A 144,179-nucleotide genomic window follows, 5' to 3' on the forward strand; every position below is an offset into this window, starting at 1 on the left:
CGTGGTAAGTGAGGATGATCCTGGAGATCACTTCAAAAGCACGCCCTTGATCCACACCAAAACATGAAAGCGAATGTGCCCACGGGGTGTCTGACAGAAAGGGAGCTGGTGTGGCTTTCCCAAAGCTGAGAGCTGAAGCCTGCTCCACAGCATACCATTCCAGCATCCTCCCCTCAAATCACCTTTCCGCCCGGTGCTGTGCCTCCACCCCCAAGCATGCATGAGCTCTCAGATCTCCACTTGTGCAAGGAGCTATGCACTTTTTGGAGAGTGCAGACAGTCCTTGTTTACCACTTGCATGCCTTCACTTGGGTCAGTGGCATTTTATCCCCTGCTATTCATTTTACTAATGCCTGAAATGACAGGGACACTAAGCTAATATTGTGTCATTGCAACTCTGTTCTCAGTGTAGAAAGAGAAAAATTGAGTACTGTTATTAAATAGTTGCTTAATTGTTTAAAGACTGAGGTCTGTCATTCTTTTCTTAGCCAAAGGCCTGGGTTATAATGAAACTGTGATAAATATGTCTAAATTAGGCATGTGTTGGGATCAGACATGGGTAGAAATTGTCTGGCATTAAAATGACTGTGGAAAAACTTCTGTTTCACACATGGAAACTGTTTCTCAGTAAAAATTGGCATTGGAAGCCTAGGGAGAAGCAAACAAGCCTGCATTTATTCATGCAATTTATCTCTTCCATGGTATATGCCAAGGTCCCCAAGTCAGTGTTTGCTTTGCTAATGGCATCTCTACAGCAGTTCATTTATTTGCCTTATATGGCCTGTACATTCACTCCCTGAGCTGCTGCCATTCTGCCTTCCCTCATGGAAACTGTGCATTGAAATCTGCATCTCTCCTGAAGCATCTCATTTTGCCAATGTCCCCACAAGTTGGCTGCATGACTTAGTCACTTGCAGGGAAAATAAGCTTTATTTCACAATCCGTTTTCTGTCCAAAGAGTTTTGTTTTGATTAGGAATAAATTAAACACATTATGTATATAACGTAACATCCAAATTCTCATTCCATCTTTTCCTGATGTTTAAAACTCATCATGCTTCACCTGTATCAACATTTGATTCGCCTTTCAGGATCGTTGTGTTTGGAAGTATTTTACTTGAAAGTTAGCTGAAATATTTCTATCCCAGTCTAACCTATTCAAAAGAAAAGGGGAGTTATTACATTGTGCTTTAGGATTCACAATCTTTCTTGTATCCATAAAAGCAGACACTTCCTCAGAATATAGCAATAACAAAACACATGGTCCCCAGGGTCTTGTCTATACTAAAATAGCAGCTGGTTTTAAAATTGGTCCTGGTGTTTTGAATTTTAAAAGAATCCGCTTGTGAAAAATCTTCAGTTGGTCGAGGGAATTTGAGCCACAGATTACCCTCTGCTGCAACCACTGAAGTCAGACTGAATCAAACACCCATGAATACATTGTCAGAAAACTACCCTAGCAGGGAGATAGAAAAATATGCATATAGATTTTGCTTCTCCTCAATCCATGGACTGAGCTGCTGTTACAGCTGGGGCACTACAGACTTGATGGAGCTAATCAGCACAGTAGAAAAAGACAGAAAATCCTGTCACTCTACCTAAATCAATCCTGGCTAATATACACACCACAGGCTCAACCACAGACTCTTTCATTATGGTATGACTTGTAAGACAATATGAAATTCCATAGGGGAATATGTATGTTCCTAAACCCCAAGGAAAATGAAGAAGCCACCAAACCTCTGTCTCATTCTTCAGTCTTTGACCAGTAAAAGAACCAAGAGAGTTTTGTCTTTCAGGCCACCATCTGTTTTCAGTTGTGTGGTCTGCATGAAAGTCATCACACCATGGTTCCGAGCATCTCACAAAACTGGATCTTCAGGTCATGTCTGTACTCGATTTTAAATCAAAAAGGAAGGTATATGTACAACAATAGACTTGAGGCTATGTACTGGAAGCAACAGAAAGTCAACCCAATTATTCAAATACAGTCACTAAAAACCAAACGGACAAGTACTGTTAGAGAAATAACCTGATAATTTGTATATTTGCCTGAAATTTTGTCCAATCTTGCAGCAGTTAGGGAAAAAAAATCAACTAAACATACAGAAGAAGAGAACATCAACTCTAACACCTGAACAATTCTCAGAAAAGGTAAGAAAACAAATTCAAGTGACCAGATCCTGTCCATCTGTATGGTGTCCTTCCAAGTCTAACAAATTGCATGTTTTCTACTGTGGATAAAACTAGACACCTGGGATTTTGAGCTGCCACATCTAGGCCTGAATCTTGGCCTTTTAACTTAGCTCTAACCAAAAGACCTCCCCACTTCTATTCTAATACTATCCTATCTTAAATACTTATTTTTCTGGTGGTTGTCATGATGGTAAATTTTGTGAATTCTCTTGCTAATAATTTATAACAAAACTTGCCATATTTCTGAAGGACAGTTGTCTTACTGGACACAATGCTGTTGTTGCCAACACCAGTCTTTTAATCTCTGGGTGCACATAAAAACATGTCAACATAAAACAAAAGAGGAAAACAGTCTTTATTATTTGCCATAAACCCTCCGTATGTTGTTTCATCTTTATGAATTATTATTTATCATCTATTATATAAAAGCCACCAGGTGCTCTACATTTTGCAGGGCTCTAAAACAGTAGCTACAGCTATTGATTTTCTCTTTTGTGTCCTGTTGTTGACAAGTCTGGTGGCTGTGGGAGAGGCCAAGGAGGTTTATTCTGCACCAGCCCCTCAGCTGAAGGGAGGAATGCCTGCTCTGCCCTAGCAAATACTGCCAAAGTGACTGAGCTCTGAGATTACAGGTCCCAGACCTGTCCTCCTGTACCAGGGAATTGTCTTAGCCCTACACAAACTCAGGGAAAACATGGCTGGTTTCAACCCTAAATTTCCACTATTCTTAATCGGACTTTTTAAAATAAGGAACATCTGGAAGGAGAACAAGTGATTTCCCAGTAAGAAATGCTCACCTGCTTTCTGTGCATGTAGACCCAGCACAAATAATTTAATAGTGTCATCTTACTTATGAGTGGGACATCTGTCTATCTCCCCCAGATGCTGCTCAAGAAAGATGCAGGGAATGTACAAAGAGCAGGTCTGTCTTTCTCGCACTGAGCGGCGGGCGCGTTTGGAGTCGCGGGTTTGCTTTACAACACGTGCAGCAGTAAGAAGATTTTTCTCTTCACTCCAAAGCCTCAGCCTGGGATCGGCTTTCAGCAGGAGGTCACGGTTTCGGCGCAGGGCCCGGAGCGATGGGGAGCCCCGGCGATGGGGAGCCCCGGCGATGGGGAGCCTGGGGCGGCGGGCGCTGCGCTGCTCGACAGTGACACTCGGCGGGCGGCGGGGCCGGGGAAGGGCTGGGCGGCCGGGACGGGCGAGCCCGGGGCAGGACAGGGACAGGGACAGGGACAGGGACAGGGACAGGGACAGGGGGTCTGGCACCTCCCGGCCCCGCGGGGCTGGCGCGGGTCCTGCCCCGGCCCCTCCGGAGCGTTTGATGCGGCTGCGGACCAGGAAGGGCGTGTGTGTGAAACGCGGGGGCAGGGAGCAGAGCGTGCCTCTGCTCTCCATGAAAGATTTGTAATCGCTCTGGGCCACTGTCCTGAGGTTTCTAAGGTGCCTTCGCAGAACCCAAAGGTGACTTTTAGCGGCTCGGTTTGCTTAAATTGGGTGTGTCTGAGAAGGGGGCTCAAGGAAGCGTCCCGTACATCCCCCAATCTTTTTCCACAGAACTGGAGCAGAGCTGCCTCTCGCCGCGAGTTCCAGCAATCACTTGCATCTAGGTCACCCTATTAGATCACATTCCCAAGGATATGGCTAATGATTTATCGGGTTTTTAGAAAGGAAAGCTGAAAATCCTCTAGTTGGGGACAATGGCCAATTCATTTTCCAAGTGGAAGTTCATTTCCTCCCCTCCCCATCACACCCTGAGGCTTGTACAGAACTCGGGGAGTCCACGAAGCTGGAACTTCTGAAATCTCAGGGATTCATCCACAGAAGAATTGTAATGCCGGCTCTTGTCATCTGAAACCCACCAGAACCCACTTTCAGGTGTATCAATGTCCAAACCATGTTCTCAGTGGGGGAAGAACGTCCTTCCAACCCTTCTTGTAGATGGGTGTAACATTTGCTAATTTTCAGTCAGCTGGCACTTCTACAGTTAACCAGGACTGCTTACTACTCTGGGGTGGACCATCAGGGCCCATAGACATGGACATGTCTAATTGCCATAGCAGGCCACTATGGGATCTCCCATAAACTCATCTCCCATACATGCTCTGGGAAGACCTCTTAACCCTCTCTGGGAAGGTTCAGCACGGAGAGTGTTCTCTCGATATTATATTGTAACAAAATAACCTACTCATAGATTGTGCTTTTGAGATATAACTACATATTTCAATATTCATTTTCTCGATGAAAAAGCTAATTAGCAGGGTCGTTACAGTCACCACTTATAAGGGGAAAGATAGTAATTCCATTAATGTGCTCACAGGAACTTCATTTATATTACCTCTTAACCTTTACAAGGATATTATAATTTCAATAATTAATTGCTTTTTGCCATTTAATTTGCAGTTTACCATTTTCAAGGGAAATTACCCATTAAAACAAGGACCTTTTTATTTTAAGGAAAAAATTCTTTACTCTAGTATACACCATAAGCTGGCTTTAGAGAAACTGGATATTTGCTAAGCCATTTTCATGTTTGAGTAGAGAGGACTCTGTGCTAGCTCTGCATATTAAAGAACTGCCCATTGCTTGGGTCTTTAGACATTTGGAGAAAAATAAGGCAGAATGGGGCTGAGGCAGGGACAAAAAGGGAATTAATTCTTTCCTCTTCCTTCAAATTCTCAAAGGCGATGAATCCTTCCTCTCTTATTGATCCAGTAAGAATTTACTTTCTTCTTTCTTTGCAGCCATCTTGTTTCTTCAACTGAAATTAATTTATGCTGCAATACCCATCCATGAGGGCTTCTGTTAACTTCAATTACAGGAAAAAATAAAGGAACTTTGGCTCAACCTTGTAAAACACAGAAATTCTGTCTGTGAATCATCAAGAATCTAGGTATATCCTCAAGACAGTGCCTGACACTGTGGAGATTGGAGCTCAACCTAGGTATTTCTGCTCACACTCAAGTCTCTTGTAAAACAACTACCCCATGAATCAGACATAAATCAGTATCCCTGTGGTAGTATGCTGGCATATCTCCTCTACTGGTAGTAGAAATTGTGTCTAAATCCCATCACACTAAAAGAAATTTAGATAAATATTGGTATCTGGGAAGGTGAATAATACATTCCAAGTGGGCATGCCTGTGACAGAGTGAAACAAAGAGTTCTGAGACAGGAATTTGTATGGGAAGATGGAGAGAAGGTGACAAAATTAATGAAGAGGCACAGGAAAAGAGGGAAGAGAAGAAGCAGGTATGAACTGGACTGCAACATTGATTTATGAATGCAAATGTAAAATTTTCTCTGATTCAGGTGCAAAATTTAACTAGCCCTTGGGCAGTTCTACTATTCAACTGGCAAGTCAATGATATGTCATCCAAAATTATATACATCTGCATGACATGTCACAGGCCTACAGGCACCAACTTGATCATTTTGCTGTGACAAGAAGACATTTTATTTTTTAATTGCAAAATCAAATCTCCTGGGTTTTCTACCCCTTTCCTCCATGAGTATAAGAAGAACCTGGGGTTACACCAAGATTCAAACACAGTATTTCATTTCCACAGTACTGAAGCTGGGGCATATTCCTAGAATTATTTGCAGAGAAGTCAAAAGTCACTGTCACACAAATAGAGGGAAAAAAAAATTGTCTTCTCAACAGTCCAGTGTATAGGTTTTCTATTCAGTCAGAGGAGAGGACTGGGTAGGAATCTGAGGATGAATTGCCTTCTGGAAGTGCCTTTCTTTCCATGCTCTGATAGGACAGTTAGCTATGGATTTTACCTCTGACTTTTTAGGTGTTAGAAGATGTTGAGATGTATCCCTCTAAAAGTTCTTAGTTTTGTCTTCAAGTGTGTGGATATTCAAGGTGAAGAGAGCAAGACTAGATACAGACCACTTAATATTAAGAGCGCCCTATAACAGCAGTGAATCATGAATTACACCACAGCAAAATAATCCACTTTTTGACCAGTGAAACAAAAGGCTAGCTCTGGGCCAGCATGGGCATTTCTTGTCATAACCTTTCTTCAGTGAGGCACAAATATGTTAATTATGCCAGTTAGCACTGCAATCTGGTTAAAGCACCTGATGCTTTTCTTTGAGATATTACCATGCCTGTATTATTAGTACTCTAGACTTTGTCACATAAAAGGACATGTATGGGACAGAAGCAGAAAGAAGCCTCTAATCATCAAAATTAACCTAAAAATATCCTTTCAAAACCTCTAGACTGGCAGTTCACTCAACATAACATTTGCTTTTTGACAGGCATGTGCTGTGCATGCACAACAATATTTTAAGATGGCATTGTTTAAAGAAAGTTGACGGTGATGGGCGATGCCTATTCAGACTGATGATACTCTGAAGAGAGCTTTACCTGCATGGACAAGAAAGTCGTTGCTAGTTTGCATGCAAAAGGAAGCTTGGGGTCTATTCTGGGGAACTTGATAATCTCTTGTAATTAGTACTGTAATTGGAGGTTGCTGGAAATGCTCCTTGAGCTTCTGCCAGGGAATGTGAGTGCTTCACAAAGCTGTTGACACCGTTCTTTACACCCAGCCTCACCAACCAAGTCAGCTGCAGTAGATGCCAACACAGAACTCCTGCTTTGTCAAAACTCTCACTTAAGCAGAAAACACACAATGCTTTTTCCTTCCAGTGTAACCACAGAGTGACACCAGTACTATCCAGCCCATCACCATGCTCCCTCCTGATGTCCTGAAGCCCACTGGTAATTCCAGGACACACTAGGTCACCATCAGGCTGCAGTTCTTGGCAGACTCACTCCATCCCCACTATTTCAGATTGCAAATGGATAAATATGAGCCACATATACCAGTGTTTAGAAACAACACTTGCCTGCCCTTGGGGACACAATTATTTGCTTCTAGTGCATCAGTCATGGGGATGCTAGCTCTGTAATAATGCCATGAAGGCAGAAATGACCACCAGAAAGGGATACCAGGTAATTTTAGCAAGAAACTGAAGGTTTAAATGTATTTTATCTGGAGGTGAGAGGATCTTTGCATAGAAATTGTTTGCAATTCACAGTCAACTGCGGTGACTGCAAACAGTGTCAGCCATTAAGTAATAAGTTATTTTTATCCACAGCAGTTCTCCAGCATCTCTGAGGGTGATGGCATCTTGCCAAGGCTTTGGAAGGGCTGTATGAGCTGACACACAAAGATGAATGGTTGAGGCAAGCCCAAATGACACTTCAGAGTCAACTTCACAGAAAGATTCAAATCCAAAAATACCAGGTAGCTCCACACTGGAGCAGCTGAGAAGCTGTTTGGCTATGCTCCTGACAGATGTCTGAGAGTGTGGCTTCTGGCATTTTGGAAACTTTTATTTCTCCTGAAGTAGCAATAAAGTTTCATTAATTCACCCAACCAGAATTGTTATGAGCACTAGGATAAGCTATTTATGACACCCATACCTGTAAAATTAGGTTGATGTTGTATTACTGCTATGAAAATTACCATGATCATCAATATGCTTTTTGCAACTTTTACTAGCAACATCCCTAAAGTGCTCTTTCATAAGACAATGGCTTTAGTGGGGAAGCTGTACCATTTTTGGCTCATGCCCCACTACTGCTTTTTCCCTCAAGGGCTCCTTGTGTGCTCATGGCTTCAGATACAGTTTTGACTGACAAAACTGTTAGCTGCCATTTAAAAGGGAATTTCTATGTGCTAGATGTCCCTGACCATGTAATCTTCTCTGTTCTGTGCCACTACAAACATCAGTGCAGGATTTCCTGGGCTAGCAAGGTGGGAATTCTATCATCTTATGCAACTACATCCCAATCAACAGCTAACAGACCCATCAGAGGAGTTACTAACACTAAAGACTGTACTTTGGATGCTGACTGTGGTAAAGAAATTGCCTGGAGCTGAGAGAAGCCTGTCATACTACCCTGCCTGCGTGGCACAAGTGTGTGTGTATAGACACAAAAAGGTCAAGAGGGCAGAAGATGTATAACAAGAGTTTAAAAGGAGCTTTGGAAAATTCAAATAGGTTTCAAAGCACAGACCAGCCAGCCAATGTTATAAAAAAAAAAGAAAAAAAAGGCTGCAAAAACGCGCTTTGTTCTACATTGACGCATCTCTTGTCTTGCCAAGGGGAGTTATAATATTTTGGAGTCCTGTAAGAATCCTGAATGACAGAAATATATGTTACATTTATTACACATCTTCAGTAATTTGAACTCTAAAAACAAAGTGACCATTGGAGCTGGGTTCTGGGAGTAACAAAAATGCTGCAGTGAAAAATAGTCATAGCTGATCACTAGCTGGGGGGGCTTAAGGCAAGACCTGAGTTTCCACTAAGGGATCACAATAAGAGCCTGTTCACAAGAAACAGACCAGAAATGCCAAAGGAGGAAAAAAAATAAGAGATTTGCCAGAGATCTGTAAGACATGGACAGTTGACCCACAGGTCTGGATTAAAATAGAGCAGTTGGAGTCAAAGTTTGCAGCAGTTATGGGTTTTGTTAAAACTTGTGTTGCTGATGTACTGACTCAACAGGTATTTTTCTAATGCTGTCATTCTTACAATTCATTAGATCTACCTTTGGCTTGTCATGATCCACGTCACGACTCTGTCATGATCTCATAGAGGGCCTTATTGTCAATCAGCTGATCTGAGGGCACTGCCCAGTAATTTAGGTACCATTCTCTAGATTTTCTTTGCTAGACATTGACTTCAGCTGTGATCAGGACATAATGAAGGGTACTGTTTCTTTGTCTGATGGTGAATAGTTGTAAATTTTGTTCAGGTGTTTAGGTTATTTTTATTTCACCTATAAAACAGAACACATTCCAGAGATTTTCTGCCAGCAGGACATGAACAGTCACTGCTTGAAAAGATAGGTCAGCAGGTCTGGCACACGTCATTAGCATGTGTTTTGTGTCCTGCTTCTATTTTTTTTGGCAAAAACATTCCTCTTTGTTGCTGTATTGTTATTATAATGGTAAGAGTAAACATCTATACTAGAGATCTCATCTGCATATTAGTGAGCATATGCAAAGGAAGATTAGCTTTATACTTCAGCCACAGAGACATGGTGTCACTAAGGTGATGCAGTTTGTCAGCCACAAGGAGATATTTATTCTTATGGCTCCATGATCTAAACCATTTGTTTTTTGTTTTTTCTCAGGTGAAATTTGGGCTTTCAAAGAAGTGAGTGGCAGTGCCATGACCAATGTAATTGACCTTGCCAGGGATGTGGCCACATACTTTAGATAATAATTTCCTTAGAAAAGTCCTTTATTCTGTAGTGTTCTAGAATCAAATAAATTTATACTAAACCCTATTAATTTTGTTGATACAATACTTCCCTTGAAATCAATGGTCAGGATATTTTAGCAGGAGATGAACAGGAAGATTTCATGGGCTTGGTATGTATTAAAGTGCACACTGTACTGCTAATGTTATCTTTTCAGTGAGTTATAACAAACAGAAGTTTTATAGCTCCTCAGCCAGGTGGCTGATTCAGCATCACATATATTAGAGCCACTACTGATGACTGTGAGGCACAACAATAAATTCTCAAGTGAGATAGCATGAGCTAACCTAAAACTTCAGAACTGTACATTCTCCTGGACCTTGAAGGAACACAGACAGGTTTCACTACATGACTACATGCTGCTGTCAGGGTGACCTTTGGCCAAATTATTCACAGAGTCATATTTCCAATTTCCAGATGATGTCAACATTGTCTGAGTTTTTAAAAAAATTGTTAGCTCAGGAAAGGAATTGATTTGGTCTGGTGAAAAGATTCTACAATATTAACCTCTAAGAAAATATATCATTAAAAAATCCAGCTCTAATTGACTTAAAGACACAGAACATTTTCCTATACTCCTGCCTATCTGTTGGGTTTTCTAATTCAACCTTAGCACAAAAAGACATCAAAATACTGGAAAATGCTAAGGAATAATTTCATGGCAGAGAACTAGTGAAGATGATAAGGCAGTAGTGGATTTCTTTTGGGGTATGCTCTGTGCAGTGGAGAGCCTGGCAGAGCCAAGTTCCACTCACCTGATAATGTATAGGGATGTCAACATAAAGGGTTGTAAACATTTTCACAGGGATGGCATAGTTGAGCAGCAATATATCATAGCCAGCTTCCTTGAGATACTCTTATTTACAGCAGGACCTATAAATTGTATGCAAAATAACATTGTCAAATTCTTTTTATCTATTATTCTGTAAGAAAAACACAACTAATTATGGGCATTCATTATATGACCTTTCACATCCTGATTTCATAATGCTTCCAGTGCTCTTCTATGTGCTCTGTGCATCATATTGCATTAGTCCTTCCTTCCTTCCTTCCTTCCTTCCTTCCTTCCTTCCTTCCTTCCTTCCTTCCTTCCTTCCTTCCTTCCTTCCTTCCTTCCTTCCTTCCTTCCTTCCTTCCTTCCTTCCTTCCTTCCTTCCCTCCCTCCTTCCCTCCCTCCTTCCCCCATCTCTCCCTTTCTCCCTCTCCTCTTTTAATGTATTTGTACATTTTCCTTCATTACAGAAATCTTCCTTTCTCACTCTCATTTGTCTATGACAACATCCATAACAAAGGCTATTGCTTCTTCTTCGTGTTTAAGAAAATATTTTTTTGTGTCCTGCTCTGTCACTCCTCTTTTGCCACAGGGTAGGGAAATACATCCAGCCATGTCTTTGACCCAGTCAACCTATTCATCCATTGAAGTTTTATTACTATTTAGCCTTTTGGGGAACAAATTCAGGTTACTACTACAAACCATTTTTTGTCTTTGTCTTCAGAAAGTGCATATACTCCCAAGCATTTGAAAGTACAGCAGCATTTACTAGCTTTGGCTATGTAGACAGCAGGTGACATTTCTGACCACACCTTGTTCTGCAGGCTCAACCATGCTCCTGTCTGTGCATCAAGCAAGTGGTTTGTGAACACCTTCACCAGCTGCAGAGCAGTAACAGTTGTCAAACAGTTTTGCTGCCTGAGAGGGAAAGCCCACAAAACCACCATAGTAAGGAACTAAGATAAAAAGATTAACAGAAAACACCCTGTCCAGGCATTCCTTTACTGACACCTGTAGCTCTGCTGCCGTGTCAAGCAGTAAGGGAAGTAAGTAAGGGAACTTGCAGTGGAGTAAATTACACACACTACACAAACTGTCTACCACTGACACCCAGAAGCTGATAACTGAAATCAAAGTGTCTTCTGGCAGCTACAGATCACAAAATCCCAAGCACCTTATCCCACAGTGTACATCCAGTTGATTTAACAGGATGTTTGCTGGTGGGCAAGTAGACTGGTAAGAATGTCATGCCAAACCCACCTTTGTGATGCATACAAGCCATGGCACACCAGCTGAGTTCTAGATGGTGACTTCATTGCTGTCACATTTGTATTTTTAAAAAAATCTGTTCCGAGGAAAAATCTACCCTGCAAATATAATTTGTATCAGAAAAAGAGAGGATTTCTTTTTATAGCTGCATCTAATATTCCTAAAAGATGAACAAGATATAAGATACAAGATACACTGGTATCCTCATACAAACACGTTTTAGACATGTCAGAGGTAAAAAAGTGCTCCCTTCATTATTTCTTCTCATTTTTTTCAAAAGAACACATGCACAGATAAACACATGCTATTTCAAAGCTCCATTGGTTCCTGTCATCCCAATGTTTTACATTAGCTAGAAGCATTCTGGCTCAGGAAACACATTCTTGAAGAAAAGCACACCCATGAAGAAGCATCTGAAAACAGAGCTGGTTGCTTCAAAAGAAAATGCATGTAGCAACTAATAGAGGGAATTCTTTTTGGCTCCTTGTATGTTTGTGGTATAACTTGTTGGACAAGACTTGGCAATGGTCGTGACTTATCTGACACTTGTGTTTCAGATGTTGGAGCCTTTCTGACTTCAAGGTGTGCCTTCACTCTGTCAACTCATCCATCAGGTTAACAACATTTGAAGTGTTGTTCAAACAACTAGCAACATTCAACTTATAGGTGGGAGGGGATCTTTCTAATAAGAGGATTTTCTTGACATGCTTAAATATTAATTGCTTACATCTGTGATGACTGCAGGCTATTTTATCTCTTCTCACATGGAGAAGGGAGATCCTGGCTCCTGGAAGCTGAGTCAGAAGTAAAGGACATCTAGAAGGAGATAACATGAGTGTAATGGGGTGGATGAGAAGCAGAAACTAAGAAAAACAATGTGTCTGAAAATACTTGAAAACCACCTTGCTGACTATCCAAGGATAGAAACAAGGCACTACACAGACTGTTCAGAAAAGCTGGCCTTTTATGTAGAGGATCCATGTCAGGAAGCAAACAAACAAACAAACAAAAATTAAATAGAAAAGTATCTTATCACTGTTTCCATCGTGCTAAGATTTCAAGGGCTCTGGTCATACAGCTTTTCCTTGAGGTAAATGACTCAAGCTAACAGAACAAATAATTCATTAATAAAACCATTCAGAAGCTCAGTGCTCCACCTTGGGCATAAAGGCAATGTCTACTTCACTTGCTTGCAGTTATTTTCAGGAAGGGTCTTCAGAAGTGCAATGCGAAATCCATGAACTCCCAAAGAGTGAACCTACTGCTTGAATCTTCAGGTTTTGACCACACAGCCTCAGACAAATGGAAAGGTGACAATGTTTTCACAGCTAATACCGTGGTGGAACCTGTGTCTTCTTACATAATAGCTGTGCACTGTTAGCCATCATCTTTCCTAAAGGCATGTTACCTCTATCTGTGTGCCTGCTTTCTGTCCTTTGGGAAAGCCCACTGGAATCCATCCACTGCATCTCAGCATTTCACACGGGACAAGTGACAGTAGGAGAGGACACAGCCTTAAGCTGCACCTGGGGAGGTTTAGTTTGAACATTAGGAGGAATTTCTTGGCAGAGAGGATCTTTGGGCATGGGAATGGACTGCCCTGGGAAGTGGTGGAGTCACCGTCCCTGGAGGTGTGCAAGGAAAGACTGGACATGGCAGTCAGAGCCGTGGTCTGGTGGATATGGTGCTGTTAGATCATAGGCTGGACTCGATGGTTGCAGAGATCTTTTTCAGTTTAATTGACTCTGTGATTTCGTGCTCTGGAGCTGTGAGGAGACCGTGGGAGTTCACCTCTGTGTCAGTAAATGCTCAGCAGAAACAAGACAGCCTCCTCATTTTGACACATATTACAGCCACTGCAGTTAGCTTATACAACACAGACCTCATTTATTCTTTTCTTTCTAGCTGTGCTCATAGTTAAAGCATTTGTTTTGTGAAACAAATACAGCTATCTGCCATCATGAAGTGAACCGTCTGCCGTGAACCATCTACTCAAACCCCTTTATTTATTGAGTAAATTATTTTCACTTATTTATATTTTAATTGTTATGTATTTTTATTCTATCAATAAAAACAAACGAACAAATAAACACAAAACCCCCGACTGCGGCCCCGCGCCAGGCGCGGCCTGGCTCCGCAGCCGGCCCGCGTCAGGCCGGAACCAAAGGCTCGGAGCGCGTTTCCGCCGGAGCCGCTCCGCGCGGCGCTGGGGCCGGGAGGGCCGCAACCATGGCCGACACCGCCGCGCCGCCGCCGCCGCCCGCCGCCGCCGCGCCGGGGCTCCCGGCCGCCCCCGGCACCAACCCGCTGTCCCGCAAGCTCAACAAGATCCTGGAGACGCGGCTGGACAATGACAAGGTGGGTCGGGCGGCGGCGGAGGGACGGGGCGGGGGCCGGATGAGCCGTCAGGGCCCGCGCGCCCCGACAGGCTCCGCGGCGGGGGGCGAGTCGTGCCCGAGCCTCAGTTCCGCTGCGGAGCTGCGGGCGGCCCTTTGCAGCATCGCTTGCAAATAAAATTGGTCTTCGCTTCTCCGGCAACATGCCACGCTCCTATTTTATCCCTTCAGATCGGAGGGAGGTTCGTATTGCTTGCCTCGGAGGGCACTTCTCAAGCTTTTTGTAATTTAAATGTTTCCTTGCTGTGGATAGGTCATTCATTTGCAGAAAGTAGTCTTATTGGTTAAAGCTGCTGTAAAATTGTGGACGAAGTTTTCTGCTATAAGAGAGGAAGAAAGGCTCAGAAATTATTTTAGTTTGTTAATCTGCTTGTATATCTGCTTGTGTATCTTTTTGCCAACATACGTGCAGTGTGCTAAGGTAGCCTTTCCCCTAAAACAATTTTTTAGGGTTGCTTTATTTTTAATAAGGCCATGAATTCGGGGTGGGTACAGATGATTTAACCTGCTTCATTGTAACTGCATGCAAACGGAAGGTCCTTTTTTATTTTCTAGGAAATGCTGGAAGCACTCAAGGCTCTCTCCACCTTTTTTGTGGAGAACAGTTTGCGCACCCGAAGGAACCTGCGTGGAGACATTGAACGGCGAAGCTTGGCCATAAATGAAGAATTTGTGCACATATTCAAGCAAGTTAAGGAGGTAATGTTTTGCAGCATGACTAGCTATTTTGCTAGAATACTATGTGATTTAAAGTTTACAAAAGGATTAAGAGAGATTTTAACTTTCCAGGACAGATATACTTTTACAGTAAAATTGTTTCATTTGTGGAAGTGTTGCATTGAATATTTCAAACAACTCCAAGTCCTGAGTGAATGTCGATATTAGGGTGCATAACTCTGCACTGACAGGGAGCCTGGAGCAACAATGTTCCTTTTAACTGAGGCTTCTTATTGTGGTGGGAAGCTGGGCCTGGACACAGCATTTCTGATTAAAAACGCATTTACTGTTATTTGAACTTATTTAGGAGCTTGAGAGTATAAATGAAGATGTGCAAGCAATGAGCAGCTGCTGTGAAGACATGTCCAGTCGTTTGAAGGTAATATATAAATGGAAGTGCTTTAAATATTTTTCCTTTTGAGGTATGACTATGTTCTTTTAAAAGGACGAAGAGTTATTTTTGAGGATTTACAACAACACCAAGGTGTTTCCCTGGTATGCATATTATGTTACTTTAGGATATTAATGTGCTTCTTTTTACTTGTTTAGAAAATGTACCAAGGAAGTAATCTTAATGTCTTCCAAATTGCAGCTCAAAATGTAGCCATATACTTAATTTGAGAGCAGCAATATGCTATCCATGTCTACATCAGTGGAGAGAAAATATTTTATTAGATTGGATTTGTGTGAGATTTAAGGGTTAATTTGTGTATTTCCATTTAAAATCGCCTTTGCATTGACTGTGTCTGTTGAGTTCTGTGTTCATATAAATACCTCAAGTGTATTCATAGGAAAGTATCTGGCAATTAAAAGAAAGATTCAAATCTGGTGTGCATCTTCATTTTATGAGTTTTGTTTCTTAACATTGTCTCAGAATGCTGATATGCAACAAAACAAATTCTGTTTCACCTTAATCCTGAATCTGTAATATTCCTGGCAGGGCTGGGGAGTGTAGGAAATTTGTGTTTTATGGTACATTACTAAATCTGGCTTGGTTTTAGGGTACAAGTTCAAAATTCAATGCAGTGATGAGAATAAATGGCTTATGGATGCTGAAGCATAGATATTTTGCCAAAGGTAACCTGTTCCCAACACAGCACATAAGTTATAGTATGTAAATAAGAATCCTTCACTAAAAAAAAAAACAAGTCCTGTGAAAACAGTTGTTTTCCTCTCCTTATGTGTGTGTGGATATTAGATGTTCTCCTGTGCTGATAAATAGGTTTCACAGTCATTGTACAAATGCTTGTAACTTGATGCTTTGAACTTGTACCAAAAAATGTGAGAGTACAGTGTAGCCAACTGCAGTACTTAATTTTCAGTTTTGGAAGGAACTGGGTAATGTGCCTCAGAGGTCTTAGATCTCTTTGAACATTGTTAATGTAGATATATTCCCCAGTGCAGTTCAGGAACTGTTAGACTAAGCTCTTAGATGTGGAAATGAGTCAAGTGTCCATGCAGATTTTTGCTCTTTTCTGTCTTTAGATCATGGGGTTTTTTTTTTACTTTTCCCAGAGTACAGCCACCCTGCAGAGATTTCTTTTTCTGTTAAAGTCAGTAGGTAGTTTTGTTCTGTGCCCCACAGGAGGTTTCCTCTAGAGTCCTGTAGAACTCATAACTTGTCTTGATTCAATCCATATTTTCTTTGTATGAGTGTAAAGTTAATAAGCTCATGAAGTAGCACTCAGTTGTGAAATACTCTGGTGCTTTATCTGTAATAGGACAGGAAGACTTGCAGGCATGTGTTCAAGCTGAATAAGAAGACAAAAAATGAGCTAAGAAGAGCAAATAGAAGATACAAAGAGGAGGATTTGGGGCATACAACTTAGAAAAGTGTGCAAAGACAGCAGTGTATTAAGAAAGCAGAACAAATGCAGGACATGAAAGGGGATATATTTGGATAAGCCAAAAAGCTTTTTTAGCTTTGTTATTTTGTAAGTTTATAATACCATCTGATCCAAACAACCATATATTGTCACATCTGATTTTAGGACAGTGATTTGATAAATACAGTATCTGAAAGGGAGAGAAGGAGCAAGTGCTGAAATGGAATTCAGTGGGGTTGAAGTATAATGAAATTGTTAACTAACATATTGAGGTGGGGAGGAAGAGAAAATTATTTCATCAAATACCAGGTTTCTGATTTTTCTAGCATGTCTGTCTCATTTCTGACAGTTACCTTTTTAAGTTAGGTTTAAGCTCTTACATTTCATGAATAACATAATGACAATATCTGGCGTGTATTTGAATGCATGTATGTAAAAACTGGTTTCCTGGTATGTCTGGCTAGATTCAGAAAAAATGCTTTTCCTTCTTTTCTGCTGTCCTACTGTTAGCATTGTTTGTGGTAATCAGTACTTCTGCCCAGAAAGTACTGGAAAGGAAGCAAATTGCTTCTTTTTTGTTTATTAAAATTTGCAATTAAGTTGGACATCAATTGCTACAGTCCTACTTGCACCTTTCAAAGCATTCCTGTACCTTGAATGCTTTTCTGTTGTAGCTAATGTGCTGGCAGATAGAAAGGCTGAAATGAAGCAGTGTGTATAGATACTTTTGTTAAACCTCTCAGGGGTCTCAAGACTGGCATCTTCAGTTTGCCAAGCTGTAATTTGGCTGTAATGCAGTATTGAAATTAATCACACAGAATATCTTTATTGCCACCTCTTCACTTGCAGTATTATTCTATACTGAATGCATTTTGATTTTAGGATTTCTCTTTTTATTAAATCATCTCAATTTTTCTGCATAAGAGATCACTGGTGGCATCCAGTGTGAAGCCAAAAACTCCAAATGACTTTTAGCTTTTCAGAGCAATAAGCTTTAGAACTCATTAACTTCAGTTGCAGCAATTCTTTTAATTATGCAGTTGCCTTGTGATGCAGAATTGTTTCTGCATGGATTCTTTTGCACTGCCATCACTCAATATTTAGGGCTGTGATGAACTTCCTAAGTGAATTGCTCTTAGAATGGTAGAATCATTTACACTGGGAAAGACTTCTGAGATCATCGTGTCCAACTCAGCACTGCCAAGTCCACCACTGTGCCATGTCCTTCAGTGCTACACCTGCACATCTTTTAAATACCTCCAGGGATGGTGACTCAACCACTTCCCTGGACAGCCTATTCCAGTGCCTGACCACCTTTGCAGTGAATAAATTTTTTCCTAATAATTGTCCTTGTTCCATGCAGCTCTATAAGCAGTTGGATTGTAAAGCTAGGCTTGCTTAGACTGGTAGAGTTGTGTTCATCATCTTTTCTAAAAAGTGAACACTGGTACTGGGCAGTTTAGCATCCAAATAAATTTGTTTCATTTTTTTATTTTGTGGCAGCAAACCGTTTACAGTTGATAGGCAAACAAAATAATCAGAACTATTTCTAATGTTTATAGTGTTTCTCTATTAAATATAAATTAAAAATAACTGTGTGAATATAAACGTATATAAACATGAAAATGTATATGGATACAGATAAAAAGGGGTTTTTTTAACTGCCTGGACATAGGGAGAGTTAATGAATACTTGTTTCAAGTAGGTCTTTTGTTTCAAAGTGTTTTGTTTCAAAATTTGTTTCAAATTGCTTATACTCAGCTTCAAAAGTATTACCTATTTTAAAGATTGTTTAATACAGTTGATATGTTTCTGTTCTTCACATGCTTAACAATTCTAATTGTATTCTAGGCAGCAAAGGAACAAACCCAGGACTTGATTGTAAAAACCACAAAACTCCAGGCAGAAAAGTATGTATGCCACCTTATTTATATGATAGAATTTTCTTTTTGGTGTGACTCTGACACTCTGATTTATGACTTCGGGGTTTTTTTCAATACTGTGTGTGTTTTTAGCTCAATTCCACTTTTAGCTTGTTGCTAAATGATACGAAAAGGTAAGAATTTGTGTTAGTGTTTGTTTCAATAAAAATTGGCTTTTTAGGGAAAACAGTCAGTTACATTGGTAGCATATGTTACATATGAATGTGCTTTTCCTGAAGTCTGTTGATAACATAACTTATATTGTGTCATAACAGACATGGACCAACTCAATTTCTTGTCAGTTTGACAGGTTTCCTGTATGCTTAGTATCCAGAGGAAGTCTCTCTTTTTTTTCAGGGACTGTATGAGCGAATGCTAAGTTGGATTCTAACCTACTCTGTCATATTTAAAGCTGACTGTAAAATACAGGAGTGCTGTTTAATGAGCCAAGCACAGACCACTTTTTCCATTCGTTCTCCAGCCTCCTGTGGAAGAAAAGATTTGTATTTTTCTCTTTTCAGTATTTTTGTTCCTGAGAAGGGGATAATAACCAATGACAGATTCAGGCAGGCTTTATTGTTTTTATGGCTAAGATGTATGGTTTTATAGCTTCAGGTTTTCTCAGTGTAGAAGAATGAATCTCCCTGCTTTATGAGCTTTCTTCAGAAAATTATATGCAGTTCACTGGAGGTTAGAAATAATTATTTTGAAGTAGTAAGTTTCTAGTAGAAATTACAATTTTGGATAGCTCTTGGTAAGCTTTCAAAATCAGTAGGTTTATGATATGAGCTTCAGTAGGAAGTGGATTATGTCTGAATATGAAGTTGGAGTCTAATCTGTATATATTTTAAACGTTGAGTGTAGAATAACTGCATAAAATGCAATGCTGGTTCATTAAAGTGAAGGATTTGGTAAAGACACTTTAAGTAAGTGAGCAGAAGTCTTAGAAAATATCATTTTGAATATGAGTGTGTAAAATAGTAGGACAGAGAAGTGGTCATTTATTTTGTAGTCTCAAAAAAAGGAAAGCTGCTTTGATTCTTTGTTCTGAAGCAGAATGGGAGATACCAGGATACCAGTCCCAAGTGGTGTATGTCTAATTGCCCTTAAATTCCATTAAAGGAGATTATGCAGACTGTGCATCAGTACCTCCACAATATAGTCCTTACTTGCAGTGTAGTTTGCTTAAAAGATTTTCTGCTAATTGCTTTAAAAGACAGAACATCCCCCTAGTGTGAAGAGGAAAAATGTTTAGCGAGTAGCCTATCCTTCTAAGGGTATGTGTGACCTTGGAGTGCACATGTAGGAAAAAGTTTGGAAGTACCCATGGTATACTTAAAGCAGAAGCCAAAAAGTACTTGTGAGTTTTACAGTCTGATAGTTTTGGAAGACTCACAATATCATTTATTAGCAAAGTTGAATTTTTCCCTGCCTAAATAAAAAATTGTAGACTGGTTCCATTATAGATGTTTTAGTCATTTGTTCTTTTAACTTGTTAAAGGACTTTTTGTTCTGATGAATTCCTTTGGTTTACATTAGGCATGTGAAGAAGCATCTGCTGCCAGATGTTAGGGGATTCTTGAACCCAGAAATCTTGCCTCTGAAATAATACAGGTCTGAAATTGCTGATGCCATCAATGTAATATGACATTTTTTAGCCAGCAAATGAGTAAGTGGTGAAATTGCAAGGACATGCCTTCTCTGTCCTCTGAGGGTTGTCCTGAAATGCTGTCTGGTTGAAATGCAGAGATGAAAACTGAACCTGTTCTATTATGGTCTTATATTAGCTTTAGCATTTATGTGATTTACTTTAGCTGACTGTTTTTGTAGCTGGAAAAAACGTTAGGATTTTATTCAATGTTCTGAAACTGAAGGGAGACTGTAAACTTCCAGATGAATTTAATGCATTTATGGTAACTAGGGATTTCGATTTTTTTTTCCTTTTTTGCCATTCTTGGAAAGGAATGGATGTCTCAGTGGCTTTGTGTGGGTACTAGATTTTTATACTAAGTAGTTCTGACATTGTATATCTATATAATTAGTTGTAGTTCAAGATGGTTTTCGGTTTCTGAAGCTTATTGCCTGAACTCTTGTTGATTATCCTGGTCTCTCAGATTTGTGGTTTGAAGGTAGAGCTGCCCACAGGAGTTTCCTGTAGGTAGTCCTGATGAGCACTTTGGGACTTCCTGTACTGGTGAATTGTGTGAATTTAAGACATCTGGGTAGATATTTGGGATAGAAATTTAGACATTTGTCTCAGATTTGGGTTGAAACCTCTTCATTCTTGCGTTTTTGCGTTGTAGCATTTTTTTTTCTTATTACTTAGTTTGTGATCATTTGACCTGCTTTGGCATAAATGCTAAATATTACTTAGCATTTGTGTCTTACTTAGATTACAAGATTTAAAAGTTATTAATACAATTGCATTTTTATATTTGTGAATGATTCAGAGTTAGTGCATTTCTTTGGTCATTTAGGTTACTTATTTTGAATATATTTCTTCTGTGAAGTCTAGTTAAAGCTACTGTACATTAGAAACAGTTTTCCTTCATACTATTTAAATTATGCTATCTGCTTAGCATAAAAACTAGGATGGTTTTTTTTTTCTTTAAAACTAAGACTTACTGTAACTTAATAGAACCATGTAGTGTGAAAAAAGTAGTCCAGACATCCAGCCCATCTCTTCATAACAAAACGTTGTTATGGCTTCTCAGCAACATAGTTTTGAACAGTGTGTTCATTTTAATGTAATTCATAACAAACCTCTATAATAAAGAAAACAGTTAGTTAATTTAGACAATTTCTGGTAATTGTTAAAAATCCATTTCCATTCCAGTTATATTCAGTAGATTTGTGTACTTCTACTTGAGCACACTAATACTGCTTTTGGGTTGCATTAGGTTTTTTATGTATAGTAATGAGGAGATTATTTTCAAACAATGAACATCTGTTGGGCTTTAAATACATGGGTTTGTTTAATTGCAATTGCTAGTAGGCTGACAGAAAAAGGATCTTGCTCCTTGAAATGAGATTTTAATAATAGCTTCCTCTGACTTGTTGGTTCTCTGGTTTTCTTGTTCTACTTGACCCCAGTTTTGTTGGTTATTTGTTGTTGGTGGTTTTATGTTTGTTTGTTTGAGTTTTTGTTTGTTGGAGGATTTTTTGGTTGGTTTTTTGTTTTTTGGTTTTTTTTTTTTGTGGGGCATGTTTTGTTGTATTTTTGGTTTGGGTTTTTTTTTTTTTTTTTTTTTGGTGTGAGACTAAAAACTTACTTGCAATACTGAACTACTTCACCTTGCATAGAGAAGAAGCATCCCAGAGTTCAGTAATTCCCACACCAGGGAAATAATTCGTTTAGCTCCAAATAATCTGTGCAGAATGCTAGAAGCCTGGCTTCATAGTAATTCTACCAGACACTTAATAATATGTTGTGCAAGATGCTGTGTTGTTTTTTTGGTTAGCCACAAGTTACAGTCATCAATGTAACAATTGAGAAGAGAGACTAGAAGGTAATACTTGCAATATTAATTCTTATGAAATTAAGTAAGAGCAGTTATATAAGTGTTTGTGTATTCTCAGAGGCTTCACTGAAAATAAGCCTGTAGAAATACAAAAGTTGTTGAGAGCTAGATCTAGTGTTCTAGAAGTAAAAACCACAATACTTTGAAAACTGTTTTGAAAAAATGAAAATTACTCAGATATTTCTTGAGGTAGGCTACTGGTTCAGAGCTTTTGTGGAGATTAAGCACTTGAACACCTTTACAAACTATCTTATTTTTCTACGCTCTCTTAATTGTGTTCTTAAACAAAGAAAAATTTGTGTTTTGATGTCTGAATCACAGTTAGTTATATAGATTCCAAAAAAGCCATTCACATAGCCCTGGGATTGTTTTACTTTTTAAAATGCAATTAAATATGATTCCCAGACATGAATGTAAGTGTGTACTTCAGTTTGTTTTAATTGAATTACATTGTATTCAGGCTTGATCTTTACTTAAAAAATAACAAATGCCATTCTTGGAATTTAGTCAATTATTTGGCTGTCACCTCTGTGCTCAATACAAGCACAGAAATCTTAGGAAAAATGTTTGTAAGTGAACATCTGCTTCAGTAGTGCTACACTACTGATCTCTCATCCTTGTCTCTTGGGTGGTGCCTTTTTCCTTTTATAACAAATACCTTTTTTGTCATAGCCAACTTGGAAATGATGCAGGAAGTTCAGCACTATTTGTAGCAGGTTAGAGAGATTTGCTTTTATCAGCCTGTGCTAAGAGAAGTGGTGGTCTGGTGGTTTGCATTGATGAGATGCATTTCATGTGTTGGCCTTTTGAAACTTGTATTTACATTTATTCCCGTGAATGTGCTTCATGAGAAAAATGAGTGATTGCCTAAACTTAATTATAATTCTGTGTGGGAGAGGGTGAAGACTTGAAATCCTGAGGCTCATTTTCTATCCTGATTTGTATCAAATTAAAGTATAGATGACAAGGTATAGCAGAGGAATAAAACCAGCTAAAATGGATCTGAAAGAAAAAAAACAAAACTAACTTGTGACATTCTAGCCATGACCAGCAGAGAACATGTCAAGCCTTATTTTCTTGCCAGCTTTTCTTCCTGGCAGCTCTGTTGAGACATGAAGTACTCTTGGTCAGTATGAAGTGAGGTGTGGTTTTACAGGTTGAGAAACATTCACCAGAAATAAAGAATCAGTTATATAGTACTGTTTCTGAGTGGTATTTTTCTGATCTGCTCTGATAAGAAAAGCCCAGGAAGAGAAGGAACAGAAAGTCTGTGGTCTGCACTGGAAATTATTTTTGGTTTTATTGTTTTCCTGCTATCTGATTTAGTTCTTCTTTTGCTGCAGCTTAAGCTTATTTGTTTTGATCTTATTCCAGGTGGATGTAAAGAACAGTGTGCAATTTTCATACTTTTGGCAACATTTTTGAATTTGATGGCAAATTTGAAGCTAGACTAAGTAGGCTCCTTTCAAGTGGCTTTATATCAGATTTTTATGAAAGATAAACTGAAGATACTAGTCTGTTTGGTATATAAATATCAAATAGCTCATCGCTACAAGATAGGAAAGAATATGTTCATTGGAAATACACTCCTTTTAAATTTAATCTCTGTGCACAACCTAAAAACCGTGAAACTGTGGATCAGAAATCTTCACCATTGCCAAACACTGATTTGGGTGTTTGTGTATATGTATATATCACATGATTGCTGCACAGCTCTGCATATGAAAATTTTGTCAAAAATATCCTGTAGATGCATACTGATTATATTTCGAGGAAGCCTTATCAATATAAAAGCAGAAAATGATTGAATTTCTCAAATTTATATACAGCGTGTAAGCTTTTTTATTTCTGTGTTTAGTAGTTGATTTGGTAGGATTTTAATAATTTGAATGCAGATGAGTTGCTTAACTTACATTTAGCCTTTTCAGTTTTTTTCCCATTTGTTTTTTATCACAGAATTCATGAGATGGCAGGACTGCAGCATTGCAGACTACCTGTCTTCAGACAGGTATTACAGATAGGAGAAACTTCTAAGTTGAAGTCCACTCTCCTGCTGCCACCTATGATGACTTTGGTAAACTCATCAGCTGTTCAACACATGACTAGTGCATTATTTTTGCATGTTGTTCGTGTTGCTATTTGTGCAACTCTTACCCCAAAAGCTGACTCTTTCCAGTAAAAGCCATTCCCTGATTTCCAATCTAATTATTGGATATAAATTGACTGTTTTCTCATCTTGTCCTTTGCCTTAAGAGCTACCTTCATCTTCTGTGATAACTTAGTTTTTCCATTCCCATCATCATCCTGCTAGTTGTGGTCTAATGGGAATCCATTGTTCTTGCACACAGATAATCAGGATTGTGATCTGTTTTCCAGATGAGGTCTCACTAAAGCTTTCTTTACTATTACTTCTATTTTCTTGTATCCTGGAAACATTAGACGATTCGCTGGGTTTTTTATGTCTTCATAATTTTTAGTTAAGGAGAATGTTTCATAATTATATTTTGTGATGGAATGGGTCACTGAATACCTCCTCACAGTATTTCAGTTCTACTTCAATAAGAGATGTGTTCAACGGATAAAATGCAGAACAAAACATTTATTCTCATTAACATATGCACTTTTGCACCTGTACTTTCTCTTAAGAAGGGTTTTCCAATGCTTGTGTGTAAATGTTTTGTTACATAATCTTGTATATTTGCCTTAAACATGACAGAAAAATAATTTTTCAGCTTTATACAAGTTGTTAAAGATGATTGTTATTTACTTATGTGTTAGAAATACCCCATTGTCCTGAGGCTTTAAAAATGTGTTGAATCCCCAGTACCACAAATTGAAAGTAATTTCAGAATGACTGCTCTGATTCATCCTAGGTAGAAGAAACTAGCAGATTTTTATGCTGTGTGAGGTGGCAAGATAAAATTAAGCTTTGGAAAAGTCTGCTTCTTCTCCACCTCATTTTTGAGCTGTCTAGGTGATAATCCTAACAAACAGTGCACATTTGTATTTGGTTCAAAGGAAAAGTGCATGAAGTGCATAGTTTTCCCAGCCTTTTGAGTTCTCTTGCAAAAGAATTCTGTCTCCCTGGTAACGATTAAAACTGGGGAAATTGCTCTTTGTTGGAATCCTGTCCTTTGCCCAAGTTCTAAATACTACCAGCACTTGGCACTTCCCCTTTTGCATCAATGCAAGGTTCCCATAAGCTGTTAGTTTTGTTTGTTTATACAGGATTAACTTATTTAAAAAAAATTTGCATAGCAATATGGTATGGCCTTTCTTCAGCTGTACTTCACTGCTTAGAATTTAGAAATTAGAATTTAGAATTTAGAAATTATTTTATCTACAGAAAGTGTCTTGAAGACCAGTGGGTCTTAAAATGTCTGTCTGCACACAGGTACTGACTGCTGTGGGTTATATGTAAGACAGCCTTACACTGGCTTTTGTTGTTACCTGCAAAGTGTTTTGTAAGGTACTTACTGTAGTGAAATGATTATAGCAACCTTGAATGACGTTTTAGTCCATTGCCCTGCCTTAATAAAATAGATTGAATTCTAGTTAAATATCTGTTAGCTTGTGTGTGAGGAAATAAATACATAAATAAATATATATAGAAAAAAATTGAGTACAGATGTGAGTGTATTGTTCTCAGCAATACTGTACACTGCCAGGCAAAAATCAAAGGTATGTGCAATTTAAATATTTTTTTCTGATCCATTGTCTAGGATATAGGGTCTCTTTCTTGTGTAGGTTGATATCCAAGGCAATTTTCACAATCATCTCAAGCAGAACTGGCTAACCTGGGTTCTAAAACTGAGTAGCTCTTTGAAGTCCTGTGTGCTCTGTAAAGAGCCCAACAGAAGCAGCTTTATCAAAATTCAGACACGTTCTTTTGTTTAGGAGAGATGTTTGTCACCACTTCCCAATCACTATCTTGAGGAAAGTGAATGAAACATTGCTGCCACCTTGAGGTTGGTATCTTGTGAGTACATGGTGAAGCTTCTCTTACTTGTTGCTTGAGTTTAATGTATTGACTCTGTTTTATAAAAGTTAATTATTGGGAGTGCACAGAGTCCATCAGTGTGCAGTTATGTCAGGCCTTAGCCCAAGATACAGCCAGGAATGGCCTTAAAGCGCAGTGTTTGATCAAACCGTGTTCTCCATAGCAGCAAAAATGGAGGGAGGACTGTGTAGAGTGAGATCTTGCAGAAGGAGAGAGAGATTGATTAGCGAGATTGTTCTTTATTTATAAAGGAGGAGTAAAACAGAGCATAAAGTTCCAGGATGGGCTCATGAGCATGCTGTTTGTACAGTTCCTGACTCTGTTCCTTGTCCTACCACAACCTTAATTCCACCTGAAAACTGAGAAAACCATTATGCCCATTGCATTACACTTCTTAAAATCAGCCTTCCTCCTACCCCCAGTTTGATGGAAGTACACATTCAAAAAATCTGAAGAACAGAAGATAATAGTAAATGGAGATCTTCTGGAAGAGAACGTAAAAGTTAATGCACTCAGGAGGTACACAAGGCTCAAAGAACAGAAAAGTTTCTCAGCATCCCATTTGCTCCTCTCTTTGTGGAAGATTTGTTTCAATGGAACCCAAGGAAGGCCTTGCATTTGCCTTCTCATCTCTTTGCTACCTTCCTTCTCTTACCTAAAGGGAAGGGTAATCCAGTCTGTTGCAGCTTTGTGGATTTATGTGAAATTGAGGCTTCCATCATCCCAAGAGGAGAGACTTGGAGCAACTATTGAAGTTAATTCACTAATTTACATTTTCTGTTGTTATAACTAAATACAGTGACGGTGATGTTGAGGCATTGGACTTGCTCAGCAAACAGTGTGAAACAGGAATGTTTTGTTGAAAGCAGCATCATTGTGTTAAATTTTAAGTGTCCTTGGCTGATTTTCAGTTTGAGTAGTCATCCTGGTGCTTTGAGGGTTTTCTTGAGTTGTAATATTTATTATTTTGATTATTATTAGTAGTAGCTGTAACTGACAATGCAATGAACTCTTCTTACACCCCAGAGCAGTTCTGAAGTGTAGTTTTCATGAGAGTTTCATAGCAGCAGTGAAGTCAATGCCCTCGTGCCTCTGACTGCTCCTGGTGCTGGCATGCCCCAGTCCCTTAGCATAGGCTGTGGTAAACAGAATTAGAAAATATATGTAATCTCCACCCCCAAGAAGTAAGAACTTCTGGATATTTTTCGTGCCAGATTTGTTCCCTGATCTGATTCACTACATGATGCTGTAAACAATGGTCCTGGCACAGTGAGAAGGTCAGTATAGGGCAGGGATGAGCAGGGATGGCTGAGGCAGCCTGAGTAGCGTGGCTTACACATCACTGCACTGAGTATGTTAGTGCACTGCCCCATCTTTCATCTGTGTTGTGAGAATTTCATAGTTATCCTCAGAACATCTCTCACAGGCCTAATAGTGATTTAAAGATATTCTCTTGCTAATATCTTCTTGTCTGTTTCTTGTGTGTTTTGTAGACCACTTGTCTTTTTGCCTCTTACAGCATGACTTGCTCTCATCATATTTCACCACATAAATCTTCCTGCTGAAAATTTACTGAATTTGTTCAAAACTATGTTGTTCCATTCCCCATCCACTGTGTTGGAAAGTGCCAGGATTTTTCATGGATGCATTTGTATAGTTGGTTAAAATCATCCTTCATCACTCTTGTTCCTTCCCTGAGAAACATTTGGCTTCTTGGAGACCCAAAGTTTGGAATTATAGCGTTTGCTTAGAGAAAATTAAATAGTTTGATTTTAAGCTTTGCAAAACTGTCAAAGTAAGAATAAAGTTGTTTTATTTGCCTAGGACAAGTGAAACTTGAATTACCAATTCAAGTGGTATTAAAGCATATGAGTTTTTGTTTTTCCTTTTTGATTAGGTCTCTTCTGTGTAATTTAGAAGTATTGGCTTGCTTTCCCCTTTGATTTTCATGGATTTCACTGTTAAAGTACTGTTGGATTTTGTATTACTGTCCCTCTCACTGTTCAAAGTGCTAGAGCATTGATAATTGCAAAATATTTAATCTGATCTCTGAAAGAGTTTGTGTAACTGCAGAGTGGGAAAGTCATCCATGTCTACAGAAGGGAAGCCAGTTTTCCATACTTAGTTGAATGAAGTTCAGACTCTCTTTGGATAGGAGAGAAGGGGTAAATAAATGAAAGCTTACTTTTCAAGCTTTGACTGTGCAAGGAAATTTAATTATACAGCATATGGAAGTACATTTACCTGTCTTACTGTCCTGTAATAACAATGTATTTATTTTGTAGTAATTATATCACATTGAAAGATGAAATTGTCTTAAAGAAATTGAGGTTTATTCTTCTGCAAATAACAAATTAGTGCCTTTTCAATGTCCTGAAAGAGTAGTCTTCATATTTTGGAATACTGTGTGCTCAAACCACAGTTTGAGCAAATTTGCTGTTGCTACAGGAATCCCAGTCCATTCCATTTGGGTCCTTCAGTGGTTGTAAGGTGTGTGACAAAACATGTGCAGGAAAATGCTGCCCATGAAATGGTGCTTGCATATTGCATTCAGTTTATTTCAGGAGCAGGAGAATTAGCCATTGCATTTTGATTGCTTGTGACATTAGTAAATTGAGATCCCAACTGTATGGTGTTACAAAGAAGTGCTAAATGCAAATGCTAAAGGAATATTATTTTAAAGAACTTAGTAATTTTCAAATGTGTTAATATACCTCTATATAGCCTTTACTGAATAATCTGTGTAAGCTTAATAGAAAGTTGTATGTGAAAAAGCAACTCATGTGTTCGATGGCAGGAATGTGCTATTATAATTTAATAATACCAATTTCTGATGCTGGTTATATTTCCAAAAGTATGAATATGAAAAATCAGTCTTTCAGATAAGCATAAAAAGCTAATGTCCTCTTCACTTTGTTTTATTACAGTCAGAGATTAGAAATGAAAGCACAAGTTGCAGATGCATTCATAGCAAAATTCCAGCTGACACCGGATGAAATGAATCTGCTTCGAGGCACAAAAGATGAGCCAATTACTGAGGTAGCTCAATGAACATTAAAGTCTTTGCCCTGAACTAAAATGTAGAAATGCCCTAACTAAATTGTACACGAGATATTATTTTCAGCTTGCAATTTAATTCTTTATGGAGGAATGTACCTTTTAACAGAATGGTGATTTCTTGAGGAGTTTGAAATGTGTGACAAAAGATTCAAGTAAAGAGACAGAAAATCAACATTAAATTCTAGTTTGTGTAATGATGTAATGAGTTTGAGGCAAATGAGCTCTCATGTAATCAGTTTGAGGCAAAGGAGTTCTCATATGGTTCTACACTTCAACAAAACCTTTATGAAGTCTGAATTTTCAGTGAAGACATTTTAAAACTTCGTGACAAATGAGAAGCTTGAAGCTCTGTAGTACTGCCGTGTGTTTACATTTTGCATATTTGTGTATGTAGATACTCAATGACTTGAGACAATGTAAGCTGAGGCTTTCCCTCAATGTTATTTGGTTGCTAGAGATACTAGGTGCCAATTCACTTTGGCCACCTTCCTAAGCAAGTTCTGGAATATGTTGGTTTAAATAAGAAGACACAGTAAAAGGAAACTTGTTCTACAATAAAAGCAAACTGAATAATGAAAGAATTGAGTATACTGAATAGACTTTTTTATTATTGTAGTTGCATGGAAAGCTTCACGTGGTGTCTCAGCAGGTAGTCCAGATTTATCTCATTTTCACAGGCATCCTGTTCACAGTTAAATCACTATTAAAAACATGGAACTGATAACCATAAACAGTGCTAATGAAAGCATAAATGGAATGTGCTAAATAATTGTGCACTTGAGTAATTGCTGTATGCTTTTGTACCACTATTGCCATGAAAGAACATTCAGGTTTCTAGAAAGCATCTATTACAGGGAGCAATGACAGCAACTCTTCCAGTTACTGTATGATTGGTTTGCAACCAGTGAGGGCTGGTCTTTTTGATACTTTGTCTAAAAAATGTGCAGAAGTAACTGAGATAAAACACTTGTTCTGCTTTAGATGGCAGACTTCAGTAATACCATGTCTGTGCATTTCCCCTATGACAGAGTCAACCAGTGCACTTAAAGCACCTTTAGTCAGACTTCTGGTTTGGAAATTTTCTTTTTTCCTGAAGAAAGAGTGCTTTGGGTTTATAAACATAGTCTTTAACACAGTTGATGCACAGCAGTAGATTAAATTGCTGGCCTGTTTTACTTAGAATACGTCTATTTTTATGTAACTTGAGCCAGAATTCTGCTTTCCTGAGCAAACTGTTTTCAAATCACAAAAGATTTAACAAACAGTTGTATCTGAAATAGCTGGTCTCCTCCAGGACATTTGAAATATGTTGTCATAAGAAGAGGTGCCTGAAAATGGTACTGGCTTTTCATTTGCACTCTGAAACTAACAAAGTAACCTTTTTAGTCATATGTCCTTGTCTTCTAGGGTTTTTGGGGTTTTTTTCACTACTGATGTTGAGTTACTCCACAAAGAAAGCTTGTTCTGGAAAACCTTAGTCTCGTTTATTGGAAATAGGTTTTAATTTTATTTTTTATAAGAAATAATTACTCTATTTTATTAGTACAAAAAATATCAACCTGTAATTATTGTACTTTGTTTCATTTTGCTCCTTAGTTGCTGAGAGTAATGGAAGACAGTAATGTAATGTGTAGCTGTGTCCTAAAATTCACCCTAGAGTTACCTAATCAATGTGAAACACATATTTCACAAGACAAGTTAAAAATACATCTTTAGTGCTTTAGTGCTTTTGTGCCTTTTTTTTTTTTTTTTTTTTTTTTTTTTTTTTTTTTTTTTTTGTTGTGGAAGAAAAGTGTGATACAATGGGAAACTAAAGCATCCTAAGGCTCTTAAGATGGAATGAAAGGTAAGTAGCAGAGGTGGGATATGAATTTTAAAAGCAGCATTTGAAACACAGACCTGCAAGAAACTCCAGAATAGTATTGAAACAGGGAGTATAGAGTGCTAGAGATTTGAATAGAAATTACTGCTTTTACACTCTCCTTGTATTTTGTTTTTAAATTGATTTAGGATTTTTTCAAGGCTTTGGGACGAGTAAAACAAATTCATGATGATGTCAAGATTCTCCTGAGAACAAATCAGCAAAGAGCAGGGTGAGTCCTACTTAAATGAGTGGAAGGGAACCATTTACAATTAAAAGCAGAAGTTAAAACAAGATCTCATTCTTTGCTTCATATGACAGAATATGTACAGAAATATACAGAATATTTCACAAAAAAAAATATAAAATACTCAACATTTTAATAACGGTATGTTTAATTTGACTTGCACATGCCTTTGCTAGTCCTGCCTAAAATAGTATTTGCAAATTAACTTTTTATTTGTCTTGTAGCTTGGAAATTATGGAACAGATGGCTTTACTGCAAGAGACATCTTATGAACGACTTTACAGATGGACTCAAAGTAGGACTAAGAATATTTTTATGTTTATGAATATTATTATGATGATTCCCTTAATTCCTTCATGTGGATTGAACTTAGCACAAACCCTTTCCAAGATATATTAGCATTTTGGTTTCCTTCTTAAGGGAAGATGTGTTTTGAACCAAACAGTTAATTGGCAATTCTCTCATTTTTTGGGCCAATTTCATTATTATAAGAGTGGATTATTTATTTGTGTTTAGATGGTTTTCCACAAAGAGCAACTTCTACAGTTCGGTAGTCCAAACAAATTTTTAATTGTATTGAATTTCATTTCCTTGCAAGTTAGAGGGAAGTTCTTGGTTTTAATGATTTGTTAGTAAGATCTAGTTTAGTGGGAGGAGTGGTGAATTACTTTTAGAAAAGAAAAAAAAAAAAGACATCTCCTTTTGTCAGGATATTCTTTTGAATGATAGTAGGCTTTCTTTTTTTTTCTTTCTTTTATTTTGTTTTTGCATATGTACTCTGGATGTAGCCATCCATGTTCGGTGTAACACCCTTGACACTTGATAGTGTCAAATATAGTTGGTTTTTTAATTAGTTCCCTATTCTCCGAAGCAAGAGACTGTCTCACTGACATTAAGATTCATGGAGGGAAAAAACGGTGCAATGTGATTTTTATATTCATTAACTGTTCTTCAATGGATGCTGAAACCTTGAATAATAGTTGTGGTTTCACCCTTACAAAAAGTCATAATTTTTCTGCCAATGTTTGATTTTATTTATATGATTTCCACATTTTTGCCTGGAATATACAAGATTATATAGTTACTTTGATGAAGGAAAAATATAACAGGACCAAATGACAAAACAAACAGCTTGCTTAAGTACTTGCTCCATTTTTTTCTTAATAGTTTACCTGAAATGTAGTAAACAATTACAAAAGAGCCCAATAAAATTTTTAAGGTTGAATGAGTCAACATTTGTATGTGGACACAAACAAATAATTTTCCCTTAGTCATTTTTATTGTTGATATTTGTGATGGACATGCATTTTACAGTACTGCTTGCAGGGGAATTTAATTATATTAACACTACCTAGCCCAGGTAGGATATTCTGAAGTCTTCAAAACTAAAAGTCTTTGAGTTTTTAACTCACTTTCTTGTTTGACAGCTTGTATGAAATGTATTACAATGTAAAAAATGTGCTTTTATTTGTGTTGTTATTTTGTAGATGAATGCAGGACATTGACACAAGAATCATGTGACATTTCTCCAGTTCTTGCTCAAGCCATGGAAGCCCTACAAGATAGACCTGTCCTGTACAAGTAAGTAAATGTTTATTATTACTATTATCTTAAGAGAAGCTAGTATTTAGAGATTATAAAACTTTAAGATGGGCATGAATTACAGTGCCAAGGCTGGTGGCACTTTGGTACTGTGCCAAGTTCAAAACTACCCAGAAACTTAAGTTATAAAAAATCATATTTCCACTGCTTTAAATTTTAGAAGTCCTTTTGACGTAATTATGATACAGGAAATGTCATTGGACTTTTTCTAACTTATAAGTTTCTAATTAAAGTAAAATGTCAGACTGTTTAAATTCAAATGAATTGTTAATTTCTGTGCTTTCATTCTAGGATTTTTCTGAAGTTTAAAATCCTGTTCAAAACATGTGATTGTATCTTTTAAATCCTCAAAGTAAAAAATTGTTAAAGGCTAATTAGCTTTTACTGAAATGCCTGTGGCAGTAGGAATGTCTTCCATTATGAGTTATAGAGTAATCTATTAAAAAATTCTACATATGGACCTCTAAAGTGTAGAAATATTTATATATATCTGTGTAAAATACTACTGTTGTTATTCTGAATTTGCTGAAGTGTTGTTGGAGTAAATGCAATGGTACTTAGGAGAGTGAACCACCAGGTGGCACTGTAAGAACTGTTTATTGGGGTGACCATCCCTGAAGAGATTATTTACACTTCTTTGGGTTTTGGGCTTTTGGTTTTCTTTGGGCTTTTTTTTTGTTGAATTTTTTTTTTTTTTTTTTTTTTTAATGCATTCATCACATTTTGCAACCATTGAAAATTACTTTCAACCACAGGTATCCAGGACAGCAGAGTAACAGGCAGCCTTTCAAAGGCTACCCTTGTTTTTGAGAGTGTCAGTACGAAGGTGTAGCTGCATGATGCTGTAAAGCTCCATGGAGCCCTTCACAGGAAAAATGCATAGGCCATGTGAACTGAAAAAATGCTGTCAGTGTGAGAGAAAGCTCAGACCTGGACATGATCAGTCAGCTCTGCTGGTTAATGTGAGGGAGAAGTGGTGTCACTTGACCTCCCCAGCTGTTGGATGTGGTGTGTTGCAGTACTTCAGGCCATAGATGGGACTTCCAGTGCTTTCTTACATTCTTTCCTCTACACCCTCTTTTACAGCTGCAGAAGATCAGTCACTACGCTGTTCACAACATTTTATAGGATTTTTTTTAGATATTTTCTGTAATAAATACTTTGTTGAATTATGATACTTTGAAACTTCATAAAATCATTGTTTTGCTTTCCTAGTTCAAGGAAAGAAAGCCCCATCTGGTGTATAAATCTCACTGCTGGCCAGTTTAAAATGAATCTGCAGAAGGGAGTGTTTTTTTCTGACACTTCTGTCATAAACAACAGTAATAGTATGAAACAAAGATAGAATTTGATAGGTAAGACCTTTCCTCTGCCAAAAGAGCAAAAATAAACATTACTGTAGATGATGCAGCCGTGTGTCTCTCATCATAGATTATCAATCTTAATTACTTGCTACAGTGTATTATCAAAATTGCAGTTGTGATGCTTTACATTTTAAATCTCAAAATTTAGCTATTTCCCTTCCAGAAATTTTTGTATACCTTTAAGTAACCAATTGCTGAGTTCATAATGTAGAAGTCTCAGAAGAAAATAATTTTGAATTGTTTTTTGCTTTTTGTGTATTAGCACTGCTGTGCCAACTAAACATTTGCCCTCCAAATCACTGCCCTTGCATCTGATAAAGATTGTGATTTGATTGGGTGAAAGTGAATAAGATGGAGAAAGGCAGGAGTTTAGAAATAAATCTACAAACTCTTGTTTCCTTATTTTGACTTACATGTTGTTAACTAAAACTGTCAGAAGAATTGGACAGGAGGAAGTGTCATGGATGGACTTTTTGGAGCTACAGTCAGTAGGGATATGAAATAAACATTTCAGGTTGGTTTTTAGTTCCTGGCTCTAACAGAAAAATTGAGAACTATAAAACACATAGAGACATAGCTGAAAGCAGTGTTCCTTTTCCATCATCTGCTCAGGTTTACAAAGTTTTTTCCTTCCTCTTTCCCCAGTGATCATTACGTTATATTTTAAACATTAAAGCTGGGTTGAAAAAAATCCAAATGTTGTTTTCTTCTCTGAACATGAGTATGTGTAATAACATAGTAGTAAATACTGCGTTCTAGTGAAAATAATAGTTACTGCCGGATTTTTTTAAAATGGAGGATTTTGTTATGCTTATACCCTATTCTACTGAGAGCAAAAAGAAAAATTAGTAGTTTCCTTTTAAAACCAAATTATCATTATTGAATGCTGTTTCACAACTAATAACGATTACAAGATCTGTTTCACTGTTGTATATTTAATGATCTATTGTATAGCTGTTTATTGGAAAGGAAAAAAAATAGCTAACTGGTTTCTATAGATGCTTGAGATTTTTCACTCCAATTCTGCTCCTTCTATACAGCGGGCAATTGTCAGATCCTAAATCTCTTCCACTTTTAATTGCATTATTTTTGTAAATAGTAATTTATTAGAATGTTTTGTTAGACTTTTATCAATTGCAGATATTTACTCTCCAACTTAAAAAGTACAGTGTATAAAAAAAGTTTCAACAGAAATTTCCAGATTCTTCAGTGTACCCTTTCCACACCTCTTTCAGATAATAATTAGGATTAAAAAGAACAAAACTGAGGTTCCCTCTGACTTTTTACAGCAGAATAGAAATCTAATTGAACTTAATGTCAAACATTTTTGAAACTATATATTATTTTCTTTTATATTTTGTTCTCCACCTCTATCAAATGTGAATGCAGTGCTTATTAAATGCAGACTTAAATAAGTCAGTGGATAACATTCTTTTTATTAATATTATTGTATATATATTCCTCTGCTGGGTATCATTGGTAAGTGACACCATGCTCGCTCTTTTTCAATTATTTTGGAAAAATAAACTGTAATGTGTATTTTCTTTATCTCCTTTGTAGTTTGTTGTTCAAAATGCTTGAATTGGTTTTAAAAAAAATAGAAGTGTTCTGTGGCTCGCAAATATAACTGGGATGTTACCAGTGTTTATTTCCCATCCTTCACTTGCTTTCATTCTTCAGTGCCAACAGAAAGGTAGCCTGCTCCAGGAATGAGCCATGTGTAAGTTATTGGCACCTCCTCTGCCACCAGCAAGCCATTTGAGATAATGTGTTCTGGGCTGTAATTGTTCCTCCATTAACTATCTAGTTAAGATTGCTTTGATTAAAATTGGTGAACGACTATCAAATGAATGTAAGTTGTTCCTACTAGTCATGTAGTAGCCTAGGAGGAAGAAGCCTTGTGTTGCAGTGCAGTAAATTGCTGCTTCTGTCAGTCAGCTGGACCATATCCAAACAGGAGTCCCAGGCGTGTCAAAGATGTTTATATGTACAAAAATTGAAAAGCTGAGTTTTCATTTATTTATTTTTGTGGGGTTAGGGAATGGGAGGGTCAAGGAAAGAATATAGCCTCTGCCAATGCTCCTGTGTAGGAAAAGCAGCGCCAACTTCTTTCAGTCTATTTTGCAATGTTATCACAGGAGACACACTAGAAGAACTGTTCAAATTCAGTAGAAAAACCCCACATATAATAATCTGGTAGGTAATTAATTTATCCTGAAAACGAAGAGCAATCCAACCAAGAAAGGAGAAAAGGAAGTGTCTTTGTATATATATGTGTAAGACTATATAAATTGCAGCACCTGCAATATAAGAAGTCTTGTCTCATCCTACACGTTTGCTCTAGAGCAGACATGAGAAATTCTGACATCATCAGATGGTTTTGAATGCTTTATAGCAGAAGCATTGATCCAAGATTTCTGGAACTACAAAAATGTTTGTTTGTATTAGCTGTGAGGCTGGACTAACCAACTGTGATGAGGCAAGCTGGGGTTTTTTAAACCTGTTTTCATGTTCCAATAACAGGTACACATTGGATGAGTTTGGGACAGCTAGAAGGAGTGCTGTGGTCCGTGGCTTTATCGATGCTCTTACTAGAGGAGGTCTGGGAGGTACTCCCCGCCCTATTGAAATGCACTCTCATGATCCTCTGAGGTACAGTACTAACAAGAATATACATGAAATAATTTTTTTTTTTTTTTTTTTGGCATTTTGAATTCCTGACACTGTAAACCAATAATTTACACAGAAATTTCTTTCTTTTTGTAGGTATGTAGGAGACATGCTGGCCTGGTTGCATCAAGCTACAGCTTCTGAAAAAGAGCACTTGGAAGCTATGTTAAAGCTTGTGGCTATTCAAGGTAGTACTGGTTTTTGAAGTCATAGTAAGTCTGTGATAAGTAAGAAAGTGCAACTAATTTCTTAGGCTGGGCTTCAGCTACATAGTCGGAGTTTAAATTTTCTTAAAAATAATCTCAGAATAGCTGGTGTTTGCATTCTGCCAAAAGAAGGCCCATAACAAAAGAAGAGTATTTCAAAATGCACTTATTTTATTTTTCTGTACTTATAATAGATTTACACTAAATTTACAGAGGGACATTTTAGAGTGTAGTTGAGAGTTCAGAAATTGTTTCTGGTGTATATGAATACATATCTCCTTGAAAACACTGTATATTATTTTGAGGATTTTCATTATGTCTTTGCTCTTTTGTTTAGTAAATTTTTAAATATATAATTCCTTTTTTCTGTAAGTCATTTCATTCTATGCTACAAGGAAAATGGAATTTTCATCTGTCATTTAACATCATGCCAAGTTTATGGAGGTTGAAGTAGGCCGCTCACAGACAGATAGGTGCTTTTTAATATCAAAACTCTCCTTCATTTCAGAACTGCAGATACTTATGCTTAGTCTTCAGCCCCTCTGCTTTGTTTTCAGTAGATTGAACCTATACTTTAAAGAATTTTATCCTGTATCAGCTTTAGTATGATTTGCCACTATAATTTCAGAGGTATTTTTTATAAATTAAGCATGTGTACTCGGTTGTGACAAACTCATTGTAAGAGCTTACATTTCATTTGTATCTGGTGAGCTCTTCAGATTGTATGTCTCAGTCCTACTCTGTGTTTTAAAGTGAATATGTATTCTGATTTTCCTTACTGCTGTAAGTATTAATTGGCTTTCCTAATTAATAGTGTATTGGAAAGGAGGCTGTTTAGGAACTGTTGTAAATCAAACTGGAGGAATGCTGTTAAGTACAGTTACAGTGTACTGTAGGTATGAATTTAATACTGTTTACTGACAGTATTTCAGGGAGGCAGGAAAGCAGGCCTCATGATGGTTTTATGGTAGAGAAAAAGACATGTCAGTTCTTTGTAGATGACTGACTGATGTTTCTGCTGTAACTGGTGAGCACTTCAGGAAAAGCTGGGCCCATGGAGCATGTAAAAGTGTCTGGTTCTGCTGTGGGCTGGACTTCTGCTGCTGCATGTTGTTCTGAAATTCTCCCACTTCCTTGTGAAGTGCTTTGCTTAACTATGAAGTTCTTTGGCCTTCTGACAGGATGTTGGGCTGAGATAATATGACCATGAAATTAGATATATTTAGACCATTTCAGCCGCAGAGCAAGATACTTGATAATACAGAGAATATAAATATTTGGGGGAGAAATGTTCAACAAAAAATCACCAGGCCAAAATCTTTTGCTGGAAAGACTGGTATAAACAAGAGGTTCAGTATTTCAGTCTAAAGGAAAAATATGTTTTCTTAAGCTCTCCAGTAATGGGTCTGCTTATCACTGTTGTACAGTTTGCATTCGAGAAATGCAAAGAGCAGTTCTTACTTTCGTACTGGGAGCAACAAACTGGGAGCTTGGGAGGTGCTGTCTGTAACTATTGCTCTGTGTCTTTGGGGAAATTTTTTGATGACAAGGATAGTAATGTGATAAGGTCTGTAAGGCAAAACAGTACTTTATAGGATACCACTGCATTTAACAAGAAATATGCAACCCCAGAGTACCCTGAGATTTTATGTTCTTTATAAATACAGATCCTGAGTTGGTAATGAGGACAGTATTGATTGTACTGAAAAATTCAAGCTGAATTTTCTGTGCTGTTGTGCTGTCTTTAGGTGTCTGGCTGTGCAGACCACAGTAAAAATTGAGTTAATTTCATGTAGTCATTTAACAAGTGGACATCTTGTTTATTTGCAGTTAAAATAAGGGCAGAGATTTGCATCTTTAGAGTGAGTTCTTCATAACAAAACTTGAGATCTAATGTAAGCATTTCTGGAGACTTTCATTACAAACTGCATTTTTTTTCCATTCCCCTATAGAGGGAGCCCAAGCAACTGCCATAGGTAAAACACCTACCTGGCAGTCTGAAGTTAGGTCAGTCAGATGTCTTCACTTCAGCTTGAGTAGATTTTTGTGGATTTGCACTTCTATTATTTTCATTCAGGTGTGTCTGTACGGAGTTCAGATTTCTCTTTAAGTACTCCTATAAGCTGTAATTTCAGGACTGTGGACAGTGTGGTAAATAACAGCTATACAAAAACTTCCCTTCTCAAAAAACAACCAAAAAAAAGGCCACATGTATACCTGTTGGTGCAATAACAGGTGGATTTGGTCCCACTGGATGAAAAATGATATGTGTGCCACTTTTTTTTTGAGAAACATTTCCATCCCAGTTTTTACTTTAAAGTGACCAAACTGTAGCCCATAAGCAGAGCATGCAAGGATGGCTTTTAAAAAGTTTTAAAATGTCAAGATTGCAAAAATTAACTGTTTCAGAGTAATCTGACTAAAAATGCTATTAAAGTTTTAAGTGCTGAAAACACATTCAGTAAAGTTTAACTCTTTTGCTGGACAAGCATAAAGCATGGCGTTTTCCTCTTCAGAGTTTAGGTATTCTACTAGCAGGAGCCTCACAGTCATACAGAAATCTTCTACATGAAAGGAATGGAGAATTGCAAGCATTTTAAGAGATGCAGTAGAAACCCATTTTTTGTGGAGTTGCAGGAACCCAGATGGAGAACAGAAGCTAAACAAAGTCCAAAAAAGATCTCTCCTTTTATAGAAGGATACACAGAGAAAAATTATATATGGTGTAGCAAGGAGTTAGAAGCATATCTTCAGTTGTGAGCTGAATTCTAAAAGTTATTTTGGACCTCTGAGAATAGTTTATTCTTTTATGTCAAACTTACACCACTTATATAACCCATTCTGCTGGAAGATTTTACTGCTTTTGGAATCCAGATATTCTACTTGGACATGAAAATACATATTTGAACTTGTATGTGTTTTGAGCTAAAATTTTCATACCAAACAACTTGTTTTTAAGTCAGTCTGGTCTAGATACACTATTGCAAATATGTGCTAGGTACTTGTTACATTGATGAACAGTACAAGTGTGACCGTTCCTACTAAAAATGTGTAAATTGCTAAGGTCTGTCTGGGAGCTAGCCATTATGTAAAAAAGCATGCATGCTGTGGTTTGTAATCTTGCTTCTTGCCTTGATGTCAATACTCAAGTATATAAGCATATTTTTATTAGCTTACCAATTCAGTATGTTGAAATTCTTACAGCCACCGAAATGAATTCAGTTGTTACTGCTTATATGGCTTTTTGTGTAACTTGGTGTAAAGAGGCATTGGAACAGATTTCTGATCTTTCATTATTTTTTTCTCTCTGAGGTAATCTGTCTTAGTCTGAAATAAGCAAAATATAGCTTCAGGTCACCTGATTTCTGTCACATGTCACAGTCAGTTTGTTTACTTTCATTGCATGGGTCCCATCTGAAGATGAACTCCTGTTGGCAAGTTTTAAATTAGAATTAAAGTATTGCTTTCTCCATAAATCTGTTCTGAGTTGTTACTGAAGTGAGAGCTTGAAGATCTGTTGCTTTCAGTTTGATTGATTTATGACAGCAGTGGTTGCTATGCAACAATTCATTTGTGTTTCGTGATAAGATAGGGCGGTATTCTCTTTTGTACATGGTTCTGTGAAAGATGAGTTTCAATTGCTGCTGGGGAGGAAGCGTTTGCCAGCGCTGCAGCACGCAGTAGTGTGGAGGTACACATGTCACTTCATTTGTAACAATGCCACCAGCTCATCAGTAGCCAGCACTGACAGACACGTGTGTTTGCCAGTCAGGCCTTTCAGAATGGGGTGTACTGCTGCTCCTTGAGTGTCTTTCTGGCCCAGGTGTTTTTTTGAGGGTTTTTCTAGTTTGATTTCATGAAGTGCTAATATTGAGCCTTACTGAGACAGCTTCTTGCTAAATCATTTATTCTTCTCCTCGCTGCTTCTACCTCAAACCCCCACGCACTGTGTTGCACTAGGAAGCAATTGCATAGCAAAAGGTAATGACTCCAGGACTGTTTTGCCATGCAGCTATTTCTTTTAATGGCTAGATTGGAAGTACAGTGGAGGTGTAAGCTAGTCATGTGGAGAAAAGAACACACAGTTCATGATGCTTTTTATGGAGGAGTACCTCCTACATTTGTTTATTTGTTTTATAGTCTTGAAGAAAAGAGAATTACATTTGCATAATCTTAGCATATGTTTGCATTAACTATAGGTGTGGAAGAAAATATTCAAGAAGTAGTTGGGCACATCACAGAAGGTGTCTGCAGGCCTCTGAAGGTGAAGTATTTTGTTTTCCTTAGCACTCTAACTACAAAAACTGTTCTGTCGTGTTTTTTTCAGAAATTGTGCTCCCATCTCTTCAAGTGTATTTTCATTGCCCTTGGTTAAGAATTAGATTGTCAACTTCTGAAGGATTTTTTCCTCAAAATTTAAGATTCCTTTGTTCATGAATGTGTGCTTTATAATAGTCATATAGTGACAGATACTAGGATGCTAAATTTGAGTCTTGATTTTGGTTTACTTTTCCTATGTTGAGGTGTGCTGATGTGCAAAAATACAGCTTTCTGGTAAGTGTATGGGAATAGCTGTAGTGGGTCAAGTGAAAAATCAGTGTAATTTACTAACCTATTTCTCATAGTGATCATTATGCTTAGAGAAGAGTGTACAGGTTATGCAGTTTTGTCATACTTCGGTAGGAGAGTTTCCTTGCCTGTTTGTGAATATACTAAGGACTTAGGGAGCCATAGCTTCTTTGTATATAATAGATATCAGTAGATGTTTTCTTGCATGAACATGTCAAATTTATATAAAATGTTGGTTTTTACAACATATCCTTCAGGAGAGAATGAACATATCAACTCTGTTGTGTGAAAAAACAGTTCCTTTTGTGGTTTGTGGGGTTTTTTTGTTTTTGTTTTAGTGTTTTGGGTTTTTTGTGTTTGTTTAATAACTACAGCTCTTGTCTTTTAACGACACTAGAAAAATTGTTTCCTAATTACCATCTTTGTGCTACCTCAGTTTTTTGTATTTGTCACATCTTTCTGTACTTGTCTTTTTTTCAAGCTACAGCCTTAGTAAGTTCAGGGGTCGCATTTGATAAAAATCATTAATGATGATCCATCAAATGATTGTCTGACTTGTCTATTGGATGTGCTTCACATAAGCAGTGAAGTAATCAAGGTGATGAAGCTGATACTAATTATTGCTTGATCATGCAGTGTATAAATCCAGGTGTTTTTAAAGTAAAATCTGCTGTGCCTAAATGTGATTATAATAAGTTTCTCTTAGGATTCTGTAGCTATAACAACCGTATCCAGTTGACAAATACTCAGTCTCAAATGTGAACAGCTAGTTTCCAATACTATATGTAAGTTTCTCATAAGAAAAGGATAGGGTCAGGAGAGAGGTAAAATTCAAAAAGATGCCATTTAGAAAGACACAGAATTACTGAAGAATTGAGGTTAGCAAGGACATCTGGAAGTCACTTGGTCCAAACCCCACTCAGGCTGAGCCACCTAAAGCTGGTTGCCCAGGACAGTGTCCAGGTGACTTTTAAATACTTCCAGTAAGGGAATCTCCACAGCCTCACTGGGCAATCTGTGCCAGTGCTCAGCCACTGCACAGTAAAAAAAGTAATGTTCCCTGGTGTTCAGACAGAATCTCTCGTATTTAAGTGTTGTGCTTGTTGCCACAGAATTATGATCATCCTTCACAACCTTTTAGTGTTTAGTCTGTTGGAAGACACCGTTCCTAAGAGACACACAATCACCCCAGCTTTTTTTTTTTTTAAGATATTTTCAAACTTTCTGTTCTCTTGAATCAGTTCTGTTAATACTGACTGCTGATGTTTGAGTTCAGTGTTTCTGCGCATTCCAACAAAGTGATTAGGAATGAAATCAAACTTGTGTGTAAGTCAGAGGAAGTTTTAGTCTTGGTCTGAGTGCTTGTGATTTTTATAATTAAGTACAGAGTATCTTTCATTTTGATTGCCAAACTCTTTACACTTAGATGCTGCTAGTCTCTTTAGAAATATCCCTTGAAATATTGTTGTTTAGTTAGTTACTGTGCTAGAAAAAATCTTTAAAAATCTTAAAAGAATAATTAATGGCTTCCCATTGTATTCTGTATTTAAATAGAATGCTACTTGAATTAATTCACTGCTAGTGTAGACTTTCCAGTAAAAAGTATGAAACACTTATTGTTTCCCGAGGGGAAGGAAAAAAAAAGGTAGAAAAAATACCCCCTGAGAAACCCCCAAGCAGAAGAGCCATCATACAATGCAGAATAGGTAATTAGATAATTGCAGGCCACCATGTTCAGAGAAACAACAGTAATAGATTCCATTTGGAGGAGTCTCTTCTACAATACACTGTAGAACGGCTATGTTTACATGCAGTCTAAATTGGCCACATTTCTTGCCGTAGTTGGTTTGTGTTTTAGGTATTGAGGTGGTTCTTGAATACTCCCTAGTGGTAGATCTTACCACAGACCTCTCATTTCGGATGGAGGTAGGAGAATCCTAAAAAGCATTTAAATTAAACTCCTCATCTTTTCCATAACATTTAAGATGAGTTCAAAACAAAAGGTCTTTGATGCCCTGTGTGAACTGTGGGTAGTCTTTTACGGTCAGCTAACTACAGGATGTACAGGACTGAAAAATAGTAAGAGCTCTAAGTCCAGAGCTTCTCCAAATGGGTTAGGTTGCATTGCTTGCAAATTTTGGTTTTTCAGTGCAATGAAGACTTCTGTGTGGGAAGCAGCAGGTTTTTTTTTTCCCACTTTGTCTTTTTAATTCCTGCTTTTCTCTCATGAACCTAAAATATTTTTCCTCTCCTTCTACCTGTTCTGTCTTTTTCAGTTTTTAACTATTTTGTTTACATATAGTTATTCCTTTTTTTATTTGGTCAATATTTTTTTCCCTCTTTTTCCCCTGCCTGCCCTATTCTTATTTGCTATACAACTAGAATATACTCAGTATTCATGCCCACAGGATCTTTTAGGTAACACTGGAGACATATATTTGTATAGAGACCTTTGTATATACAAATACATTGAAGAGCAACATTCACCTGCATGTTGAAATAAACTTTGTGCATTAAGTATTGCAAATAAGAGTTAAAAAGTATTATTTGGTTTTGGTCTGTGGATTAGATGCAAACTGAAAGGGTTGAGGAAACATAATCTTAGTTGGTTCTCCCTGCAGCTGGCTCTGAGAAGAAGGGACTGCAGCACATTGTGTTCCATTGAACAGCAAATAACTTGGGAGAGTGGATGGTGGCTGCTGATTTGTGTGTAGCCCTTTCACACTCAGGCACGTGGCAGAGCAGTGCAGTGATAAGTCATTGTCTGTTCTGCTTCAAAAGTGCACAAAGATTGACCCTGGGGCAGCTTTTTATGAGTGGATTGAGACTGTGTGTACCATGGAGACAAGACATCAGTTGTCCAACTGTAAAGACTCTCAGCACCAGTTTGTTGTGTAGCCAGTAGCTCCTGGTTGAGATAAACAGTCATTAGTTATTAGTTATAGTTATTAGTTATTAGTTATAAATGTATCTAACTAAATACTGGTAGGAGATACATCTGCTGTCCTTTAAGGGAAGAATTTATTCATCCAGGTGAAATTTGTTTCTTAGGCAAAATATCTAATACTGTGATGTTCTGAATTTCTGATGCATGATGCTAGAAATTTGCTGCTGTAGTTTAGTGATTCTGGAGCATTGCAGCTATTCTTGCTATTCAGTGCTAGGGAAGATTCCAGCATGTACTAGTATTAATCCATCAAATCCAATTATTTTAAAATTTCCAATAACAGCAGAAATCTGTGGGGACTGTAGGATTTCTAGAAGGCTTTTTGGGTTTGTAGTTTTTCTTTTTTTAAGAATGCATATAGCTTCAAGTTTTCTGCCCAGATGCTTGTCAGCCCAGAAGCACTTCAGTTCAAGCTGAACATTAAGAGTCAACTGGACATTCTCTTTTAAAATTTATTTCTGGTTGAATTTATTTTTCAAAAATCAGAGATATATTGCATATAAAATCATAGAAGGCTGGCTTACAGAATTTATCACCTGAAGGATGTTTGTATTTGTTCATGCTGCAGGTTAGAATTGAGCAGGTGATTGTTGCCGAGCCAGGAGCAGTTTTACTGTACAAGATTTCTAATTTGCTCAAGTTCTACCACCATACAATCAGGTATGCAAAATCGCAAAATATGTTAAAAATGCCTCTTTTCCCTTATTGTGTATGTAAGAATATATCTGCTTGGAAGAATACTTTGTTGCTTAGTTGTTTCTCTGCACTGTAACATCAAGAAGAAACACGTGATTATCAAGCAGAAACCGTTTACCCATTGCCATTCCTCAGTTCATATCAAAACTCCTTCAGAATAGAACCTCAATTTGCCACAATAACTATTTCTTTATTGTTCTGTGTAGATTCAAATAGTTACAAAAAAATTCTACACAGCATTTGATATGATAAAGTCAAGTGCCCTTTGAGAAAATGTTATTAAATGAAATGTCTTCAGGGTTTTTTTGTTTGTTTGGTTTGGTTTTTTGTTGTTGTTTAAATAATTGTGTTTTGATAACTTTTTGATAACTTTTTTCCTCCTAATTATGCACTTCCTTATCTCACTGTTGAAGACACGCTGGTCACCTTCCAACCTTCCAGATGCCACCAGGAATACAGAAACTGGAGAAAAGCCAGAGCTGCTAATTTATATATAATTTATATGTTGTAGCATATGCTGTAGTTCATGTTGGTTAGAAACAGGAGTAGGAGAAAAATCTTCCTCCACAACCCCGAACTGAACTGTTGAAATTCGAAACATTAATATTACTAGTTGAGCTTTTCTGTCTAAAAATACTTCAGATGTTGAGCAGACCAGGATAAGTGTTTCTTGGGCACCTCTCAGCTTATTTAAAATCCTCAGTTGTGATGGCAGGTCTGTTGTAGAACACATGTAAAATCTATTCTTAATTTTATTGTCCAAAAATCTTGGAAGATTTTGGTGTTGTTTCTCTGTCTTCAGAGTTAGTATTTCTCCAGGATTATAAAGCTTGGTGCAATTAAAAATGTGATGTTAAAATGGAAGGTTCTTAGGCAGTGTTATCTGTTGGTTTCTGTCTTGTTAACAGCACAATGTTTAAAGACCACTGAAGTACCTTCTACCAGCTGAATAATTTCCTCTGGATAGGGAAGGTGCATCTCACTAATGAAAGGGAAATACAGTTTGAGAAATGATCTGTGAAACACAAGATTACAATCTGAAAATCGAGATAAAGGTTTAGTCCTATTATGACCATATGGATTTTCACTGCCAGTTTGTAGCTTAAAAGTGCAATTCCTATAGTCAGAGGAGGGTATATCTGTGAGAGGAGCACAGTCCTGTAGTGCCATTCATGGGTTATGTGGTGTCTGTGCTAAGTGTGATCATTTAACATGTGGAATAGCAAGGCATGAATTCTTATGTTTTTGGAGATGCCCAGCATCTCAGTGAAGAAAGGAGAGGTAATGCTATCCCTAACAGGCAGTGTGATAGAATATTGTTAACCCTTTTTTTTAATATAATTTGATTTTTATAACAGAAGTAGATTTATTGCATAAGAAAGCAAAAATCTAGTAAATTTTAGTACTCTACAAAAAAGTTTGTGCAAGTTTGATAGCCTGTATTTAATATTTGCTTAATGATATACTTGACAATCCTTGTTCTTACAGTCACCTTATCAACCAGCTATTATAGAGGACTATTCCCTGCAATTATTTGTTCTAAAATATCAACTTTGAAAATAATATTTTTTAAAATTATATCAAAGTATCTGATTTTCATGTTTTCCCTCTTTTAGATTAATTAAATAATTTTATTTTTTTTCAGTGGTATTGTAGGAAACAGTGCAGCCACACTATTGACAACAATTGAAGAAATGCATTTGTTGAGCAAGAAAATATTCTTTAATAGCCTGAGTCTTCATGCAAGTAAACTAATGGACAAGGTTTGTTTCAAAATTGCACAGCTTTCATTTTTCAAAACATGCTTGCATTTCCCTTTTGTATAGTAAGATTGCTAAATAAATAGCTGTTTTATGTCAGGTTTTCCTAAAGTTGAAGTCTTGTATTTTCAGTATTTTAGTCATAGAACTCCATTACAAACTTACTGTTTATGTTTTAATTCTAATAATAGTGGAGGTGTTGTAGATATATGACTAAAATCCTGTAGTTAGCAATGTTCTTTTGCAGAAGAGTTTACATATTTTTAAAATCTAGAGAAGCAATAAAAGTAGGAAATTTTCTTAAGTGCAATAGAGCAAAGTCAGGTGACTGAGCTGTATAATTTGTATTAATGCATCGTCAGATCAGTAGTTAATTGTGCGTCATTCCTTTTTTGAAGTTGCAAGATATATCTCAAAATGGTAAGCTGAATAAAAGCAAAATTTGGGCTTTTCTGTCTATTACAAAAGTTGTTCTAACACATGAAGATTGCTATAACATTTATAAATACACTTCTAAGTTATTTAACTTACAAAAAAGTGGAAAAAATACTTTATTTTCCAGATACTATTCTTTGTGCAGACTTGTAATTTGCTGACCACTCAGTCAGGTTTTCTGAGTTTTGTCAGTATTGTTCTGTGGTTCCAAGCAAGTTTTCTCATTCAGCACAGTCTGTCTGGTCCTAATTTCCTGTCTTTCTGCAGGGCCTGGGAATGACTCAAACAAGTAGTTGTTTCTCCTCTTCTCTCCCCGATATCCCAGTGACTCCTTTCAGTGGTTTCATTTGTTCATTGGTTTTCTCCTTAGCTGCTACCACCCACAGTCCATACTGCTAAAGTCCACTTAATGCATTGCTGCTGTTGGGTATTTCCTTTGAATGCAGTATCATATCAATAATAGTTCCTTTACTATTACTGTTTCTTCAAGGATCTGTTAAAGCTGAATTCCTAAAATACGCAATGGACAAGGACAACATGCATTTACCAAAACATGTTTTCTTTCCTAATATGCAAGCTAAACAAAATATCTATGTAAATTTTCTTTATATAGAAAGAAATCAGTGATGGACCTTAGCAAAAATCTATGACTGCTCTTTGCTTACAAAGTGCTTAAGGAAAGAAATTTTCTTGGGTTGAAAACACGTCTATATTTATCTCTTTTGTATTTATTTATCCTGTTGGTTATTGCATGTATATTCAATTAGGATCCAGCATGATTTTCTTACGTAACTCACAGTCTTTGCAGTTTTGTTTTGGGCAGTACACTGTGTTCAGTTTGGAAATGTGTAGAATTCAGAAGAAGAATGATAAAGGAATTATGATCCCCCAGTACATAGTCTGTTCTTTCTGTTGGCAAGGTTGTATAGTCCTCTTTGCCCTCATAGTTCCCCTTCCCTCATCCCCCAGTCTGGATATAACTGGTTCTGGATGCTGTCGTTGTTTTATAAAGTAGTCAAATTTGCTTTTACTGGCCTTAAATGAAGGCAGTGATTGCACTGCCACCTTCAGTGGTATTTTATTGCAAATAATGAATGGCATACCGAGCCTACCATGTAATGGGGAAAGATCATAATATTGCTCTTTCTCAGAAACACATTTATAAATTAAGTCTGAAACGTTGACAGTATTACATTGCCTATGTGCCCTATGAAGATCTTTCCTCAATATAATTGAGGTCAAAAGCTTAAAGAGATTTAGAGGACTGTTAGATATATGGTTAACAAAGGCTTCCACTATTATTTATTAATCTGCTTCAGAAGATAACAATGAGGTAACTCTATGTCTGAAAAGAAATCTTACTGTTCTTATGTGTAGTTCTTGTAACCGAGTTTTAGATAGTCCTCTGTAGTACCTTATATTATTACCCTTTGTGACTGGATTACTGAATTGATAGAATGATGTCTTATCTCTTCATGACTGAAATTAGTTTTGCTTCATAAAAAATACAAAATTTATAGGCTGATTACACTCAGAGAAACATTAGTTTCCATGCGATAAAGACCTTTCTTTTATCATAAATTTAATTCTCTCTCTTTAATTCTTTTTGTGTGTTAGTATACAGATAAGGTTTTATGCCTTTTCATTTGTCTTTCTAAGTTTAGGAGTGACTGTCACAATGGTACATTTTGAGGAAACTGAAGGTTGCTTTTTACCATGCTTTTTTAAAATGCATGTTCGGACCAAAATTTTGTATTTGTACTAGGATTTTCTTTCATCCCAGCCTTTTTCCAGCTTTTTGCCAGCTACGTATGCACTGCAGTTGCTTCCAGATTTTTTTTTTTTTTTTTCAGAGAAGATTAAACCCCTGGAAGATAGATCTTTTGTGCTTACATAGGCAATTGCAAAGGCTTCCTTGCTGTTCCTGTTGTGCAGCTAGAGAATATTCAGTGGGAAAATTAGTAAATTGCTTTTCACTTGAACAATCTGGAAATTGTGGTTTCTTACTTCAATTTAGATTATGCATCTTAAGGCATTGATAAGCCTGTTTCGAAGAATAACAGTTGTCCAATCCTTTGATTAAAATATGATTCTTAAGACAATTTTAATAGTTTTGGAAATACGTTAAAATGCAAATGGAGTGTTCTGAAGTAAAAATACTTCTATTTCTATAGGTTTAAGTGCCTCTTCTGTTTAGATTATTGTTCAAAATAGTGAATGGCCTGTCAGGTAGACAGCTTTAACAATAACAATAGTATTTCCTCAGTAACATCTGTTGTTGCTGATAATTCTCTTTTTTAATATCTACCTTGTATCTAGTAGTTGGTAGATCAGAATATGATTTAAGCAAATCTTTCACTTAAGTATAGCTAGTTGGAACATTTTTTAGACAGAGCAGGTTTCATTGAATATGCTAACTCCTCAAGATCTCATCCTTGGGATGCAGACAAATGACAGGATGGTAATTTGATGTCCTCATCACCACAGACAATTTAATTCCCTAGATTATTGATTACCCTGAGTGGAGCATTGCCTTCAGTCTTCCTGGGATTTGATTTCTAAAGCACAGTGGGAAGCTGAAACTTCAGGCTGTTCTTTCTAGGACAAGAAAATAGCTTCCTCTTCATATCTATTTTTGAGAAGAGTCCCATATTGCATAAGGAGTGTCACTAGTGTGGAGGTGTATGGAAGCTTTAGGCAGTCTTAGATCAGGATTCTCCCTCTTGGTTGTCAAGCTATCAGTGTAAATGATAGAGGGAAATCCCTAGTTACTTCAGAATACTTACTGGTTTGCCCAGAAGCACTTTGCTATGAACTTTTTCTTCATTACGTAAGAAAATCTCAAGCATCCTGGTTGGAATCTGAAAATAAAATACTCAGCAGCTCTCAACTTCAAACTGTTTGTTCTGAGAAAGCTTTTTTTTTTTTTTATGGTGTTCTCATTCAGACTTCTCAGGTAGCTCTGTTTGAGCTGAAATCCATGTGGCAGAAATATTCAGTAGGCTGCTGGAAATTGAGTCCATTGTTATCAAAGTACACAAGGGATTCTCTTTGGTTTTGATACTTCTTGAAACCTGTCACAAAGCTGGCTGATAAGAGTTGTTGCAAAGCCACTTTGCTTTTAGGGTTTAAAATGCCATTCACAACTTTGAGATTCTCAGGCTGCTGTAGAGCTCGTTGACATCCTACAGAAGCTGTGCTTCACCAGCCACCTCCTGTGCCACTGAAGGTTTGGTGCATCAGCTCTTAATACAGACAGTGTCTCTCCTTTGCCTTAATGGCTCTTACCCTTCAGAGCCAATGTTGAGCCAGTACTTTCTAGCTCTGGTAGCAATTGATTTGTTCTGGTTCTTGGTTGAACCAGAATCTTTTTTGGCCAGTATTGGTGTCCTTTGCTGAAAAAAATGTGTTTGTATTTGTTGCTTTTTAACTTTTTTAGACCCAGCCATGGATCTACCAACCATGCTAGAGTGGATCAGAATTATCATTAAAATCCTTACATATCCTTTTCCATGTTTCTTTTCACTCTGTGCTTATAAATCAAATGTGTAGGAACTCAGGATTCTGCTTGTGTTACTCATTTTCTGGATCCACGAACAGCCTGTTACAGATGACCATTTTACAGGTGATTGTAAATCCAGGAGAAAATAGTGAATGAAAATAATTGTCAGAACAACAGAAACTGTTCCAATGAAACTGGGAGTAGAGTTCAGAGTACTAATGCACTGGAGTGGATGGACTGCTCTTTCAGTCCTCTCAATATGGGACTTATTTAATATCATGAATCCACTGGTGAGGCATTTTAACAAGTGTGTTAGACCAGCTGATGTCAGAATGTTTTATTGGACCACCTGTTAAATTAGGAGAGTGGGAATTTTCAAGCCCACATATCCATCCTCCAGTTTCACTAGTGTTCCAGGACAATTATTAAAGGAAAGAATAATTGCAAGCATTTAATAAAATGGAATGAGAGTTATCATAAGGGCACTAGAGAAGGATTGTGCCAAACTCCAGTCATCTGTTGTCTGAGCTGTTAGAAGGCTATTAGTAGAGTATCCCAAATTAAGTTTTGGGATTATTATTCCTTAATGCTGTTCTTTTTAGAGTAGATGTTTGCTAATTAAATGCTGTGATTGCATTATCTTTTAAGTTTGTCAGTGAGAGAGATATTAAAATGTTGCATGGGAATAATTGTAAACTTGTCCTTCATAATTTGATTCCTACCAGAATGAAACCTATTAGGTTTCTGGGAAATCAGATGTGGGGCAGATTGAGTAAAACTGATTATTGTTGTTGTGATCTGAATGCTGTTGTGCTTTTAAATGGAGAACAAAGCAAAACTAGTTATCTTTTCTTCCAAGACCAACTTGATAGCTGAAAAGACAAGCATGCCACTAGGCATTCTACTTTGTTGACCTCTGTAGGATCCCAAAAGGACCAGAAAATCTTAAGACAGCGTCTCTGATAAGACATGCACTCAGGTTTCTTGGAGTGCTGGTGAATATTGTCTCAGCTGAGGAGAATGGACTTTGTAGTTGATGCTGCTTAGTGTTAACTGACAGCATGAAAAATTAATAACATTTTCACAAGGTCCTGCGCTGTAGTACTTTGGATCCAGCCCCTGACAGTAGGGGTTTTTAAGAGGCTGTATTTAAAGCTGATTAGGCTCTTATAAAAGCCACTAACCTCCCATTTGGTACTTGTAAGTAGGGCTTTCTCTGTGAAGTTCTGTATTTTAAATTACCATCTTGTTTTATTTGGTAGTAGTATCACAGAATTAAAGAATGAATGACTTCATCAGGAAGCTAGAAACCATCTTGTCCAACCCTCTTGCTCATGACACAGTGTCAGCTAGAGCAGGTTGCCCAGGACTTGCTCTAGCTGAAGTTTTAATATCACAAAGGATAGACTCAAAAACCCCACTGTGCAGTTGTTTCCAGAGTTTGACTAACCTCTCAGTAAAAAATTGTTTTTACTGTGACTTAATCTGTGCCCATTGCCTCTTGACCTGTTACTGGACACCACTGAGAAGAGTTTGGCTCCATCTTCATGCCTCACTTTGCATGTTTATACACATTTATAGCATCCCCCCCGAGCTTTCTCTTCTCCAGGCAGAACCCAGCCTCTCCTTGTGTAGGAGGTATTCCATTCCCTTCATGAACATTGTAACTGTTAACTTTCTAATGTTCAAGTACCATAGTTATATAAAGTTCTGATTGACTGTACAGTATTTTCAGAAGAAAATTTGCCCTTTTTTTGAAATCTAGCCTTTTCTGTAAATGAGGAAGGGGAATAATTAATGTAGATGCACACTTCTTGATTGTTGGTGCTGTCTTTTCTTTTTTCTGTGTTTTCCTTTGCTGTTTATAAACTTCTGTTAGACATCTTTGAGCTACTTGCTCTCATAGACACAGAAACTGCTCTGGTTTATATGTTTGGAGGAAGATTACTGGCTTGGTATCTGTTCCCCACTGATTAATATGCAGAAAAGAAGATACAAATTTTTGTACTAAAGCTTAAATACAACTTTTGGTACCCATTTCAGAATTCATTTCAGTTTTGTATATTGGATTTTAAAAGTGGGTAATTTCTTGGGTTTTTTGAAAGGCTGAAGAGCTGTTTGGCATCATTTCTATATGACTGAACTGGTAGTTAAAACCAGTTAGAGACTTAATACTGTCTTAGAGTATGTTTTAATGCAGTTGAACTCATTACTGCAGAACTTCACTAATCACATTTTAGTTAGCTGCTGTCTAGCTTGCATCTGAAAGAGGTACTTCAAAAGTAGAACTCAGCATGTATTTGAAACCTATTTTTCTGGAAATAGAATCAATTATAATGATCTCTTAGTGCATGTAAAACATTCAGGTCATCAATTATTTTTTTATTAGAATAGTGATTAATGCTCATGAGCTGGAGTCAGTAGGTTCCTCTGTAAATCTGAAGTGTCTGCTTCTGTATTTTCTTTTTTAATTTTGAAAAAAAGCCCTCACTTTGTATTTATGTGTCAAAAGTTAGAATTTTCAAAATTAGTATAGCACTACTTTGATTCTCCTTCCACTTACGGATAATTTTTTCTCTATTGCAGTAGTCAGGAATTTCATGGTAACCCAAATAAAATCTAGTGATCTAAATCTTTTTTCCTTGCCACGTTTTCTTCTTCCATTGTGTTGTTCCTTACCTAGAAAACAGTGGACTGTAAAGGAACAGGCAAGTGGAAGATGAAACTAATTTAAGAGCTTCTGAGCACAAGCTACGTCAGGAGACAAAAATTTTGTGCAAAGCAGCCTGAAATTATAATTGCCATGATCTATGTGTGTGTTGGAAGTGAAAACTCCATCAAACTCTAGTGTCAAAGTAATGCCAAAATATCGCTGAAGGCGGTCCAGTTCAAGTCTGAGAATGGTGTGCTCAGGACACAGTCAATACCCCTAATAATAAGAAGAAGAAACAAGAAGAAAGTCATTCAGTGCTGTAAATTTCAGTAAACTTTACTACTGATCAGCACTGAGTTAGTGCCTCTTTTTGAATTACTATTACTTCATTGCTAGAATATTTGTTTCATGCTTTCATAGCTGCTTGGGCTGAACAACTGTTCTCTGAACCTACTAGATTTAGTTTTCCATTAGTTCCTTGAGTTCAGTATATTCTCTTTTTGGAAAGTGAGAACAGAGGAACGTTTTATATTCAGGAGGATGAAAAAAGTTTTTGTTAAATCTGTCATGGTAACAGTATGGGAGCATGTATAGTATCTCAAATGTTTCAAAGCACAAAGTGTGAAAGTTCAGCCTGGTTTCAAAGAGAGTTGTTTTTTTCCTTTCTTTGCTGGCATGTTCATCAGGTATAGATTCATTTCCAGATGACTGTAATGTTCTGCTCTGAAGATGTTTGCTGTGCTGTCCTTGGTTTCTTTGGCCATCAGCCTCTGCCCCCTGGATTTTTTATTTTTTTTTTTTAGCTTGAAGATTCAGACACCCATATTACTATGCCATTCATCAGTATTTCTCATTTGGAAAGGTATGGAGCATATTGCCCATGACTTGGAGCCATCCCAAGCTGCTGCCTTTTCGTTAGAGCTGGAGCCTTAAGGGTACTGCAGAAGTGCCCACTTCATTGCTCCACTGTGGCCAGATACCCTGACTGAGACACATGGGCCAGTCCCAAACTTACTTCTCCCTACCTCCTGGAGAGATTATGCCTTTAATTCTTAACTTACTGTGTATTGTTGAGGGTCTCCTTGCTCCCACATGGTTGAGCCACATCTGTATTTGCCCTTGCATGGGCAGAAGAGAGGAAGTTGGGAAGTGGGTTGTTAGCAGAAGCAAATGGGGTTGTAGTAAGGCTTTGGAGGCAGCAGGAAGCCAGTTTGAGGCAGCATTGGAAACAAAAAGATGCAGCTATGTTTGGACTAGAACCTAAGAAATATGTATTGGGAAAAAGAGGTGCTAGATTTTCTATAAATGTTTTATTAAGTGTTTAAAGAGTATTTGCCTGTTAAAAAGAAAGGGCTAAAGTATGTGAGCCTGGGTTAAAAATAGCATAGAATTTCCATCCATTTCAGGGGTCCAATCTTTGTAATTTGACATGGAAAGTATTTTTTTTTCTCTCTAATATGCACAAACTTTACTTCTTTATTTTTTGAACATCTACATTACCTGCTTGTTACCTTTGCATTTTGTGCCATTTCATTGTAGTTCATGTATAGTTGTACTTGAGTTAGCTTGTGTGCAGTTCATTCTTGTACTGGCAATTTAAGGTACGAATTTGCTGGGGATTGAGACGGTTACATTTGCGACTGCTACTTTCATACTCAACATCACGGGAGCTGTGCAGTCTTGTCAAGAGCTGCTGCAGCATGGCTCTAGTCTCCCAGAGCTCTGCCTGCCCTAGATTCTGAAGTGTTTGCAGGAGGTCCTGCTCAAACTGAACTCAGTGATGCCAACAAGGTGGCTACTCTTTGGCACCTAATCTTGTAAACGTATTTTTTTTCACTGACAAAACCAGTCATGTTTCAGTTTCTCCAAATGGTAAAATAGGCTTAGCCTTAACGAAAGGAGAAATTCTCTGTTGCTTGTTTGGCACTGAATGAGATGATCGTGCTGAAAGTTGCAAGCAGTTATTGTCTAAAATGTGCTAGATTTCTCCAGTGTCAAATTGAAGTTCTTCTCTGTGTGCCTGTGTGTAATTTTGTTGTTAGCTGATTACATTTGTGCTAACAGACTGGATGGTATTTTCTGTAAATGAGATTAATAAAAGCCTCCACAAACAGATAACCTTGTTCTTCAGGTTGAACTCCCACCTCCTGATCTTGGCCCAAGCTCTGCTCTAAATCAGACACTTAACTTGCTACGGGAGGTTCTTGCATCTCATGACTCATCTGTTATTCCACTGGATGCCCGTCAGGCTGACTTTGTGCAGGTACAGGAATCTTTAACTGCTTTGTGTGTGTGAAGAGGAGGGAAAGGGGCAAAAAAAGAATGTGTAAGTTAGTTTCAGTTCACAAAGGTAGATGGAACATTAATCTTTTTGTCTGGTCCCATTTTGGAGCTCTCTGTCAAACCAGAGTTTGTAATGTGCATAACAGGGTGACTAACAAAATGGATAATTACAGTTGAGTATGGAGTGCTACTCTTAACACAGTACCTAAATTCTGTTATCCAATTACTACTCCATTAAGTAAATACACTCTCAAGATTGCACAATTACCAATTATCTAATCTGGGTTATTCTTCCTCCTGCTAGGCTGGAATCTGTTCTTCTCAGGTTTTTATACTTTCCCCATCCCTGTGGGAGGTGATCACCTGCTGACAAATCCAGTAGAAAACCGCTTTCACAGTTGGAAACTCATTCCTCTTTATTCTGCTTTGGGGAATAAATACATGATAGAGACAGAATGAGGTTAGAAGCCTCATGTGACATGATTTCCTCCCTCCCCTCCCTCTTTTCTGTGTGTTTGCTATTTTAGGTCCTGTCTTGTGTGCTAGATCCGTTGTTACAGATGTGTACTATGTCTGCTAGTAATTTGGGCACAGCTGATATGGCAACCTACATGGTAAATTCACTTTACATGATGAGGACTACTTTGGCTCTCTTTGAATTCACTGACAAACGTCTAGAAATGTTGCAGTTTCAGGTAAGCTTTAGCAGCCCCAAAAGAAAATGAACTTTTTACTGATTTTTGCACACTGTAACTTGTGATGTGAACATACTTATCTTAAAATTAAATGAAAGCCAGCATTGTCAAAATTGGGAAAATGAGATGAGGAGTTCTTATCAGAGACCATGAGCAGATAGCATCTTTAATTTTAAACTGACAAAAAATGATTAAAGGATTTGGTTTAGTTTGGTTTACAGATAAACCCAAACCAGTGAACATTTTCATTATCTAATCATTCTAATATTTATCTACAAACTGTATGAGAAGAAGCAAATGGAAATTGAAAGCTCAGTCAAATGGCTGACTGTATTCCATCATACACTTAGTACTAGATCACCATCTATTTTGTACTAGAGTACTGTGTAGCTGAAGTTAGTTCTTCAGTCCTGCTTTCTGCCTCTCTTTTCTCATTTGTTTGGTTTCCCTTCACATCCCAGGATAGTAATGCATGCAGGGTACAATTTTGAAATGGAAGTGAAAATTTAGAAACTTAGAAAAACTTGGCCACTGCCCATTTATATTTCACTGCATGAATATGTCTGCAGTGTATCTCAGGAGAGGAACTGGGGGGCTTGAATAAAGTTACAAATTCTTATTTGAAGGGATCAGCAAGGATTGGCTGTGAGCCGTTTTTCACTTTCTACTCCTAATCAGAATTTCTAGCACCTTTTTAGCTCTGAAACAAACAAACGGCAAACCTCACCAAACTGTCTGGGGTATTTCTAATTTCTTTTATCAGAGTTCCTTTCACAGTAAATGTTGAAATTGATTTATTCTTCAAAAAAACAGTAGAGCTGAAGCTTACACATTTAATACCGTTTACTTTCTTCAAACGTTTTACAAATACAGGAACAGACTGAAAAAAATCTTTAAGATTATACATAAGTAGGTTATTCAAGTGGTGTTAGAATGGCATATTTAATAGGAGAAACATTTTTCATAGAAAAAGAACTCACTAAGATAGTTAAAAACTCCAAATTGAAATATTAAGATTTCCCTTCTGATTTAAAAAGGAAAGTGTGTTCTTTTAAACAATTTTAGGAAGTAAAAAGGTGAACTCTTTAAGTATCAGACAGAAGAGTCTAACATTTTACTAGACATATATATATTATAATTTTGTTTCTTTTCTTTAGGTTGGAAGAAAAAATTTGTGCAGTAGTTATCTGTAAAAATGAAGTAATAATGTATCCATACCCAAATGCCTTTCTGAGACAGCTCAAACTGAAAAATGATTGCTGCTGCTGTGACTGGATTTAGGGATTAAGTTTTCCTGCAAAGATTATATTAAAAATGTAAAATACTCTTACAGGTTTTTTCATATGAAGATAATTAAAACAAAATGGACAACTGTAATTTCACTGTCTATTGTTCTTTCCATTGACTTTTTTCAAATGCGTGTTTATCAGTATTGAATTTAAAATCAATTCTGAGTATGATTTAGTTTCAGGTTTGTTTTCCATATGAAAGACTGTCACTTGTTTATTGTAAAACTGCCGTGTTTTTTTCTTTATTTGTCTTTATTTTCAATAAGAGTTGAATGATTTTTATCACATATTTTCAAAGAAGTATATAAAAATAAAATTATATAGGAATTTATAAGATCAAGGCTACAATTTTCATTTTTGGTGGTGTTGTATTTACAAATACAAAATAATATATTCTTTTATTAGTCAGACATGAAAGAATCCTCTGCATTTTTATTATTGGTTTCTTGTAATATGAAATATGTAAATGGATAAAATAATTATCCTATATGTATTTGCAGTATTTCCTTGTGTGTTGATCACTCTCCTTATTTGTGTTTTTTTTTCTTATTATTTGTGTTTCTAGACCTTTTAACCCCAGAACTTGTTACATTTAATATTCTCACACACTCTTTATAAATACCTTCTGCTTGCCATTTCAGATCGAAGCTCATTTAGATACACTCATAAATGAGCAAGCTTCCTACGTGCTAACGAGAGCTGGTCTGAGTTACATTTATAATGCTCTGCAGCAACACAAACCAGAGCAGGTGAGCTTACAAAATTTACAAGTTGAGGGGGTACCACACACTTGCCTGCTAGTAGAATTGTGGCACTAATGTTTTTAGCAAATTAAGCTTCCTCTGAAAGCAAAGGGTCAGTAATGTTGGTTTTTCACATGGGGCCAGGACTATTAGACACAGGCACAGCTTTTTTTACTGTGTGTTCAGCAGGCCTAGCAGGGTTGGTGTGCAGCAGTCCTGGACTGCTTCTCTGGCACACACTGTGTGTGAATGCCAGCACTCCCATGGCACCTAGGACATATTAGACCTGCTTGTATGTAAGCAGCATTCAGCTTCTTCACTGCTTCCTGTGGCAGCACGCATGGAGCCCATAGAGAGCTGCATGCATTTGGTAATTGCTGCTTTTTTTCTTCTGGGAAAAACTGGCAGATGAGTTTAGTAGTAGTTTGAAATAGTTTCTTCTTTCGTCTTTATTTGTTGCTGTAGCTATTCTAGTATCAAGACAGTGAGATTCTCAAAGTGAAAACTTGAGATTTCTTAGAGGAGCTGAAAACTGGAATTCAGAGCTCATGCTCTTCCTTTCTTGTGAAGCACAGTTGCAATGTGGTAGGTGTTAATACAGCCCTTCTTCCCTTCAGCTGTGCCTGTGTCCTTTTGTGATCTTTTGTAGAAGTGAAAAACAGTGTTTTCTGGAGAAAGCATAACTCTATTGGAGAGATTTATGTTGTTTCTTCAGCTAATAATTTTGCATAAAGTGCCCAAACTCAACAGATTTTTATGTATAAAGATGAATAAATAAATGTATAAATAATTTGATTAATATCTCAACTTAGTTTTCTATTCATGAGCCTATCTCCTGTTTTAAAACCAATTTCAAGTAGACTAGGACAAATTGTTAATGGGATGTAGCAATTTTCATTTCTGCGTGTACAGTTGCCTGGCTGCAGAAGTGATACTGTTGCAGAATTTGCTTGGGGGTTCAGCACCACTTGTGCATTGTGCTGCCATACCAGCACAGAAGGTTTACTGGGAAGCAGATCTGAATTCTTCATGGTCCAAGAACAGATAGAGAAAAGTTGTTGTCTCTTAAATCTGGATTACCAAGGGGATGTAGCCAATCTAAAGTTCAGGTTTTATTCTAGATAATTGTGGAAGACTGTTTTTGGCTTTATTTAATGGTGAAGAAGGAAGGAAAGGATTTGAAAGGATATATTAAGAATTCCATATTCTCAGCTTTTAATTTAAGGGAGCAGTAGAATACAAATGAGCTGTTAACAGCATTTCAATACTGAAATAGTGATAGTTTCCAAAAATTTAGGGTCCTGTGGCAGGACCAAATAAAAATAAACTCCTGAACTGATTGTAGACTTTATTACTTATCTTCTTCTGTATGCTAGTATAATCTTTTTTTATCCCCCTTGTTTGATTATTGATTCTTAGGGTCCTCTTTCAAATTTGTCAAGTATGGATTCCGTGTCCCTGAAGGTTGCAATGGTAAGCATTTATAGCTTTCGTATTATGGTGATGATGCTGTGACATGGTAAAGAATACTGTTAATTATGTGATTAGAAGATATTCATCTGTAGTAGAAGATATTCATCTAATCAGTCCTACTCTTTAAGAATATCTGACTTGCATGTCTGGGAATACTTTCTTCGTTTGTAGTAATTTGACCACTTGAAGTAATAAATACATAAATTATTTCTGACGGGGTAGTAATAGAATACTGTTTTCTAAGCCTTGAGAAGCAGATCTTTACTTACAAGAATGCTGTCCCATGAGTCATCTTAAATTGCTAAAAGCAAATACTTAGCTCTAATTAGTTTTAATCACCAAAGTTTCTTTTTTTGCCTCTATGCTTTGAAATATAGGTTCTGCTATAATTTATAATCTTAGTCCTAAGGCTTTGATTTTATGCAAATAGTTGAGTGCTTTACTCAGAAGTTAGATTCTGCATGTATGTCACAGTTATGGTTTTTTTTAAGTTGAAAGCTACAATATATTTTAAAGCAAATTATCAGCTGATATGTTTTCTTAGAGTGTGCGAGTCTCTATTTTGCATAGCGATAGCAATATCTCAGTTCAGTAGGCAATAATATATAATCTCTCACTCTTCTTGCTTAGCCAAGTTTATTCTAAAAGTTTAACTGTAAAGGCCTGCTCATACAGCAGTGTATGTACACACCCATGGAAAAAAAGGGGATTTTAAAAGGTTTTTTAAAAAACTTGTATGTTGAACACATCCCAGTTATGACAGTGTAATGCATTTTTTTCTGTTCAGGATTTAAACCAGCAATTCCCAAGCTAATTGGGTGAACAGAGTTCTGGCAGAGAGCACTCAATGGTTTACTAAGATCAGCATGCATTCTTATTAAAACTTATGAATTTTGCATTTAAAATATCTTTTATTTATCATGGTCTTGTAGACTAACAACAAATTAAAAGTCTGTAACACTCTTTCCTATAGTAGTACATAATAATTTCCCTTGAATACTTAAGAGAAAAATCCAGCTATTTCATTTTGTTCATTACTTAACATCTGCTTCAGTGAACACACTTTAACGAGAATGGAACCAAGTATGCTGAAATCAAACCCACATAAATCCCATCTATCAACCTAATCTATTGGCTTCTCAGTGTTTAAACCAGGGTTTAAGTTTTCCAGGTCCCAGCCTTTTAAGTTGTTCATACATACTTGCAAATGTGATGATGCTTGTAGAGTCCATACTCCTCTCAGCAAAAGCTCACTTGCTTTCTAAACAAGGACAGAAACCCCCAAAAAATTAATATGTAGGAAATGTGACTTCATTACTCATTTTTGCCTATGCTTTAAATAATGAATGGATGTGGATTTTAGAATCTACCCCCTCAAGAATATTTATTCAGTGAATGAATGAACAGGAAGGTTGCTGTCATTAGATAAACTTACTTAGGGCCTTGTCTTAGTGAGTAATTCCAAGGATAGAGATTATACAGGTTTTTTGAATAATCTGTTCAATGTTTGATTACATTCCTGATGAGAATTTTTCCTCTCACTATCTAGTTAAAATACTTACTAGTGTAATGTATGTTCAATATTCCTTGTGTTTTCACCTGTGAGCAGACCTGGATTCATCTTCTCAGTAGTCACCCATTTGACTGCACAGTCAGAGAATGGTTTAGGTTGGAACAGACTTTAAGGACCATCTTGTTCCAATCTTCCTGCCATGGACCAGGGGTACTTTTCACTAGACCAGGTTGCTCAAAACCCCATCCAGCCTGGCCATGAACACTGCCAGGAATGGGGCAGCCACAGTTTTTCTGATTGACTGTTGAAAACAGGAGGAATGTTTTTTTCTTAGAATCAAAGCACTGCTCTTCTTATCACTATATTCTGTGAGAAAGAGAAGTAGGCTTAGAAGCAGTTCAAGAAGCCTGAAGTGGGTGATTTGCTCTTTGTTTTCCCTAGCTAAGCAGTGACTCCCTGCCAGAAAGTAAAAAGAAATATGCAAAAAGAATCAAGCAACATGTCTAATTTGGGCAGAGTAGATAGTAGATAGCTCTGAAGCTGTCTTGTATTCCCTCTGCATTGAATAGGCTCGGTGTGATCTTCAGTGATATATAAGTACCTGCACCAGCTGCATAGGAGGCTTACATAGATAATTACAGAAGCTGGATTCTCATTATTTGCCCTCCACTTATATTCCTCAGAGTCAGAAACAAAATTTTGGTGGCAGAGGTGCTGAAGTCAATAATTTGTTTTGGACTATTAAGTTCTGTCTTTTAATGTAATCAGAGATGTTTTCAGAAATTGTGGTTTTACCTATTTTCATGTAATAGCAAGGTGTTAATATGATGATCTCGTATTCTTTTCTCACAGGCTCAGTTTGATCGCTATCTGTCTGCTCCAGATAGTCTGTTAATGTCCCAGCTGAATTTCCTACTGAGTGCCACCGTGAGGTAAGTACCTTGCCTCTGAATTTCTGTTATGCCTGAATAGTGATCACAGTGATGAATTTGATTAGGTTTTAGTGAATCATGGTGAGAATTCAAGTTATCAACTGTGATGATATTTGCATTGTCCTTCAGGTCACAATTCAGTTTTGTTCTGAGTCTCCTCTTTTTGAACAAGCAGTGAGGAGTATCTAGTTCTGTAATTTTATGAAGTAGTTACCCTTGATTTAAGGGACACCATCAAGATCAATTGCATTAATCTATTTTGAACATATTCTGATGTGTCAGCAGTTTTTTGTCAACTTGGTTGTGAATTGTTTTAGGACTATTTTGTAAGCTTTCCAAAGACAGGTGAAATATATAATTCTTCAAAATTTCTTTTATCCCCACTGCTTTGTCAGTTCTAGAATTTTCACCTTTGTTGTCTTCTGCTGTAGAATATTGGCATTCTGTCTCATTGAATATTTTGCTGAGATTACTTTTCACCTAATGTATTTTTTTTAGAGATTTCTTCTTTGAAGTATGGAAGTAAGAACTTTGTTATTTATCTTTTACCTTGTTTTTTGAATATAACTGAACCCTAAGGCTAGGGAAAGTGCCACGATTTTCTTTCCAATTAAATGTGAACCACATGAAGACTTTCCGTAGTACTTAAACTCAGAGAATTATATGTTGCACTGATCAAAAACTTTCCTTGACATTATTTTTCACACTTTTGTGAAGAGTGCAGGGAACCAAATATACCAGAAACTGAGACAAGCACTTTTTACATAATGCAGCAGCATTTGGAGTTTCATTACTAGTGCTTGTCTTCAGTGGGATTGTATTACAGCATCCTGCAATGAAAAATGATGTGTCAAGGCAAAAATAATTATTGTTGGGAATTGATTAGAACAGTTTGGTTGGAAGGGACCCACAATGGTCAGCTAATCCAGCTGCCAGGTTCTCATGCTACACTGCTCAGGTTCTCCTCATCCAAAGACTTCAGTGTCACGCCATACAGATGGAGCATGGCTGGGCACAGGGAATGCTAGTGTTTTTCAGCTGGCCTTGAATGTCTCTCTGCCAGATTTACCATTCCCTCAGCTCAGCTGGTAGAGCTGACCCTGTCGTGGGAGAGCAGGGTAGCTTGACCAGTAATGCCATTGAAATATCACAACTTCTGCTTCTCAGTGTCAAGGCATTAAACCTGTATTTTAGCTCTTGATGTATTTTCTTAAATGTAGGTCTATTTAAAAATCATAATAATAAATGTATTTTGAAAGCCTCAGCTTTTCATTGCTAGCACAGAGGCAGTTTTAAGAGGTAGACTCTATGCTATCTTAAAGACTCCGGCACTGTGAAATTACTTGAACTTAATCAATCCTTCTGTCAGATGAACCAAGATAAAGTGATTGTGTAGGCATTCTTAGCCTTATCCCATTGATAAGCTTTTTAAACCTCTCAGCACATTTTGAGCTGAATTCCTATCATCTTGCAGCAGTGGACAGTTGAGAGGTAAGAGGGAAGCTTTGTGTGAGGATGATTGCTACAGCTGCTTCAACTCAGCTAACATGCAGAAATTTATTAAACTGCTATAATTAATGCTGTAGGTCAGGTTCTGCTCAGAACGAAAACAAAGTAAATAAATCAGTTAGCCCATTAGCCTTCAAACAACTAGCTTTAAATGCAAACAATCTGGAATTAAAATACCCATTTACAGAGATGCTTTTGGAATCAGTCTTGATGGTCAATATTTTCAATAGTAAAAAACCCTTGAAAATTCTGAATTTTCTCAACATTCAAGCAAAACATTTAACCAGTGCTGTAACTTTAATCCCTGGCTATAATCATTGAAATTTTTCAATTTTGAAGACATCTTTCCTGAAATCAGATAACCTGTAACCCATGAGGTCTTTGGTTCTCAGATTCAGACCACATGCTTTGGTAAGGGACCAGTGCATTATATACTCATTGGCAATATAATTTTTAAGCTTTGCAACTGTGAAGAACATTCCTTCCAGTATTACCAGTGCATGCTCTTGTCTTTCAAATTCCTTTGCTCATTTAAAAAGCCTTAAACTATGCATTTATATGATGGTTGGTCTTGAAAAGCTCTTTTCATTCGTGTTGGATCACAGAAACTGAATGCTGGAATTACTATTTTTAGCAAGTGCTGCCATTTGTGTTAGTAATAAATGTATCACGTTGTTATGGCAACTGAAATCCTAATGTACTGATTAATGACACTGACATTATTTGATTGAACAACACATGTGATTCTGTTCAGTCCTCTGAATATTTTAACAAACTTTTTTTTATTTATTCATTTGGTGCACTAGATCTCCACTTCATTGTGGGTTCAGTGTGCAATGCCTTCATAAAAGATTGTCATGTTACAGTACCTTGATGATCCCAGGCTAAGGTCAGAGACAGTTGTCTTACCTGAACACCTTGTATGTTTCCCTTATAATAGTGGGTTTAGATTTGCTTTATAAGGACAGTCTTTTTTTCAGGTAATTCTAATAACCTAGTAATACTTGCAGTTGATGCTATATGTAAAAAAACTGGATACTGTGTGTCATTAAAATGCAAGTTTGGTCTTCTGATGTGCTTTCTCATAGCTCCTGTTCCTGTAAAGCCAAAGATTATTGTACCTGATCTTTAAAATTTCTTTAACTTGTCAATTCACAACAGTCTGTGAATTCAGCCCTGATTTTAGTGGATGCAGTTTTGTTGCCTTTGTTTCTCTGCTACATATTACAGCAGGGCTGAATCTGGATTTGTGGTTACCTTGGTTTCCTCAGCTTCTGCTGGAGTTCCCGTTGCATGGGTTTGGCTGTAAAATAGTTGTAACTGCTCCTCCTAATAAAAATTCATCTGCTGCTGTAAGCACCATCACCATGATGATTAAAGTGAACTGATTCAATAGGCAGTGTAAAATAAAATTATTAGATTGTCTTCAAAAACTATTAAACTTTCCAGTTAAATTTAGCCTTGTCTGTGTGCATTGTTATTCATTTATCTCCAGAAAAGTAACAGGACACAGACTTCATAGCATTATTGGTAAAAGGTTGTGTGTTAAATCTCTGACCACTATCACTAGTTTTTGTCTGATTATGGAATTATAATGGAATCTTGCTGTCAAGATAAAGCAAATAGAATATATTTGCTCGTAGATGAAAAAAGTGTGTGTTTCCAAAGGGCAGTGAGAAGCCACTGGAGTTAGAAGGTAGATCACTAAGTTTAACAGTCTTTTAAAAGATAGAAGTGAGTGCAGGTGGGAAACTGAAGTATGCTAATTAAATCCTTTATTAGTTTTTTCTTGATTGTAGAAATAAAGAAGCTCCTGTCTTGGTTATTAGGTCATATATGTGAATTTATCTGTGTACAATACAATGAGAGAAAAAAGCCTTTTAAAAAAATATTAATGTTTAATGTATGTCTTTAATTCCTTTTATGTAATACAGTTATATTCTCTACAATTTTCAAATTATGTTACTTTTGTTTGGTTTTTAGAGAGCAGATAATAAAACAGTCAACAGAACTGGTCTGCAGAGCTTACAGTGAGTTATATGCAGCTGTGATGGATCCTTCAAATGAATACAAGGATCCAGAAACCATCCTACACAGATCTCCTCATCAAGTTCAGGCACTCCTTTCATAGTCTGGCATCCCCCAGATTTATCAGAATCCATAATTCTGTATTTCTTGAGTATTTGCATTGAATTATTTTTCTGCTTTGAATTTGGATGTGTAACTGTATAGTTAAAATATGTAGGAATGCAGTTTTCTTTAATCTGCTTGGCAGAAGTCTAGTCTTTCCTGTGTCTTTGAATACTTTCAATAGGCCAGAAAATAGAATATAGATTGAAATTATTTTAATGTATTTCTCTGATGGAAGTAGACCTTGACAATGTGCAATCTCTTTGAAAAAGGAGAAAAGCTTTTTTCCTTGCTGTACATAATCCTTTCAACTACAGGTTTAACCAGTGTCTCTTATGACCTCACCAATATTTTTATTTGCTCTATTGTCTGTTCTCTCATTCTTTTTCTCAGTCTGCCATCAGTAAACAGTGATAACTGAAATTTTAATACAACTGATACACTTTGAACGACTCATGCATCACTTTTTCAGCTCATAAATCATTTCAGAGTACTTGATGCTCTTTTGCAAATCCTGTTGATTAAATCTTTGAGGCAAAATTTGTGTGGTTTTTTTGGCAATCTATTATCTGGTATTTTCTGTCAGAAAAAGAAATGTTTGAACTACACGCTTGTATATAACCTGGAACTTAATGCTTTAAATTATTTTTATAATTCTGTTTTACTGGAAGGATTTTGGTTTAAAGCAATTGTTTTCAGTAGGAATCCTTGTATCAGTTGAAACTGCTGATCTCCTCAGGATAAGACCAGTATAGGTTAGGAAAGTTGTTTGCACAACAGTATGGCCATTCCTCCCTCACATGTACATGATTTTTTTTTTGTTTTTATGTACAGAAAAAGTCCATCTGCTCTAGTGCCAAGTGTTTACTGAGTTCATAATCCACCAAGAGGTTTTCATGGTTTACATGACTTGGGATTATGTGGGAGAGCTGGGGTGTGTAGATGTCCCAGGCTGATGCATAGAAAGCCATAAGTGAAGCTTTCATTTCTTTCCTCTGGTGCAAGCTGAAGCTTCCCTGTGCAGAAGCCCTGCTAGTACAGAGTAATGATTCAGGGCACTTCTAATTCCAGGAAAAGAGGAAAATAAAGTAGGAAATTTGTTCTCCACTGGGTCTTGTGATAATTATCTGCAAATTCCTTAGACATAATTATTTTTTAGGAAAGTATTGTTAAAGAGAAATCTTTAGGAAATAAAAAGTCAGTAAAATGAATTTGTGACTAGGTTTTTTTGTTCATTTGTTTTTAAAGGATAATTTAAGCAAACTGTTTTGTTGGAAGCATTTAACTTTTTTTCTTCTCTTTGTTACTGTAGAAGTGCCACAGTTATTACAGTCGCCTGAGTTTACTCTCACATTATATGTGGTTTATTTTATGTATATCAAGGGGGAGAGGAGCAGTCATTCATATTGAATAACTTGTTTTACTTTTATTAGTAGTAATAGTCCACATATAAAATACATACTTGGTGGCAGCCAAGTCTGCAGCTTAGTGTATGCTTGCAAAAGAGCAAGACATAAAAAGCAGCAGCAATACATTTTAGCCTCTTGGAAGACTCATTGCACAAAATGCATTCAGTGCACTCAGAAAGCAGCTTCTGTGGTAATACCACAATAAAGCAATAGCTCCTTTTCCAAATGGGAGTAATTTGTTGGTATAGAAAGTGTAAGTGTCCCTGCAGTTCTTGGGCCAGGCAAGATCTTTCTGTAAATATGAATGTTAGATTTATTTTGTTTAAAATCTCTAGACCTGTAAGGCAAAAAATTCTTGAAGCTTAGAAAAGCTGTAATGGAAAATTACCAGGTAAGGCTCTTTATATTGCTCAGATTTTGCATTGCCATAGTATACATTCAGGCGGCTGTTCAATGTTGTTTAATAATGTTAATATTGCTTAATATGCCTGTAATTATTATCTAATATATGGAAATTACATCAACTGTGAAAGGACTATAAATTAGCTTACTCATAAGAGTGAACTTTTTCCTGAAATAACACTCAACCTCAGTCTCTGTAATCAGTAGCTTGCATGAGGATTAGTAAGAAGTTGCTTCCTATCTTTGATTCCATGTAGAGACTTACTCATGATTTTATCTTCTCTTGGTAAAAATGCAAAAGCTATGGAAGTTGTAATTTAGGAAAATTGAAGTCAGTCGCTAATTTTGATCTGTGCAATTAAAGTTAATGACCAATAGTCACAAATAAAAAAGGACATCAATAAAAATATTTGACTTACTGACTCTGTCTTCCATTTTGTTACTTTCTCTTACTTGCCTTCCTGTGAGTAGGAAGGAAAATGTGATAAGATTATGATCTGCCTTTTCCATCTTGGCATTTCTGACCCTTTTATTTTAGCAATTCCCAGGATTTCCACACTAGGAACCTTGAAGCTGCAGTCCCCTGAGTAGCTAGAGGATCCATAAGCATTGCAGTAAATGAAATCATTGTGGGTGTTGTTACCTGGCCCATTTTCAGACCAGTTACTGCAGCTCTGACGTGAGCATCCCATGCTTGAAGAGCATGGCTGGGCTGAGTCAGTCAGCCCTTCTGCTGTTGGTCCTTATCACTTTTCCTGGAGGGACGTGGCTTTTCCTGGAGAGAGTGACTCCCTGCTCTGTGGAAGGTGGGAAAAGAGAGAGGTTTGCACACTGCCCATGTAGGCAGCACTCCCTGGGTGTGACGCCCTGACAGCCCTGCTCTGGGAACAGATGTGTTGTCTGGTACAAAGAGCACTTTCCTGGGAAGTGGGAGAGCTGGGTTCTGGGCCAAAGGAGTTTGGAATCAATATACTCCATCTTCCTGGCGAGCACCCAGCCCTCTGACTGTTGTGTTACAGTATGAGATGGGGCAGGTCTGTTTCTTCTCTTTTGAATTCTGCAGCTGTGCATAAATCTGTGCAAAATACAGGAGGCAGGAGAAAGAACAAGCAAAGAGCAGTTTGGCCCTGAGACCTCTGAGGTCTGAGTCTTCCTCCGTTTGGTACATCAGGACCTTACCTTTGATTCCAATACATTAGTCCCTGAAACAGAGTCAGGTTCCCAGGACTTTTATCAGCCACAGAGTATCCAGTGGGCAGCAAGATACAGAGTTGGGCTTGGGTTGGACCCAAGGTGGTTCATCTCTGCTGGTGGCAATTCCTATGTGTTCACTCCTACATGTACAGTTTCCTCCTTCCTGCTTCATAAATGGGCACACCACTGAGGAAATACAATATACAAGTTGCTTTAATTACAGCAAGCTCAGCCATGGTGATTTTTTGTTTTCTGTTACAGGAAAAGAGAAGCTTGCAGAGGTTTGGAAAGGTGATAATCTGTTTTGCAGCATTTCAGAGTGCTCCTCCCTGTTCTCTAAGATTTATGACTCTAGCCCTGCATTTCATCTGTTAGACTCAGCTGTAATTATTTTTATTAATGTTTTGAAATATGTGTTGAGGGAAAATACTTTCAGAACTGCTAAACTTTTCCACTCGTTTAAAAAACTGTAACTGTTCTTTGATCCCTTTGCTTGGCTTGCTGAGTCACTTTGTGGGCAACCCAGGAGGTGGGACGCTTATAAAATTTTGAAAATTAAACAGAGAGGTCAGACATATTTCCATGAGCAAAACACACCCTCCAGAAAGGAACATGGGTGTGGGTTTATTTGAAATCCACTGCCACCTGCTTCTGAGGGAAAATTTGGGGAAAAGAGACGTTTGCTTATGATGGGGACACCCATCCAAAACAGCCTGGGTAGGGTTAGATACTGCAAATGGATGTTAAATTGATGTTATGTTTGAGAAGTTCAAATGAGTTTTAAAAAAATCATATAACTCAACTCAGATATTGAATTTACTTGTTAAAGATTTCCAGAAGTGCTATATCTTTTCCCTACCAGTCTTAAGAACTTTGCAAACCTTATTTCAAGCCAATTCAGAAACTGCTACACAATTTCTAACCCTTGAATATTTAGAGTAAAATGAGATGCTTTGAGTCAGCCAGTGCATACAAAGCAGTAGTTGAACTCAGAGCAAATGTGTTTCTTGAAAGAATTTCAAAAAATAGGAAATTAATATAATTTGAACTGGAATATTTGTCCTGATGGGTAGGGGAGGCAAGGCAGTTCGTGTGGCAAGGCAGATCTCTCTGATGGTCCACTACACAGTAGGAAATCAGCTTCAGTTTTTCAGAATCAGACTCCTTGGAAATTTTTTAAAGGTGCTCCTGTGCTGTGCTGTGCTGTGCTGTGCTGTGCTGTGCTGTGCTGTGCTGTGCTGTGCTGTGCTGTGCTGTGCTGAGGCAGCCAAGCTGTGATCCAGTGGGAATGTCCGTGCTTGGTGTACGTTGTTACTCAATGCTCAAAAGGTGGGTGAACCTCTTGGCACATAAAGGTCGTTTTCCAATATCCTAACTCTCTCCATCCTTTAGTAAAGAGCCACTTTGTGCAGAGCTGATGCAGGTCTGAAGTAAACACAAGACCTTGCTTCTGGCTTGGACCTTGGCCAACTGTTTATCCAACCGGAGATGGTGCTGGTAGATCTCCAGCAATCTGCAGAATCCTCTGGTGCAAAGCTAAGGAGAGGTAAAGCACAAAGGAGCCCTTTACACCTGAAAATGCACACTTTTGTGCATCATTTTACATATCTTGTGTGCATTAAGGCCTAAATGAGGGTACAACCCCCTCATGCTACAGTTGTCACACTGACTTTGCATACAACGGAAAGGTGAACCACAAAGGCTTTGCTGTTAACAAAAGTTTGTTTTGACTACCTTGCTTTAGCAGTAAGGAAACCTGGATGAAGCAAGGTATGGCTGAAAGGTGTTTGATAGATTACTGCAGAGGGGCTGATGGAAAAGAAAGCATGTTTCATGTTCACACAATGAAGCTTTCACTTGCTGCCTGGTTCAGATGTGGCATTGTCAAATTACAGGAAAATGCCTGGCAGACTGTATCACTGACTATTTTAGGGAGGAAAAAAAATCAGAACACACTATTTATAGAAGCCACACAAATAAGTACTGAGTTCTTATCAGCCAAAGATAACATTAGTTGTGATTTATCAAAGTAATCTTTATTTTATGGAAAATGGATAATAGGGTGTAATTTAATCCTCAGTGAATGTAATGTATATTTCAAAGGGTTCTTTTTTGTCAATAAAACCATTTGTTGTACTTGTTAAACTAATTAGTCTTGTTGCTGTTGCTTCGGACAGGATAAAAGATGTCCATTAATGAAAAAGGGAGGAAAAGATGGGTTTGAAAGTTTGTGAAATATTTTGTACTCATTGCAAGCCAGTTTTCTGATCAAAACAGATTTCACCTCTTGCTGCAAACCTGTGTTAACCGAATTTGCACAGATTATACATTTTTCTTTTTTAATTAAAGAAAATAAAGGATTTCGCCAAAAAATTCATTTAATCTTTCGGTGCTTCACCTGCTCCAGGCATCAGAGTGTCCTCCAACTTTTTTGGCTACCAGTGCTGGCACAAGCTACCAACCCCAGAGCTGAGCACCAGCAGGGAGCGAGATATTCCTGGCTGCTTCTCTCTCCTCTTTGCATTTTTTCCACCATGTGCAAACACATTCCAGGAGTCACAGAGAAAGTGAAAAGGGATGAAAATTGAGCTGTCTGGGTGCATCCTGTTCCTGGCCAGCCACACACCTTTAGCTGGGTGAGGGCAAGTTTTGCAGGGGCAGAGCATGGGGCTGAAACTCTGTTGAGCCTTGGCTCTGAGAGGTGTCCTGGCACCAGTGCCAGGCTGTAGAGTCAAGACATGAGATCATTATTTGGATCTGCAGCTGACCTTGAAAGATCAGAAAGTCAGAAGTAGCAAGAGTCAGAAGAGGACATATATTTTATTATAATAATTTTTTCCTTAGTGTTTTGGTGTCCTTGTTTGTAGCCTGGCAGCCTCATGAACTTTTAATAGGAATTTATGAATGATGTTCAGAGAATGACTCTTGAAAGACAGGCTAAGTTCTTAAAGGTCTTCTCCCTTAGAAATGTCTTAGACAATGTTCCTCAGAAGGACCAAATTACGGGGAAATCCTTCATGGTCTTTTCCTGGTTGTCTGTAGCAGTTTGGCATGATCATCCCAGTTTCTTGATTCTCCTTGTACCCTCTGTTGTAGAAACTGTCCAAGTGCACCATTTCTAATAATAAATTACTGCATCCAGTGGTTTCAAAGGACCTCAAAGCTCCTGGACACAGAAGTGAGAAGACCTGGTCACACATCCAGCTCCCAGGACCCCATGGAGAGACTGTAGAGCAGATCTGCTCCCTCCAGCCCTTCCCCACCTTGCTCTGAGGACATCTGCCTACTTCAGCAGGAGAGACTTGCCCCTGTACTCAAAGGACAGGTCCTCTGCTGCCTCCATTATCTCTGTCCTGAGTGCAGCTCACAACTTGGGATAGGCCTGTCCATCTTCTCAGCTTAAAAGAAAACAGGAAAATTACTGGATAAACTACTTGATTTGTGTAGGTGAAATGAAACCTTCACTTCAGCAGCCATTCAGTCAGAAATCTGAGTGGCGAGTCCAACCTGGTGGCCCTGCTGCCTCACACCTAAATACTGTGGGAACAACAAAACTTTATCCCTGTGAAGGTTCATCCCCACCTGTGGCTCAGAGAGAAGCCTGTGCCTCAAGTCTGGTGCTCCAGACACAGGTTGGGTGTCTTCTCACAGCAGCCCTGCTAAGACTGCAAGGCAGAGCTGAGGTACCATGGGCTTCCAGGACAGTGACCCAAGCAAATCCAAGATCAGCTCTATCCTTGCTGTTCTCCCTTTGGTTTCAGTGATAATTTCTACTTGAACACACTCATGCACCATTTGGTTATTTTATAAAATACACCGATTTATGTTGATCCTCTTCCCCAGGTCTTCTTGGCAGCAGACAGGAATATCACAGTGGTGATAAAAATGTGTCAGCTTTCTAATTAAATGTGATCAGTTTAGAAAGTTGAGGTTTATGTTTCTATATCCAGAATAATAAAAATACTGAAAACTGCCAACCATACCCAGAGCTGCATCAAAAACAGTTTGGCCAGGAGGTTTATTCTGCCTCTCTAATCTGCTCTTGTGAAATCCCACCTGGAGTACTTTGCCCAGCTCTGGGACCCCCAGCATAAGATGAACATGGACTTTTGGAAGGAATACTTCCCACTCCTCTGATTGCTAAGGCAGAGCCCAGGGACAGAGGCAATTTCCACACAGGAAAATGCAGAATCTGTTCCAGTAATCCCTACTGGGCAGAGGAAAATAGTGACCTTACTTTCAAGCTTACATTTTAATGTAAACACTGAGTGATGTGGCTTTTACTTCAGGGAATTGATATGGACTGAGAAAATTGCAGAAAGGTGAGATGTGGTATTTTTTACCAGTATTTTTTCTGTCCTGCAGAGCCTGTGTTGTCTTTCATAAACAGGTGAGGAGGTGTCTGTGGTTGTGAACATGTTCTTCCTTTTTCTTCTTGGAAATCCACTCTCAATTAGTCTGGAACATTAGATAAACTGGTGCTAATGAAATAAAAGGTTTTATTAGGTTACACAACGGTATGCAGTGACTTAGGGGACAAAGTCAAATATTTACTCAGGCTAACTTTATGAAAGAAAACAGCTAAAGAGATCAAAAGTGAAAGAGCTGAAAATAAAAATTGCATCTGTCAGGTAGATTTGTAATTAGGGGGATAAATGGTATAAGGGTGTTAACTGGAGAGCAACTGATTTTTTTTCTAATTTTCTATTGTAAGTCTTTTCAGTTACCTCCAAACAGCCGCTACATGATTGAACTTTGGATCAGCTTCACAAAACTCTTCAGCATGTGATTAAGATCAATTGCCTTCATGGGAATGTAAACATGTACTTTGTGTCCAACTGGTGCTTGAAGCCCAAAGACACCTCTTGTTGAGGACATGGCTCACACTGATGTCAGGGGCAGGACTTGGTGCTTAAAATGATGCTTTTCTGATCAGGTCAAGAAAGTTGCTTCAGAAGAGATTAACTGTGCTGTGGAATTGCTTATGTTCCCCTACAGACACCACAGTAGTGACCAGTTTGGAGACAGCTATCTGCTGGAAACTGGAAACTGAGTTTGTTTGGGTTGGCAGAGCTTTAAATAACTAGAGATCCCAGCATGGCCTAAAATACCCTTAAATGCCACAATCCCAGCAGAAACAAAATAATTAAATGGGCACTTACCCAGCCAGGTACATACACACATTCCTGTCTGTGTTTTTCTGGACAGAATGTGTAGGCTGCAACCTATCCCAGATATTTTTTGAGCAGTATCCTTCTCAGCATGTCTGAGATATCATGAGACCTAAGCTCTGCAAGTGCCAGCCTGGAGCCCAGCTCATGGACAGCCTGCTGCTCCACACTCCTCATTCAACAGGAGCTTTCACTGACTGCAGCCACAGCAACCTGAGTTTGGACAGCCAAAGTGAGGCTGAGCCCCCCTGACTGCCTGTCTCCTCCCTCTGAAAAACTCAGCAGCCACTGCAAACCCCAAACTCCTGAGCAGAGATGACTTCACATGATTTAATAGGCATCATTTCTCCCATCCCCTGATGTCATATTTTCTCACCAGGTAAGTTAGTACATGCATCCGAGCAGCACCAGCATTTCTGAGATTGGTTTTACTGATTTTCTGGATGCAGAAATACAGTGGATTTAAAATGTGCTGTTTGAGTGCTGAGATTCACAGAAGCAGAACATTTTTAGCTTCCCACATACACTTATCCTGGATGCATTTTCTGTAGGAAAGTTCTACAAGTCTAGAAAAGTTGCTACAAGTTTTGCCTGAGTGGAAACCAGAATCAGCTCAGAGCTCTGTTGCAGGTGACTGAAGTGGGTGGAGAAGGTGAAGCATGGGAGTGCCTGATTTTTTCATGGTTTGTTTTTCCATTGAGTTCCCAAAGCTGTAGAAACTTCTGCACACAGTTCAGCCCATGAGTAATCCTGCTGCATGTATGTATTTCAAATTCAGGTGAATACAAAGGATTGGCACGTGTGCACGTGCATGTTCTTGTGACCTCCATCCCACAGGTGTGTGAAAGACATTTGAAGTTTGGTCTCTGTGGAGAGGTACAATCTTGGAATAACTCTAAGAGTGTACCATCACACCTGAGGTTTTTTTCTGGCTGCAGCTGAAGACAGAGAAATAATGTTCTTCTGCTGTTAATGCCTGAATCCAAATGTGCTTAGAGGAAAAATCCCATTCCAACTCTGTCCATGGAGAAGACCACTGACAGATTGAGTTTTTAACAAACCAGCAGGAAAAAAAGAACTTTCTTTCTGCATTTTGGTGTGCTAAAAATGTGAGCAAAAATTTATACATGTATATTGGCCAGTGTTCACACTTTCAGAGAATCTCCCATTAATCCATTAAAACTAATCTATTCACTGCATTTTTTAATCTCCTCCTAAAAGGAAAAAGAGACTAATTTAATAATAAATTGCATAACTTGGATATTGATCTTGCTTGGTGATAAAAGAGCCCAGAAGATGGAAATCCCCCAGCACACTTATTTTCCATTTATCTGTTTTCTAAACCATACTTCTCAATAGTCCACATATTTAAAGCTTAATCTTCAAAACATGTCCTGATTTCTGCTATGCAAATACTTGGAGTGCTGTGAATTTAGATCCACATTTTTATATGATGCCTATTCTTTCTAGTTTCAAGACATAATACAGAACATTTGCAACTTCTTTACAAACTCTCCTATATACACATTGTTATTTTAGTATCAAGCTGTTAAATGCATTTCCTGTGACTGATTCTCTGTGAAAAGTTTTAACTGCAGCAATGATCAAAAGCAAGTTTTGGTCCAAAGAGACTGATGGAGAAAGAAAGCATGAGAAAACAATGTGTGTAGTGTACATTTTGAATGCAACAGAGCAAGAGGTAGCTTAAATACTTTAATCAGAAGGTGAAAAGCAATTTGGTTTGGCAGTAGATCCCAGTTCCTGAGAGCAGGAAACCTCAAATCACAAGTCAGTAAAGAAGAGATTCCCTAGAATGAGAGGAAGTGTGAAGGACAGGAGCAAGGAAAGATACAGTTTGCAGAAAGACATGACATGGAAAATGCTCACAGCAGGGAGATATTACTTGAGGCAGAAATTAAGATACAAGTGGCCCAGAAAACATGACAGGAAGCTGCTCTAGACCTTGATGGCAGAGTGAAAAGACAGAGGAAAGGCTGGCAAGCTCAGATAAAGGAGGAGGTTGCAGCCTGGGTGATGGAGACAGGGACTGAGCAGAGGACACAGGGAAGGAGGGAAAGGTATTCCTGTGGGTAGCAGGGCACTCTTTCTTCCAGGGTTTCAGAGAGGTGGGGAGGGGGAGTGAGCGACACGATCAGAGGGTGCTCGCTGAGCAGTGAAACAGAGAGGATAAATTAACAGGGAGCTACTGATCATTCTGGAGTGAAGGATCCTGCCATGTGCCACAAGTGGCAGGCAAAAATAAAGGTTTTCAGGTTTCAGGTAATGACAGTTCAGACAGGCATGATCCTTGGTCCTGTTTGAGTGCCACAGGCTGTGTGGTGCAGCCTGCAGGTGATGAAGTCAGGTGCGTCTGTGCCTGTCCCTGTGCACAAGATGAGGGGCTCTGGGGGGCCTGGGAGGATGCTTGGGAGAGGCAGTAGGGATGCACTCTGCCAGTGGGACCCTTGCTGCTTTTGACACCAGCACTAGAAGTTGGTGAGCTCTGTGGGAAGAGAATGGGAAGTGAGCAGAGCAGATGGAAACTGCCCTGCCTGAGCTCAGCCACCCTGATGCCATGGTTTGCTAATGGTGTGGAGCAGTCTGCTGGAGCAGGGGGACAAGCAGGGGAGAGGTTTGCAGAGCCTGCAGGGGAAACCCAAAACAGCAAAGCAGGAAATCTGGGTTTATTCCATGGTAGCCACCACTGGTGGGGAAGTCACTTAATCTCTGTGCTTCAGTTCCCCCACCCTGGGTGCTGTAAATACTTGGCTGGAGCCAAGAAAAGGCACCAGCCCTGGAACACACACAGGTGTGAGGAAAGGGCCTCTCTGCTGCCTTTTTGCATCCAAAACCACAGCTCTGAATAAGCAGATATTTTATTACCCTGATGCTGACTGTCTAATCTGAATCTTTCCTGTCTCTTTGTGCCCTGTTATCTGGCTGCAAGACAGGGGCAAGGAGGAGGCTCTTGGCCCTCCTTGTGCATCCCCTTGCGTCCCCTTGCAGCAGGACATTAAATCTGCTTACCTGCCCTTCTTACTCTGCCTCTCTAGAGTTGTAGATGGATGCCAGATCTCTGCCATCATCTGAGACATCATTTAGCCAAGATTTTGAGGTAGTAAAGTGGTAAGAATAGTTTCATACTTAAATATTAAATGAGGCCCTAATGTCAGAACAAGCAGCCTGGCATCAAATTATTCAGAAGATAGCTTGTGTCCAAAACATGGATGCATGCCTGTGGAGAACAATTCCAGGGTTACAAACACCTACAGAACCACAGTTTTGGCCCTGCCTAAGAATCCACCCAAAGTAATCCCAGCTTTAAGGCTTTGCTTATGTGTTTCCTGCTGTTCACGTTTCTTGAAATAGATTATTTCTTCAATTTCCACCTAGCCAGGTGAAATTTTTCACTGAGAGCTGTGTCTGCTGCCTAAATAATTGTTTCTTGTACATTAGAGGCAGAACTGACTTTCTCCATCCCCTTATACTGCTGGTTCATCCTACAAAGACATTTTTAAACTGGTCATGGGGACTAGAGATGGGGAATGGGAATAGAGGTAGCACAAATATTTACCCTTGCCTAGGTTGTCCTTATAAATACTTAAATCTTTTACCTAATAACTGAAGGTCTATTTATATTATACACCCTTTTCTTATTTTCTTCTCTTCTTCTGCCCTTATCTTTTCTATATCAAAGTTATCTGACTCTCTTTATCTTGTCACTTTGACTTCCTTCTTTTGTTGTTAATGCAGTTTCCCTGGTTCACCTCACTTCCCTTTTGAAGTCTCCTTGCCTTTGTGCCCTTTTCCAGGAGTATCATCTTCTATCTCAAACTCCAGATTGTATCTTTCAGCCTTCTCCCATAGCAGTTAATTTTAATCCTTAGTCCTAGTCACTTGTGACTAATTGGATTGCTTTTATAAAATCATAGGCATTTGCACTGGGAATTTGCCCTGTGGTAATCTGAATTTAAGTAGCTCCACTCTTAGTTGTTACTGCTTTCAATCAGTTACTTTTCACTGTGAAAAATCAGGTTCAGGGTGGATTTTCCTCTAACTTCTTTATTTTGAAGCTAATTAAGGTGCATTCTCCAGAAAAGGGTTTTTTTTTTTTAACCTTTTCCTTTGTTTTGTTTTTGTTTTTTGTTTTTGCTTGTTTGCTTGCTTCCTTTGTTTGTTTGCTTCTTTTAACAGCCACAAAACCTAGAAGAGAAGGTTTTGATTTAATTTCCCCTTCTTCCTGCATCCAGCAGTTGCTCAAGCCCTTTCTCCTGTTTTCTGTCTCTTGGCTGCTTGCCCCCTGGAGCTGCCTGGGATTTCTTTACCACATGGCACTGAGCCAAGTAGTGCCTTCCCTAAGGCCTCAATATCAAACCTCCAATTGCTCTAAGCACCACATTCTTCCTGTGCTCATTAGGCTGCATCTTCACTTTTCAGTGGCTTTTCTATTTCTTTTTCAGTACTGCTTTTACTTACAGACATTTTAGAATATTGATGACCTTCTTAGGCTGTCTGTACTTGTTTTGGTGGGGATTTTTGGTTTGGTTTAGGTTGATTGTTTTGTTTTTAATAGATAGACCCTAGGTCTCATACTGGTGGAAACAGCCATCTTGTAAAACCTTGGTGCAGGCAGATGAGAGTGTGTTCTCCACACTTGATGGAGGATAGAGTGGAATCAAGAAAGCTCTAGGGAATGGCAATTAAAATGATGGGGAGAATGGAGCAAACTGCATATGGAGAGAAACTGAAAAGGCTGGCTCACCTTAATTTGAAGAGAAGGCTGAGGAAGGTTATGACAGAAGCTTACAGAACATGAAGGGGACAGTAAGGGGAATAAAAAGCTATTGTTCACCTCATCCATCAATAGCAGAAGTGTGGTCATTCAATGAAATACAATTGAATTTATAACAGAGAATAGCAAGAAAAATCTTACATGGCAAATAGAGAAATTTGGGAACTTGTTGCCACTGGAGACTGTGAAGATGGACATTACCATAAGATGCAAAGGGGCTGGAGAAAAAGTCATGAAGAACAGATTAATAAACAGATGCTAAAGAAAAGTAGCCAGGATCCCCTCTAACCTCCCTAATCCTGTAATTGCTGTGTGGGACATTACATGGACAGTGGGGCTTGAGTGGCACCAAGGCTTGTGTGCTGTGCCCAGAGAGCCAGGACAGACAGACATTGGTCTGATCTGGTCTGGGAGGGCATTTCCTGCACTCTCCTGCCTTTCCTGTTTATTGTTAGGGATCATCAAACAGCAGCAGTAGCTCCACACAAAGAGAGGAAGGAGGAGCAGGAGTGTGACCTTTTGGGGTGGATGAATGATCAGAGGATGGCAGAGTTAACAGGAGTCAGCAAAATTTCAGAGGGCTCAGGTGAGGCTGAGACGCTGGGATGCTCAGCAGGAGAGGGCAGAGGGAAGATGGGATGCAAATGGGTCTCCTTCTACACCAAACTATCTTGTTAGATAAAAATTGCAGGAGAGGAAAACTGATTTGTAGCTTTGCCCCACTGCAACTCATTGTGGGTTGTAGTGATAATGAAAATAATCCAGAAGGGAAATATATGGTGCTCCTGCAAACTGCTAAGGAATAGACCTGCTGTGTGTTAAGGAGAAAATTTGTTGCACACTAAAGGATACTTTGTGATTAAGGAGAGTTTCTGATTTTAGCCAGCCTTCCTGTATGGGCTGATGAGAGCTGCTCAATCTGTAATTTTAACAAATAATATCTATGCCCTCTGGTCTTTAGCCTTGTCCACCCAAACAGTGAGCAGTTACAGCCAGGGACCATCTCTTTGTATCTAGTGCCTGAGAAAGATGATTTAAATTAGCATGTAATGCTACTCTGTAAGCACTTTTTCCTTTGAATGGATCTGCTGTAATGTCAGAGTATGGAAATACAGTAAATGCATCCACTGATGTTATAAGGTGGGAAAATCATAAATGAGCAAGAGAGGCATTTTCCTGTAGTGTGTGATCAAGCTTTGGGAATCACAAACACGGAGGTTTTACACTCCATTGAGCATGTGCAAGGTGAATATCAGAAGTTTGCATGGTGAATAAACATTGTGCAAGACATAATATACTTCATGTTTAGGAAAAACCCAGCCTGTAATAGAGCTGGGGACCTTGTGTCTCTTACCATCTCCTTCATGGAACCCTGACCACCCTGCCTGGCCCTTCTCCCAGACAACTGTAAGCAGGAGGGGAGTCAGCTCAACTTTAGGTCTGGTCCAGGATGGCAGATTTGCAGCTCCAGTTTATTTGTAACACACAGAATGTTAAAACATGCAAATGCCTAACCAGTAACCAAAGGATAATCTTTTATAAAACAATTTTTTTTTGGTGCAAACCTCTTCCCATTGTCAGCATTTCTGCATGATTCCTGTTTACCTTCTGCTAGGGAGTAATTTCACAATCAGCTTCAGCTAGTTCACTTCCAGAAACCCAAACTGAAATTTAAAATAAAATTGACTTATAAAAAGAAGCCTAAAATATGCACAACATAGGGGAAAAAAGGAGGGAAAGGTTTGCCTTCACCCCTGATAAAGAGGTGAAGTGTAATACTACCCTGCTCCCTATTTACCCAGTTCAACAGGCAGCTGTGTTTGGTCCAGCCAAGTGAAAACAGCAGCAAAATGTTCCTGTTTATATTGGGGCTCCTTTAAATCTGTTTTGGCTGCTGTTTGCTTAGCTCTAATTTATCAAAAATGAGACACTGAGAAAGAGTGGTTCCAGTTGAAAACCTTGAGGCAGGGATTTTTGCAGGCATCGAGTGGTGCTGAGCAAAGTTGTCCAAAAAAGCTGCCCAAGTCTCAGCCAAGCCAGGCACTGCTGATCTGCACACATAGAATCTGTGGGAATTTGGGAGGTTAGAGGCTGGACACAAGCCAGAGGCTGTAAAAACAGGACACTTGACCTCTGTTTTGGGGCAGACACTTGTGTTAGCATCTTTCTCTCCTACAGAAATCTTCCATCTGCCTGTGTTAGTTAAGACCCACCAAGAGCCAGGCTGGCCCCAGCAACAAGTCCCTTCACCACTGACTCCTTCTGGAGAATTTCTATCATCTAAAGTTGATGGTGTATTTTTAAATGCAGCTCCAGCCCTCATGCAGACAACAAATCCAAATAAATCCAACAAACAAACAAAAGCTCCCCAATTCCTTTCTCTCTACTATTCAACCTGTCAGAGCATCAGCACTGGAAAAAATGGATACCTTTCATTTCAGCAAAGGGAGGAGAGGCACTTCTATCACCTTTTCACATCATGATTGAGGATAAATTAAAAAAAAAAAAAAAAAAAGAAAAAGAAAATGAAAAGAAATGTTTCAAGTTGAGTGAATCCTCTGGAGGTGCTGCATTTTGTCAGATTACATGAAGGTTTTCTGAAACTTTTGATATATTTTCAGATTAAAGACTTTCTTGGAAACTGATGTCACTCTCTCCTTTTACCCAAAGACTGTAAACTGTAGCCTGAATTTCACTGTGGTTGGACAACAGAGATCCCCACCCCAGGATGTCATTATTGAGTGCACTCTCAGCAAATCTGCAGATGACATCAAGCTGAGTGGTAAAGCTGACACAGTGAAGGATGAGATGCCATCCAGAGGGACCTGGACAAACTCAAGCATTGGGCCCAGGGGAATACCATGGCCAAGTGCAATAACAGGGCCAAGTGCAAGGTGCTGCACCTGGCTTGGGGCAAGCCCCAGCATCCACACAGGCTGGGGATGAACAGATCAGAGCAGCCCTGTGGAAAAGGGCTCAGGTGCTGGTGGGGGAGAGGCTGGACATGACCCAGCCATGGGCACTCACAGCCCAAAAAGCCAAACTTGTCCTGGGCTGCATCCAAAGCAGCCTGGGCAGCAGGGCCAGAGGGGACTCTGCTCTTCTGTGCTCATGAGACCCCACCTGGAATGCTGCATCCAGCCCTGGGGTCCCAGCACAGGGAGGACATGGACCTGCTAGAGGGAGTGAAGATGATGAAAATGGTTAGAAGAATGGAGCATCTCTCATATGGGGAAGACTGAGAGAATTTGGGTTGATTAGCCTGGAAAAAAGAAGGCTCTGGGGCACTTAATTTTGACCTTTCAGTACCCTGAAGCACCTTAGAAGAAAGGAGGGGGACTTTTCACAAGAGTGACAAGACCAGGGGGAATGGTTTTGAACTAAGAGAGGTTAGGTTTAGATGTTAGGAAAAAATTCTTTACAGTGAGGACAGTGAGGCACTGCAATAGTTTGCTCAGTGAAATTCTAGTTGCTGCATTCCTGAAGGTGTTCAAGCCCAGGTTGGGTGGAACCTATTGCAGGGAGATTGGAATTAAATGATCTTTAAGGTCACTTCCAACCCAGTCCATTCTATGATTCTGTGACTCTATGACTGTCTTTAACCTGCAGATTATAGAAGTCAAGACTGCATAGATTTGTTGGGCTAAAGTTGCTAGCTAACCTTTGCACTTTCAGTCAGTCTGTTTTGTATCTGCACTGTTGATTTTTGCTTGGAATAGTCAGCCACAGTTGTGCATAGTATTGTGATTGCTACCTGCATAACCCCTGTGATTTCAGGTTATCTGAAGAACTCTGTGCTTTTGAGATACTGCTCAAAAATGCAAATATGCACTGTGGGAATGCCCAGAAAAGATGGTTTCCCATCTGGCTTCTATTTTTGCAAAGGAAGATAAACACTAAACAGTGGAAAGAACAAAAACATGATGGGAGTTGAGAGCATGAGGCAACAGAAGACAGAAAACTTCTTCAGATGAAGGTTTTTGCAAAACAACAAATACACTTGCCTTGAAAGCCACAGACTTTGTTTTCACTTCTCACACAGGGGCCTCGGGCTCAATGTAATCTTACAGGGTATTTTTAGATGAGGGTGGCTATTGCTGCTATCAGTGTGTCTAACCTCAACCATCCCTTAGTGTGCCAGTTCCTTGCTTACCTTTCAAATCTTTCACCTTGGCCTTCAAAAATAGCTCAGATTTCTGAGTCTTCTGTGTATGAGCAGATTTCCCCCAACTAATTGGTGCAGTCTGTAAAGAGTCTGTGAGTTCAAAGCAAGGGTTAGACAAAACCAACATGTACAAATCCAGAGGTGAAAGACAGAAAGTTGGAAGACCATTTAGAAGGCATAGCTATGGAATGGTAAACAATCCCCTTCTTCTTCTTCTTTTCTGCCCTTTTTGTATCATTCAGACAATGTGGACTTTTTCAAGGAGATGTTTTATCTATAACTTTGTGAAGTTAAGTCTATCATTATCTTCAAATTGTTGAGAGCTTCAGGCATGAAAAGCTGTGGTCAGCAAAAAGCTACTTTGCAAAGCACTCTTGGTGCAACAAAACCGTCATGTTATGAAAAACAGAAGAGGAATTCAAACCTGAGATACCTGCAATGCAACAATTCTGCAGTTGGAAATAATTTCCAGCAATGAATTGATGTTCGTGTACAGGGATGGGGCTGGGGTCCAAAACAGAACTAGCAGACAAAACAGTTTGCTCAGTGGGGCTAAGCCCTTGCCCAAAGTGGAGAGAGGAGAGGGGGAAGTGTGGCAACATGAGCCTAAGCAGGTCCTCAGCAAGCCAGTCTTTAAAGCAGACTGGAACCTAAGTCATTGTGTGGCTGAAGCCATTTCAGCTCTAAAATTTGCCACCAAACTGGCATAAGATTGATAGCTGATAACACCTTTTATCTGACACTGCCTGAGTCATCCTCATTACAGTTAGCCCACCAAGAGCGGCTTGTAAATTAGGGATGCAATTGCCTTAACATCCCAACAGTCAAGAAAGAGAAGAATGCAACTTCCAAATTACCCCAGTTTCCTGCAGATGTGTCTCCTTCTCACAGAGTGTGCACCTACAGCCACGAGTCAGCTACCCCATTTTGGTGTCCAAACTTGAGTAGAGAAAATTGGTTTGGAAGCCATTCTCCAAAAAGCCATCAGTGAAGGAGCAGTGTCTGTGTCACACAGGGATGAGTCTGTGCAAGAAAGGTTACCAAGGCATGGACATGAGGAACTGTGTCTGCAGCAAGGACATGCTCCAGTTTTCAACTGGAACCTTCTTCTGACACCATGTTTACCAGAAGATCTCCTCTCCAGTGCTCTCTTCAAAGTTTATACATCCTCCCCAGCATTGTATCCAAGTGTCTTCCAGAGGACACTGGTACAGGAATGCCATCTGCCACAGCAGGCTCTTTCAGTTTCATCCACAACCCCAAAGGCAGTTTATTTCAGCTGCCCAGCATATACATTGCAATGATAGATAAATAGATAGATAGATAGATAGATAGATAGATAGATAGATAGATAGATAGATGGATGCCCATTCTCCTTACTGGAGATGGAGCCAGTGCCTAGATCCAGCACTATGGAGCAGAGAGAATCTTCAGAGGGTAATCCAGTGTCCCCAGATATTGTACAGCTAATAAAACACAGGGTGTGCATCTGTCCTGGTGCATCTTCCTCCCTCTTTGTTCACCTCCTTCTGTCAGGAATGTTGATGCATTTCCTGTAACCACCCAGCTCTTTCAGACCAGAAGAGTGACTGCTCTTCCCTCCAAGGCTCTGGAGAACTGCTGCCAAGAAAAAGTAGAGATGTGTCTGGTGCTGCAGTGAACTAGGAAGACAAGGACTGCTTACCTCTCCTTACTGAGAAAACCGGGGCATCACATTCCCTCTTTAATCTCAGAGCTTTGTGATACCCTTCTTGATTTCCATAGTATTTCAAAATGTTTGAGGGATGTTGGGGATTTCTTAGAATGGATACATTTTTGTACTCTTCCTTAGGTAAGTGTCACTACATCAGAAACAGGATCTCTGGGCTGCACAGATCTGTCAATTCTTTTAACATCCTCGTATTTATTTCTATGCCAACATTCTCCACTCAATAAAAGAGCTTTTTTTGAATTTCACTCTAATATATTCACAAGCAACAAACATATCTACTCTCTGTCTTTGATTTGCAAGACTAAACAAGCTGACAGCTTTCTCTGTCCATTCATAGGAAAGGTCTCCTTTCCCTCAAGCATCCCACACTGTGAGAACTCTGCTTGGAGAAGCCAAGCAATTCCTATGACGTATAGAAAATTACCAGGCATGAAACATTTCTGAAAAATACTGTGGGTTAAGACATCCTATAATCAGCACTTTTTACTTCTCCTTCTTAACACATCGAGGTTACCTATTAAAATGACAGATGTCCTAAAAATAAAATTCAAATTCTTAAAATGAAATTTCAAGAAATAGAAAATCCATACACTAACTGTAACATTTTTTTTTTAAATCTAAGCATTTTCAGTAAAAGAATTTTAATAAAACACACAACCTTATGTTACAAGTCAAAATAGCGTTATGAGTTTCAATGATGCTTTAAATTAGGCTGATTTATACATGTGTTATTTAATATCTCTAAGCAATATTTGCCTCATTTCATATAGATTTCAGGTTGCTTTTGGCAGTTTATATATAGTAGCTAACCCCTTAACAGATTTATGAATGTGATTAATTTATTTTTAGTTGTTTATGGCAAGTTAATATGTTTCTACAAGTAGCAATGATGGTAAAATTCTTCCAAAGCATGGCATTTACAGATGTAAGCATTATAAAGACTAAATAGTGTGTATAATCTTATAAATTTGTCCTTGAGATAATACAAAATGAGGCACAGTCAGTTAAGATATTAATCCTGTATGTTTAAAGTCCCTGACAATGAAACTATTTTATGAAATAGCTTTTAAGGCAGTTATAAGAGCGCTTCTGTCTCCATTAACACCCACACACACATTAAGCAAGCCTCCATTTCACTTTGATAATTTTAGAACTGGATAGCTTTGTTATGAAGCTGAGAAGGCAACAAACCCTGTGTTTCTTTTGTGCTGCCTGCAGAACGGGGGAGATGATCGAAGTGGGTGTCCCTGACACAGAATTGAGGCGTGGACAGCAGGGCTTGAGCCCCGGTGATGCCTCTGTGCCTCCTGGGGAGCTGCTGCCATCATATGGGGGATCACCACTGCTGGGACCCCAGCTAACATTTTGCAAACGATTAATGTCACAGAAATGGTGTGGCTGGGCACAGAACTGAGTGTCTCAGGCTTCATCAAACTGCCCCTTCCAATTCGTGCTGGAGGGTGTCTGTATGTACTATACATGGCTAAATATATATATATAAATCTGTATATGCACAGCCACACCTGCTTTAGCACGGAGCTCCAGGGAGGCACTTAAACCCCAAACGATGGTCTGAGCAGGCTGTGGGGAAAGGCAGAGCTGGGGCAGGACGTGGCTACAGCAGGCACAGCGAGTGCTTTGCCCCTTCTCCCAGCCCCGCCTGCTCTCCCCAAGCTGCTGGATACCCGGATCCCCGTTCACGGCTCCAGAGCCGGGATGCTGCGGGCACAGCTCAGGTGAGCGCCCAGCTCCCAGCGGAGCTCGGGCAGGAGCTGCATTTCAGATTTATCGCCCTCCTCCCCCTCTCTGCTCCTCCTTTGCTCTCACAGCTCATTAACTCGCTGATTTCAAGCTTGGTCCCAGCAGATTCTCACAGAGGCAGAGCAGTAGCTGAGCTGCACAGGCAATTTGTGTGTTATTATCTAAAAGGAATCGCTGCTGATCGATTGACAAGAGACAACAAATTCTCCCCTCCTTTCCCTCCCTCCCCCGCCCCTTCTTTTGGGCAGTAAGAGCTTGTGCCACTCGGCGAGGACAAGGCACCAGTAAGGGTAATGAAAATACGCGCAGTTCTCTGGTATCAGATGAAAAGCTTAGGCACAGGAGCACCCAGGCTCAGGGGGAAAGCCTGGCTCGTAGCTCAGGGGCATTCAGAAGAGCTCCTCGGCGGCTGCACTGATGCTGCCTGGGTTCATTCACCTGCAGATGAAGCAATGCTGCTGCGGCAGGAGACAGGCTGGTGCTGCCAGAGCAGCAGTGAGGATGTGACCCTCGGGGTCTGTGCCCCGTGCAGGCTGTCAGACCCCCTGGCACCCTCTGCTCTTTTCATGGCCGTGATGAGCTGGGCTACATGGAGGAACTATCATCCATCTATGCCTGTGTCCATCTCAGAGTGTGTGGTGACAAAAACAGCAGGATAACCTCTTCAGAGGAGCACCACCCAACAATGCTAGACCTGCTGGGAACACAGAGCAACTCTGGGAATTTTTCAGTTAATGGTTCAAGTGCTCCTGAGGCCCCATGCTGACCCCAGTCTGAGATTTTTCTCTATGGCAAGATGAGATCCCACTGTCAGGAGAAACTCCAACATACCCACAGCACTGAGGAGGATTCACCTCTCTAGAGCATTAGATGTCACAAAAGCTGTCCCAAGGCAAAGCAGAAGAGCTACTGGTTACCACTGGTTCTGCTGGGTTTTGTGCTGATGTCAGCCAAATCTCTTCAGGATGGCACAAGAGGGATGGGTGCTGAGGGGAGAAACTTTGCTTCACCAGAGGCTGGAAGGAGAGCACAGAACAGGACAGCAGGGTGGGAATCAGGTGTGGAAACCCAGCAGAACAAATAAGTCAGCATCCTGTCCCCAGTAGGAAATGTATTCCCATGCTGCTCACAAAGCCAGCAGAGAAAATGGATATTTCTGGGGCAGCTCCCCAGGCAGGGAGGGGTGGAGGGCAGACAGCTCACAAGGAAACCCTGCAGCACCAGCAGCTGCCTTTGAGCAGAGGAAGTCCTATCGTGGTGGCCCTTGCTCTGCCCTCTTTGGCATAATTATTTAGCCTACTAATTTCCTAATGTTTGCTTTAGAGTAACAGATAGATGCACCAACATTTACTTGTGTTTTGCCTTGATGCCAAGTACTATTACCCTGGATTCTCTGTGTTGAAATGTATCAAGGATAGCAGTGCACAACATAGAAAGGAAAACCAGATTTTTTTTCCTGCAGGCTTGCACACAGGAGGATGAGCAAAACCCCACCCAAGTAGGGCTGCACATCAGCAGCTCTTAAGCACATCCGCTTTACAGCAGCATGTGCTTAAACGATTTGCTAAATCAGAACCTTCAAATGGAGCCAAAGCCATTTCAGGAAAAAGATCCCAGTGCCAGCAATTAGATGGGGACTAGCCAGGTCCAAATTTTTTGTGTTAATTATAGGAAGGTATTTTATCTACTAGTGTGTCCTTTCATGTCGTACATATAACTCTTCCACAAGTAATCCAAGAGGTCAGAAAAACATTTTGCAAATCTTCCAAGATGCAAAGACACAATAAGAGGAAATAATTATTTTTTCCATTAAGTGGCAAAAACAGAAAGAAGGGTGCCACTTCTCTGGAAATCACATTGGGTCTCCTGCTCCTCTGAGGCTCTTCTAGGAAACAGGACTGGGTTCTTTCAGTTCCCTTTGAAGAGGACAATGTCACTGAATTTCAAGCCATTCATTTGCAGAGACCAAAGACAAATATTTTCCTGAACTTTGACTACCTGAATCAGGGAAAAAACTGTTTATAAACAGACACTGATGTTATTGATGACATACTTGGCTGAAATCACAAAGGCTTATCAGTATTCAGGGGCTTCTGAAGTAGGGTTTGTAAATGTCTAATATGTGTGTAAGTGAGCTATTTCCTGTAAACCAATGTACCTTACTTTAGACTTCAGCTTAATAGCAAACATACCCTCCAAAACAAATGACACAATCATTGCTTTATCTCTACATGAACGCTGTCCTATACCATTCTGCTCTTTTGTCTTTTTCTTTCAGCAGAAAATTTGTACTCGTCATAAGCTTCAATTAAGGTAAATGAGCTCTATAAATCTGGAATCCCTGAATGTATAATCAGCAAACAAAGGCTGGTTTCTTGGATGTTTTTATTAAGAGGATGTACCTTAATGAATAGATAGCAACAAATGCTAGAGATGACAACAGCATGGCAAAGTGGGGACTTGCTTTATATGGTTTTAAGAGTGCTTATCTGATAATTTAGGAGACCAGAAGAATAACATGGAGCAAGCACACTAGTTCAGAGATCAGGGAAAGAAAACAACCCCATTTCTTCTTGTCCTTCAGACCACAGAAGGCAGATGGGTAGTGGTTTCTTTATTCTGGATTTCTGTTATTAGCAACATTTTCATGGCCAGTCCTCACTGACAAGCGATATAAACAGACAACATCCTGAACTTGTTGGAGCTCAGCCAGTTTATCAGACCTTCATGTGCCCTTGTATATTTTTCAGAGGTGCCATGTGTAAAGCACACTGTTGGCCAAAAGCAGCAGAAGCTGGTTGCACTGGCCCTCACACTGCTGGTGAGCCTGGTCCACAGCTCCACCTTGTCCTTTCTTTCCAAGCCAGTACCAGGATCTAACACACATAATTTGTCCTACAGAGCTTCAGGAGTGGACCTGTTGTGTCAGTAGACCTGTTGTGTTATTTCTCAGGCACGAAGCTGGCAGAAGGCAGTTTGTCCATCTCTCATGGCTCACAGGGTGCCCAGCTGAATCCCCATAAAGAGGGAGCCTCCACACCTGAGCTTTCCCTGAACTGAGGTAAGCAAGCAGCCCAGCCCTGCTCTCCCATGGGCATTGGCACATCACAGGGTCCCTGGGAGGCTGACCCTGGGCCCTGCTCACTGTCACATGGGCCGTGTCACATGCAGGCAGGTAAATACGTGACGTGGTGCTCTTTGGACAGGGCTGTTTGCCAGCCTTTAGGAGAGATTGAGGCTCTTGTTTCACAACTGAAGGGGGGAAAGTGAAAACATCTGGGAGTTGGCCCTGTCTGAGTACACACATCTCTCTTGCTAAATGGGATGTCTAAATTGCAAAGTCTTCAGTAGTGTTTTCATCACTAACATAGGGTTACACAGAAACCTCTTACACAGAGCAAAGCACAAAAAATGTAAGCCCAACAAGCAGTTAGGACTTAAGATCACTTTGAGATTTATGATTTTGAAATTATCTTCTCAAATTCAAATGGCTGCCCAGAGAGAGAGAGGAGATAGCCTGGACCATCTCACACATCTGCAGCACAGACCAGGCAGAGCAGAAACTAAACCAGACCTCTCTGGGCAGATGTGTGAGGAACCTTCCTGCCAGCACTGCTTGCCTGTGTGGATTCTCTAATGTCCAGACAAGAATGAGTTTGTCAGCCATCACCTCCCTTCATGATAATTCTCATCAAATGGGAAGAATTAAATCCCTGGATTCACACATTATAGAGATAGGAGAGACACAGATATGCCTCTGAATTTTCTAAGATTATGTATTAACCTTAGGAAACAAGAGTCATTTATCTGCTAGAGTAGAAGATGGTACAGCAGCTATTCCTTAAATCAGAGGGGCTTACTGAAAAACCTAGCAGCATGTATTCCATTAGCTAAGAGGAATCTTTGCCATACAAACAGCAGAGGATTTGCCTGCTCCTCTCCCTGAGGAGCACAAACACATGCACAGCTCCCCACTTTGTGATGTCACTGAGATAAAAAACAACATCTCCCTGCACTGGAGTGGAGCAGTTGGGTACATAGTCCCATGGTACTGTCCAGCCATGCAATGTAAGAGAAGGTCACCAGCATGGTGAACAAATGTAGGTAAAATCCACACACACTTCCCTTGTCTAAATCCTGCATACATTTCATGCAGCAGGGATGCAGGATAGCCACCCCCTGGAGAAGGCTGTGTGCTTGTCTATGGCGTGGTCACTATCATTGCAAGGCATCACACTGCCCTGCTGTGCTAACCCTGCCCTGGAGAGCTGGACATGCAGCACCATGCTTTAACTCTTCCACTCTTTTCACCAGACACCTGTTTTTGTGCCTTTAACCCAATGAAAATTTGTCCCAGCGAATTCCAGGGACATTTCCCCAGCAATGTGGCTGGGACAAGAAACCCACTGGACCATAAGGTGCACAGAGCCTGTGAAAACTCCTTTCATCAGGAACTTTGGCCGTGATTTTGCATGGGTCTGAAATTCACCATTCCCAGGGGATGGCTGCAGTGTACTGTGCAGGGACAGGGATGCAGATGGACCAAAACAGCCTGGGCCACTCCTCCTCCTGCCAGCTGAGCACTACTGGAGCCATCCTTGGGTCTGGGAAAGTCTAATGCTCTGTCAGGAAAGTGTGCTTGAAGGTCTCCTTTGTGAAGGCTCCATGCATGGCTGAGGTCAGGCTTGAGGTATTCTGGGAGAATTAGGGATTAATTCCCTTGCTGCAAGCTGGGTGAGGAGAATGTTCTCTGTAAAATCTAAGTGCTGCTTTATAATAAGAAATTAATTACTTTAAATGAAGTAAGGCTCAGTGCAACTAGAGAATTAAATGTAAAATATAATCATGCCTTGTATCGACAGGACAGCAAGTAATTGGCTACTTTCCTGCAATTTTCACCTCAGCTCACCTTGGTATGCAGTCACTCCACTGTTCTGCCTCAAACTTTGTTTCTGTGCCAGGTCAATAAGGGTGCACTAATTTTAACAGGTTTTGGAGCAAGCCCTGCACTGTGGGAATTGCAGCTGCAGTGTGATGGTGCTGCCTGCTGTCTCTGAAGCGCTCATTCACAGAGCTCCTCTCACCAGTGCATAGGCAGGCAGCCAGAAATGCACTTGTTAGCTCCTTGTAGATACACCTGCCAGGTGATTACAGCAGCACAAATGGGTTTTTGTGAACTGGTAGTCACTGAAAAAGCCAATGCTCTTCACAGATGCAGACCACTGGATCTGACCCAGCAAAGCAAACTCAGGTCAGATCAAACCATTCAACTCCATCAGTTCATGAGAGTGTTTCAGCAGTGCTGTGTTTGATACCATTTAGGGAAAGGAAGAAATTAGTGTATTTCTAACAGTTACAAGAAACTGATACTTCCTTTTCTATTCATGCTCAGGGGTGCTTTGGGCTCCTCCAGGTTTACTACGTCTGTCTGCCTGGAAAGTTTTGAGCCTGCCTTGGCTGTTTCCTTGAGCAATGTGGCAACAACCAGCTGGGGAATACTTGAATACCTTCAGTTACTGATCCTGGTGTCTATTCCTGGAGTAATTTACAATATATGATATTTCAGTAATCACTGAAGCAGAACCTGGTCCCCAGCTGCCAGTTTACAGATCCGATGGATTTTCTGTCCTCATCTCTCAGTTAATGTTTAAATATTGAGCAGTTATTCTTTGTTCATAAATATTTAAGTGAAGGAGGTATGCTTCTGAGGTCTCTTACAAGAGAGATGGCTGAGGAGAATTAAAAACAGAGAAGTTGATTTGAAGCCAAATGTAAATCACAATGAGGAAATGACCTGAGTCTCTTATCCCTTGGGTGAACAGCCACAGAACTCTAGAATTAAGGAACAGGACTACAGCATTGTAGGCAGCCAACACCTTTGAGGATATTTGTTCATTTCTTAGGCAATGTCTCTCTTGGGATCCACCCAAGGCAATCAGATACAAATCCCTGGAACGACAGAGACCCTATCTGTAAATGAGACTATCCTGCCATGCCTTCCTGTGGCTGTGGCCTGACAAGAGGAAACAACCTCAAGTTGCTCCAGAGGAGTTTTAGATTGGCTATTAGGGTTGTCAAGCATTGGCACAGGCTGCCCAAGGAAGTGGTGGGGTCACCATCCCTGGACATATTTAAAGGATGTGCAGATGTGACACTGAGGGACAGGGTTTGGTGTGGACTTGGCAGAGCTCAGTTAATGGACTGAACGATCTCGAAGATCTTTTCCACCCTAAATTATTCTATGATGCTATGGCAACACCAGTGGATTTTCTGTCCTCTTCCTAGGCATGAAATCAGGAGGAACTCCATTCCTCTAGCTGGTTATTGAGCTTTCTTGGCCCTTTCTTGCCACCATAAGCACTAGCTTTTCCACTGTGCTGAGATTTGTATTTATTTGGGTCTCTGCTTCAAAACAGCCCTGAATACATGCATCTTACTGCATCTGTATTTGTAAACATGCTGAAAAGTGCACAGGATCATGTCTCTGGAGACAGCTGAGCATGTCATGGTTCTGTGGAACCCAACAAGAAGAGGAAAGAGCAAGGTGTCTCATACATGGGTGAATAATTCATGTAGAGGTCTAAGGGGGAGACAGAAGAAAAATGGTTTTCATTAGCAGATCTGGTCAGAACCATAAAACTGCAGTTAAATTGACTCCCTAAAAGGGATATTTTTTCCTGTACTTGAGCACAAGTATCCAGGTATACTTTTCCTTTGACCTGTGCCTCAACCACGTGCTTGGAGCCACCCTCACCTGCCCTCTGTCCCTTCAATGTCTGTAAAGTGGGACAGTTTCAGCTGAGAAGAGCACAACTCTGCCCAAAAGGTAGTCAAGGTGGTTGCAGCACTGCAGGAGAAGATGCTTACAGCTCAGAGTAGGCAGGGAATAGAAGATATCTGCCCAACCTTTAGCCTATAAAATCAGTCCAAGGCCCCTTGCCAACTTCTCACCACCAAGATGTGGTAGAAATGGAGTTTCTTGATCCCAGCTTGGTTTTATCTGACTTGTTTAACACACAAAACATGGCCAGCTCTAGAGCTACCCAGAGACAGAGACCCAGCTGCTAAGTGGGATTTTGCATCTTAAATTTATTCACAGGAGCAAATTAGTGGATTAGTCATATTTTTTTCAAGTGCTGGTCCATAGTATCTCAGAGTCCCAACTGTAAAAAACAGGATAGATCCCAGCTTTTGGAACTGTTTGGGAAAGAATTAATTTCTTTAAGGAGTGTGAAGTCAAAAGTGAAAACTGTGCTTTGGTGTCTGAACACACATCTCAGTGAGTTCCTGGGATAGAGGTGTTAATAGGTGCCATGGATACAATAAAGCAGAGGACTTGTTTCCTGGTGGAGTGATATTTCTTTCTGTTTATTCATATTACACTTATTATAACACTATCAGCATGAAGAGGGTTATAATAATGAGGGCAGCAGAGATAAGATCATGTGCCTGCACAGGCTGCTGGTACCTTGCACACAGCTTGATCCTATTCAAAGGCTTAAACATACTTAAATCCTATCCAAATCCTTTATCACTTTAAGCTTCTTATGGCTTTAATGCTTCAAAAATACACCCTGGATCACTCAGCCTGACAAACTGTAAAGAGAGGAAAGGCTGGACTTTTGATGGCACCTGGGGCTTGTGCCTTGCACATCCCTGAGCTTGTGCCAGCTCAGGGTCCTCAGAAAACCCCCAGTGGCCAGGCAGGATTCTCCTGGGACAGGAGGCAGCTCCCTGACCCTGTCTCTGGGAAGTGGGATGGTGCTGGGCATCAGGGGCGTGGGAACATGCTCCTCTCTGAGAGAGATGAGATGGAGGCAGGTTCATGCTGCAGTAAATGAAAGCATCTGCATGGCAGTGGGCTGTTGGAAAGGGTGAGTGCCCCCCTGGTGCTGGCACCCCTTACCTTGGAACAGGCAGTGCCAGAGATCCATGCCACCAGCCTTTGGGGGTACTGTTTGCAGGAGGGTAAGGTTTGTTTTCCAGTCAGTGTGCTCACCCTGCTTGGCATGACAGACTCCACACTGGCTAGAGCCTGTAGCTTTGACCAGAATGTGAAGAAAGAAAAATGACAGCAACAAAGTCACTATTTGGAACAGGAGTTTATTCTGCAGGGAAATCTCATTTTACCTCTAAAGTTTAGGTATTGTGAGTTGAGGGAAGGCATTATTATCCACCACAGTTATTTTCCAAAGACAAAATAAGAGGTTAGTAGGTTTGACATTAAAGGATGCTTTTAAAGTGGTTTTTTTCAGTATATTTTGTTGTAGATATCCACCAAGTGTGGGAATAAAATGTCATACTTAAGGGTTTACTCATCATGTGGCTTCTCTTGTTTCAATGAAAATAATTGATCCCAGACATGTACATGCAATAGTGCTTTTCAAGGAACCACATACTGTACCAAATGCTGCATACTGTACTCAGATTAGAACTTTGTGTCAACCCATGTGAATGATTTACAAGGCAAAATACAGAGGAATTCTCTCCAGGGTAACAATGAGGTTACAGCAGTTCATTTAGCAAAGACAAATCAGCTTCTGGCCTGGAAAAAAAAAGAGCTTTATGATCTGCTTGTGGGGCTGTTCTGGTTCAAATATGAGTGTGCCAGCAGCAAATGCTAGCAGGGAGAGTAAGGCCCATCTCAGAGAGGGGCAGGGACCATTTTCCAGCACACACTGCAGACAGAGCGCTGGGGACGAGCTGCTGCTGTGTCTGAGCAGGGACAGGGCACACGAGGGATGCTGGGCTCTGGCTGCACTGGGGATGCAGGCTGGGCTCCCTCCCTCCTCTGCCCATCACCTCCCCATCCCAGCCTCCATGCAACTGTGGCCTGAAGCAGCTGGGAGTGACAGGGCTGCTGGCATGGCAGGGCAATGGCACCCACAGTGCCTTCCTGCTGCTGATGGCTGGAGACTGCATGGGTTTGGGTTAGGTGCTTCTTCCCCACCCCTGCCCACTCTCATGACAGCACAGCCTCTTCAGTCTGTGAGTTCAGACTGCCTGGGTCACCACTAAACTTGTGCCATCCTGCAAAACCCTCTTATGCTGTCAAGCCAGACCTCACAGAAATTGCTCTGTGGGCTAAGGCTCGTAGCTGCCATGTACATACCTCTATCAGCTAATCTGATTTTTTAACTCCAGGACACCTCAGGTCACATATGAGCCTCCTACAGCACAGCCTCATCTGAGAAACCTCTTTAGTGCCCTGAAATGCCAACTTCATGCAGTTCAGATCCCCAAAGCTATTTGGGCTATATATGGGGAAAATGGCATTCTTAGCCTTGTATCACACTCCTCCTCAGGGCAAGGATGTGGTGCTATGCCCAGTCTCACCCCTACTCTGCCCTCCATCCTGCTGGGAATTTGCCTCTTCTCAGAGAAGCTGTTTTAGTTTGGACCAACCCAGGACAGAAGCCCATGGGCTCATCCAACTCCTGGATACCCTATCACTGATGGAAAGGCAAAAAATGCAAAGGGACCTCTCAGGGCCAGAGGGTGCTTCCATAGGCACTGGGGGTCAGAGTTACAAGTATGTTGTCCAACAGCAACAAACCATGGGAGCTAGAGGGTCCACAGCACTGCACATCCAGGTTTGATGTGCTCCAGCAATGACCATGACCAATTATTAGTAACAAATTTGGGGAAATTTAAATTTCCCTGAATTACTTAACATTTACATAGTCTTTCTGATGACATGTACAGCCCAAACAGATATGAGGAGGGGTTTTTGGTTTGTTTGCTTAAACTTTAATTTGCTGGTTCTGTCATTGTTAGGGGTTTTGTTTGGGTTTGGTGGGTTTTTTTGTTTGGTTAGTTGGGGATTTTTTTGTTGTTGTTTTGGTTTTTTTGTTGCTGTTGTTGATATGTTCATGTGTTAGTTTTGTCTTCTTTTTCATCCCTGCTTTCTTTATTTCCAACCCTGGGAGACAGTCCACCCTTGCAATATTTCTGATGTGACTTACACCCAAAGCAGCTCCATATGATGGAGACTTCCAGCCTTCATAGGCAATTCAGCACACGAACTACAGAATTCACATTACCTTCCCTTGCTAATCAACTGCCCAAGAAATCCCAGCATTTGAAGATTAATGAACATAATCTTTACAGGTTGTCCTAGAGAAAGGACAAGGAAGTAGCCCTGTGCATGGAGTCTGCTGGGAGCCCAGCATCACAAACCCAAAGATGGGGCTGTCATGTAAGCTTGTCCATCTCCAGAAAAATGGACCATCCTCTGTACCACGTGTGTTGACACCTAATAATCTGATCCTTTAGTACTCTGACAACTTGGGAAATCTACCTGTGTCCATCTTCTGAGCTTGCTTCTGAGGATCAAGTTTGTGTGTAGCTTTGTAAGACTTTAAGACCCGTGTTTCTTTTGTCTCTGTGTGTGGGGATGTGCATGTCTTTTCTTTTTATTCTTTCATTCTTTTAGACCTTACGTGTGAACTTCTGGACCCATAGGAAGAGAAAATTCTTGCATCACCTAAAGATGTGAAAGTCACCTTCACAACAGTACAAACAAACAAGCAAAATGATGGCACCCTCTGCCAAACCAGATTTTTCCATTGCAGTCATGTGCTGAAGGTGGCCTGGGTGGGAGGAATGGACATGTCACTTTCTACCTTTGGTCTAAACTCCTGTTGTGGTGTGAAAGAAATCAAGGAAGGGAAAAGCATCCAGCTGTTTTGCTATATTTAGACATCTTTCTGAAGGTGGTTGAAGCATCTGCACGTAGAGCTACTGCCACTTGAGCAATCTGTCCCTGGGACAGCCCCAGGGTGTTCATGACCTGTGCATGCTGGGGCTGTGTGACTGGGTTTGCACAACCTGGGCCAGACAGTTCCCTGCTGGAGATGTTGTGAAAGTCAGCATGATGGCAGTAGGGTGAAGGCAAGAGGGTCTCCTCATTTCTCACCCCTTACCTCTCCTGGACACAACCCAGCTCGCAGTCTGGCACTGCATCCCTCTCACATTGGGGTTTGCCCCTGAAGAACTGCTACACCAAACCCAGGATGCAAGGGTGTGAACATGGCAAAACCAGAACCACCCAGCCTCTCCAGGGGCCTCTCTCTCTTTATCACCAATCAAGTGCTAGGCAGGTTTTACTGCAAATATGTTTTCTGAAAATGACCTGACCATTCATTATTTCCATTTCTAGAAATCAGTGAGAGACGGAGAGCTTGGAGGGAAGTTCTGGCCACTTCATGCTGGTGCCAGCAGCTGTGGTAAGCCACTTGGACCTGAAGCAAGCACAAGGACATCTGTTCCAGCCTCCTCATACCACAGCCACAGAAGTTCCTGCAGGATGCTAAAACAACCTTGGAGACTTCTGAGCAAAGACTCAGATCCTTAGAGGCTTCACTTGTACCACACCCAGAAAGTAGGAGGACCCTTCTATGTATTTGGCCCCTGTCACGGCCAAAGTTGCTGAGAAATAAAACCAGTCCATTCCACTGTTCAACAGCCAAAGGCAATATGATGGCAATAGAGATGCATCTCAAAGATTTGGAAACAAGAACTTTCTCCTAAATTGTATTGGCAATTTTCCTGCAAGAAGTAAACTTAACTCTCCATTGGCAGCCACAGCTTAGGAAGCCTCCCTTGTGTCTTGGTTTGCATTGCGCTTTCTTCCAGGGCTGGGTAGAAAGGTGTATTTTAAACTGGGATTAAGAAAGGCAAGACATCTGAGGTCAAGAAGATTAGCAGTGAAATTTTGTTTAGCTAGACAGATCACTAACTATGCTGTACTGCAAGAGCTCCAGTCCAACTGGCCTGGCCCAGCTGTTGAGGTAACAGGCAGTCTTGCACCTTTCAACAGTGCTGTGGGTTTATTTCCCAGCAGAAATACTTGAACTCTGTCCAAGTCAGTGACTGAATCCTGCCTCTCACTTTTCCCCCTAGCACAGGAGCACAAGCAGGCCCACTTGGAAGGGAGCTTGCATTTCTTTCTGCCTTGCTCTCCGAGGGCATGTGAGCTCAGCCACGTCTTATCACTCCAATCTCTGCAGGCCTGAGCCTCTGGGGTTAAGAGAGTTCAGGACCACACAGAATCAGATGCTACATTAGATGGATAACGTGAGTCCAAAGCTGAGGCTAACACTGAGAACTGTGCAGTGGCAAAGCAGATACTGCATTAGCTGGGTGCTGTGACGCTTTTGTTTGAAGGAATGCTTATTCTTTGATAGCATGATGCTGGGTTTTCTAAGCAAAATTTGAACACTTTAGTGAGATGTTTTTGCAAAATTCTGCTAAACGGTTGCAGTATCAGCTATGTGTTTCACCATTTTTAAATCAGAATGTTGCCCCATGACTTATCTCACCATAATGATCTTATGAAAAGATATAAAAAGGTTAAATGCACTAGTCTGATGTCAAGGAGCTTGGCAATGAAAACATAACTTTACAAGTTGCTGCCAGACAGTGAGTTGCGAAAGATTCACCGTGACCAGCAAGGAGACTGGATATGGCCTTGCCCAAAAGTCTTTGGAGTATAAATACTTTTTATCAGCTGTGTAAAATACCAATGCAATGAGTGTGTGTGAGAATGCTGACCAGGCTGCAGCATGTCTGCCTGACCACAAGGGCAGTCTGGGACTGAGAAGGCTGTGATGGATATAGGCTGGGAATCCTCTCCTTGGGACAGGCAGCAACAAAGGGTTTCTAGGATTTTTCAAGACAATAACTTCTCTGGCTTCTGAATGCAGAAGGACACTCATGGCAGTCATGCCCCCTAAAGCCTGACTGTATTGTTCTGTTTACTTAAGAACTCCCCAGTTCTAAATAAGTAGCAGCAGATGTTAGGCAGCACTAGAGCTAAGAAATGGATTATTGGGAGCTCAGAGAGATTCTTCCAATGCTGGTCACCTCTAGTGTGGGTCCACTTGCTCCAGCTGTCACCAGGGAAAAGTTGCATCTGCTGCAATTTTTTTTTTACATCTCCTTCCTCCCTCCCCCACAATGTACATATAGAAAAAGTAAGAGGAGGCAATACCCTACATTCACTAAGAAACAGCAGTGAAGTAGCCTTATCAGGGGGATTTTCCAAAATTTCAAGGTCTGGTTTAGCATTTCATTTTGGCACTTGTTTCTCTTGATTTATCAGGGGACCAGCCAGCTGCGATATTCCAGAAGGTTTTACTCACTTGTGATAATGGTGAGAAGTGTGCCAAACCAATAGCAGAAGGTTTGGTGTTGTTTTCATTCAGTAAATCATCTGGTAATTGTAACATGTAAGGCAGGTTTGAGCCACACATGCCCAGACCAAAGCTCCCTGTTCCTCTGCACGCCATCCCTACTAGTGCAATCCCCAGTTCCTCAGCAAAAGTGGAAAACATAAAGGCACTTTCTCAGATGTACTCTCCCAAATTCCAGCTGTCTGTGGCTCAGAAAACAGAGGCTATGCTTATTCATGTCCTCTATGAGCTCTTCTTACATGAAGTGCCTACTGATGCTCCCCTCCCTTTTCTCTCATATCTCAAAGTGAAGTACAAGACACAACATTCAAGACAGATGAGGGGCTCATGGCTGTGGCCTCAGACAGCAGCAGGAATCCTGGGAGAAGGGTGAAGAAGAAAGGAAGCCAAAGTAGTTGGCTATGCAACATCGTGATATTTTTTTGGCATGGCAATGTCAGATTCAGTTCCTTCTTGCAAATTTCAGGAGTTTCAAAGATTATGTTTTCAAATACTGTAGTTTCAGAGAAATATTATTTCCATCAAAAATATATCTATGTATTTCATAGCTGAGAGCCATCTCTCTAAAGAAGGGATACGACATATACTTCATGACTTGAGCAATTGATTACACCTCATTAAGAGCAACTATTGTATTTCTAAAAATCCAGGGCAGGAGCAACCTACAGGAAAGAACATCCCTGTAACCCTTAAAAATAACCAACAAATTCCCAGAAATTAGGGAATGACTGGAAGGCTATACTGATTGAAAAATTAAGCCACAACAGATGATTCACTTACTCTAATCAGCAAAAAATACACAGAGAGAAACTTGAAAAACCACTTAGCTGCTGAATTGCTCGGCCCAGCGGTAGTTGTCGCTTGTTTTTATTGGCCATTAATTAACGGATGTTTAAAAGGGCTAAATATAAAAAGGAGGGCGGCAAGACGAGCGCCGTGTTTCACCGCCACAGCTGGAGCAAGGGTCTCCGGGTGGCTGCTGCCAGCACTCCAGCTCGCTCATCTGGAGCCTGTGCTGCTGTTTTACCCGTGGCTGCCCCGGGCACAGGAGCTGTTTGTCTCAGGGCTGCGTGTTCCTCAGAGCCACGGGAGCGCCGGGAGAGCCCAGGGCGGTGGCTGGGATGTGACCCAGGTGTGTGACACCGGCTGTGCCCTGCGCCGGCTGTGGGGCCATTGAGTCTGTCCACGGAGCTTTTATTGCACAAACAGTGTCTGCACTGCTAGCACTGGCAGCTGTGCTGCCTGCTGGTGGGGTGGGCTCCAGGCATCTCTGTGTGTCTTTGTGACAGTGCTGTGCCCCAGCAGGACCCAGCCCAGGACCCTCGTGCCTGCTCGCCCAGCTGACCAGCCACTGTCAACCAGGGCGCTGGGATTGAAATTCCATGGGCTCATCTGCTTCTGCAGTGAGATGTCTGTCAGCTGGAAAATGCTGCTTGCATTAAGACAAACCTTTTTTTCGGAAAATTTTGGCTTTTTCCACGCATTTCCAAAAAATTGGTTGGAAGCCATCAGTCAGAAGCATTCCTATTTTTGAGATTAAATTTTATTTTCCATTTCAAAGCAATTTTTCTATTTTGTATTAAGAACTTTCCAGATATTCTAAGTCCCAGAAAAACATTGTATTTTCATTTTTCCCAAAAAATTATTCTGACCAGAAGCATTATTTTTCTCTTTTCAACATTGTCTTCTAAATGGTTCATTCTTTTTGTCATTTTTTCATCTTTCATTCCTAAAAAGAAAAAAATGTTGAATCACCAACTGTCCTTTGAAATGTAAAAAGTTTGTTCCCACAGAGCCCTTTTTAACATAGGGAATATATTTCAGTGAATGTTCCTACCATAAAGAGTTTCCAGACAAAACTGGTTTAAAAGTAATTTATTTAAATTTCCTTTTCTGCATAAGCTTCTGCTGGTGCTCACTATTGTTTCTAGATCTCTGTTCTTCATTCATAGCAGACTCACTCTGACCTCAAATCCCACTTCCTACTAAGCCTGGGAATAGAGATTCATAACTTCACTGGCTATCAAATACCATGGATTTGGTGGAGATACTGCTTTTACATTTTGTAAGCTTCCTTTCCTCCCTGTCCCATAGGCTTAAATGAGGACACTGTCTCTCTTTTCCTACTAAAATTAAGTCTACTTCACAGGTCCCAACAACCTCCTTTCCAATCCTCTGAAAAATATCTGATCACACTCAGGACATTTTTTTCACAATCCCTATTCAGCTTTGAAATTTGCTCCTTCTCTATCAAGCCTGAAAAATCTCTTGCCTACCTGAAAGCCTGTCTGCTTTTTCAGACTACACTGTTTGTCCAATAAAAGAAAGTATCTCTACCTGCAGACTTTACTTTTCCTTGCATTGCAGCTCTGTTGTACAACAATTATTATTCTCAGGGAAGACATCATGAAGCAGAGCATGAGACAGCAGGAGGAGAGCAGAACACCATGTTGTAGGTCCTGGAGTAAGATTCAGGGGCCCAAATACAGACATATCTGCTTGCAATCTCTGTCTGCCAAGGTGGTCCCACTCTTGGTGTCAGGATAAGGCCAGGCTTAGACAAAGCCTGCTCCTCCATAGGAGCACACCAAGCCACACCATGGGGAACAGCCCCCAGTGCACCCTCCATCTTTAAGAGAGTGGCTAAAATAGGGCAAGAGAGTCTTCTAATTTGGAGAAACCAATGCAACTGGAGCTAAAAGCCCTTTGAATATCCAGGGAAGAGCAAAGCCAAAATCCAACAGTCCTTCCAATGTGGTAATGCACAATCCTGCTTGCAATTCTTAATCAGATAAGAATCTTCTGTGTGCATTGGTCCAATTTATTCTGGAGCAGAAAGCTGTAGCCACACACAGCTCACCCCACTGTTTCCTTCCAATGTACTTCCATTCCCCTGACCAAAATATTTCTAAACATTCTGGGAGGATCTTGTAGGCAGCCATGTGACTACATTTAGGAAGTAAGAAGACAACAGCAGGCAGTCACCAGGGGATGCACATTCATTCCTTCTGTATCTCGCTGAAGTTTTTATGAAAGAGAGCTTAACCTTTCTTTGGCTTGCAAAGCCCTAACCAATTAGCTGCTATTTATGCAAGATAATTCCTTATAAATGTAATAGGAAGAAATTCCCCTTATTCAAATCCTTAGAGGGCATAAGAAATACAAGAACAATAAAGAGTATCCAGCCCTGAATATTTGATCTCTTCTACTAAATTTTAGAATCAGAGTGGAGTAATTATTCCAGAATAAATTCCCTTCTATTTCAGAACATAATGTCTACCTAGGGAACTATCATGGAATCACGCAATCTGTTGGTCACTTCCCCATGCAGATCAGACCTAAATCTTATTTTCCTACAGCTCATCAACTACTGTCTTGCTTCAGATATAGTTTAAAGAAATGTGCATGTGCAAGTACTCTTCTGCCAAATGAAATTCAGTGAGGTATTCTGTTTGTAAATCTTAAAAATTATTAAGTAGAGCAGATTATTCAGCAAATCTCAGAGACAATGAATTAACTTAAGAGCTATATAGAAGATAATTCTCCAAATAAGATAGATTACCAAGCAAAAATTTTGTGACAAATGAGATCAAGCCGAAATTAAGCCTGTGGGGAAATCTTTTTTTCATAGTTTGAGTTTTCTCCTCTTCCTAAGCCTGTTTCATCATTATAATGGGATTACTGATTAATGGCTCAAGTAAAGGATAAAGGACTTAGGATCCATGATCTTCATGTTAGGGTGCAGCAGGAAAGTGGCTGGGCGAGAGAGCAATGCCTGAATTGCCTCCAGTTCTGTAGAAAGTTCCTGTGTGCCTTTGTTACAAATGGAGACGAGAGCTTAGACTAGTCTTAGCTGTGACTCAGATTTCTGGCAGTACCTCTGTTTGGGGTGGCCTGCCCCCCAGATTGCTCTCATTCACAAGCTCTTAATAATGGCCCATTAGGCCTATTACAAAAACAGTATTTATTAAATGGGCACAAAATTAACAGACATAAGACTTTCAACAGGCTACTTGCTACACCCTTCAGGTGGTTATCAGATATCATAGTTGCCTCTTTCAACTGCAGCCTAGATTTGCTTGCAGCAGCCTAAACCACAGGCACTAGTGTCAAGATTTTGTAGCCTTGACGGGCAGACTAAATCCCCCCCTTGGGTTTTTCCACAAGAGGCCCTCAACCCAACCACAGCAGACTATTTTTTCTCTTTACCATGTGGAAAGCCTTGCTGGGAACATTCAGCACATTTGTCTCCAGAGGGGTTGTGCAGCTCTCAGTTACCTTGGTCACCCTCAGCACTTCCTACAGCCCTGCCACAGCCATCCCCTGCTCCTGCTGGGCCCCTTTTCTACCTTCCCACCCCTTGTCCTTCATGCCTCTAAAGCAGCATGTCTGCAGCCAGGCCAGGAAAGCTGCCATGGAAGGTTAGCTCTACTGCAGTGTCAGTTCTGAGCACTACATTAGTTGAGCAAACTGACAGAAAAGTTACAGCCAAGATTGTGTAGGAGCTGGTGGATGACTAAATGGTGTGGTGTCAATTGCTGTAATCAGAACAATCATAAGATCAGTTTCTGAATGCTCTGAACTGCAGCCAAATAAGTTGTCCTGAACTTCAGTATATAGAAAACATCAGAATTGTCATGCTATTTTCACATTATTTCATGATCTTCCTGACAACTCCATCCTCAGACAGGCACTAGTTTATTCACAAGTGAATGCACAGAATCAGATGCAAGACTGGACATATAACAATATAATTAATATTTCAGAGAAGTATGATGTAGTACAAATACCTAGGGTGCCCCAGGGTATCCTAAAAAAGTGGAAAGAGGCCACCTGTAGAGAGTTTTTTTCTGTTGGCTTAAAGGAAATCAGCATGTAACCTTAAAAAATGCAGAATGTTCAAGAAGAAAATCAGAGGTCACTGAGTTTTTGTCACGTTTTTGAAGTGCTTCTGCTATAAAATAAAACTGTCTTTGCTTCCATTAAAACACCATCCAAAATATGATAGCCTGGATATTGTTGAGTCTGCAACAGAGGATAAACACATTGTACTGGCAACGTTGCATGAAATAACCGCTTTAAAGTGACCTTCAGAGTGGTAACACAACAGATCATATTCTTCATTATTATTATTTTGAGGCTGTTCACCATAATATGTGAAGTATGAGCCAGACAAGCAAAATTGCATCTCACTGAGCTGATTTTTAATGTCTTGATTTGTCAAGTAATGGGGTGTCTGTTGGCATACATGATTCTCATTCACATACATTGGTGATAATTGCAGGAGAGTATCCTGAGCAGCTATTTTTCAAGCACTCAATATTGACGATTATCGTGAAGAATTTCCCAGCCTGTCCTGGATATAATTAACAGCTTGAGCAAAACATCTTATTTACTGCTATTGCTAAGCTCTTCAGAATCCACTTTCAGGGTGGTGAATTGACTGGTGCATGCAATCTCTAAAGGATCAGATTGATGGTGCGTGCTGAGAAGACAAAAGGCTCTCTTTGACGAATAACAAGAAGTCTAGTTTGTGGATTTCACTGAAAAAGGGTTTCAGGTATAAAGAGGAATAAATGCAGTGAGGTGGGCTGTATTTTAACTCTGTGCACGAACTTGATCAGCAGCCCTGGAGAACTCTTTTAAACAGTAATTTACACAGTTTGGGAGGAGAAAAAAAGCTTCTGTTCATTGTTTGTGCATTAGAGTAAATAACATTTGATGACAGGAAAAGGAACATTTGGCTCTCTCCACCCTAGGACTCTGAATTTGTCTTTTAAATTGCTCACTTATGGTTATGCAGTGGATTCTTTAATGTCTTTTTTGTAGCATTCTGGGTTTGGAGGTTGCTGTATTTTTTTTAATTAGTGCATCCCTGGCCTACCTTGGGATGCTTGGCAGGGACTGGGAAAGGTACAGTGGCTGAATTGATGTCCACCTCTGCCCCACCAGAGCTGTCAGCTTTTAAAATAACCATGCCTGATTACAGGATGGCCATGGTCTGACTGACTGCAAGGGCTCAGCTCATTATAATTGGACTGGAATAATATAGCTTGACCCACTTATGCAATCCAAGTGATCAGTCACTATTTTTACAGAAAAAAAAACACTTTGGGAGGCTGAGTGTGGTCTCTCCAAAGCACTGCAGGGTTATTCTCCTCACCAGTTTCTCCTCTGCCTCTGGTAAACACTGGGAGTGTCAGGTTTAGCATACTGGTATCTGCTGATGAAAGAAACATTTTGCTGCTGCAAACCCTGGGCTGTTGTCACCTGTGGCTGTCCCCAGCAGACCCTGGCTGCTTTCTGGGGTCATACATCACAGGCAGAGCTGCCTGCACAGTGGAGACTCAGCCATGGGGCCAAGTCTAGTTCAATTGTTATTAACAAGCACTCAAATCTTATGCTTAAATTTCACAGTAAAATCTCCCCCTCCCTTGTTTCTCCCAGAGGAGAAGGTGGCTGCCAGCCAAGCACGTTTTTTAAGCCATGTTTTTCAGACAGGTGCCTACAGACCTATATTTTGGAGAGGGAAGGAGAGGTAGCACCAGAGGAAGCCATAGCTGCTGAACTGTGCTGGGTCCTGTAGACTTTGCAGTGGTCTGCATTCCAGGAGGATCTCATCCTGTGGCTGGGGAACCTCTGCAGCAATGCAGAGCTGCAGTGTGAGTCCTGCTCTCCCCTCCAGGAGGGTTTGCATTCTCATTTTCCTTCACCATTTTGCTAAAGTTGAAAAACAAACCAGCCATAAAGTTTTCCATCGGTTTTGTTGCCTTGCTTTGTTGGCTTTTTTCCCCCAACCCCCAAATATAGAGCGGAATTGAACCTGACAGTGTTTTCCTCATGTTCATCATAATTTTGCTACTAATTCACCTCATGCCATGCTGGAAATATGCCTGACAAGTGTTTTGAATTTGAAGGGAAAGTAGCAAAAAAGTTATATCACTTGCAAATTAATGAATGTAATTTTTTTTTCTCTTTGGAAAATGATCTGCTCTCATTTCTAACACCCTGTTCTTGTAGATTTTATCAGCATGAGAAAGTCAAGGTAATGCTGGAGCAGGCTGTTCACAGATCTGCTAAGAACCATTCCAGGCTTTTGCATGTATGTTTGTTTGGGTTTTCATAAGTGCATGAATGGTTTACAAACTCAGCAGTATCTCAGGTGACTTTGGACAAGATTCTGCCACTTTGTCTCCAGTTATATACTGTGGTACTGCACAGCTCCAGATGCCATACTTTGCCTAGACAATGCTATTAAAGCCACTTATTTACCTCACTCCTGTTAGTGATCTGGGCCCTTGATCTTCCTGAACCCCAAAGTGCCCTAAACCAGTATCCTTTGTTACACCTGTTTTCTCAAAACTGTAGATTTCCACACTCTAACCAGTCCTACAGGGACTTAGGAAGTCAAGTGGAAAGACAAAACTTTTGAATTGTTGCAGTAAAGTAATTATAAAAACTTGTGTTTGCACCACAATAGAAATAAAAAAAAAAAAAAAAAAAAAAAAAAAAAAAAAAAAAAAAAAAAAAAAAAAGCTAGAGAAAACAGGAAGGGGGAGGAGGGAAAATTACTTTGAACACATTGAGTAGCAACGTAAAAATTCATTAACAAAGCTGGAATGAACATTCCAGTGAAGACCATTTCAGAAAATAACTGGGAAACATAAACATATGCTCATCTCATCTCCTCAAGGGCCCTTTTGGAGAGGAAATGCAACCATGGAGGAACTTTCAAAGCAAAGCACAGGATTTCTGGTCCTCCTCCTGTGTTTGTCCTTTGGACACAGACCAGAGGAGCACAGCAGTATCCACAATAAATATTCCTCGCTGGTCAGTGCCAGCAGGAGGAAGAATATAGGTTCAAGCCAAACATCATGAGTGACCTGGCATGCCCTGACACCAGAGCCCCCTGCATGGGAGGGGGAGCTGAGCATCATCTGCCCATGCACTGCTGCAGCACCAGGCAGAGCAGGGGCACCACAGAGCATCCCTGTGAGTGTGTTCCTCTTCTCTGAGGGGTTTGGGCAGAAATGCTCCTTCTGGTCAGGGCTCCAGGCAGAGCTTCTGCCACAAGTCAGGCTGCATCTCCAGGGCACAGCAGAGGCTAGAGGGGTAGGGAACATCCTGCGTGCAAGGGAACACTCAGTGTGCAAATAGCACATCCACCCCAAATCTGGCAGGGGGTTGGTGAGCTGTACATTTACTAACACATGCAGTAATTTTAAAAGAAAATCTGCCGCATTTTGACTCAAGCACTCTAATTGTACACAATAATAAAAACTGCTGATGGTTAAAATTCAGTTCAGTAGTTGCTGAAAAAGCTGATTTCAACCAGGAAAAGAAGTGCTCTCTTACCGTAGCTTGCAATTACTGCACCACAATGAGTTAATACAGACTGCAGCTTGTTAAAAGGCCAGAGATGAACCAGCAGATATATGTAGGGAGGTTTATGCTAGCACCTACTCCTACAGGGTATGAGTCAGGCCAGTGCTGTTGCTCTTTCACTTTCATAAGCATTAAACTTCTTTGCTAGCTTTTGAACTACTCCAAAATTTCAGGTACAATTTTTTTCAATTGACTAACCAGCTAAAATGTCTGCATGGAATAGAGGCAGCCTTTAAATAAATTTAACATGGGTAAGAGGGAAGGAAAAGAATTAAAAGGAAAAAAAAAAAGAAAAAGGAAAAAAAGAAAAAGGAAAAAGAAAAAGAAAAAGAAAAAGAAAAAGAAAAAGAAAAAGAAAAAGAAAAAGAAAAAGAAAAAGAAAAAGAAAAAGAAAAAGAAAAAGAAAAAGAGAAAAAAGGAAAACCGGGTCTATTAAAGAGTAATAGTACAAGAATAAAACTGAACCTCTAAACTCTGAATGTTTGAGGAATTACACAGGTATACTGTTTTAAAGGTGATTTGCTAACTTGACTTAATCAGGGATTTACTTCTTAGCTGTAATCCAGTCCAGCCTCTTTCTTAATTTGAGCTCTGATCTGTAATGTTTAGAGTGTATTAATTCAGAGAGTACCACTCTCTCCTTTAAAGCAAATAATCAAAAAAATCCCAAACAAATCCCCTTAAGACATTGACTGAAGCATGGGAACAAGCAGAGAGGTGGGACACATCATTTAACCCCACTGCTCTGAGGAGACAAGTGACAGCTTGAGGGTGATACCAGAAGGTGAGACCAAAGACTTGTGCTCAGATCACCTTCTCACTGTGGTGAAAGTAAATATTCTGACTTCTTTTACTGTGAAGAAGTTGAGGAGAAGCACAAGTGTCTATTTTCATGTTTTAGTATATTTTTCCCCAACCCATTGCAACATGTACTACACTTTAGAATTTACTTCATTTCCACAGATTTCCTTCAGACAATTAAGTCTTATGAGTAGCTTTTAATTAGCTGTTTTTCCATGCTATTTACAGCTAGAAACAATTTTTTATTCCTCTTCAAGTCCATACATACATGGAAAAGGCCAGTTTAGCTTCAGATGTATGTGTTAAGTTAAAGGATGATAGTGGTCCACACCAACTTACATATAATATGTATAAAAGTTGATGCTGTTTGGGCTAAGTTTTAGGTTCAGAAACTCCTCTCAATGCATCAGCAAGAAATCAGAGAGCTCATAAAGAAAGGTCTGCTACAGATCCTCATCACAATGTGATCCAAACCTCCTGTGAGAGGACCAGCACCCTGGCCCTTTTCAGATATCCTGGTGGAGATACTGAAGCTGCGGGTTAAGGCACTCCTGGAAGAAGGTGGGAAGGTGTTCCTTCATCGAGTGTTTAAACCTGGCTCCCAGAAGTTACACACCCCACTGGGAGTTGTTTGAAAAAGAGCCTCATCCATGTTGCCAACACTGAACTGCACAGGCAGGAAAGTGAACACTGAGCATCCTGTAACAGCTAGCAGAGAAAGCACAGGAAAACAAGGACAATTATCCTGATGAGCCACAGCTGAGGGACACCTTCTGGGAAGCTCCTGTCAAGAGGAGGAGGGCCAGAGCTGTCTTTCATGGAAGTTTTAAAGGAAGCACAAATGTGCAGAAAAACCCACAAAAGACCTTTGACGTAAGAAGGGCCAGGACTTTCTGAAGAATTTTCTTTTTGACACACCACTTGTTTAGCTGTATTCAGCCATTCCCAGTTTTGAAGCCTTTGTGCCTTTCTTCCTTCACATATAAAACTTAAAGTAATAATACTTTTAAAAGTCTACATGTCTGACAAAATTCAACACCTCTCTGGGTAAATACATCCCACTGCGCCCTGTAGCTTTCATTGTGAATCAGAAGAGATGACTAATGCCATAACTGCTTATTAAAAAGAAAATTATTAATTTCTTTGTGAGCTAAAGCCTTAGAATTCTTTTTAACACTTTAAAACCAAGGAAAATTAGTTTTGGTGATATAAAGCACAGGCATTTGGGTTTTCTGTAGATTTAAAAGAGCATTTTTTTCTCAAGAGCTATTGCTGATTTTTCTTTTTGCTTGACAGATGAGCTTATCAAGTGTCACTGACATTTTTGCAGTACTGTGCTAAAATATGCTTCATTTGCTACTCATCTGAGCACTTCAGATATGTGTCATTCAGATGGCACTAAAGGCCTGATCCAACAATCATGTGGGCTGGAAATGCCTCAGTTTCCTAGAGACCTCTTGGTTTCACTCCCAGTGTCTAAACCAAGAGTAGCAGATAACCTGGTGAATAGAGCTCTTTCCCAGGCAGTGGGAAGTGATGATTTGAACCTCCTCAAGCTGGTCCAGAATGCCTTTCACCACCTTTGGTGCACTTTTCTCAGTCTATAAGGCAGCTCAAGCATGTATGTAGGCATTCAGTGCTCTTCTAGGCAAGAATAAACTTATACAATGAAGAGAGGGCTGTATCCACTGTTGCTAGTGTTCTGCATCTGAGAGCACTTAATCCTAAAAAACCACCAGCCATTTGAAACAATGCTGTAACTGGGGCCTCAAACAATACCTGACTGAAAAGCTAAGTAGAAATTAATAAGAAAAAAAAAATGGATGATAGAGACCACTGCAGCCACCTCATCCTGTCCTGCACTGAGAGCCAATTTCTAAGCTAGATCTGAGGGTCAGGGCTGCTGTAAGCCAAGATCTGATTATATTCAAGGATGTAGATTTCCCCAGCCTCTTTGGACAGCCTGATTCAGCCCAACAGAAGCAATTTCACAAGCACTAAATGTAGAGGAAAATCACTTCCCTGAACCAGCTGGCATCTGCTGATGCAGCTCAGGATCCTCTTGATCCTCTTCACCCAAACTTGTTTTCCTGGACCACCAGGTTGCTGCCTGTAGAGCTGCTTTTGTGTTTATCCACAACCCATAGTGCTGGTTGGGATTATTGCATTTGCACTCATCTTCATTAAACTTCATGAGGTTTCTGCCAGCTTGTTTCATCAGCTTGCTGACACATCATTGAACAACAGCCCTACTTTCTATTTCCTCTCCCCACTTTGGTGTCATTGGTGTACTTGCCATGAGTTCACTCTGTTCTATCATACATGCTATTAATAAAGATAACAAACAGCCCCTTTATCAAGCACTAAAGAATGTCACTCATAACAGGTGGTCAGTTCAAGCCATTGGCCTTTATTCTTTCATTGGGAAAGCCCAGATAGATTTTCTTCACCAGCTTTGTGGTCCACCCACCACGTCCAGGCCTTCCCACTTTGAGCAGAATGGGAATAAACACTGATTGTGTTTAAAGCCTTGCTAACAGGCTGTTGTTTTCTGAGCCAGTCATCTCATCAAAGAACACAATCAGACAGGTCAGACATGATTTGCCCTTGGTACTGGGGCTTCTCCTGGAAGCCATGTCCAGGCATATGAGTTGTGGTTGTCCTGTGCAGAGCCAGGAGTTTGGCTTGGACCCTTGTGGGTCCCTTCCAACTCAGGATACTCTATTATTTTATGATTAAGTGATGATAATTCTATGATCAAGATGCCAGGCCAGTAATTTTCTCTCCTTTGTGTCTGGATATGTATTCCAGAAGAATTTGCTCCATTTTCTTGCCAGAGACTAGGGTTGGGATGGCTAATAATCAATTACTGGTTTGCTACTCATTTCATAGCAAAGCTTCATGCTCTCAAGCCACTCTTTTACCCAAAGTGGAAGCCCACTCTCCTCACCTCCTCTTTCTCACCTTTTTAAGGACAGCCCATGGCACCAGGCATCAGCCAAACTCTCCTATTGCATCCCTCTCATCCTGACTAAAAGGTTGTGGCAGGGATACATTTGTTACTGGAAATTTCTGTTTACTTCTCTCTTAGCAGCAGATGCAGCCTCCAGAAGAAAACATCCAAAAGGCAATTTAGTTCCAGAGGTTATATTTGTAGTTTATGTTATGAGATTACAGCACACGAGCTCCTTTGCCTTCCACTATTGGTTTTCACATGCTTTGCAGAATTTGAGGATTCTTAAATGCTGGAAAACAGTCCTAATGTATTGCACCTCTGACAGTAAATGTATCCTTTCATTAAAAAGATTTGGTTGTTAAGTTTCTTCACTTTATGGAGATTGATGAGTTTACCTTACACTTAGGGCTATGCAAATAATTGATTTTGGAGTCCAATGGCAGAATACAGCTAAAGCCAAACCCAATATTTTGAAGTCTTTCTTGCCAAAATAAGAAACTGAAATATTTCTTTTTCTTTTTGAAAAGCACATTGAGCTCAATCAGAAACTGAATGTTTCACTTCATTTTATTTTTAGTAAAAAAAAACTAAACAAAACAAAACCAATCCCCCCCAAAACCCTAAAACACACCAGCAAAGCACCAACAACTAAGGGGTAAAGTCACAAAACCAGCATGGGGCAATTGTCCATTTTATCAGTTTTCCCAGTGTTTGGCAGACTTTTCCTGATCACAGAATCATCACTGAATCTTTGAATTTGTAAGGGACCTCTGGAGAACCTCTAGGCTAATCCCTAATTTGTAGCCAGCCCTGGGCTCAAGGCTGCTCTAAATGCTGCTCTCAGCACCCAGGGCATCTCAAAGCTATGTGCTGTGCATCTCTCATTGTTGTAAGTTTGGCCAGAGCTGAACTGTTGGAGAAAGATTTGACCTTGGCCATTCTGAGGACCTGCTACATGACTTCTCCAGGCTCTGTTTCCTGTGGTGCTTCTCTTCAGCTTTACCTTGAAATCCCTTGCCCTTGTTTCTCCTCCTCCACAGTATATTCATCCCTGATACTGACAAAAGACATGTGGAGAACCAGCCTTTCCAAATGTCTAATACTTAGGCAGAAGGATCAGAGCAGAGGGAGAATGCTACATCCAGTTTTTCCTGTGCCATAGTCACAGCAAACTGCTCACAGTATCCAAAATTTCTGTGGCATGTGGTGAATGGGAGAACAGCTTTAGTGTTTAGGTTTGAGTTAGAGCTGAAATGTGTTAGACTAGTAGCTTCTCTTTGTAAAAAAGCTCTGCAATATCCTCAGGAAAAAAAACCAGGAATTTTCACCACAGCCCCAGATCTGAGCCTTTATTTATGTTGGAGGAATTTTGGACACCTTGTGATGGATCCCCAGATCATTGCTGTTGGGGGCTCATGGGTAAAGAAAATGAAATTACTCCCCAGACAGCACCATTCAGTGAGTCACTAGCAGGGGTGGATACAGAATTCAAGGACCCATGATGTTGAAACCTGTGTAAAAGCCACTTGTCAATTTTTTTGGCCTCTGTTTTAGACATGAGTATAGAATGGTTCATAAACAGTGCTGCAGACATGAACAGTAAGACTTTAAGACAGTTTTACAGAAAAAGAGAGTGTTAAAGCTGGTTGCAAGTTCTTCTGATAAATGACTCAGAGCCTGTTGGACTCTACAAAATTAGTCATTTATTAAAAGGTGTAAGAATATTTTTTTAATCTATTAATGAATACACTCTACTGTAAAGTGTGACTAACTTCCCATAAAAAGAGAGCAAAACTGTGGGTGCACATAGTCACTTTGTTATCTTCCTGCCAAAGCTCAGTCTGTTTCTGCATTGTGCACAGGCACATTCAGGAGCTGAGTCCACAGGTGTCTGAAGGCACTTGGGCAGGGCTGACAGACTCACTGCTTGAGGGGAAACCTTTTCTTGGAAAGCCTGACTCTATACTTATTTGGAAGACAGAGAAAGCAGCAGCAGCCTCTCTCATTTGCTTCACCAAGCCTAGACCTGTTTCCAGTCAAGCTATTAGTCCCAGCCACTTTTAACTGTTGTGGTTTTACTGACCCAGCCCTTATTTTATATTTAGGCCATTTTTTTCTAAGAAGTCACAGCTGTGACTGTCATTTTACTACAGTGAAATGTGTCAACAGGACCTAGAATAGCAGCTGTCTATCAGACCTGCACCTAGTGTGTTAATGGAGACACCAAGCATTGGAAACAAAACAAAAGGCACAGAAACAGAGAATGCAGCTCTGCAATGCAAACCATATTTGAAACACTATGCTCACTTCTTTTCTTCCCTAAAAGAGAGAGTAGAGATTTTTAAACTTAACTCAGAAGGGCTTATCATGTCCAGACCAATCTAATAGAATGGAATTTACTGGGATAAACCTTCTGCTGGAAGGACTGGAAGGTCCAGAGTCATCTGTACCTCTTCATCACCACCCCAGCCACCTATTCTGATTGATCATAGCTGAGAGCTTGTAGCTTTCAGCTTCACAGGAATATATTTATGGCTTGGGAGTACAGCATGAGACTTGAGAGGAAGTCATCTCAGCTCTGCCACAGCTGCCTCATTTCCAGACATAAAACTTTCACTTCTGAAGGAGCTGTTCTGTTTTTGAGATGCTTTGGTCTGTGGAGCAAAGGGCAGCTCTCACTCAGTAACTAGCAGAGTCCCTAAGGGATCTGAGACCTTGTGACACTCCTACTGCTCAGATGCTCAAATCTTTCATTTGATCTGCTGGGCACCAAAAACTTTTTCTGAAGCCACCAAGATTTCTGTGGCTTTAAGGACTAGTGGGTAGTGGTAATAGCCTACAGATGATAACACACTATGATTAAGTTGCCCCTCAAAATCTGTCAGGAAAATTTCAAGTGCCTTGACAAATCCTGCTCCATAACCCCAAACTAACACATAGTAAGTCAGTATGTTGAGAGAGGCATAAGCAAATAAGAGTCTGCTTAGCCTGCCTGAGTCACTAGTGTTGGGGCAAGTTTAAAAAACTACAGGTTCCCTGAGGCACAGGCAAAGCAGAGGTAGCTGAAAGCACTTCCTTCAGCTTCTGTACTGATGCTTAAGTGGTTCACACTAACAGGCTTTAGAACAGGATTCCTGAGATTTTCTTCTGGGAGGGCTGTTTAATGAATTGAACATCAGACTGGGGCCAGATAACAAACTCCATGTGAAATGAAATTTCCTTCTGTTTAAGAATGAAATGTAACAAGATTTACAAATTGATGATGAAGTAGAGCAAATACAGCAGCATTTATTTTTCTGTGTTCGAGGCAGATGCGTGGAGGGAATTTCATTTCCAATAATTCAAGACAAACTCTATTCAAAACCTTCCTCAGCCTAAAGGACTGAGCAAAGGTAGCCCCCAGCACAGATCTGCACCTGCCACTCCTAAAGGAGATTAATCCAGATCCCACAAGACTCATGTGTCTAGAACAGACCTCAAAGAAGTTTGTTAATTCAACATGGGATAACAGGAAGGCTCAGAGGAGTGCTTAAGGACAGAAAAGTTGTAGAAATTAAACTCATTATTGCCCTTTCCAGCAGCCAGTCTGGGCTGGTCAGTCTTGTACAACATTGTAGTGTTTCATGGAAGGAATTTGGGTGCAGGGCAGGGAGAAAGAGTGGTACAGTAATGGGTACTGTGTCTTTTAGAGAAAGAAAAATACCATTAATAATTATTATCATGTTCCTCTAAATCATACAAAGAAGGATTGTACCAGCTCAAAGGATGGAAGCACTGATGGAAATGGAGTTTGTTCAGTCTTGGACAGTACCATATCAGCATGATGTGCCTAGCTAACAGATTCTGAGATTCTAAAAATGAGAAAAACCTGACACCCTTTTTGAAATAGCCTGTGGTAATATACCTCCTCACCTTTAGGTGGTTCAATGCTATAGTCTCATTAAATGCTTATTTTTCAGAAGGATATGCAGAGATGGCAAAACCATCACTTTTTTCCATATCTTGTTCCACTGGTTAACCCTATTTTTCTCCTGATACCTCAGTCTTTCTGATCTGAAGGTCTCTTATTTCAACATCTGTACACTGGCCTGGGCTCTCAACCAAACTGAAAGCCCTTTCCATATGATGCCCTCCTGAGGGACAATAGTACCTATTATAGTCATTCTCCAAAAAAACAGGTTGCATCTAAGCCTTGGTTTGCATAAACACATCTAGCTCTTCCTATGCATCATTTTTCTCAGACCTCAAAACATTTTTATGACTCATGTGATGACCTTGGACACAAATACTGTGCTTCAGGGAACCTCTGGAGAGTGAGGGCTGAACCCCTGAGAGTGTGGCTCTGCTTCAGATACTCTTGTAAGAGATTAAAGATCTGGGATGAAAAAGATATGTGTTCCCCAGGAATGCTGAGTGGTTCCTTGGGGGGAGAGCTTCAAAGCAAGGAATCTGAAATACCAAAAGTATCTTAAGTACTGATATTTCAGCAAAGAAAAAAAAAAAAAAGAGAGATTCAATTCAATATGCAAAGAGTTAAATCAGGCAACACAGATGGATAATAACTTAAAAATGAATTTGTATTTATGAGTTTGTGTTCACAACCACCACTGTTAACTGATTGTACCATGTGTCATTAAATAACAGGCAATGTTGAGATCACACTCTCCTATTATTAGAAATGTAATAGTCATATCTTTTTTAAAAACCTGTTTTTAAATCTGTTGCCACCTGGAAAACTAGATTAAACAGATCAAGAGTTAATGTTATCTACAAATATTCTGGGCAGAAACATAATTAGGGCTGTTATTAGGATTATCATTTAGTAGGCAGTGTAGATGAGACTGAGAAGATAAGCCACTATCAGTTGCTGTTGAGGGCTAAAGTGATTATTAAGCTTGTAGGTTTGGGCCATGTGTTTTCCTGGCAATGTGGGCATAATAGGGAATAGCTTCCAAAAACCCAAGGCAGGAGTGCAGGTGGTTTCTCCTTAAAAGCTTTCCTGGTGTGGCACCATCAGCAGATGAAGGGCTGGTGTGTGCCAGACCCTCCTTGCAGCTCTGCAGCACCAGGACAGTGCATTATGCAGCAGGAGGATGCCAAGAGGGCTAAAGCTGCCTGCCAAGCAGCCCCATGTGTGCCTCCTGATTTGACCCCCCAGGGCACACCCTGTCCATCCCAGGTGATTCACTCTGGACACAGAGCACTCAGCACTGCTGCAAGGGCAGGTAGGAAGAAATTCCATGCTAGGGTGGAAGATTGAAAAAGTTTTTGCATTGAACCACGGCAAACAGGTTGAACCTTTAAACAAACCTATTTCAGGATGTGCAGCAGCCCGAGCATCCTGCATGTGCCTGCAGGAGGCAGCAGGACATAGAATCATGGGATGGTTTGGGTTGGAAGGGACCTTAAAGATCATCTGGATTCAACCTGCCTGCCTTGGGCAGATACCCTCCACTAGCCCAGGTTGCTCAAATCCATGTGGGTGGAAACATTAACCTGATCTAGTTGAAGATGTCTCTGCTCACTGCAGGGAGTTGGACTGGATGACCCTCAGAGATCCCTTTCAGCCCAAACCATTCTATTATTCTGTGTGGGAACACCACTTGGAGCATCTTCCTGAGCAGGGTGAGCAGCCAGTTCTGCAGCACCAGCTGTTCTTCTCCTGTGCTGCCTCTCAGAGAGATGGACAACTCCCCTGGAGCTGCATTTCCAAACTTCCCCAGGCCTTTACCACAGCTGCCATGGGGCTACATTGCTATAACTTCTTGTCTCATGGAAACCCTCATGGGATTGGGTACTGGGACCTGTGGGCTCCCACTTCCCTCCCTGGCATTTGCAGGGGGAACTAGTGGCACCTGCAATTTGATGTCTGCATTGCACTGGGGACATGGGAAACTCCCCAGCAGGGACCTTCCAGCACACAGCAAAGAGCACAAGAGCTGACAAAGGGCAGCTTGGTGCCACAGGCAACTGGCAGAGGTCAGCCTGTCTCTGCAGGGACTGTAAAGGTGAATGTGGCTGTCACTTGCTCAAACAGGATGACTAACCCAGAAGGTGCAGGCACTCCCCAGCAGCCCTCTCTTCCTGCTGCTGTGGCTTCAGAGAACCCAGGAGATACAAGAAGGGAGTTAGACATGATGCAGGTTTGATGGTGTTGGTGGGCTCTTGTGACAGGAGCAAGCCTGCTCCTTGGAGCAGACCAAGAACTCCTACTGAGCACAGCAAACCAGCGGCAGCCCCTGATTCTTTGACGTTGCTGGTGTTTTGCAGCTTGCTGAGCTGCTTAGTGAGAAACCCTCACTTTGTTTTCAGAAACAGAAATAAATGGCTTTCCTTCAGATAACTGATATTTTTCTTCCTCTTCAAACACTCAATGGACCTGTTTTATCTGTGCAGTGTTTACTTTCCAGGAGGCTTTGCCACATTTACAGCTTCATGAGGTTTTTTTGCCTCAAGCTTCTCCGCAAAACACACAGAGAGCCCAGAGCTGGTCTCTGCTGTTGGGAGGGTAAATCTGCTCCTGAGACAGAAAGGATGGCCCTTCTCATGACTTTTTCTTTTCTTGGTTCTGTTTTGACATTTTATCTTTCTTCATGCTACATGAACAGGAAGCTATAGGGACAGCCACAAATCATCTTGCTGCCTTATGTCCTTCAGCTCCACTATTTTTACACTTGTTTTTGTAAAAGTGCCTCTACATTTACAGGATGAAATGGTGATGGCAGAATGTCTCTGATTACAAATTCCATTACGTCTAAGAAGCCCAAGTGCTGTTCCCCTTGTTCAAACCCAGCCAAGGATCTTTCCTACTCTGAATTTATAGTAACCATAATTCCAGAAAATCCTCAGATACCTCACAGTGTTTTTTTTTTCAGCCCAAATAGGTTTTACAGCTGGGCGAGGTCTTACATTACAGAGAAATTTATGCCTAAACATCTGCTCTTAAAAATGTCCTTCAGCTACTTGAGGTGGTTACAAATCCATCCACAGCACCCACTGGAAGATATAAAAAACCTACTCCCCTAATTTAATGTAGAAAAGTATTTGTTATTCCACTGACAGTCTGGATAGCAGGAAGGAAGATGTCAGGAAACTTTAGATTCATGTCAGACCTCTCAATTTTCTCAGTGGTAAGGAAAAATTCTTCTCTTTTTTTCTTCCTCTTTGTACAGTCTGAAATGTGACCAGTTGAACCAGTTCAGTGTTGCTATGAATAGACAGTCCTAGAGGTCCTAATAGGCAGAAAAGCATACTCACTTATTTCTGCCTGCCCTAAAACTTTTGATAAGGTTTTGCTGAAGCTCATTGAGGCAGATTGACTCTACACACATAATAAAAAATAGTCCTTGATACAAGAAATACATATCTAGGAGGTGAAACCTACAGAAAACTGTATAAGAGATTTCTTTTACTGTCATGAGTAGTGGCTTGTTTGAGATAATAGGGCAAGCATGTCTGTAAGTACTGCTGATTTTCTGAATTAATAAATAATCTCCCTTGCACACCTTTGCTTCCTTAAAAGAACAAGCAAAGAAATAACAACAAAAAATCCAACAAACCTGGAGAGTTGTCATTATGCAGATGAGCTGACTTCATATGGTTGACCACAGGAGCAAAGTCCTGTGGGGTCATTCTACACGGAGCAATCTTCCCAGTGGCTTTCCTAATTAATTGCTTAATTTAGCAGCATATTGATCTATCAATCACTTTTGTACCTCAGCATTTTTGATATTGGTCGTTCTAGTAAGAGAGTCCATACAGCCTTCTTTAAAACCAATGGCACAAGAAATCCTTGTTACCCAAAATTCTATCCTTATAGATTTCCAGCAATAGTATATAAGAGCAATTTCATGAAGTCATAGAAGCTATGTCAGTCATTGCAGAATTATATACAGTTTGATATAGCAATTATGTGAATTGGTAAATAGGAATATTTATAACTGAAAATGTAAACTTCCCCAAGCTGGCCTCATTGGGGTTCTGTAAATGCTTAAAATAGTTTTTATTTTCTATGCCACAACCTCTCTTTTTCTGCCAGCACATTTAAACATGAATAGCCCTTTTCCAATACTGCTGTGGAGTTTCAACAGAGCCAGATTCAACCTCATGTTCTCTTTGAGCATTTCATGTAGTAAATTTCTTCTTTGATAAGTTAATCTGATGTTGAAATAAAGCTTACATTTCATGTGGGCTACACATTCAGAAGAGTAGACAGATGGAATTATGCCAAGTAACATCAAGCAAGGATAGAATCAAAGGATCATTTAAGTTGGAAAAGAGCTCTAGGATTATCCAGTCCAACCATTGACCCAACAACATGAAATCCACCATGAAACCATGTCTCCAAGTGCTACAGACTCACATCTTTTAAATTCCTCCAGGGAGGGTGACTCTGCTACTTCCCTGGGCAGTGTGTTCCAATGCCTGACAACCCTTTAGGTGATGAAAATATTCTTAATATCCAATCTAAACCTCCTGGTGCAACTTGAGCCATTTCTTCTTGTCCTATCACAAATTACCTGGGAGATGAGACTGACCCCACATGTCACTACAACCTCCTTTCAGGTGGTTCTAGAGAGCAGAAAGATCCTTACTGAGCCTTTTTGCCACACTGAACACCCCCAGCTCCCTCAGCTGCTCCTCATCAGACTTGTGCTCCAGACCCTTCACCAGCTCCCTTGCCCTTCTCTGGACACCCTCCTGCTCCTCAGTGTCCTTCCTGTAGTGAGGGGCCCAGGACTGGACACAGGATTTGAGTCCAGTGCTGAGTACAGGGAAACAATCACTGGTCCTGCTGGCCACACTATACCTGATATAGGCCAGGGTGCATTGGCCTTTTTGGCCCCCTAGGCACAGGCTGGCTCATGTTGAGCTGCTGAAACTGCTGGACCTCCAGGTTCTTTTCTGTGAGCAGCTTTCCAGGCACTCTCTGACTGTAGTGTTGCACAGGGTGGCTGGGACCTAAGGGTCATTTTGCCTTGTTGAATCTCATACAACTAACCCCAGCTCATTGATCCAGCCTGTCCAGATCCCTCTCTAGAACTTTCCCTATGGAGGGTTCTATAGAGAGCAGCAGATTTGGAGAGATAACAGATCAAGACTGGTCTGCTGATCAACACTCCTGCCCAATTGCAAACTGGATGAGGGTGCATTCATTTCCCTTTTCCAGATTGTTGGTAAGGACATTAAACAGAACTGGCCTCAGTATTGTGTCCTGGGATCACCACTAATGACCATTTGCCAACTGGATGTAACTCCATTCACCACCATTCTCTGGGCCTGGCCATCCAGACAGGTTTTTACCTGGTGAAGAATGTATCTGTCTAAGCCAATTTCTCCAGGAGAATGCTATGGGAAATGGTGTCAAAGACTTTACTAAAGCCCAGGAAGACATTCTACATTAATTCCCTCATCTTTCAAGTTGATCACCCTTTACAGGAGGAGATCACAGTGGTCAAGCAGGACCATCCTTTCATACACCAGTGGTGGCTGGGCCTCATTCCCCAGTTGTTCTGTACATGCCACATGTTGGCACAAAAGAAGATCTGTTCATCACTTTGCTCAGCACCAAGTTCAGATTGTCAGGTCTGTAATTCCCCTAATCCTTCTTTCAGCCTTTCTTGTGTTATAGTTTCTACCTTCCCATTGACAGGGACATCTCTCCATCAGGACTGCTGATAAATTATGGCAAACACTAGGTGTGCACTTTTGCTATCTCCCTCAGCACCCTTGGGTGGACATCTTAGGTGGATCCCATTGGGCCCCAAAGACTTGTGTGGTTCTCAGTGGCATAGCAGATTGCAGACCATTCCCTACTGGATTGTGGGGGCTTCATTCTGCTCCCCATCCCTGTCTTCCAGCCCAGGGGACTGAGCACCTGGGAACAGCTGGTCTTACTATTAAAGACTGAGGCAAAGAAGGCACTGACTACTTCAGCCTTTTTCTCATCCTTTGCCACTCTGTTTCCTCCCACATCCAATAAAGGATGGAGATTGTTCTTAGACCTCCTTTTGTGGCTGACTTTTGCTTATAGAAACGTTTTTTGTTGTCTTTTACAGCAGTGGCTAGATTAAGTTCAGTTTGGGCTTTGGTTCTAATTTTCTCCCTGCATAACTTCACATCATCCTTGTAGTCCTGAGTTTCCCTCCAAAGGAGATAAGCTCTTCTGTTCCCCAAGTTCCAGCCAAAGCTCTCTGTTCAGCTATGCTGGCTCATCTTTCAGCACATGGGGACAACCTGCTCCTGCACCTTCAAGATTTCCTTCTTGAAGAATGTGCAACCTTCCTGTACTCTTTTGCCTTTCAGAACTGCCTCCCAAGGGACTCTGTCAGCCATGCTTCTAAATTGGTCTTAGAACTAAAATCTCAAATAAAAGATAGGAATCCACCCCTCAGCACTGATTATTTTGGATTTCTTTCCACTGACTACTAGTATATATATTATGCTGTCAATTTTTTTCTCCTTTTCTCTCAGCAAAATTTTTCTTCCTTGGTGCACACTGTGGGTCTCTTGTATGTGATGAAGAGCTGTGTAAGACATTTTCCACTCTTCTTTATCTGATTCTTTTATAGCATTTTGCTAGGCTGCTGTGTGGGCCTTACGTGACTGGTACAAATGCAGAACTGGCAGAAAATGCTACAGATGCAGATAAGAAGGAAAAAAGAAGCACGTGACATCTTTTAGAAGGAAGAATTTCTGTATTAAATACTCACTGCTTTGCCAAGCTGCAAAAATATCAGTGTCTGGAAATACAAGATTTCCATCTTTTCTATAAAAACTTATAAAATATATAGAACATAAACAAGTTCAAAATGCCCAGCTTGGAAAGAGCCTAGATGGAGGTTACAAAGCTTAAAAGGAGTCACTGACTTTGTAAATAAGCCTTAAATCCATGGTTAAAGCCAATTTCAAGGATGTAAAATCATACTATGGAATAGCAAAATTAGAGCCTAAATATTATGCTAGGCTGAGCTTGCTCTAATCAAATTCATTTAACCCCATTATTTTCTTTCTTGCATATCACAGATGAAAACAATGGAGCCTTCTTGGCAGGAAGCCAGTCTGAAACCATCTATTACCCTCCATACTGAAGTTCTGACAAGGAGAACAAGGCAGCTGCCCTTACAGTAATTGATATTAATGACTCAGGTTAGAGACCATTGTGCCAGCTTGAGACTGACAACAAAGAGAAACCACAGCCCAGCTCCATGGTAATAGGGACAGGAGCAGTCTGAAGACAGATGGATTTAATGGCAGCAGAGCAGTGTAGTCCTTTAAAAAAATATTCTGTCTTGGATGTTATTTAGATGAGACATTAATATATATTAAATGAGAACAGGAATTACAATTGTAACTGGCAGTGTCTTTCTGTGCCATTTCTCTGATGTGTTCATGGGCTGGAAAAGGCAGACTGGGGCTGGCCACCTCCCTGGAGAGGGTTCACACTGTCCAGGAGGATTGCTGGATCCCTAGGCACAGTGCAGTGCAGGGGTGAGCTGCCTACAGGTTCAGCCCCAGCTGATCCCAGAAAGCCCTGGACTGAGCCCAGGGCCTTTCCAAACTACATTCCCAAGCTTCTTACAATATTCATAGTAAGGTTATTTTCAGTGTTTTGTGGAAGTCTGTTCTAGTTTTATCAGATGCCTGCAGATTTCACACATTTTTGCTGAAAATTAGCTCCTGCTTTCAAATTAGCTGGAGCAGAAACAGTGATTTGCATTGGTGAAAACCGAAGTGATTGTACCTAATCTGTAGAACTTTCAACAGGCTCTGCTCAGACAAAACAGGGCTCAAGGCTCAAATGTAAGGATGGAGAGGCAGCCCTCACAATACAAGAGACAGTATGTACACCAGGAAACAAAAGTTTTTCAGTGCTGCTTGATTTAGCTTGTGTCAGGGAAAGGTGTTAAAAGTGCATATGCATATGCAAGGAGCCTCTGTTGTATCAACGTGGGGACAGATGCTGTGTGTGACCCTGAGAGTGATACAGCACTGTGAGCTGTCCCAGGCCTAACTCAGGTTTTCTGGTGTTCTTCACATGCTATTTGCTCTTGCTGCCTTCTCCTACTCCAAGTTTTCATATCCCTTAGCCCCCAAACTATCTGAAACATCACACAGATCATGTGAACAGTGATTACCACACAACACTGCTCTGCCTCTTGGGGTGTTGTGTCTTTTGGCCATCTTATCATCAAGGTGTTGAGAAGCTCAGCATTGCAACATATGCTGTCTGTTAAAATAAATGTAGTGTCTATGTTGTCATTATTGTTGAGTAAAAGGCTTTCCTAAGTAGGTCCTTGAGAAATACATTTTCTTCTTGACCTAATTCTCTTCAAAAGACTGAGAGATAGAGTCAAGTGCATCACACTTTTGAAATGAAAATAGCACTCAATCTTGCTCTAAAATTTCTGGTCTCTCATGCAAACATCTGCTGACATTCCCTTCAAACTTTGCCTGTTTTTGCACCTTTGGAGTATTTTAGCATAAAGTAGAAAGAATGAAGTCTTTCAAAAAGAAAAATTAGTTTCTATGTCCCACTATTCAGGAAGAAAGAAAATCCCTGGGTTACTACACAAATATCAATATCAGAAATGCTCTTGCTTTCCCAGCCTCTTCTCTACTGTCACACCTCTGAAGCCAAACTAACACAAAGCATTTACTCACTATATGTCTGGGCTGATAATTATTTAATGACACAATAATCTGAAATGTCAAGACAATTCAAATCTGATTTCAAATGTTACTTTTAAACCACAAGAGATTCAAAAGTGTGATTTAGTCTCCTATTCCAGGGAGTAGGGTAAAATTTCAGGACGCAAATACTTATCTGGTAGAGGAGACACAATGATCAGGCAGGTGGCTTTTCCAGTAGGAGGCTCATCCCTTGCAGTAGCTTTTTCTCTCCTTATTTTTATTTTAAGTCATGGATCAGATCATCTTTGTAGATATTTCAAAACATACAGAAGGCAGGGAGGTGATTTTACAGAGCCAACCAGGTCCCACCAAGGGCAAATCCTGCCTGACTAATCTAGTGCTCTTCTAAGATTAAGTGACTGCATCATCGGACTAGACAAGAGCTACAAATACTGTCTCTGACCTTTTGTAAGTACCTTGATAAGGTCCCCACAACATTCTTACCTCTAACTTGGAGTGATGTGGGTTCAATGAATGAACTGTCAGAAGGGTAAGGAGTTGGCTGGATGTCCACTCAATGACTCAAAGACCAAGGGTAACTACTGGATCCAATACTCATTAACATCTTCATAAAAATGTGTCACTTGACACATCTGAGAGAAGAGATGCCATCAGAGAGATCTTGGCAGGCTTGAGGGGTGGACTTACATGGGCATCATGAAGTTCAAGTAGGTAAAGTTCAAGTTCCTGAATCTGGCTGAGAACAATTCCCAATACCAGTACAGATTGGGTGAGGACTGAATTGAGAACCACAGAATCATAGAATGATCTGTCCTACAGAAAGAATTTGGGTATACTGGTGAGTGTAAACTGGGACATGAGCCAGCAGTGTGAATCTGCAGTATAGAAAGCCAACTGTAAGAAGTACAGACAGCAGGCTGAGGAATTCAGTTCTCCTCTACTCTGCTCTGGTGAGACCTCACCTGGAGTACTGCATCCAGCTCTGGAGTCCCCAGCACAGGAAAGGCGTGGATCTATTGGAGCAAAATGGTCAGAAGACTAGAAGACTTCTCCTATGAAGAAAGTCTGGAAAAGGCTCTGGGGAGACCCTCATGTGGCCTTTCAATATTGAGAAAGACTTTTCACCATGATCTGAGGTGACAGCATGAGGGGCAATGGTATTCAAATGAGAATAAGTAGATTTAGACTCTATATAGCAATGAGGGTGATGAGACAATTGGAACAGGCTTTTCAGAAGAGTTCTGGATGTCCCATCATTGGAACTGCTTAAGGATAGGTTGGAAAGAGCTTTAATCAACTTGATCTTGTGGAAGCTGTCACTGCCCTTAGCAGGGGAGTTAGACTAGATGATCTTTAGGGATGCTTTCCAATGAAAACCATTCTAGGATTCTATGAAATCCACTATGTATGGGTATATCTACATGTACATCTACACCTACACCTACACCTATATCTATATCTATATCTATATCTATATCTATATCTATATCTATATCTATATCTATATCTATATCTATATCTATATCTATATCTATATCTATATCTATATCTATATCTATATCTATATCTATATCTATGTATGTGCACGTGTGTGTGTGCATGTGTGTGTGTGTGTGTGTGTGTGTTTGTGCATGTGCATAAATGAAAAAAAGGTAAGGTCCCAAATAGTTCCAGACATTTGGTGCCTTTTTTCCCCTTTTCTTGTGCTTGAGATGCTTTTGGGACTTTTTCATTGTCTCTAGGATGTCACAGCTAGAGTGTTAAAAGATTCAGTGGTATAGTGTGACTTCTGGGCCAAAAGCCTGTAGTAAATTTCTACAGGTGGGTAATCCTAATTGCCAGATATGAAAGGAGACATAGGAGCCCACAATGCCACTACCATCTCCTTGTGGAACCATCTCCCAGAGTATTCATAAGCTCTTAGATATGAGGTCTGCCAGAGATGTCTTATGGCTGTCAAACTTGGACATCTTGACTGTGTTTTGCAGAGTAGAAAAGGTCACTCTGCAGAGCTCTAGGTGATGTCTCTTTCCTCACTCTTGTGAGTTCATCTTGTACAGCTCCCTCCTGAGCCTTGGCTCTCCTTTCTCTTTATACTTGCCTTTTAATCTCTATTTACAAACCTTTCCATATTCTGTCCTCTGGGCTCAGAGAGGACCTGGCAACATCTCCTCTCAGATCTACAGAATTCTACCCTTCTATGTATTGCCCAGATACAAGACTGGTTTTTTTTCAGTCTGAGTATTCACAGACAGAATCTTCCTTTATGTCTCAAGTGAAGTCTTGTCGTCACAACAGAATTACTGACATTGTTTATGAAAGTCCAGATTGTACATTAACATGAATTCACCACTTGTGCCAGATTCCATAAGAAGCAGCTCATAAGACATTTCATTAAAAAAAAAAATGAAGTATACACATTTCAGAAATAATGGCATTTACTGTCTAGAGATCTGGATCTTCCTACTTAAATCAGTTGCTTATTTTTAAAGCACTGTGGATGCCTGAACGCACTGTATGAACATCATCCAGTTGCCCATATTTTTCTGAGCAAAGGTGAATCTCACTTTTTATTCAAAGAGGTATTTGGCAAATACTGAAGAAACATCTTGGTGTAAAAGATTGACATACTGGGTTTAAATCTTAAGGCTCATAGGTAGCAGTAAGCCCACCTGCTACACTATTAGTGTTCAGATATTCTTTACAGTGAAACAAATGGGTTCCAGCCCAATATGTTGTCTGGTCTGTGACCATAAGACAAATTCAGGGTCATGACTGCCCTTCAAGCCTTGAATTCATGTGTGATGGGAGCTGGAAGGTTTGCTCGATTAAGATTTTAGTTCAGATTAGGGTAGATTGTTATTGAAGAAAAAAGCCTTAGCTATAATACTTGACTGTGCTAGTCAAAGCCTGTCAAACCCTTCAGATAATGCAATTAATTTTGTAAATGGAGTAACTGATATGCCTCTCCCAGTGTCACACTCCACCTAGTCTTTAAAAGATGAGAATGACACTGATGCTATTAGTTACTAGGGACTACACCATTACAGAATCACAAGTGTGTGCCCCAGGGCTCACTAGTGGGGCCAGTTCTGTTTAATATCACAGAACACAGAATCACAGAGTCAGCTGAATTGGAACAGACCCACAAGGATCATCAAGCCCATCTCCTGGCCCAGCACAGCACTATCCCCAGAGTCACAACAAGTGTCTGACAGTGTTGTTCAAACACTTCCTGAGCTCTGTCAGGCTGGTGCTGTGACCACTTCCCCGGGGAGCTGCTCCAGTGCCCAGAACTTATTCCTGACATCCTACCTGACACAACCTCAGGCCCTTCCCTTGGGCAGTGTCAGTGGTCACAACAGAGAAGAGACCAGTGTCTGCCTCTTCTCTTCCCCTCATGAGAAGCTGTAACTGCAGTGAGGGCTCCCCTCAGTCCCCTCTTCTCCAGGCTGAACAAAGTGCCCTCAGCCACTCCTCATGTTGCTTCCCCTCAAGGACCTTCACTACATTCATAGCCCTCCTTTGGACACTCCTAATAACTTAATGTCTTGTTCATATTGCAGCACTCCAAACTGCCCCAGCACTGGAGGTGAGGCTGCCCCAGCTCAGAGCAGAGCAGGACAATCCCCTCCCTTGCCTGGCTGTGATGCTGTGCCTGGTGCTCCCCAGGACAAGGTTGATCCTCCTGGCTCAGATTCAACTTTTCATGAACCAGGACCCCCAGGTCCCTTTCCTCAGTGCTGCTCTCCAGCCTCTCAGTCCCCAGTCTGTCTGTACATCCAGGGTTGCCCCATCCCGGGTGCAGAATCCAGCACTTTCCCTTGTTGAACTTAATATGGTTGGTGGCTGCCCAGCCCTCTAAATTGTCAGGATCTCTCTGCAGGGCCTTCCAGCCTTTGAAGCAGTCAACACTCCGAGTTTTATATCATCTGCAAGCTTGCTTAGCATTCTTTCCAGTCATTAACAAAGATGTTGAAAAGCACAGGCCCTGCAGAACCCACTACTAACAGGTTGCCAGTCTGGTATCACCCCATGCACTGTAAACCTTTGCCCCATGTACTCAGCACTGGTGAGGCCACACCTCAATCCCATGTTCAGGTAACTCTGGGCCCCTCACTGCAAGAAGTATACTGAGATGCAGGAGTGTGTCTGGGGGAAGAAATGGCTTCAAGTTGCACCAGGGGAAGTTTAGATTGTATAACAGGAAAAAATTCTTCATTGACAGGGTTGTCAGGCATTAGAACAGGTTATTCAGTTAAGTAGTGAAACCCTGAAAGTGTTGAAAAAACTTGTGGATGTGGCAGTTGGGGTTATGGTTTATTAGTGAACACAGTGGTGCTGGGTTAGCAGATGGGCTGGATGATCCTAGAATTGTTTTCCAACCTAACCACTTCTACAAATTTAAGTGCAGCATTAGAAAGGTCATAAATAGCTATCAAGAGCCCTTATCTCCATATCTGAGAAGACTTAAATACATTAAAGTGAGCAGTGAAACAAAATTTGTACCCCATTCTACCAGTAATCCATTGAAGGAGCCCTTCTGTTAAAGGTTCAGGTTTTGCTGAACTATCATTCCCATCAAAATAATTTAATTCTAGCTGGCACTGATTTTCAGATCTGCCATTCTCAGGGGTTTAGAGAGATCATATGTTGTATGGAGAACGAAAACCCTCCATTTGCCACTTGCCTGCCAACAAATTGACCAAGAGGGTATAACCTACAAGCATGCATTTGGGTATTCTGCAATGTTTAAAGCCCATTGCCATTTATCAAGGGTGAATTGAATTACTGTGTAATTTGGAAGAAGCAGCTTCTCTCCTGAAGAGATGAGCAGACACTGAACCATGGTATTGATTCATAATTGAGTTTGTTCAGTCACACACTTGATAGAATTGGGATGATAATTTGTACATTTTGGTGCTCACATGATAATTACTTCTTTTCTCAGTGGTTTACATTGTTTTCTATTACTCCAGCTTACTAGCAGCTCAGGTGAAGCATAGGCTATAGGGCCTCAATTGCTAAGGTTGGATCTGCACAAACAGTGCAATAAATTTTGCTGATGTTGATTTGGAAAGCTTAGGTACAAGATTTTGGTTTCTAGTCCCTTGACACAAGGTTGCCAAAATTACTGAAGCCCTACCAGTGTAAGACAGAAGCACATTTTTCTCCTGCTGTTTTTTATTTAGTAGGCATACACACTAGCAGGAACTCAAAGTCCCTTTTCTTGCAAAGACGTCATGGGCAAAATGTTAGGCTATAGTATTACCTGGTATTATAAAGCCCTCTGAAGCAGGCAGAGTCCAGTGAGTTCTCAGCAAGATGGGAACAGTGGCTCATTCACGTCACAGCTATATGCTATTTTTGGCATGCAGTTCACTTTTCCTTATTAGAAAAATAAAAACTATTCAAATAGAAAGTTCTTCTAGCTTGGTGTATATACCAAATTGGCTGCTTTCAGCCATATTGATTTCCTTTCACCTGCAAAAACTTAATTTTTTAAAAGTATTTTGCTTGAGGCTGTTTCTTTTCAAGCTCCCTTTGTCTCTGTGCTTCCCCTCTGACTATGGAAAAGAGTTATCCCTTGGGAATAATGATGGATCTGGATATGTGCCCAGAGGAGAAGGAGTCAAGGTAGACGAACAAAGACTGGTGAGTAAATTTGGCTTTCTGTGAGCAAAGCACATGCCCATGGACAGAGGTGGGCCCTCACACAGACTGTGGGGATGCCACATGTAGGCAGTGTGTCCATACCACTCTCAGTATTTCCCTTTTGCATAACTTCTCTCCAGCTTGAACTTCTAAAAACAAGCTCTGGAGCTGGCTGGACCAAGGATTTTCAAAGAACAAAGACAATGTTGATTTTGTGCCTTCCTCAGAGATTAAGTGGAAAATTTTAATTAATAATGTCTGGAAACTTTGTTCTTTTATTGTTTTAATTGAAATACTGCATCTAAACACTACAACAAGGCCTGATTCAGTGCAAGTCAGTTCTAATGGCATCATTCCAAGATGGTTTTTGCTTTATCCATACCAATCCATTTTTGCACAAATGTAGCAACTTGATATATTAATACTTACTGATGTACATCAACATAATATACAAGGTGTAAGAAAAGATGAGTTGGTCTATTTTTCATAGGATTTACTGAGGGGATGGGTTTATACAGTTGTACAATATGACTTTTCCTTATTAGGAGAATAAAATCTCTATGTTGGAAAGCATCTCTTGGTCATCTTCTGAAGTATTTCAGATTTTCTCCAGTGTCTTCTTGTTATTTAAAAGGAATGTAATCCATATCCATAGTGGTCATGGGTTGTTTTCTGGACTAGATCTCTGTCATGAAGGCAAGCATATATTATACAGTAAAATCATGCAGGGCCAAGGGTAGTTTCCTGGACAAAAATCTCACAGTTGAAATATCTGCACATCTGCACACTTTTGCTATTACGACCAACTGCTCCTTTGTTCCATAACTCTCCAGCTGACATCTTTCCTTTCCCTGAGGCACCTCAAAGCAAGAGTTTTGTGAAGAGATTGGATTCCATGTCACGTGAAAAGTTCACATTTTTCAAAAATGAACCTTTTTTCCTCTGTTATATCACAAACTAGCAGCACCAGTCTGAACAAAACCAATGGAAAATATGCTCTGAAAAGTCCTCATGAGCTTGGAGAAGAAGTGACAGAAGGAGATTTTTTATGATTATTTTAATTTAATTTCCACAATTGTAAGAAAACAGGATGGTAAGAATCTCTCTTGCCTCTTTCCTTAGTTCTTGTTCCATCTGTAACTGGTCAGGAAGAGATTACAAAGAAAGAATGGGTTGTTCAAACTTGTTTGTCCATGAAAGTATCTGTTGTAAGAATTATTTTTTCTCTCTAAGATCTAAAATGCTTCATTTTACCAGCCAGACTGGATAAATGCTGAGAAGTAGTTATACAAAAACAGTTGAAGTTTTTAAATGAATCTACTTTAGTTATGTTTGCATCTGGTCTGGTTTTGCTTTCCACAAATATTCATGCAAATAAGTTTTTGGAACAAAGTCTTTTTCAAAGTAAATATGAAGGATGAGCAGTCAAATGTATATGCAAAGGAAATTTAACATTGCCTTTCTGCAAGGCTTCAGAAGAAAAAAATTCAGGAGTATTACATTTATTCCTGATGTCAAGAAGCTGTAAGAATACAGAGTAGCTGAAGTGACACATCCAAAACAAGAAATCCTGGTCTTATTTCAAGGGTGAAATCCTGGTTCTCCTGAATTCATTAATAGAATGCCCATACATTTCACAATGACAAGATTTTATTATACTTCTAAGGTACTGAAACCACTTTTTTTAGCCTCAGGGTTAGACAATGCTGACTTAATAAATTTTAAAAAATCCCTTTATGTTTTGGAGATCTTTAAATAGTACAGAGTAGGCGAATAATCTTTTTCCATTACTGCTCCAGGTTAATTGTAGACAATGTCTGGGCTGTGCCACTGCCAGGAAAGGTATTTTGCCAGCCCTGGCTATGCCCTTTCCTCACACCTGGCACTCTGGTTGATTTGTTTAAACAGACTGATGAGCTGAGCCAGCAGAACTAAAAGGTTGTGAGCTGGCTCAGAGACAGATTGGCTTTGATGTGATAAGCCCCCCTGATCTGGTGGGTGGCTTGGCTGTATAAAAAGAGGAGTCTGTGGAGGGAAGGTGTCAGGAACACTGGCTCTAGAGTGGCAGCATGACATGGGACTGCCTCTGCATTGCTTTCCAGAAGTGTGGAAAGAGACCTTTAGCTGCTCCTCTGACTCTTCTGGGCATCTTGCTTCAAAAAGGTGGAAAAGTAGAGGTGCCATTTCAGTTTTTAGCAGTAGAAAACTATTAGGGTTGTTCAGGAAGCAGGCAGCAAAGCAGCACACAAAAACACACCAATTTGGGAAATGAGGGTTTTCAGCCCTGTATCAAAGACAGGGAGGCACAATCCCCTCCTTCCTGATATTGGCAACATTAGTTAAAACAAATGCCCCCATCCACATCATGTGCTTTCCCGTGGGCTGGGCCAGTGCCCCAAGGAGCTCACAAGTCCTAGAGCCAGCTGGGGCTCCAGGGGCTCCAGGGTGATGCGTGTGAGGTGTGGTGCTGCTCTGTTCTCCTTTCCCCTCTCCCACAGCACAGCCTGCCAGGCTGCTCCTGCTCCCCTGCTGCCAAGGATTCCACCAAATCACCCAGATGTTACTGGATTCATGGCTCTGTTACCTGTCCTGGCACTAGGAAGCAGCCCTGAACTGCCTCTCCCAAATGTCAGTTTGGAAATCAGAGACAGGGAAACCACCTCTTTCCACTACCAGTGGAAGTCCCTCCAGCATCAGGATGTTAAACCTTTGGCCTTTATCTAATCTTGTCCATCCACCCCTTCCCACCACTCACTATCAATGTCTCCACAGCTGTAGATGTGTTTTGCTGTAGCCAAATTCAGTCATTTCAGGTTCCCACAGGAGTAATGTTTCTAAGCCCTTATAATTTTCCACTGTGCCTCTGTTGAAATAGAGAACACTGAAAGTCTTTTATGAAGGAGGCTTATAAAATATGAACATCTGTTTGTTATGAAACTCAATGCTGTTAGCTTGTAAGAGCCATCTAGAAAAGTATTTAACTCAAAGTGCTCTTTGTGTGCATTGGAACAAATGGCTTATATGGGTATATTGGAGGAGACACCTGCCTCAGGTAAGATTTATTTCAAGATAGTGTCATTGGAGATTTTGAAAGAATTCAAAACAGACAATGTGAACTCTCCTGGGACTCCTCTCCAAGGTACACCTAAAAGGCCAGATTTTCTCAGCTCAAGACCACTATCAGACATGTTTTGTTACCTGGAAATACCTGCATTTCTTCAGCTTTGGCTTTCCACGACGGTTGCACTCTGAAGTAAAAATCACTGGCATTCACCAGCTACAGGTGATGGCTGACCAATTTGTGTTAATATTCTGTGACTATAAAACGCTGCCTTAGATGAGCTGATTCCAATGGAAACCTAGCAATGTGCTTATCTTTGAAGTGATACTTTTGAATTGCATTTGGTGTAGTAGGTGGTTTTATACCTTGCATGAGAACAGGAAAAGAGTAAACACTGAGCTTTGCTCAAAACATTCATCAGCCCATCTATGTATCCAAGAGACATGACAGACTTACTCTTTTATAAACATTAATTTTTCATATTAATAGACCATTTGATGCATTGCCACATGTGAGTGTCAGATATTGCCAATATTGTTGACAGTGGGATCTTAGAATTAGAAATGGAAGAAGGTCATTAGATTTACAGTCTGCCCTTCTTGTTGATACACTGCTAAGTGACTTTCTCTGGTGAGTTCTGCAATTGCATTTTAAATGAGTCCAAAGTTAAACTCTGTTTGTCAGTAATCAGGGCTGAGGAGCTCAGAGCCAGAGGAAGTGTGCAGGTTAAGTGTCAAGTCAAAAGAATTTGTTCCAAGTGGAATTTTTTTTTTCCAAAGACTATTTACTGTTTTGCATTAATTCAAATGGAGCCAAGAAGAATCAAATTGACAAAGCTGTGCCTCAAAAAATAAAGTGCAAAACAAAACATGCTGGTGATGTTTTAAAGAAACACTGAAATATAGTTAGACCATATTGCACTGCCATGTTCTCCAAGGATTATCATTTTTTATCATGGTTTGTGTACTTTTCCCCCTTTTTGCTTTATAAGCAACAGAGAAAAAAGAGGAGAATACAGGAGGCACAAAATAACTGTATCACACACAGAGTTATAAAAGGGAAGGTTCCTTCTACTCTGTTTGGTCAGATTATATCAGGTGTAACTTGAAACAGTAGGAGATCCAAATGGAAACTGAACATAGGACAAATTTAAAAGTTTTAAAGAGATGGTGTAAAATATTTCAGCTTAATCTTTGACAGACACTTATTTGTGTGCTCACTGCCAGTTTAAACACTGATGCATAACAAAGTCATTCAATGTGTAACACAGCCCACAACACATTGTCTTTCATGCCATCATATCAAATGTCAGCTTGGCAAACACTACACTTTTGTAAAATTCACCATGTGTCTTTGAAACCAAGACTTCCTTTGGTGGCATGGCCAGGTTCAGTTCACAGCTGCTGGACCAGGCAGGGCAGGCTCATTTGTGAGATAGGAGTGCACAGCATGCAGGACATGCAGCACCTCCTGTTGTAATAACACAGTGATATGATTATCCCTGGGTCTGTTTGAGCTGGCTATTACTAAGTTTCCAACATGTTATCTCCTATCTATTATTTGTAGCTTTGACAGCCTTAAATCCCTGAACACCCTGAAGAGATTACTCAGGATAGTTCATCCCGGAGGGTACCACAGCTAGGAGACTTCTGGAAATGCATGATACCCTTTCTCCCCTGCCAAGCTGAAAAAGGCCAGGCTGTGAGGATGTAGGCTCACATCTCACAGCAGAGCTGATTCCAGCTGTGCTCTGCAGACCAGGGCCTCAGGGCATGCAGCTGTTCATCTGCCCCATGAATTGTCCAGAAAGGCACAAAGAAAACAAACTGGTTGCTCCCTCAGTTTTCCAGTAGGCAGACTTTTTTATAAGCCCCCAAAGCCTCTCAGAAATGCATGCCCAGTTAGCAATCCTGTGCTATGAGCTCCATAATTTGGCACAAAGTCAACTGTACTCCAGCATGCAACCACATTAAATGTGATTACTTTGCTCACACTAACTCTCCTTCAAAATAAGCCAGGCTTCACAAAATGAGAAACCACAAAAAATACCTGAAGCAATTAATTTTTTATTGACATGATGATACCAATTCCAAGTGCCAGATTAAATTAAAACTCACTGTGAGTGATCAAAAGATTCCCAGCCAGCCTACTGCTTGCAAAGCTCCACTCACTCATGATGATCATGTTTTGAAAACAGGAGTAGACAAAATCCAAGAGATTTCTTACAGCCTTCTAGCTGTATTTAAGGCTAAGGGGAATGGGCCTTCAACACAGTTTCAAGCCACAGCATAAGCAAGAGTTCTTGTTACCAAGAAAAATTACAGAGATTTTTAGAAGATCAGGTGAAGGGATTAAATAACAAACGACCTTCATGCAATTATTCACTATACAGTAGCTTTTATTTAGTCACAAAAGACTTCATGATAACTATATAGTAAAGACAATTTCTGAACAGAAGAGGCAACAAAATGAGTTACTGATTTATTTGTTTTTTGAATAATCAGTCTTGGTTATTTACAAAACATTTCCCATGGATGTAACTTAAAATACTACTGGAGTTGCATTCTTTAAGAGTGCAAGTGATTATATTTTTTAACTGTTGACAGAATTGCATTAGATTGGCTTGTTCTACACAGTTGGGAAGGAAAATAGGCTGTAGTCACTAAAACATTGCTTTGCTTATGGTTTTCTTCATTTTCTACTGGCAGTACTCAGGGAAATAGGGTGGGCTTCCACTCCTGGACTGATAAACTCATTTTGGAGAAAGAGGGTGATTGAACTATGTGCAACTCATGAACACAAGAGACAACCAGGGCCAGTTGGGTTCAGAGGCTGCAGGACTATTTGCAATATACTCTCTTTTGCTGCAGCTGAGTTCATACACATCCTAAGGGAGATTTAAAAAGGTGTCTATTCAGTGGAAACCCTATTCCCTTTTCCAATTTCACAAAGCTCAGCAGGACTCTGCAGGGTGGTTCTAGGCATACCTGGCCATACCAAGAAACTCAACTGGAAGTTACCTACAACAAGTCAGTCTTGCTTCTAGTTTCAGGGTGTAAACTGGGAGTAACCCGAACAAAGTGAACCCTAGATATAGCTACAGTGATAAATGCATCATTTTCAGAGGGTGATCCCTGCAGGCTCCACAGTGATCCATAGTCTTGGCAGAATCCAAAGAAACAGTTAAAATTCTGCTCCTTGAAATGCTCTCTGGGCAAGGCTCTCCTCCAGGATCAGTGTGTGTCACACTCAGCTTTGGTGTTTTGCCTTTCCTACATGTGAAGAGTGCTCACAGTTTTCAGTATCAAAGAGCAGATATCAAAGCTCAGGGTGCCCTGCAGATCCAAGGATAGTACTTTGCCTCCCTACAGCAATTCACACAAGGTGCAATGTATACTACACATGGCATGGAAATAATCTTGTCATTTTCTTAAGATTCCTTGTGATTTTTCAAGCCTCAAGAATGAACACCAAGCAGTATGTTTGTGTAACTGGAACACCCTTGTGCATGCAGACTCCTGCTTTCACACATTTTTGGGCTCATCAGGTATTCCTCTTTCCAGTGAATCAGGTACTGGAATATTAAGCATTACACAAGTGGAGGGGTATAGAAATTTTTTATCTTTTTAGGTCCAAGTGTGCTTTCATTTCCCTGATTTTTAATTTTTTTCCCCAGGCCCACTTGTTCCTCGGTGTTTTGCACACTGCTGTTCTGAAAACAAACATAAACTAGATAAGACTCTGTCTATCAAAAATTAAGTCTAATCTAACTGGAAGGAAGAAGAAAGGGGGGAAAAAAGTAGCATAAATATGCTTGCAGCCATACTTTAGGGCACACTTCAAAGTAACTCCATGTGGGGCTCCAGGAGGTGCTTTGCTACATACATAGAGGCAGGAGCTCTGTGCAGAGCTGCATACATGAACATTAAAAAAAAAAAAGTTAGGCTACTTCAATAATTTGTCTGTAACTTTGATGTAGATCTCTTATTGCTAATGATATGTGTGCCATGCCTTTTGGGAACTGTGTTTTACACTACTAGGCCAATATTCATTGGTATGTCTTCTGGCACCCTTGGAAGAGGCACTTCTATGAGAGGCAAGCAAAGCAGAAAAGGAATTACCATGTATTTTATTCATTTGAGGTCTTAGACATGCTAATATCACCAAATATCTTCTGAACACCTGTACTCAACTGAGAACCTGCTCCATAAATAAGGCCTCTCACTCTGTAAAAGTTCCTTCATAATCAAATTTGAGGGAGAATTCTCACCCAAGGTTTTCCATAATAAACCTCAGAAGGATAAAAGAAAAAAAAAAAAAAAAGAAAAAAAAAGACTCCTTCCCAGATAACACCTTGTAAACATATTGAACTCGATAGAAATAAAATTAGTCTCACTGGCTCTGCTCCCAACACCTGACTATCAAAGGACAGTCCCTGTACAGATATTGTTTCTATTGTATCTTCACTGGACAGTAAAATACATACCTGAAGGAGCAGTGAATGAGAAGACATAAAATTTAAAGGGGTAAAAGTGAGAAAAAGCATGCAAGAAATGCAGATGCCAGAATAGAGACAGCTATTTCAATAAGCACAGCATGAACAGGCTGATGCCCAGGCCAGTGACAGGTGTTGGGAAGGGCTAATTTTAGGACTTGAACTTGTTTTGGAGAGGTTTTGCCAGAATAGTAAGCACAAGCTCAGTTACCATCAGGATGATGCCTTTCCCTGGTAGTTTGACTATGCAGAAACAGTTGCTGAGATTTTAGCTCCAGCTGAAATCCTGCACTGGCCTCTGATTAACTTCACATTTATCAGGCTTGGGAGAGATCTTCCCTGCAATACAATGTGGTGAAGATGAATGGAAGCACAACCTAAAATCCTTTCCTAGTGATGTTTTTGCCATGTCAGGATAAAACATTAAGTGCCACACCCATTCCCGTCCTCTCTCTTCCTGTATCCCACTCCAGGGGCAGAATACAGGGAAGTCTCACCCTAGGATCTGAGAGCCAAGGGTTCTCATCTCCATGAGAAACAAAGCATTCAGGTATCTCTAGGAGGACTCCTTGGCAGATAGATGCATTTATGTCACACCAACAGAGGCAGAAATTGCCTCAATTTTGTATGCACTTAACTGTGCCAAACTGACACAGCAGAGAGACCTGGTAATGCAAAAATCTGGACACCTTTTGTGTGTTGGAGCAAAAATAGACAGAAAAACAATTAAGCAGATGCATTACAGTAAACTTGGGGTCTTGATGTTGTGAGAGAGAATATTGGTGAATATAGTAAAAATAAAAATTAGTCAAACTGGGATTTCTTGATTGTTCTAGTTGAACAGGTGATTGCTTAAAAGACTGAGCAATAAAGATCTCAAAAATGCTTCAAATGTATCTTGACTAACAACAGCTAGGGATAGACTAATGTATTTATTTGTTGAGCAAAGTTATACCCTCTAAAATTGCTAAATCTCTTCTGTCTTGAAGTGACAGTAATCAAACTTCAAAGAAAAGATCAGGGAAGCAAGGGAAAGGTATAGGAATTTCTTGGAGACACACAGATTTTTTGATTCTCTTAGAGTTTTAATTCATTTTCTTCTTTAGCTGTTATTAAGGCAAAGCCTTCTTCTTTTTCTGTGTCCTCTCTGGATTGTCTTCTTTCCATTCAGTGGACAATGCATTTGATATACAGGAGTAATTAGTTTTTCCTGAGTTTTAGCATTTAATATCTTTTCCTTCCAACAAACACTCGTACAATAAACTGCTGGAATTGACAAAGAGAGCAGCATGTATCCCTGCCCTAGACAACTTAATTTGTAACCTCTGTCCTCTCACCTCCCTCCAAAATTGTGACAAGAAACCACAATTCCACCTGATATACACTATGATGTAAACAATGCAAATAACCAAGTGTGAATAATGCAACTTAAGTCCCACTTTTCCTTCTGCAAAGATTTTTCAATGCTAGCAACCAATCCACTTACTAGAAGCCCACTAAACTGGCTCTGATTGGCAGGATTTATACAACACAATATCATTTTCCATTTTTCTTCCTGGCTGGTTCTGTGAGGAGCTGCCAAAATCACAGAATCATAGAATGGTGTCAGAGGGGACCGTAAAGATGATCTATTTCATCTAGTTCCAACACCTCAGCCATGGAACCCTCCACCTAACCAGGTTACCCACAGCCCCATCCAACCTAGTCCTCAGCATTTCCAGGGATGGGGAGCCCACCATCTCTCTGGGCAACTTCTTCCAGTGCCTCACCACCCTCATAGTAAAGAATTTCTTCCTAGTATCTAGTCTAAACCTTCCCTCCTTCAGCTTAGGTCCATTCCCCCTGTCCTGTCTCTACATGCCCTTGTGAAAGGTCCTTCTCTAGCTCCCTTGCAGGTCCTGTTTAGGTACCTTTCAAGCCTGCCAAGGCCCCTCTTGGTGGTCTCTCTTCCCTCCAGCACTTTGACCACACCACACAGCTTGACAAACTTGCTCAGGGTGCACTCAACCCCACTCTCCATGTTACTCACAAGGATGTTAAAACTTGACAATCCCAGTATAGACACTTGAGGAACATCACCTGTCTCTCATCTCCTTGGACACTAAACCATTGATTGCAACTCCTTCAGTGCCACCATCCAGACAATCCCTTATCCATTGAGTGGTCCTTCTGTCAAATCCATGTCTCTCCAGTTTAGAGGCAAAATGCTGTGGTCTAGAAAGAAGAAGAAGGAAGAGCAGACACATACTCCATCAGGAACTCTGCAAGTGTAGTGAGAAGATGGGGGATATTGAAATATCAAGCAGATGTAAACAAATGGTAGGTACACAACCACAGGTATAAAAAAGAAAACCAGGAGGGAAAACCAGAGTGGTGATCAATGGTGTCAGCAAGAGCTACCAGTTTTCCTCTGCTGAGATTTTCATGTTTTGCTGTGAAGGTGTACACACAGACATGATTCAAAAGAGCTAGACGTGCTCTCCAGCACTCAAGACACATCATCCACCATGCCATATGAAGTAGCATAAATCAGACCAATGCTACCATTTAATTTCCAAGTCCCATTAAATGATATTAATAACAATTTTGACAATTATACCCCTACAACAAAATTTGATTTCCTTTCCCAGCAGCCAATTTTCACCTTTAATTTACTGATATTTCCCCATTTTTCTCCCCAGGTTTAATTTCCCAAACCTTCTGCTTTCTCTTCTGTATGTATTTAGTTTCCAGAGGGTTTTATTTGGAGAAAAAATGTCTGCACCACTTCTCTCAGAGAAAAAATCATACAATATATTTCTGCATATCATATGAAGCCAAATTATATTTTTATTTCCTTATACATCTAGGGAACTCATTAATGAGACAAAGATCTCATTCTGCAATCAAATAAGCCAGGTGAAGTGTAGCACAGACCAGTAACTAAACTGCCACATTCTGGCTCTTCTGTTCATGCAGACAATAAGGACATTTCCAATGAAACAAACATAAACAGTTAACCCAGCGTTGTGAACTCTAATAGGCTGCAGCTTATTGCCTTTGCAGGAGCACACTGTACCAGTGAAGTACAGAAATTAGGCATTCAGGCAAATGATCCAGGGGCTGGTGACAGAGTGCAATCTTTCAGACCTTTGGAGCTATTTAGCTGCTCTCAAAACACACACACAACAACTCTGGTAATTGCACTCACTGCAAAACCTAGGCATGGTGCACTGGAAGCCTTTTAGGGGCTCTTCATAATTTCCTGCCTTTGCCAGAATAAGGCCAATTTACTCCTATTTCAGAGGGCTTGGGCAGAGTGAGAAAAGAGAGACTGGGTCGTCAGCATTATTGAAAAGATTCATGATTAGTCACACTCACTTGAAGGCAAGTTACTTGCCAGGCACTACACTACTCATTAAAAGGCCTGCAAGCTGGCAGCCCTCCAGCAGCTGCAAAACAGCTCCAGAGCTGGCAGACCCAAGAGCACCCCTGAAGCCCCATGCTGTCCTGCACACAGGAGTGCAGAAGGGCAGGTCAGGCATGCCTGGCTGTGATTGGCACCCCCGGGGTTCAGCAAGTAAGACTCATGCTCTACAGTGAGGAAAAATTAAGAAAGTATTTCATAGGCCAGCTGTTGTCAATGCCAAGGTAGTACCTTTTGAGTCTAGTCTGAGATTATTGCCTTTGTATGACCCCCATTTCTGGGTAAAGCTCATGCTTGGGTGGCCAGAAGATTCTTTCAGTGATATGGGAATTTGCCGTTTCCTAACCTGATTCAGCTTTGATCTGATTCCTGCAGGAGACACTGGGATTTGTTGGAAATGCCCTGCTAGCTCAGGCCCACAAGAGCTGGTTCCTTCCATGCCCTTGACTTTGCCACTGCTTTTGTATGAGAACAGAGCACAAACAATTCATACCTCTCCCCCACATGCTTGCTTTGGATTTGCCCCTTCTTGTTCAGTGCCAGCTAAAGCTAAACTGTCCCAATGTTTTCAGCACCTGATGAATGCCAACTTCTCACCTCCATTCCAGAAGCATTGGTAGAACCAGATATTCACATATACCTTACTACATGTCCAGGCTGTTTTAAAACAGGATGCAGCATTAGCAGCTCACTTTTTTTTTTTTTTAAGTGAGCTCAATATTTAGCTCACTTAACCCAGGGATTTCATGGGATGCACAGGATGAGGGTTGGTAAGATGGCCAAGCCAGGCCAACAGATCCCTGGATATCAACAGCACAGTCCTTCTCCTCTCCCTCTCATCTCACCAACACACCAGCACCCAGCTCAGCTCTCCTATCCCCCTCCCAGCTCCAGTTCTCATGTCCCTCAAATATTCAAAAAGCTAACCAAGCCCAGCTAGCTCTCAGAGCAGTCCAAACAGTGAGAGCAGGTGGCTCCAGAGAGATGGTCAAGCCACATCCACCACAGTGAAAGTAAAAAGTCACACCCTCAACACCTTGGAGAAGTCCTTGCAGCCTGGTGGATCAGCATGGACTTAGCAACATGAGCTTTATTCTCAGCTGAGCCAGCAGGAGACCACTGAAGGACTTAATCCCAAATGGAGAGCAGCATGTGTGAGTGTATATGGGGAAAAACTGCTTCTCCTAATATTCTGAGTAAAGCAGTATTTCCAAGAGGAAACGCTCTTTTTAATTAATCACTCTTGCTTTTCCCTACCCCTCTTGTAAAAAAGCTTTTAATAGAAAACTAGTGCAAGGTATGCTCCTATTATGCTACATTTGTATATTGTATATACAGGGAGTGTATACTGCAGTATATGAATAGCAGTTCCCCCCCAAAAAAATAGTCCTCCTCTAATTTTTTTTATGGTGAAAAAATCCCATCAGCCCCAAGTTTATACCTTGAGTGGGAGGTTGGACTTAAGCTTTGTTCCTGTCCACAGCAGTGATGCTGTGTTTGTAATATCTGTGCTGCACAATCACCTCTGAGCAATCCTCACAGCATGTGGGGATGGCAGGGCTGATCTTGCCCCCTCTGTCATCCCACAGAGCTCAGACCCAAGCCATTCCCCAGTAAAAGGCAAGAACTATTACCAACACAGAATCCTGGATGACAACTTTTCCTCTTTTCCTGGCTGCATGGTAGCTCTGAAGAATTTAATGTCAGTTTTCATATGATGGACACTGAGCACTATGTGTTCTAGCTTGGGTTTTTATTTACTTAGTGCTTAGCACATTCTCTGGGCCTGTGCAAGCTTGGGAGTCATGCTGGTCACACCTCATGTATTCCAGCTCTCTGCCCCCACCCTCACTAGAGACAACCTGAGAGTGCTTCTAGGCCTAGCAAAAGATTGCCTTTGCTTTCTCCAGTGGTCCATCCTTGCCTTCCAGAAATCCTGGTCACAGGACTGCAGTCGAAAGAGACTCAGTGAGATCATGTGAACTCAAAGTAAAACTGAACTATTCCCCACTATATCTACCTATCTCTGTATTCAATAAAGGAGTGGATGTGGTGCTTAGTGCCCCTGTCTAGTTGACAAAGGTGGTGATCAGTCTAAGGCTGGACTCCATCTCAGGAATCATTTCCAACATAAATGATTCAGTGATTCTGATTCTTTATGTGTACATCATCCCTTCGTAGGCTGTTCAATTTTTCCAGCCTTATCCTTCCACCATCACAGCATCCTTAATGCCTATGGATGCTCTGGCACCAGCTGAGGAGGGGGTGAGCAATGGGCTGCTGAGACACTGGGGCACAGGAAAGTTTAAACTGCATAAATCCCCTGAGGTCAATATAGACTGTGTAACAACATCATCCCAGTCCAACTGCAGGACAGCATGGCAGCATGTGCTACCCTGTTCTTTGCCCTGTAATTTCACAGTATGACTTTCCACGACAAACCTGACTAAGAGCTTCCTACACCTGCCCACTCCCAGCTGCTCGCTGCTCTGTCCTTCCCAGCATGCAGATTCAACTGAGCATGTGGCCACTATCTAAATGGGGATGGGTGCTGCTGCTTTTTTTATTTTCCTTTTCAGAAGGAGAGGAAGTGATTTGGGTCATTATAAACAAACATGCCAAGCTGAGAAGTGGTAAAATTGGAACTGAGAGGAAGGGTTTGGGGAGACAGGACGGAAACATATGATTAGGATACAACATGGAAAGACACCTGGAGAGGCTTGACCTTCTATATCTGTGCAGAAACACAAATAAAATTGGGAAAATCCTGGCGTAAAATATAAGGTTTTCTTTCCATTACTGGAATGTCTTTTGACACCTTTAATCTGTTTACTGGCTGAAATTAAAGCTGTAAAGGGTTTGGGTTGAGCATATACTCCTTATAAAATATTACTCTATTTTAACAAGTGAAAAT

At 40.1% G+C, this 144,179-nt stretch overlaps 1 protein-coding gene across 2 annotated transcripts; it reads left to right on the top strand.

Moving 5' to 3' along the window:
* Positions 1-13,732: 13,732 nt before the first annotated feature.
* On the top strand, positions 13,733-68,284 carry COG6 (component of oligomeric golgi complex 6). Of its 2 annotated transcripts, none has more exons than XM_056493162.1 (19): positions 13,733-13,888; positions 14,482-14,625; positions 14,951-15,022; positions 18,321-18,379; positions 28,840-28,951; positions 30,983-31,065; positions 31,305-31,375; positions 32,568-32,661; positions 36,570-36,698; positions 36,813-36,904; positions 41,122-41,186; positions 45,007-45,098; positions 46,780-46,897; positions 55,616-55,747; positions 56,295-56,462; positions 58,393-58,500; positions 59,914-59,967; positions 62,333-62,412; positions 65,905-68,284. In XM_056493162.1, exons 1-19 carry the CDS (start codon positions 13,760-13,762, stop codon positions 66,050-66,052), a joined length of 1,950 nt encoding a protein of 649 aa, XP_056349137.1. In that variant the 5' UTR covers positions 13,733-13,759; the 3' UTR covers positions 66,053-68,284. The 2 variants fall into 2 exon arrangements, with proteins under 2 accessions (XP_056349137.1, XP_056349145.1); XM_056493170.1 differs by lacking the exon at positions 13,733-13,888 and adding an exon at positions 13,960-14,108.
* The last annotated feature ends 75,895 nt before the right edge of the window (positions 68,285-144,179 follow it).

The sequence above is a fragment of the Oenanthe melanoleuca genome, chromosome 1 (genome assembly GCF_029582105.1).
Source record: "Oenanthe melanoleuca isolate GR-GAL-2019-014 chromosome 1, OMel1.0, whole genome shotgun sequence".
Classification (NCBI taxonomy): domain Eukaryota; kingdom Metazoa; phylum Chordata; class Aves; order Passeriformes; family Muscicapidae; genus Oenanthe; species Oenanthe melanoleuca.

Excerpts from the sequence above, each read along its gene's own strand:
- COG6 (XM_056493162.1), top strand. The coding sequence starts at position 13,760 with ATGGCCGACACCGCCGCGCCGCCGCCGCCGCCCGCCGCCGCCGCGCCG. Across the intron at positions 31,066-31,304 it reads ACAAATCAGCAAAGAGCAGG|CTTGGAAATTATGGAACAGA; the intron begins GTGAGTCCTACT and ends TTTGTCTTGTAG. Across the intron at positions 55,748-56,294 it reads GTCAGGCTGACTTTGTGCAG|GTCCTGTCTTGTGTGCTAGA; the intron begins GTACAGGAATCT and ends TTGCTATTTTAG.